The sequence below is a fragment of the Pinus tabuliformis genome, chromosome 8, assembly GCF_031772625.1.
Source record: "Pinus tabuliformis cultivar Carrire ecotype Pingquan chromosome 8, CPIR1, whole genome shotgun sequence".
NCBI lineage: Eukaryota > Viridiplantae > Streptophyta > Pinopsida > Pinales > Pinaceae > Pinus > Pinus tabuliformis.
Window position 1 is genome coordinate 1,335,175,853 of NC_142294.1, and position 144,179 is coordinate 1,335,320,031.

The following is a 144,179-nucleotide window of genomic DNA, read 5'->3' on the forward strand; positions in this document are numbered from 1 at the left end:
CACATCAATTGCATGCGCAGATATCAAGTTGTTTCAATTGTATTAACCAAAGTCGTTTCATGCGCACCACTCGACCCACGAATTTTCCCACCGTTGTCGTTTTATTATCTTTTTTTAATAGTCGAAGCAGTGGCGGGGACACGTATTCGGTATTTTTTAACAGTCAAAGCAGTGTCAGGGATAGGTATTTGGCCATCAAGTTAGCCATGTTGGCGTTTCAATTAAAATTATCTATTGAGAGCAAGAAAATAATACAGTTCTTGGATTAATCTGGGCACTCCATGGGGTTATTGCACTATATTCTGCCAACACTCAAGCCTATTTATCCATTAGAAAAATTTAAAATCAACTAACTTCCATCCAGAAGTTGAAATAGGGTTAAAATAGGGATGCTTATGGATATAATTAATTTTTCTTATTTTAACTTTTGAAGTATATTTTTTTAAGTCAAATTTATTTGAAAGTTTGTAGAGGATTATTGAAAATACAAATTTGAATATGAAATCTACACAATTTAAATGTTAAAAAATTATGTAAGATATTAAATTTATTTATACATTAAAAAAATATTTTAAATATCTAAAAATCAAAATTTAATTAAAAATTATATCATTTTATTTTTATTAGAAAAATCATAACTTAAAATAGATAAAGAAAATCACTCTTATGTTTTAAAGTAACTTTATAAAATCTTATTTTTTTTCATAATCTTATAAGATTCAAATCCATCGCCTAATCAAAGTTAAGAAAAGTGAATCAATCAATATGTCAAAGTGAGAAAAAATACTATCTCCGCATTATTTCAATTGACAAGAAATAAGTGCTTTATTGAAGTGTTTTATGGGTTGACATTGTCTTTTCATTGATTCAATAATCAATGTAGTATCTATTATTTATTTTCTAAATCATGGTGGATTGGTAGTTGTTAGAGTAATTTAGGCTAGGCCTAGGATCAAACCTTTGAGTTGCCACTATACCACCAAGAGTATATCCGATTTGCTATAAGACAAATATACTAGGAATATTTAACTTAGCATGGACATCCTTTATTGACTACGAACATAATAACTCACTAGGGCCACTTATTCCTTTAGCCACCTATTTTTCTAACATACTCACAACAGGCTTAACATGTTATTTCAGGGAATCGAATGTGGAGAAGGAGTTAACAACCCATCTTAAACACTTGGTCTACCCTTACTTGACGATTAATGTAATATCTATTATTAACAATCACATAATTAAAGTGAAAGGACGATAACTTCTGTGGTAACTAGCGGGTTTGATTCACCCTCCAACCTGATTCTACTCTCTTAAGACATGTTAACCTCTGTGGCAAAAATTTGAACAAGTTAAAAATCTCGATGAGTAATTCCTCTAAGCCCAAATGGGATATCTTGATATTGAGGTGAATAAAAGCAGCTGTTGTGATTCAATCTCACGTCTTACCCAATCATTTTCAATTATGCAGTTATAATATGCACAAGAAACATTTGTAGACTTGTGAATAAACTATATCAATATAATTAATAATGAAGGACTTAAGATATTTTAGTATGGTTGAGAACAATAGATTATTGCTTTCCATTTTTCATGGTTGATTATGGTTAACCATGTTTCATTATTTTTACCGTTAGTTAAATTTTGTTACACATGGTATATCATGTGGAACAATGTTTGACTATGATTGACTTAAGTCAACCATGGTATACTATTTTTTAATGTGGTTGATTATAGTTTACTATGGTTAACCATTTTTTACTATAATTGAATTTAGCATTACTTTGGTTGACTATATTTACAATTACTATGTTTCTCTATATTTTACTATGCTTGACCATGTTTTACTATTATTGACCATAGGTGACCATGTTTCATTATGGTTTATCATGTTTGACTATGGTTGATCATTGTTAAATTTAGTTTTAGTTAACTATATAAACTATCATTGCCTATGATTAACTTTGGCTCTCCATGTTTGACTATGGTTGACCATGGTTGACCATGAGTGACCATATTAACGGACGTTGACTATGACATGGTTAACCATGTTTTTGTATGTTTATCTTTGATTGACCATGGTTGTCTATGGTTGAACATGCTTGTCCAAAATTCACTAAAGTTAAGTTTGGTTTGTTATGGCCAATATATGGTTGATTTTGTTATGATGTTTCAGTTACAATGGTAAGCTTATGGTTGAATTTAGTTTATGTTTGGCATAATATGGTTGATTATAGTTTACTATGGGTTCATTGTTGTTTACTTTTGATTATTATGGTTGACTACATTCAACCATGTTTAACCATGGTTGATTAGGTTGATTATGATTCACTTTGGTTTGCCATAGCTAGATAAGGTTAACCATGGTTGATCATTATTGATTATGATTATTATGGTTGACTACATTCAACCATGTTTAACCATGGCTGACTAGGTTGATTATGATTCACTTTGGTTTGCCATAGGTAGATAGGGTTAGCCATGGTTGATCATTATTGATTATGTTTAACGATGGTTTGTATGGTAATTCCACATTGCAATGTTCATCATGGTTGACTTATGTTGAATTGTTAGCTTCCTCAATTGTTATTTTGAAATGTGACATCTATTGAGGGTTATCTCACATTCCAACATTTCTTAAGGGTTATTGTTGGTCTAATTTATTTGCATAAATTAGGACATAATTTTATCAACGTGAGAGTCCATAAACTTACAAGCACACCACTATATGTGAAGAATTAGCTTTAGATTTTCCTTGTGGTCACTTAAAGTTAAAGAATAAAATTGTTTGTAGGAAATTCTAAATAAAATCTAATGTTAGGGCTATCATTACTTAAAAAAAGAACAATTTTGAAAATGAAATTCAAACTAACATAACATGAAAATGTTAAAACTGACTAAGTTAATGGAGTGGAAGTAACAAAAATTCTAACTTGCAAAGCAAACAAAAGATTCTAGTTTATCAACTAAATTCTTTAGTGGCAGAATGGAACTAATACTCTTCAATCTAGGATGCAAAAATTTACATAGGAAAAAAAATAGGCTGTGGAATTTTATGCCTTGAGAAATACCCACACAATAGTTCTCTTTTCACTTATCTAGATTATTGACTAAAGAAGAAATTTTAACAAGACATTGTTCAAGTGAAAATTATTTTAAAAATTGAAGAGTACAACTAACTCAAGTCTAATTGGTTGATCAACCATACATTAGGGTCTCTACTAGTAGCAACTTTGGTTGTAGTGTCTTTATCCTACTCCATCAAGTGGATTAAATACTTGCAAAAATATTCATTTGATTCCTCAATATTTACTCAATCAAGCAAGCTTAGACTTGGTTTCAAAATCAAATATCAACTCTATTTAAAGGAAAATAAAGCGGTATAGGAATAGTGAAAAATGTGTACATACATAACCATGAAAAGAAAATAAATTAAAAAATCATTTACTAATAAATGAAAATCATAACAAACCACCATATGTAAATGAAAGAAATGGTGCACATTTCAAAGAACTAGGGGTCCTCCATGTATGAAATTGCACACACACACACACACACACACACACATATTATAAAATCTCAAATTTGTTGCATATATTAATTAAAAGAAGGCAAGTATAGTGCCTTTAACTAAAAAATTCAACTATAAATGGAAATATTCACACCACTCCCATGCCTTCACCTCTACAACTATTTTTACAAAACAAAATAAAACAAACTTCTTGATAATCTTCATTCACCCAACTGATCTCTTAAATTAGTAGTCTTCTAGATCAAATTCAACTTCAATGATGTCCCGAGATCATGCCAAATTGCAATTGTGTGCAGTTGTATGAATACATATCCCAAAACTTGCATTTTCTCCCTACTAAGTGGTCACATTGATTATGCGTTGATTGAACCCTTGTGGTTGGTTTTTCATAGATCTAGAAGTGCAACATCTATCTTAGGAAACCTAGCAGCAAAATCCATGTCTTCAATTTCAGCCAAAACACCTAGATATGTCTCAACGAATTAGGAATTTCCATAACACATTATTTCTTGTAAAATGTGGTAAAAATAATTTTCAAATGTATGAAAAATATAAAATAAAAATGAAATGATAAAAATAAATTTTTAGTGGTTTTATTGGTCAAGATGAAGACAAAGCATGACAAAATTGATGGGTAATGGATTTATTATAACTGAAATGACACCTATATAGATGGTCATTTTTCAACAAAAATAAGGATCAACATCTCCCCCAAGGAGCAGGTGTTACATGTCTTCACGCATACAAATTGTACTATTTGGATCTTTGAATTTCCCTTGCTGCCTTCTGGAGAACATAGACATTGCATATAGATTCTCTTTCGATTGACTTCCTTTGTCTTTTCGTAAGTACCCTTACCTTTAAACTTTATCTCTTTTCCTTTAGTGTTTTATTTTGTTGATGCAATTGATAGGCTTGATTTGAAGTTACAATATTTTTCTCTTGCAACTCGTATTCTATTCCTTAAGCCTAGCAATTTCCTTAATAATACTCACGTTTTTATTGGAGAGAAATTCATTCTATGTTTTAATGTATCTTTCTAAAACCTTCAACCCCTCCACCTCTCACTTTAATCTTCTAATTTTCCTCTTCTTTTTCCTCATATTTGCCTCTAAATCTCCATGGGAGTTTTTACTTTGGCCTCTTGATAAGTTCTCTTTAAGATATGTACACAAAATCTTCTTCAAGTGATGATTCTTTCTCTTTGGTGGTGAAAGGTTTCTATTCTATTGTATGGCTCTTAATTTTTTCCCTTGTTGTGGATGGTTCCCCTTCCTTAGCCTCTAATGATTCAACGTAGTCATACAAGATCTGTTGATCTTGTCCCATTTCTAATGGTAATGTCATAGGTGTAGAAAATTTTGTCCTATGCCTTTTAGCAATTTTAAAAAATGGTTGTTCCTCTTGCTAACTTCTTTCTTTTACCTATTTGATGATTTATTTAATCATGACCTTGGTTATTCTCCTTTGATATATGACAATTTATTTATTTTCTTTCTGTGGTGCCTATTTGGGCTATCAAATAAATTTCATAAATTTCCTCTTCAATTAATGCCTTATAATAACTAATAGTCCCTTCTACAAACTCATTTTTTAGAAGAAATTGTTCCCAAGTCTCATCATGATTTTGCAATTCATATTAGACTATCATCTTAACAATACCATGATGATAGAGGCTTTTGCCCTCATTCTTTGGTTTTCTCTGAATGATTTTAGCCATCCTTGTGAGGTTGTTAACAAGTAATATAACATATTCACAATCTTTTCTTTTTGAGATGTTGTAGCAACCAAACGGGATATAAAAATATCACATTGTATCTACCTTCACAAGTGATGTATTTTTAAATTAGAAAAAACAACTCCTTCCATGGATTTTTTTAACCAGCTTCTTGATATCTCATTAGTCTAGTTAGGTTCTAGTTTATATTTGTTCAAGAAGGGTGTCCAATCCTTCTCCTTTATTTACCCATTTAAAAAATCTATTTCACCGTATTTTTAAAACCCAATGACCCGTGAAATTATATGCTCCAAGCTATGGATAGTAAGGGTACCAATCCTTGAAATCTATCCATAAGATTTATGGGAAAAATCCCTTGTCACTTATATGTTATATCTATGAAATTTAGTAAAGAAGTGTAACCATCTTACATCTTGAGTAATTCACAAGAATTCTAAGTGTAATTGTGTTGTTTCTAATTTAGAAGGTTCAATACTTACAACCATTTTGAACATTATATGAGCACCATGTGAAGAGTTTCTCAACTATCAATTCCAGGTTTTGAAGAGTAAATTCACCATTTTTAAAACTTGAGAGGACAAAAGAGAGAAATACTTAATTAGTTTTGGACTTAATTAGTTTTGGATTTAATTAGTTGTGGATTTAATTAGTTGTGGATTTAATTAGTTTTGGATTTAATTAGTTGTGGATTTAATTAGTTTTCTTCCATTTGTGCATTGCTTCAACATTATCTCAGGAAGATAAAGGAGTATCAAAAAGATGATAATAGGTAGCTTTGTCCTCACTCCTCCCTTCAAGGACCATGGTTTGAGGAAAGAACTCCTATGCAACCCCAAAAAGACAGAGTTCTGGTTTCTTATGGAATTTAGGGTTTTCTGTTACTTAGGCCAACATTTTAGTAGTTTTTAGAATAGGGTTTAATTTCCATTTCTGATATCTTCATCCTTTCACTAGATCTCCTAAAGGTTTCACATTATTTTTCAAGTTTTCCCGTGCATGAAATAGGCAACTAGATAATAAAATTCTTTTTTTCTTTAGTTAATTGAACCTTTCTTGTTTGACATGATTTATGGATAAATGTTAGTGATTGATGCAGTGCAGGAGTTTCATTAGTACAGAGATATTTCATGACCATCAACCCCATACTAGCCTCATCCATCTATGATTATCACTTTTTCCATAAGAATGAACATGATGCATGATTTAATAATGAACATTGAACCCCTATAAACCCTCCTAGGCACATGCATGCATAATAATGACAATATGATATTCTAGCCTTGTTGAAGATGATTATAATGCCCTTAAATCCTTTCCCTAATGAAACCCCAACTATATGACATCCTTTTTCTTGATGAATAAACCCCAAAGACTCATGATAATAATGATTGCTATATGTCCTAATCCTAAGGTCTATGTCCATATAGAAGGTGCCTTAACATTGTCCAAATAATAAATTCCTAAAGTTTGCCATGGATAAATTCATTCATAAAATATGAGCTCATTACACTTGATGACATGGATTGATGACCACACTTGGAGACCATATGATGACATGGATGAAGGCTGGAAACATTACAATGGAAACATGACAGTTGGAGATATGAGCGTTACATGACAGTTGGAGACCATATATGAAACACTTGTATGATGGTTGGAGACCTCACTTAAATCCCTAATGAATATAGCCTAACCCTCATTTTGTCCCAATATCCTGATACATGGACAACCCTAAAAATCCCCAAAGTTTGCACTAAAAATTCAAACAGTCATAAAGAAAATTATTTTTTGACATCTTGAAGACATCATTTTACAATGGCTCCTTCTCCAAAATCTAGAGGACATTTTTACCATTTTAATGAGCTCTTACTCAGCCTCTAAATCTCAGTAGTCTAAGAGAAATTGATTTTTTAAGACAATGTATCCTATTCTCTTACCTAGCCGACCTATGGTCAGTTCCTTCATGTCGGCCCTCCATCCCATCGGAGTGGTATTTTTATAAAGACAAATTACTACAAATATATGTTTGAACCCATCATTCCAGACATCAATTCAATGATCATTTTAAGGAAGGAGAATAGAGATAGAAAGGAGGCTGAGGAGATCAAGAAGAATTATGTTTGGGAAATTTCAGTGATTAAGTCATCATTACAGCTCAGATCGTTGACTATAGGAGCTTGAAACTGTAAACAAGAATCTATGGTGACTGTAAAGCTTAGACTATAGCTCAAAAACCTCTAGAATAGGTCCATTACATCTCAAATATTTGTATGAATAGCCACAACTCGGACCTTGAGTGAACAGTCACCTGTGGAGGGATCAAGCCTGTCATATTTTTTGTGATTCGGTCTAGGGTAATCCAATAACGTTAGAAAGCAGATTGTGACTCAATTTTGGTGGTGGTCTTATAATCACATTTAAAACATCTTAATGACATATTTTGAAGCAGTCCATTGACATCGTTTTGATCCAAAATGGATCTTGTGTAAACCTCTAAGTCAAAAGTCTTCAAATATGGTTAACAATGGAAAAATGTTATAATAGAGAAAATAAGAGCCAAGTCAAACTTCGGCAAAAGTCAAAGGGTATGTCAGCAGGACAGGTGGAAACCCAAGAAAGAGTCGCAGGTTTCTGGTGATGTCAGTGCAGTAGATGAGGTGGCAATCGGAGATTGGATCAAGTAATTAAAGATGTGGAACAGGGTTAAAAGAAGAAAACATGTAATTAATGAGGTTAAACTCTTTTTACAACAAAACCTTATTAGGCAGTGGACCCGACGGATTTATGAATAAAACAATGAAGGATTTGAGTTCCGTGGTAAACCGTATATCGGGCAGGCTTCAGGCGGTAAGTGGTATTGGAAGGGCTTCACCTGATTCCATACACTGGTTGGCACATAGCACGGCGCAGGAGAGAGAGAACCACTTTTCGGGTGGGTAATCCCTGTGCAAGTAGGCCACCCAAAATGAGTGTCAATCATTAGATTAAAAATCATAGTGGAGAATGCACGAGCTGGTTGGATGATCATGTTGGATTCGAATCGTCGGATTGAAGGAAGATCAAATGGTGCGGAATTTCAAAGGGTTGTTGGCAGATGAGGCATGACAACCGTCCGATTCATCCATTTCGGGATTGGTGCCAGAGAAAGGCCGACGGTCGGGTCCACCCGCACTCGCCAGTCCTTTCGTTGGTAAATTGTTTCTATTATAAACAATCAGTTTCCACGCTTTAAAAGGGGGGTAACTAAAACATGTTATAGAACACGATTAACAAAGCCAGAGAGGGAGAGTTGACAGACAGAGTGAGGAGAGAATGAAGCAGAGCCAGAGAGGTTTTGGAACCATCTAAGGGGTCTAGAGGTCGTGTCACTCAGTTCGACTCGAGAGTTTCGAGTGTAAACTCTGTGTTAAATACCATTGTTGTTTTGAGACTCAATGTTGAGCTCACACTTGTAACAACTTGTATTTGAAGACATAATATAGAGGTCAGCACTGAAATCTTGGACCAGGAGACGTAGCCAGGAAGTCTGGTGAACTCCTTTATCATTTTGGCTGTGTTGATGTGATTTTGTTATGTTTTCTAATTGTTAATTGTCTATATTATTTGCAATATTTTCGATCCATTGCACTAAGTAATATAGGAATTCCTACACATGAGTTTGTAATACCTTTGTCATTGGTTTAAGATCATTTATCAGATCAAGTGGTATCAAAGCTTTTGGTTTTTGTTAAGGTTAGACAAGCTTGTGAAGGAATTTGAATGCTAACTAGATTAAGGCTCAAACTAGGAGAAGGAGAACTTGTTGAGGCCAATCCAGAGATTGGAAAAGTCTTTTCCCAGAGGAGAATGGCAGAAGAAGCTACACTGGGATCAGAATCTCACTTTGTAGATAGGTTTATGACAATACGAGCCATGGTGGAAGAGATGTATCTAGAGTTCAAGAAGGGTCGAGGTGAAGGCACTTCAACACCTACACTAGACAAAGGAGTAGGGGAACCTTTTCTATTTTCTCCTCCAGAAGACAAAGGAAAAGAAGAAATGCCTCCTCCACCATCTCCTCCATCATCATCATCATCATCATCATCATCATCCTCTTCGCATGAAACTAGCTCTTCTAAGAAGAAGAAGAAGAAGAAAACCTCTTTAATCAAATTAGATGTAAAGTTTGATTTTCCAATTTATGAGGGAGAACTTAATGCAGAGAAGCTAGATAATTGGATAAGGCAAATTGATGTATATTGCAGGGTATAGAACATTGATTCAGAAAGGAAGAAGATCTAGCTGGCAAGCCTTCGACTTGGAGGAACTACACTGGTATGATGGGAAGGCAAGACACAAGCTGATCTTCAAAAATATGGTAAAATCATTTCTACTTGGAATGCATTTGTTTTTACTATCAAAAAACAATTATATTCTTTGGCTTACATGCAACAGCCAATGATGATTTGGCAAACTCTTCGCCAATTGAAGGGTCAGAGTGTACAAAGTTATACTCAAGAATTTAGAAAAAGAGCTTTAACTCTAGGTATATCATTGGACTCACCTGAGACTTTATTGAAATATATAGGTGGCCTTCATAGTTATTTAAAGCATACTATACTAATGCTTAATCCTACTAGCTTCTAAGATGATGTATCAGTTCAAGCAACACATCTAGAGGCTGGAGGTAAGAATGTAAACCCAAAGTTTGGGAAATCATCCAAATATTTTGTAAACAAGAACAAAGAAAAGAAGAAACTAAAATGGAAGGAGAGGAAAGAAAACACCGTAAAGAAGGATAAACCTTCATGCACTCATTGTAAGAAAGAAGGACACAATGAGGCACACTGTTGGTCTTTGCATCTAGAATTGAAACCTAAGAAGCTTGGGGAAAAGGAGAAAAAGAATGTTGTTGCTATTCAGAACGAATCGGGGTTAGACTCAGGTGATGAAACAACAGTTACAGCCATGGGTATTAAAGGTAAATATTATTAAGCATATCCACAAGTAATTCTTTACAATTTGTTGATAATGAAAGTAATGAGAAGAAAAGGAATGAGCTATTTCATATTAGAGTAATTTCCAAGCACAATAAAATTGATACTTTATTTGATTTCTGAAACAATTGTAAAGAAGTTGGGATTAGAAGAAAAACCTCATAAGAAGCCATATCCATTAGGTTGGGTGTGTGATAAAACAAAGCTACAAGTAACGAGACAATGTAAACATAGGTTTGCTATTGGATCAACATTTGTAGATGAGGTTGAGTTAGATATAGTTCCATTGGATATATGTGGTATTGTTTTAGGAAGTCCATACTTTTATGATAGAAAGGCTATTTTCTATAGAGCTGAGAATAAGTATCAACTCACTAAAGTTGGAATAGAATATACTGTAAGGGCTCATAAACTCAAAGGTAACTACTCTCTCATAAACTCAAGGCAGATGAAAAGAATTGTGAATTGAAGTAAGCAAATTTTACTAATGGTTGTAAAGGCAAAGGATCCTGATAAATCTGATGCATTTGAAGGTTGTAATCCTAAACAGAAATTTGATTCAGTTAAATTTGCTTTGGAGTATGAAATTCTATTTCAAGAACCTAAAGGTATGCCACCCAAGTGGGAGATAGTACATGATATTTATTTACAGCAAGATGCTCCACTACCTAACATTGGAATGTACAAGTTATCAGCTTTAGAGAATGCAGAGATAAAGAAGCAAGTACAAGAGTTGCTCGATAAGGGGTTTATACGACCAAGCACATCGCCATGTGGATCACCAATCATGCTAGTGAGAAAGAAAGATGGTTCGTGGAGAATGTGCATTGATTTTAGAGCACTAAATAAAATAATGATCAATAATCATTATCCTCTTCCTCGCATAGATGATTTGTTAGATCAATTAAAAGAAGCAGTTTACTTTTCTAAGTTAGATTTACGAAGTGGCTACCATCAGAACAGAGTTGCAGAATATGACGCGTGGATACTGCTTTCAAGACAAAGCAAGGACCTTATGAATGGTTGGTTATGCCTTTTGTCTTAACTAATGCTTCAACTACATTTATGCGAGTTATGAATGATGTATTCAGACCATTTATTGATGACTTTGAAATAGTTTATTTAGATGATATTCTTGTTTTTAATAAGACATGGGATGAACATCTAAAGCATGTGAAGCAGACTTTAGATGCTTTAAAAAGAGAAAATCTCTATGTAAAACAATCAAAATGTGAATTTGGGAGAACATCTTTAAATTATTTGGGTTATATTGTAGGGGTGGTGAATTGAAGATAGATCCCTCTAAGGTTGAAGTCATTGTGAATTGGCCTAAACCCAAATCTGCTACAGAGGTTAGGAGTTTCCTAGGGACAACATAATACTGGAGAAAGTTTATTGCTAACTTTTCATTGTTTGCAGCTCCTTTACATGCTTTAAAAAGTTTGAAACAAGTGTTTCAGTGGGGAGGCAAACAACAGAAAGCCTTCGACACCTTGGAAGAGAAAATCTGTACAACACCAGTACTAGCACTGCCAGATCTTCAGCATCCAATTGAGATTGAGATAGATGTCAGTGACTATGCCATGGGAGCAGTGTTGATGCAACACAGAAAGCCTATATGCTATCATTCTAAGACATTTACTTCTGCAGTAGTTAACTATCCTACATATGATAAAGAATTGTATGCATTAGTACAAAGTGTAAAAAAGTGGAAATATTACATAATGGATAAAGAAACAATCATACATACAGATCATCAACCACTTCAATATTTCCACTCACAAACTAAATTGCAACAATCAAGACATTATAGGTGGATGGGTTTTCTATAGCAATTTCATCTTGTCATCAGATATAAGAAGGGCATACAAAATAAGGTTGCAGATATGTTATCAAGATCAATCATAAATGCATCTACTATACTTAAGAATAAATCAGTAATTCATGAAAGTTACATTGAACAATATGCTCAAGATGTAGATTTTAAAAATGTATATACAACTTTAAGTCATGGCAAGCAGGTAGAAGAATTGGATTATTATGTACAGGAAAAACTCTTATATCATTTGGGAAAGTTATGCATTCCACAAATATAAAGAGTTAACATAATTCTAGAAGCACATACTTCTCCCATATCAAGTCATTTTGGTGTATGTAAAACATTTGTACAATTGCAAAGGTTCTGTTATTGGCCAAGAATGCATGAGACAGTTTCTAGGTATATTAAAGGGTGTACTATGTGTGCTACAAGTGATCCAAGTAATAGAAAATTAGGCTTGTATACGCCACTCCCAATTCCTTCTCGTCCTTGGGAAAGTATTTCCATGGATTTTGTTGGGGGGTTGCCAAAGTCTAGGAAAGGTCATGATTATTTGTATGTAGTTGTGGATAGGTTCAATGAAATGTGTATTTTGATACCATGTAACAAGCAGGTTATAACTGAACAAACATCAAAGTTGTTCTTTCATAATGTATGGGTTCATTTTGGGTTACCCACTTCTATTGTATCTGATCGAGATTCTCGATTTGTTGGGAAGTTTTGGTCAAGTCTATGGGAGTTAATGGACACAAGATTGAAGAAAAGCACAACATTTCATCCACAAACATATGGTCAGACAGAAGTCGTCAATAGGAAAGTAATCCAGTTGCTTAGATGTTATTGCAGCAAGCATCCCAAGCTTTGGGATGAGCATTTGTGTTATGTACAGCATGCTTACAACCGTGTTAAACACTCTTCTACTCAGAGATCTCCATTTGAGACTTGTTTTGGTTTTTTACCAAAGTCTCCTTTGGATTTTGTCTTAAAGACATAACAACTAATGGACACAGTGATGTGGATAAAGCAACCAAGTCCATTGAAAAAATCCAGGAAATTCACCAAGTAGTACAGGAATAGCTGGAAAGAATTCAAGCCAAGTACAAGGCAAGACATGACAAGCATTCAGTTGAGCATAGTTTTCAAGTTGGTGATCAAGTCTGGCTGTACATCAGCAAAGACAGAATGCAGGGGGAAGGTAAGAAGCTAAAACCAATAAGGCATGGACCTTTCAAGATACTTGATAAAGTTGGTGAAAATTCGTTTCGCCTTGATCTATCAGCTTATATGCAGATATACTCAGTCGTTAATGTTGAAAAATTGAGGTTGTATGAACCTTCATTGATTGAAGATCCTAAAGAGCAAAGTCAGTTGCCTTCTATTGAGGATCTGTTGCCTGAGTATCTCAATGAGTTACAAAAGGACACAGTTCTAGACAGGAGAGTAAGAACTTCGCGTCGAGGGGATGCTGAGTACCTGAGAGTATGACTCAAAGTTTCAAATCCAGGCAAAGAAAGACGGATAGAAATTGGACAAGTGAAGGAACTGTATCCTCACTTGCTCTATGGCTAAAACCAAATTTTGGTGGTCAAAAAGATTTTCAATGGGGAGGCATGATCCAGAATGGATCTTGTATAAACCTCTAAGTCAAAAGTCTTCAAATATGGTTAACAATGGAAAAAGGTTATAATAGAGAAAATAAGAGCCAAGTCAAACTTCGGCAAAATTCAAAGGCTACATCAACAGGACAGGTGGAAACCCAGGAAAGAGTCGCAGGTTTCTGGTGATGTGAACGCAGTGGATGAGGTGGCAGTCGGAGATTGGTTCAAGTCATTAAAGATGTGGAATAGGGTTAAAAGCAGAAAACATGTAATTAATGGGGTTAAACGCTTTTTACAGCAAAACCTTATTAGGCAGCAGACTGGTGAGCTCCAGTATTGCAGCAATGATGCTGCAACTCCTGGGGCTCCCTACTTTACTTTTATCAACCCGGTAGTTTGTAACAAACTTGGAAGCGACGGTGCTATATGCACAAGTACTAGCTCTTACTGCAGGCTATCACTTGATCAGTTGGCACGAGTTCGCTAGGAGCTTAAGCCAGCTTCTATGAGTTCTCAGAAGAAGCTTTCAACTGTGATGGAAGAAATCTAACTCAAAAGAGGCTATTATATTTGCAGAAAGATAATGAAAGCTGAAAAGAAGCGCAAACCCTAGCAAACCATAGTTTTACCCACTAACCCTACTTTTGCAAGAAAATAGATGGAAACTACTGAAATGGATGTCATTGACTATTGACAAGGTAAAATGAATGTATTCAAGCTACTCCTGAAGGAAAATGAGAAGAAATCATCTTTTTGTACTTTTGAGCAATTTTATGCAGAATTATTATGCTTGTGTTTTAACTATTTGTGACTGTGCAGAGGTTTGGTGGTGAAGGGAGATGGAGTGGGCTTTTGTAGGAGGTGAAGAAGGTGCGAGAGGACCTAAGGAGTCCCTAGTACCCTTCTGGAGACTTCCACTATGATCAAGCTTCGAAAAATCACTCGCATGAACTTCTACAAGAGGCTGTAGGGGATCTACAAGAGGCTCTACAGGAGGATCTACAGGAGGAGGCTGAAAGTGGTTTTTGGAGGTCTGAAGGTGGAAAAATGATGGGAAAAGGAGAATGAAGGCTGGATGGAGGTGTTGAGGGGTCTAGGACTCTGTCAGTGATGATCAGGAATGAAGGAGATGGTTGGATTTATTCAAATGTCAAGAAAGCAACTTTGTGGAAAAATGTAGGAATTAGGGCAATTTGGAGAAGTATGGCGAATGAGTGGGGGAAATCTTGAGAAATGAACTGGTACAGGTTATGCTATGGAGGAATGATAGGCTGGAGTGTTCTACGAGTGAGCTGCACACTTACTTTTCAAAACTGACCCAAGCAAGAACTGAAAAACAAAGTTTTGCATATTTTGACCTAAAATCTGGCCTAAAACCAGAGAAATACTTAACAAAACTTTATGGGCGGAAAACTATGCGAGAAAACCATGGAAAATGAACAAGAAAGGATCTTTTTATGTTATTGCAGCAAACTATCTAATCAACCTGAAGCAAGAACATCTATTCTAATCATCAAAAGCAACCTAATTAATAAAGCAAGTTTTAACCTAAACAATAGAAATTATTTCATGAACGTAAGAAAAAAAACATATAAATACACAAAGGAGGTGCTTAGCACTTGGGTTGGGCCCAACCCCAAGAGCTTCAGCCCCCTAGGAAAGATCAGTGCTGGTTCAAAGCTAGATTCATCTTCATTGATCAAAAAATAATAGTTACATCACAAAACTGCCTGCAAAAAGAGCTCAAAAATGAGCTGAGTACAAGGGCTGCACTAAAGTGCAAAAAGAGACTATCAAATGGCTAACCTCTAACTAAAAAAACTAAGGCCCTAAGCCTTATTATTTATACAAATGGGGACCTCCAACAGTCCTCTTAAAATCAAGGAACTCGGCTTCCTGGAACTGAAGATAACAACAGTTTCACTAGACCTGCTTAGCTGCCCCTTGGAATCATCATTGGTGGGATTTTGTACTCCGAGCTGTTGATGGAGAACTCGAGAAAGGGGTCATAAATGAAGGGAACACCCTCCTACAAATCCTCTCCCTTGTCCTTCCTCGAATTTGGCTGCCGAGTGCTCATTAAACCTTTGATTTTGTCTTAAAATTGACCAAAAATCTGCATAAAGCACACATTAGACTTCTTGGCATAATGACTAACCCAATTCGCTCCATTAGCATAAATATAATCAAAAACATGCAATAAACTAATGAGAATGGTGGATTAAGTCGAATTAAGAGGCAAAATGAGCCCATATAATTACCTATTTCTCGGGCTCATCACGGACCTGACAGATTTATGAATAAAACAATGAAGGATTTGAGTTCCATGGTGAACGGTATATCGGGCAGGCTTCAGGCAATAAGTGGTATTGGAATGGCTTCACTCGATTCCATACATTGGCTAACATGTAGCATGACGTAGGAGAGAGAAAACCACTTTTCAAGTGGGTAATCCCCGTGCAAGTAGGCCACCCAAAATGACCGTCAACCGTTAGATTAACATTCACGGTGGAGAATGCACAAGATGGTTGGATGATCAGGTTGGATATGAATCGTCGGATTGAAGGAAGATCAAACGGTGTGGAATGTCAAATGGCTATTGGCGAACGAGGAATGACAGCTGTTTGATTCATCCGTTTCAGGATTAGTGCTGGAGAAAGGCCGACGGTTGGGTCCACCCACGCCCACCGGTATTTTCGTTGGTAAATTGTTTCTATTATAAACAATCAGTTTCCACGCTTTAAGAGGGGGGTAACTAAAACGTGTTATAAAACAAGATTAATAGAACCAGAAGGGGAGTTGGCAGACAAAGTGAGGAGAGAACGGAGCAAAGCCAAAGAGGTTTTGCAACCATCCAGGGGATCTGGAGGTCGTGTCACTTAGTGCGACTCGAGAGTTTCGAGTGTAAACTCTGTGTTAAATACCATTTTTGTGTTGAGACTCAGTGTTGATCTCACACTTGTAACAACCTGTATTTGAAGACATAATATAGAGGTCAACACTAAAATCTTGGACCAGGAGACGTAGCGAGGAAGTCTGGTGAACTCCTTTATCATTTTGGCTGTGTTGATGTGATTTTGTTATGCTTTCTAATTGTTAATTGTCTATATTATTCGCAATATTTTCGATCCATTGCACTAAGTAATATAGGCATTCCTGCACATGAGTCTGTAATACCTTTGTCATTAGTTTAAGATCATTTATGAGATCACCTTTGGAGTAGATTATAGCCATTATTTGAAGCAAATTTTGAGGTGAAGTACTTAGAGGTTTGAACAATGGAGTATTTTATGCCTTGGGCAACAAAGAAATTGAAGCTTTTGGACAATGGACAAGGTGAAAGTCTAGTGCAATCTTATAAATCAGTTGTGCAGAAGATATCTTATTGGAGGACCATTGAAGAATTAAATATCTTGAATACAATATTGAAGGAAACCTATTGAAGTTAGATACTTCAGAGCGCACTTTTTGAAGCACATTTTGGACCAGCATTTGAAGAAAACTGTGGGACATCTTGATGAATCCTTGAAACAGAGTTTGCAGTAGTCCTTGTACTTGGAGCTTTGAATTTAAAGGATTCTTTGGAAACTATCTTGAGCATCTAGCAGACTTGTTGAAGTCTAGTTTGGAAATCTTATGAAGATTGACAGACTTGTTCATTTGTGAAGACTAGTGAAGAATTATTGACTTTTGAAGCATTCTTGAGCATTCATTGGAGAATCCTTCACTATCTTGGATACTTCTTGGGAATTTTTTTGAAGACACCTTCAGGCATTATTGAAGACATATTGAAGCTGATCTTGGAGACATTATTGGATACCATGGTGCATTGAAGCCATCATGAGGTAACCTTGGAGAAATTGTTTAGATGACATGAAAAGTAGTGGTGACACCTACTGAGAAGACAAGGTTGTCATTAATGAAGTGATTTGGAGGAGGCATTTTTGAAGAGATTAACAAGGATATTTGAAGAAGATATTGGGATATGTGAAGAATAATCAAACACATCTTGATGAATTGAAGCCGAGGGTTGGAGCCTCATAGAGACGAGGTTGTTGCCTTGGAAGATAGGTTTGGATCCCTAGAGGATAGGAATACTCAAGAAAATAGGTTGGAGCCTGTACCAAAGATAGGGTTGGCGCCCGAGAGGTTGGTGCCTGAAAGTGACATGGTTGGAGCCTTGGGAAGTCCAAGTAGGTGCTTGGAAAACTAGAGGTTGGAGCTTGGGAGATTGAAGATTGGTGTCTTCATCTAGGGATGGAGCCCTACACATTATTGTATTGAATTTGTTGTAAAGAAGAGATTAATAAAAGTATTTATTCTTATTGTTCATTTTGTGTTCTAATTATAAGTGATCTAACTAGTAAAAATAACAATTGAAAAGAAATACCGATTCACCCCCTCTCAGTATTTCCAACAAAAGATTTGAAGAAGTTTGAGAATAAAAACTACGTTTTGAAAAAAAATAAAAAAATCACATATTTAAATTCCCCAATCCCAATAAAAATGTCAATTTATTTTCAAATCCATCCTAAATCAATTAGCATTCCTTTCTTCATACTTAAAAACTATAGGCACATTAAAACCAAAGTTAAGTGGTTAGTGATGAGACATTGGAACATCAAAAAGTTTTGTTTGTGATCTTTATTGTTTTTTAGATATCTAAAAACTATACACAAGTTGAAACCAAAGTCAGGTAGTTAGTGATGAGACGTTGGAACACCGGAGTGATTTATCAGGCATCGTTATTAGTTTTTAGATATTTTTTGGAAGACCAACTGAACATGGGAGTGTTAAAACATATATGAAAAACAAAATGTGATCTAGAAGAACATAATTATGGAGTCAGAAGGAATGATATTGACTTATCCTAGAATAGAGTTTTTTTATGGAATATATTTAAAACTATCATTAAGGAATACAAGTATTTGAATCATGATTCAGAAAACAATGAACTTGTGATTATATAAAGTATAATGAATATATTTATAACTACACCTTTTTAGCACACATGTCATGGATCTTGATGCATTTAAGATCTTGTTCTCGTGTCAGCATCAAAATGTTAAAAAAATTACACTGGTATTAGAGATCATCATAACTACAGACAAACCTACGACAATAAGAGGACTTCAACCTAGGCCTAGATAACTTGAAGTTCTCTAAAGTGTTCTATGTCGAAATTCCTCTTCTTCATCAGTGTTCTCTACCTAGCACCAAAGCAAATGTTGAAGAAACTCTCGAATGAGGGATTTGTGAATGTGTTCAGGAAAAACATATATCCATCCATGAAGTAAATTGAGGTAAGAAAGAAGCATACGGGCTCCATCACATCCCACAATAGTTCCCAGAATGTCAATGTCATTAAACCCAATGTCTGAAGGAAAAAAAACCCCAATCCCAAATGTGATTTAGTCATGGCATGAGTCTCCGCTTTCTTCTCAATTTATGCTCTCTTTTTCTAGTCTCTCCAACTATTTCTTGCAAGGATCACTCTTTGTTGCCAGGGTTGTAGGCATGAATTAAACCTGTTGTCTGAAGACCAAAAAGTACCAACCCCAAACGTAATTCAACCATGACATGACTTTCCACTTTCTGATCAATCTCTACTTTCTCTTTCTCTATTCTCTCGAGCTCTTCCTTGCTGGGACCACTCTTTAATACGAGGGGAATATGCATGAATATCTTTTAGAAATCTCTTGCTATCTGAAACCATGCCAAAATAAAAATAATATGAATGAAACCAAAACCAAAAACCCTAAAATTAACGAATCCGGAACCCTGAAAATCATAAATAAATGTTGAATTAGATCAACCTTTTAAGTTCGAAGATAAATAGTGTTGTTTATAGGGGAACATGTCATGATTTGTCAAGTAGCTTCGCTATGCCTTTCACTTCTTCCTCTGAAGACCCCTCCATCAACTCCATGCAAAATCGCAACAGCTCCTCATACGAATTGTAGTCGTCATGAATCTGATGTAGTATTTCTTTGGTAGCCTCCAACCAGAGGAACTCAGCAATCTCTTACATGAGGGGCTAATAACCTTTATACGTTTTCATCGAAAGGTGTCTACAGAATTTGTAGGGAGTGATTGTGAGCGTAAAAATGTGAGGGAATATAGTGCACAGATGTGAGACTGAGATGAAAAGAGTTGACAAAATTTGGAGGTGAACTAATTAGCAAAGAAAGCCTATTGACCTAATAAATATCAATTACAAAATGTTTTATATTTTTACTTAAAAACATAATGTCTACCTTAATAAATTGATTTTTTTTCTTGAAAATTACTATTTTTTTAAATGAGTATTTATAATTAAAAATATAAATATTTTTGTTAAATCAACTACATTATAAACTCTAATACATGAAAATTCAAATATTAATTAATTAATGAGTATTTCTGGAGGGGGCAATATATTCCACTTAGTCGTTATAATCTAACCAGTGGCATATGTGGAACCCCTTTGAATATGCTAAAACTCTCCCGATGAAAAGATTTATAACTTTTCATAATTAACATTTACCGTTTAGGTTTCATGCATAATATACACACGGTAACACACTCACTTATTAAAATTCAAAATTTTTATAAATATAACTAAATATCTTCACAAGGAATGATAATAAACAAAGTTTGATATATAATATTTTATTATTTTGTTTAAATACTAATTCTTTAATTTACTCTAAAAAGTTGGGTATTACAATTTCTCTAATTTATTCAGAAAAGTTGGAGTATCAAAATCTTTCTATTTTAATCACCTCAAATTTTTTCAGCAGATCTACAGGAGTATCCCTGTGATTTTACCATCCATACTACACTTTGTGATTTTACAGGGATACTATGAACTTTGGATCCAATTTTCAACAGATGACAAGAAATATTAGTCGAGAATGACAGTTGACAGAATCCAATCCAAATTTTTTCAAAACACATCCAGATCTGGGAAAATCATTAAAAGGGCACTTTTTCAAACATTTGGATTATGCATTAACAGATTTGTCCAGAGATAGAAACAATTCACAGTGATAGCAACTAACCCAATCCTATATGCATTCTATCAAACACACCAAGATCTTGAAAAAAATATGAAAAGGCCATTTTCCCAAAAAGTCAGATCTCTAGATTCCAATTCCACCTTATCAATACCACATTATCCCTGCCACATAGGCACCACATCATCTTCTTGCCACATTAGCATGCCTCTCTGATGATTTAATCTATCACATCATCTTAATTTGTCTTTCATGCCACATCATACTCCATTTTGTATGGGTCCACGTGTTCTACCTTGCTAGCATTTGAATTTTTGCTTTTCATAAAAACATAGCTTAAAGAATTTTTGGACATCTTTACTTCTAGATCTGTCAACAAATGGGCTCCATTTATTAGGATTCTATTAATATACATTCTCATTAACGGACCACCGACCATTAGGCTACATGATACACCTGCCTTAATTTAATCCAGTTCGGTTTACAGTCTGTAACTAACAAAAATGGGAATAACCTTCGTGAACTAACAAATTCATTCACCGGACAAATTCGTTCACGGACCAGTAGGGAGAAAGTTTTGTGGCCATCAAGCCACTGGGGTAGCAAAAAAGATAAACCTTATACTTTTAATTGGTTCAATTGACAAACTTCAATTGATGTTAACTAGAAAAGATATCGTCAACTAATGGTATTATATGACTAGATATCACGTGATTTTACATATTGACCATGTTAACACTAAATATCTAATGAACAAATCAATTAATAATGGTGCGGTAACTAGATGGTTGTTACTATTGCAAGAATTTGAGAAAATATAATGTGGTGGCGAACTTTCTTTCGAGGCTTACCACAAATAAAAATGAGCCACTTGTTGAAGACTTTTTCTTAATGAACATTTTTTGCAGTATCTATTAACTCACCATGGTTTGCAGATATTGCTAACTATTTGGTCGCAAGGAAGCTTACACCTCATCTATTTCTAAAGGAATGAAAAATATCATTAATTAAAGTTGGTTATTTTCATGGATCAATGGATGTATCTTTTACATGGGCCGTATCTAGTTATCTAGTGATGTGTAAGAGAGGATGAGATCCATGGCATATTAAAGGCTTGTCATAATGGGCCTTGTGAATGCCATTTTGTAGATGAGAGGACTGACTATAAGGTACTCCATCAATCGTATAACTGGCCCTCCATTTTTTGAGATGCCACCCAGTAAATAAAAATATGTGAAAATTCCCAACACACGAGAAGGCCAATCGAGTCAAATGAAATGCCGCTAGAACCCTTTGAAAAGTGGGTTTTTGATTTTCAAACCTATCAACCCTCCATCCCGGAAAATCTCCTATCCCTTGCTCTACACTAATTATGTTAGAAAGTAGATGGAAGCAAAGGCACTCTCAACCACAATAGAACAAGCAGTAGCAAACTTCCTCCATGGAGAAATCTTTGTCATATTTGGGGTATCACGAGAGATTGTCACTAATGGAGGGGCACAATTCACTACAACACTAATTAAGGACATCATAGAGGCATATAATATTAAACACATGTTAACCACGCCATATCATCCATACGTTAATGGGCAAGTAGGAGGGGAAAATAAGATAACCGAGACCATCATTTCAAAAACTATATAACTCCACCTCAAAGATTGGGCAAATAGACTAACTAATGCATTTTGGGCCTACCAAACTACATGGTGAAAAACCGCTACCTACACTCTATAGGAGGTAGTATATGGAGAAAGAGTTCTTTTACTAATAGAGACAAAAGTACAAACCTTGAGGACAATAATGGAATTGGGCATGAATCTATCTAAGGTGCAACAACAAATTCTTCTCCAAATCAATGAGGTAGATGAACTTTGTAGAGTCTACTCTACATTAGACAACTATTGTTCAACAACAAAGGAATCGGTGGCATGAGAAGCTCATAAAGAAGATGAGATTCAAAGTCGAATATTGGGCCTTATTATTTGATTTAAGATCCAAAGTCTTTAAATGAAAATTTCATCCATGTTGGCTAGGGCCATTTGAGATCATTAATACATATAACAATAGGCCCATCAAGCTTTGTACCATTGATGAAAAAGAACTCCATTGATGGAAAATGGGCACGAGCTTCAATTGTATCACAAGCCATTATCCAAGGAAGACTATTATCACAAGCATAGCTCATTCGGTGGATGCCCCCTGTAATTTATAAGCGTTTTGAAATTCAAAATCAGTTTTTCCCTCCAGTTCTAGTGTCGTGACATTAAGCCTGCAGCAGATCAGTCTGAATCTAGCTCGTACCTTGTCTCTTAATTTCCCGCCACACACTCCTTCTCGCCATGAGTCAGACATCTTATCATGAATAGTGATAGCAATGGTCACCTCTCTGCTTGACAACACATTAGCACAGCCCATTCTACGCAACCGCGACCCTTGTGACAGACCAAATCTACACACACCCTAGTTGTCACGCAGCTTGACCAGGGAAAATTTTAAGAACCCCCCCTAAATTTATATGTATAATAAATAGGCGAATCTCCATGGTATATAGGAAAAATGGAAGGCGATTTTATCAATAATATAATATGTATATATAATTTTTTGGCGAATCTCTCACCAGGCATGCTGAATATTTTACTCAATTATAAAATCTTGTAAGATCTTGGTGAGTCTTTCACTAAATAATAAAACTTTGTAAGGTCCTAGTGAATCTTAGCATTGTGAACTCTTAGAGATTTTTTTTAAAAAGTATAAAACCATATATGACAAGAGCCACATGGTGGCAATATCACTGTTTTTTTCACATTTCCACGAAATGGAACTTGTTTATAAAATTATAAAAAAGCCAACCAAGTCCCTTATAATATGCAAGTAAGCTTATAACAAAGTCTGATACATCTACTATGCTTGTCTTCATTCAAGTGCCATAGCTGCTATACTTAACACTGTGAATCACAACTCTCTCAGAACTCAACTCTATAGTGTAATTAAAACCTTTGGAAATTGAATCTGACAACTCTATAAAAAGGGTTAGTGAAATAGAAGCTTTTGTGAATGAGCCCACTAATTATCACTGCTAAACAATCAATCCAGACTATGAAGTCTTCCATCTTGATCACAATCGTGCTCATGATCAAGGGAGTGCGACCACCTAGCCTGACATAATGGCCATCATAGCTTCCAATAATCAACAACCACCTTGCAAGGACATCCTAGCTCATGTCTCATGAATTTTATTCATCAATCTTAACTAATATAAATCTTATAAAGATAATATTAGAATCCTCTCCATATTCACTGTTAATACAAGGGTAAAGGAAATTTTCTAGTTCAAGGCACTAGCCAATACCAACTTTGGTATTTGTGAGCCCTTTGTGGGGATGCACTTACCCTGCCCCGTTGGCTTTCTGCCTTGTAAAATAGTTCAAGGATCACAAGACTTTCCAATCTTCCTACTCCATTAGACACATTTTATATGCTATACATAGTGAATGGAAAAGAAGCATTATAGAACACACAATTTCACAGAAGGAAAAAAAAATCTTAGCCAGTTCAATATCAAAATCTTAACCACTGATTAATAAAGAATAACAAGTAGTGTAATGAATTGTTTCGAGTTATTTATTTACAAGCTGTAAAGAATGTAGTGGAATGGAAAATATTACTTAGGCAACCCTTCAATATTTTCTACTAATATGTCTGTGCATGTACATATGAAATTAAGAGCATTGTTGAATACAAAGTTTCCTTTTCTCTTGCCTCCATTTTGACAAATCAATGTGAAATCAGTGTCACTTTGAATCCCCTTTCCTGTGTGGATGTTTTGACAAATCAATGTGAAATCAAAGTCACTTTGAATTTCCTTTCCTGCGAGGGATCACATCCACAGTTGATTAGTAAAATATAATCTACTATATATTATATTCAAGAAACTGACTGTAATCTACAGTGGAAACGAGAGCTCAATTCTTATTCTGAATTTGAATATCTCATGACAACATAAGAGATAAAAATGCATATGGCCTTAGTAGCTAGAAAACAATCACTCCATCATTACAAGACCACCTAGATTTCGGCACTTAATCTAAATAATGGCACTAGTTGTAGTGCTTATTTGCATTAACACCATGGAAAAGCAACAACAATGTTTCAAAGTACACTTACTAGAAAAGTTGTAATGTTATGAGAATATTTAATGATAGCATCTAAACCTCATAGCTATGGTGGGGAAACTAGGGAACCCAAATATTGGAAGATATCTCATACCAAATCTGAGAAAAAAATAAAAAAGGGAAAAAATCAAAATCTATAAATCAAGCAATGAATTGTTTACAAATCAAATACAATTCCTTTAACTAACAGTTAAATTGTGGTGATATATTTAAATATTTAGTAAGAGGGTAACTTCAAACCATGGAATATTACCTTTGTCATTACTGTCATCCCTCAGTGACTGAGGTTACAAATCAATACTTATGGAAAGATTGTAAGAAATTTTGTGAAATAGTAAAGCGTAACCTCTATTTTCAAGCAACAAAATCAAGACATTGTTACATCAAGAGCCATAATTGATACATAATCAATGAATCAAGTCCTTGTATGGCACAAGCTTGTTTCACAACCTCTATTTTCTCAATAACAAAATCAAGACATTGTATGTGGTTATTGCCAAAAGGAAACAGCGTTCTAATTTGGAAGAGGATCTTATCAAAAGACATGGATTTATTCAAAGATACAAAGCCTAATGGGTTACTGAAAAATAAGTTGGAATATGGGATCATGATACTTAAATTTAAAAAATATGATTTCCTTTTAGAAACATTACAATTATACAATGTTTTTTGAAAGAATTAGAATTTGAAATTGGGCCTTTCTATCAAGACAAATTTTCATTAACAGAATGTACTTTCCTACCTGAAACGTTGTAGATATCCAAGAAAAACTTGAAAAGCATAAGAGAACTTAGCATAATGTACTTTCTTTCCTTCCTTAACATTCTTAAAGAGTTGAGGTTCCTCAAGTCATCAGGTAACTTTCGAAGGAAATGATAGTTAGTAATAGTCCAATTCACAACTGAAGATGTGTCACAAATACGAGGGGGCATCTCCTCCAAATCACAAAAGTGCTCTAGGTTAAAATCTAGCATTATTGGAAGCTTAATGCTCGACTCGTTGTTATTGAACCCAAACATTTTTCCATTCTTCACTAAAAGCTTAAAGATAGCTTCTCTAAGTTCTACATTACTTTACTATGCTCTTGAAGTGGGGGCACATGCAGGCTCTCCAAGTGAATAGTCTTAAACTAAGTGAAGATAAGGCTGATAGATCATTCAGTGTGGATCTCTTTAACCCATAATTGAATATTGTGTCTCTCTTGAACCCATAATTGAATACTATTAGGACTTTCAAATTTTTCATGGAACTCAAAAATGTTGGAAGAAAGTATTTGCTTCTAAAAAGAGTAAAACTAAAGCCTCTACTTGAGGACAATTGATGTCACACCACTAACACTTCTCCATGGAATCTATATAGGTAAACCACAAATGCAGAATTCCATTAGAATATTGTGTTTATTGAATACACAAATGAAATCATTGCATTTCTTTAAAATATCTTTTGAAATCAAAATTACTAAAATTACATATCGATAACCTAGTGGGTGTATGATTAAATTCACCCGTGTCATTCACAGAAGGCATGAGAAAAAACCTAATACTATATATAAAACCAAGAAAAATTCAAATTCATCACTTCTAGGGACCTCGTAACCACCCTGCCACTACACAAGTATGTTCCCCTTTGCAGTTAGAAAAATTACCCAAATTACAATCTATTTACTCCAGCATATGTTAGAAAGTTATAGAAGGATGACTAGTGCAATCAATCCATTCCTTTTAGCCCTGGATTTGTTTCAGTTTAAAACAGAAGTATACAAATATACGTGTCCAATGTCTATGCTTTAACCATTCGCCTTAAGATGTTTTTACAATATAATTTCCTAAGTCTATTTAATATCTTCATTATCATAAAAACCAACCTATATCCATCTTAACTCCACATCTACCACTCTTAGGGGGATGAAATCTATTTATCCCTCTGAGCACTTGGTAGACCCAGAATTAAGATGGATCTAAGATGATAGAATTTCCCATTTAAATAGTCTATGCTCACATGAATACCATGGTATTACCATGGGTCAATACCATGGGTTATCATAAACCTGGAACTTAAAAATTACTATTAGTAATTTATAAAAATCAATAAAATTAATAGTTGAATTTTATTTTATTTTTTATTTTAACCAAGCTAAAATGTTTAACATACATTAAATTACAACATCCATTTTTACTCTTGATCCACCAAGCCCCGAGAGGGATCAAATATTTTTTCACTCTATGCTAGTTTGCATATCACGATATTTGATACTTCTCGGGGGTTAGTAGATCCAGAGTAAAGATGGATCTATGCTGGTTTAATTCCCCCATTTAAATAGGCTACATTCCAGGTGAATACCATGGGTCAATACCATGTCTAGTTTTATTTTTATTAATACTAATATTAGGGTTAATAATGTTTTTTTGCATGGTATTAATAACAATCTAGTCCATGGTATTTGTCCCATAGTATTTTGCCCATAGGTTTCACCTAAATATAACGCATTTTTTGAGTGTTCGTAAATATAAGGTGACTTATGGAGTAAATATAAAAAAATGTTTTATTTGTTTACCATACCTCTCGTTTATTTATATTTTTATTAATTTCCCATACCTGTTTTATAAATATGGTATTTGGCCCATAGGATTCACTTAAATAAAACCTCTTTCTTGAGCCTTCATAAATAGAACGAGGGTTATGGACTAAATATAAAAGGAGGTTTTATTTATTTACCATACGTCTAGTTTATTTATATTTTTATTTATTTACCATACCTTTTGAGTAAGTATAAAAAGACGTTCTATTTATTTACCATACCTCCACTTTACTTATATTTTTATTTGTTTACACCGTTGCATGTATATAAGGTGACTTATGGAGTAAATATAAAAAATGTTTTATTTATTTACCATACCTCTCATTTATTTATAGTTTTATTAATTTACCATAGCTCTTTTATAAATATGGTATTTGGCCCATAGGATTCACTTAAATAAAACCTATTCTTGAAAATGGGTGAATGGATTCACTTAAATAAAACCTATTCTTGAAAATGGGCGAATGGAAGGTTGTAACTCCTAGTTTCAAGGGCTAAATTTACCTTTTTTACCCTCTCCCTTAAAATAAGGTGGGCTATTTGAGGTGATTTGTAAAAATGTGCTATGATACAAAATATTCGCCCACTAAAAATTTAAAACCCCTTAATTTCGCCAAAGGGCGAACATTCGCCCCTAAAATTTTCTATGGCAGCTTCCCCCTAGATTGCTTGATCATCCCGCGCTCTCTTTCAACTAGCTGGAGCGGTGAGACTGTCCTTCGGGCGGTTAGTCAGGCAGTCGGCCCACCCATGTAGTACTTCAGGAGACTGCCATTTACTCTTCCTGGGAAGGGATCTCCATTGAGCTTAACAAGCTAGACTGTCCCTCCATCTATAACTTCTTTGACTACATAGGGTCCCAACCAATGCATTCGAAGCTTGCCAAGGAATTTCTCGAACTTGTTGTCATATAGTAATACCATATCATTCTCCTTGAACGTGTGCACCTTGATATGGCGATCATGCCAAGCTTTCTCTCGCTACTTCTGTACCTGATGATGGAATCTGGCCAAAAACCGTTCTTCTTCAAGTTCTTCCAATTGCGTGCGCTGTTCCTCCAAAGCCCCGTGGTCTGCCATGCTAGTCATTACCGTGATGCACAAACTCACGACAATGTACTCCATTGGCATTACGGCTTCCATGCCGTAGACTAGCTGGAAAGGTGTCTGGCCCATCAACTTCTTACATGTGGTTCAGTATGCCCATAGCATAGCAGGGATACACAAGTCCCAATCGTTTTGCTACACATTACATACTTTGGTCAACGCAGTCTTCAAAATCTTATTGAATGCTTCGACGGTCCCATTTTCTTGTGGATGGTATGGCATACTCTGTTGCTGATATATCTAGAATTCCTCCATGAGCACACTAATAGTGTCATTCAGGAAGTGTTTTCCACGGTCACTCATTAGAATTTTGGGACATCCAAACCGTGTCAACACATTCTCGAATAAAAAAAAATTCTGTTGTAGCAGCCGTCTAGTCCTTAACCGGTTGTGCTTCGGCCCACTAGGTCAAGTACTCTGTCGCGGTGATGATATAGCGCATGCCCGTCTTCCCTTGAGGTGTGATAGGCCAAACAAAGTCGATTGCCCATTTCTCGAATGGTTGCAACATCATCTGTGGCTTGAGTGGCATTTCATCCCTCCGCGATGGTTTCCTAGTCCGTTGACATACGTCGCAGGCCGAATAGTACACTTTTGAATCTTGATGTAGAGTTGGCCACCATAGTCTGGTGCGGAGAATATTTTGTGCTGTAGCGCGTCCCACATAATGTCCTCCTACAACCCCTCCATGTGCTTTGACAAGGATCTGTCCTTGCTCAAATTCAAGTACATATTTGTGTAATACTTCATCGTTACCCATCTTGTAAAGTTGCCCTGCAATAACAGTAAAGTCTGTTGCGCATATTATCAATTTCTTATGCTGCACCGAATACCCCAGTGGTGCGGTTCTTGTGGTTAATAAATGGATTATATCCTCAAAGTGGCCATCCGTGATGCACACGGCATAGAGCTGTGCGTCAGGTAGTCCCTCTTCTAAGTTTGTGGGTTCTTCACTATTTTCAATTCGGGACAGGTGATCTGGGCCAGCATTCAGACATCGTGGCTTGATGATGACTTCAAAATCATATTCCTGAAACAATAACAACCATCGACAAATGTGCCCCCCCAACACAAGCTTATTCACTAGGTATTTTAGCGCAGAGTGATCAGTATACATCTTAAAGTGTCCTCTGAGTAGGTAGTGGCAGTGTTTCTGGAGTGCGTATGCCATCGCCAATCCCTCCCGCTCTATAGTGGAGTATTTCTTCTCAGCTTTGGACAATTGTCAACTTGCAAATGCGATCGGGTGATTAATTCCTTCTTTTCCTTCCTGTGTGAGTACTGCACCCAACGTGATACACGAAGCATCAACATGCACGTGAAATTCGATGTCCCATTTTGGAAAGACAAAGATTGGAGCTGATGCCATCTTTTCTTTGAGTGTTTCCAGACTTTTGTTACATTCCTCATTCTAGAAATAAGTAGCGCCCTTTTTCAACAATTGTTCCATCGGTGTCGTGATCTACGCGTAGCTCTTGATGAAATTTCGATGGTAACCAGTGTGTCCCAGTGTGGCACACAGCTACTTGACACTTTGCGGTGCTTGCAGATTGAGTATGATAGCAATCTTTGCCAGGTCCACCATGAGGCCTTGCCTAAAGATCACATGGCCGAGCAAGTTCCCGAAGGGGACGAGGAAAGTACACTTCTTTAGGTTTAGCGCAAACTAGTGTCGGCGGCAAGTATCCAACATTAACCGTAAGCTCACAACATGTTTCTTGACTAACCCAAATACGGTCCAATCATCAAGATATACTTCCAAAAACTTATGTATAAATTCCTTGAATGTAGCTACCACTATGTGCGAGAATATCGCCGGCGCATTCTTCAGCCCAAAGGGCATCACAATGTACTGAAAACAACCCCATTCGGTAGTGAAAGTTTTTTTACTCCTGTCCTCTAGCACGATCTTAATTTGGTGATACCCCGAGAAACCGTCCGTGAAGGAGTAGGATTCTTGTCCCCCCACATTTTCCAGTGCCTCGTTTGTAAATGGCATCAGAAAGGGATCGTTAACACATGCATCGTTGAGCTTCCTGAGATCCATGCAAATACGAATTTCACCTTTCTGTTCTTTCTCCTAGACAACCATAGGGCTTACCCAATCGGATTCCTCTACTAGTTCAATTATTCCTACCGCAAGCATTTTTTCCAACTCTTTGCGGACCTTCGCTTTGTATTTCAGATTCAATTGGTAAGGTTGCTGCTTGACTGGCTTTGCGTTCAGCTTCAGTGTTATCTTCATCATCCCTAGGTCTCCTAGGATACCTTTTAACTCAGTCATCTTGGTCAGGAATAAGTCTTGATACTCGTGAAATATCTCAACGACTTTATTCACCGTGGCATCATCCCAATAATCCCTAAGCGTTGCATACTTCGGCTCTTCCTCCGTACCAATGTTCACTTGCTTTGTTTTTAGCGGCACGGTGATGTCAGGATCCTCGATCATTGGTCCAAGCACCTCGCGACTCCCTTCCGTTTCTGGAATATTGATGTTTCTAGGGTCATCGTCATCATCCTCTACCTGCACATTGTAACATTCTAGGGCCTGACACAGCTGACGAGACCATGCTAGTTGAACGACTTCCTTTGGTTCCAATGGTATCTTGAAAATGGCAGTCTTGACGAGTTGCAGTGCATCATCCACGGTATCCATCCATGGGTCCTCAAATAAGAATGTTAATAAGAATCCTTCGTGCAAGATATCCCATTCACTTGTACCATGGCAGAGCTTCGTTTCAGTATACCAGTTCCTGGGGATGACATCCAAGGTGTGATAAAACAAGTGAACCCACTCTAGTTGGGGTTCTTTTCCATAGGCTTTGGTCCATTTCGTGAGGTGTTCACGTGGATCATCACATCCATCATATTTCTCGGTGATTCGTAATTCCGGCTTCCCAAACCTTAGCTACATCATTCATCTGCAGTTGCGCCAGTCTTAAAAGGTTCCTTCGTGTGTTCCCCACCAGCGCACAGGTGTAGCGCGTAGCGCGCATTTTAATGCATCAAACCTCTGGTGCTCCGGTACAACATTCTTGAACTTGTTCAAGAACTCATCTACCTCTGTTAGCTAAGCATCAAACCTCTAGTGCTCTAGTACAACAATCTCGAACTTGTTGAAGAACTCATCTACCTCCGTTAGCCCATCATATTTTGGTAGATCTCGATCTTAAGCGGTTACACAACACAACGACCTGGTCATCATGTTGCAATTTAATGTTGTTACTTCATTCAGCCAATTATGCCATCGTTCATCTTCCTCTTCTGCAGTCTAGGACTCGGCACGCTCCCACGGCACTCTTTCCTCGGCAGTCGGATTTACCCAGTCCAGAGTTCGCGCGGTGATTTTGTAGATACAATCCAGTTCATCATCATCTTCCTCATCTTGCACCGACTCAGTATATTGCACCCCCTCCATCGGATCTAGTGGGATGATCACGCGGAGCAACTTTTTCTCAAATATCATCTTTCGCTTCTATAAAGTAATGATGTCATTCATATCTGTGGCCCAGTTTATACCTAACAGTGTGGGGTAAGGGTTACTGTCATCCACAATTTCTATTACTTCGAAGTTCATTTGCGTACTGATGCCTTCGATGTCCACTGTCACCCCTTGCGATCTTCCCAACGGCAAGGTCTTCTACTGGTTGGCCATCCGGAGTTGAATCGGAGACCATTGTAGGGTGGGCCTACCCATGTGTTCCCACGTTCGCCTAGGCAAAATCATTCGACCCTAAATCCAGAATGACCTGGTCCATCTCATACCTGTCGATCTGTGTCGTGATTCGCATCTCCTGTCCGGTGTGCAGAGAGTGTTTTCCCAATTTTCGGACCATGCGGTTCCGCTGACCCTGCTCACTTAGTAATCAGCTCTTGCAGTACTTTAACAGCTCTATTGTCACGCAGCAACTTCATACATGTCTCTAAAAAGGTGGTAAGCATAGAGGGATCCATTCCCGGCTCAATTAGATCCCTTCCACCTGGAGTAGAGATGTCCGTGAAGCTCTCCTGAGATTCCTTTGCTGTCTTCTTCACCTGTTCCATTTCAAAGTCAGGTTCACTTGTAGGGGCATCACAAACCCTCTCATCTTCTGCAAGTTGTTTTCGTGCATCTCCCACTGTAGCTGTGCCACTATTTAGTACCATGTTTACGCTAGGGTCCGCTTCGCGCAGTTCGGCCCTCATCATTTAAACGTTCTGCGTCACTGTAGGTTGTGCTGCCCTCTTCTCACGTATTTGTGCTATCAACGTGGGGCAATCTATCATTTCATGATTGAACTGCTCGTAGTAAGGGCACGATATTCTGGTCATGTTGGTACAATCCCACGCATAGTGCCCTAGTCCACCACAGTTATAGGAGATTAGCTGCCCATGGCCCCTCCCTAGCCCCATTCCCTGTCCTTGTCCTTGCCCCTGAAACCCATCGCGTGCCATTGTTGCAGCTGGATCTAGACCTCGCACCTTAGTCTGCACCCTGTAAGCAGGTGCTCGATCCATCAACAACTCATAACTTCGGCAATTGCGTTCATCATGGCCCATAGAGCTACAGAACTTGCAAAATAGCTGTTGAGGGGGTTGTACAAGCTTTAGCAATAGATCGCAGTTGTTTATGTTGTGCTTGCCCCCCACTTGGCAGATCATGCACCAGAGTGCGGCCACCATGATTGGCCCTACTTGTGCCTCTGGTCACAATGGCATTGGTCCCCCTCCTGCCAGATAGTTTGTGAATATTAGACGGTGATCCTTATCATGACCCTGGCCTTTGCATCTTACACACCAAATTTCTTCTCGTGCTTCTAGCCGGGTTGCCTTCTCTTGTTTCAAACTCTGCATTTCTAAACACAGGTTTTGTATTTGTGCGTGGATTTGGTGAACTCCAAACCCTGGATCCTGTATTGGAGTTTCATGTAACCTCATCGCTATCTCTAATGCTTCAGCTTGGGTTGAGATCTTTTGCTATGACAACGTTGTCCTCAGATGTGGTGTTAATGACGCCACAAACCACGCGCAGTGTTGCGAATCCGTCAGTGTCATGTTCGCCTTGCGGATTGTACTTTTCAATTTTTGATCTAGATCCCATGGGGTTTCACCAGGCATCATTGCGATCTCCTTGAACCCAATGATCGACTGCATTTCTGATTTTGGCCGGCTAAACTCTTTTTTCAATACCTCCCTGATCTCCGTTATTCCTGCATTCGGGTGATCGCTCGAGTGCTTTATATACCATGTCAACGCGCGGTCCTGCAATGCGCTGACCAGAGTAGCCTTTTTGATGTTATCATCCCTAACTGCGTACGCTTCCCACACTGCCCCTACTATGAACCAAAACTGTTCTAGATCTTCACTTCTTGCTCCTTTGAATACCAGCAACTTGATTGCGCTTCTCATTTTTAACTCCTGTTGTGTGTGTGGGTATGCTAGAGCCTATTACGACCTTGTACCACTTCTGATCCACACAATCTTCAATATCTTTCTACGCAAGGCTTCAAAATTCCACCATTATACATCCCTTAGGTAGATCTTGGTCCCGACAATGGAACCATTTGTTGGCTTATTGGGCACTGACCCAGGTTCGGAAGAGTGGTTAGCCAAACAAATCCCGTAGCTACCGACCCTTTCGGCAATAGTCCGTAGACCGCGAACTGGGTCTCACCCGAGGTAGCAGGGGAGGGTGCTGGAACCAAGTTTCCACACCCTTGGGATGTCTTGATGTGGTCTGGAGGGGTCGCGAACTGTTCTGTGGCCTTGCGCCACTCTGGATTATTATTGAGCTTCCACAAAGATCCGCGCGGTTGTACTTTCTTATTAATGAAATTAGTATAAATCTGATATTTTAATTATAGCCTTTAAGCAAGCATTTAACAATAAAACCCAATGCGTGCAATTATAAAAGGATAGAAACTCATATAACAGATGTAGAAATCAGAACACAATAGATCCGTGATATTTCAGAAATCACTTATCTTTATTAAAATCTTAGCCAATTGTTGCACTGAAAATTGTCACCTTGACATTCTGCTATCTATGTGAGTTCATTACCACTCATACTTTCCTCCTCTGCAAGTCTAAAACATCAGTTCCTCATATCAAGCCTTGAAAATAAGAGAAAAGCTCTCAAAAGTTTTTAAAACTCTGGTTCCACACTTTCTCTTTGTCTTACCTGCGGTCCTGCACCTAATGGTCATGTCTCTAGTGCACTTGGCCGCACTGTCTCTATGTTAAAGGTGCGAACCCCTGTAAAAGTTAAAAAGGCGTGAGTATATTCTGAAAAACTCACTTTCAGTTATTTCTAGAAGCTTCTAGAAGGAATCTTGAGGTGGCAAGTTCGCTCTTTTAAGGTTCATGTATCTCATACCTTAAGGAGCTAACCCCTTGATGTGAGGAGCTTATCCCTTTGAAGGAGGATTCTATCCCTTCATAGGTGGACCTGTAACCTCATCCTCTGCACTATAAAAAGAAGCATTGGGCTAGCTAACAGGGAGTTAGAAGCTTGGTATTTTTGAGGGAAAATGTTGTTGGAACTTAGTCTTCTTTAGTTGATTTTTTATGAGGAGAGATTACATACCACTAAGATCTCATTTGGAAAAGTGCAAGACTTGTCAAAGTAAAGGAAATTCCTATTTCGGACCCCAGGAAGAGCTTGTTCAACATCAAGGCTGAAAAGGTTGTAAGGTTCTTCTACTTCAAAGTTAATACAAATAAATTTGTTTTTATCAATAAGCTATTAATTCATGGTTTATTTTATGGATTCCTTGATCACCATAATAGGCATGATTTATAATATTTTCTATGCAAGTTCTATTTAATGTTTGCTTGTTTGTGATTGCAGGTCTTCAAAGATAACTCTTTCGAATGACCGGAGGATGACTACTACGAAAAAACATTGGATCTAGGGTAGGATCTTAACACCTTTGTAATATTTACTTATAAATCGCATATGTCTAGAGAAAGATAAATTTGTTTGTATGTTTGTTGCTAGACTATCTTCTGATACTAGGGAAATCGGCCTTGTATGCAAGATCGATTTATCCGACCAACACCAATACAACTAGACCTGCCCTGCGCACTCAGCTGCAGGGGTCAGCGCACACACTTGTGGACTCTACCAGGCCTCTGCGCACACAGCTACAGAGCCTCTACCTATCTACCAACAACCTTGACTCGAACTTACAAACACAGAGAATATTGCCTTCACAATCTTATAATCGTCAAGATCCCAGAATTTAACTACCCCCTTCTACCCTTAGAGCCTCGCTCTATTTATACGTTCCCATGGTCCGCGGACCATGGTCAGACTGACTTACTTTCTATTATTCTATATTATTTCTAGGTGGACAACCCTTTGACTCGACCTATTACATTTCGCGCTCTGCGCATTTTGGAGATTTACAATATTATTACCTAACTTATAGGCTTTAAGCCCCAAAACTGTTACGCGGGGCCACCGCTACCCAACAGAAAAGGAAAGAAGTTTGAATAGACTAAGGGGTGTGCAACTAGTTTTGAGCCGCCGAAGCAGTTCCTTACAAATGCATCAGTCTTGAAGACTACAGATCAGATAAATAGTTTGTGGTATGTATAGATGCTTACAAGAGAGGACTTGGTGGAGTCTTGATGCAGGAAGTACATATAGTATGTTATGAGTCAAGGAAATTGAATGAGCATGAGAAAAATTATGTGACTCATGTTCTTGAGTTAGCAGCAATCATTCATGAATTAAATATGTGGAGACACTATCTCCTTGGCGGGAGGCTCATTTTTATGACTGATCATAGTGGGCTGAGATACTTATTTGGCTAACCTAATCTAAATTACAGACAAGCTAGATGGTTGGCCACACTTAGTGAGTTTGGCTTCGATATCAAGTAGATTAAGGGTAAGGAGAACAAGGTTGCATATTCTCTTAGTAAAAGAGTATAGGTGAATCATATTGAAACAATGAGATCTTATGGGACAAACTTGCAATAACGGATCTTGCAGGAAGGAAAATAGGATGACAGGTACCAACGTCTTAAGCACAGGTTACAACAATAAGGTACAAGTGATTAGGATGTGGATTATCATCTCACGAAGTATGGTTTGGTAAGATTTAGAGACAAGATCTGTGTGCTAGACAACAACGAGCTCAAGAATCTTATCTTGAGGGACTTTCATGTGAATCTGTATTCAGGTCACCCGGGATATCAAAAGACATTGACAATGGTTAAGAATTTCTATAACTTACCGAACTTGAAGAAAGAGGTGGTTGAGTATGTTACAATATTTTTGGATTTTCAGGAGGTAAAAGCATAGTGTCAGCATCCATGTGGGTTATTACAGTCGATTATGATTCCAAAGTGGAAATGGGAGGTCATTTCCATGGACTTCCCTGTTTTGATGTAATAACATTGATCCTAGTGAAACAAGGCCACATGTTATGTTTAGAGACAACCAAATTCTATGTTGCCGAAGCCCTTCCAGCTATGGTATTATGTCTGGTTACAATGGGCCCAAATAAATTAACTTTGGACAAGTGATTGTCGATGTCAAATAATTATTGACATCAATAATCAATGATAATGGAACTTCAACTCTAGATGAAACCAAAGGTGATAGTGCTTCTCTTTTCTGGTCTCTCAGATGAACTTAATATAAAGCTCTAACAACTTAGAAAGGGATGAAATGGATCAGTTCTTAAGGGTTCTTTTTAGTAATTTTCCAGTCGGGAACTTATCTTAAAACAGGGAAATTTTTCAGGATATTAATTGTAAAGTTAAATAACATCAAATTAATCAGAAGTGGCAGACATTGTAGATTGATACTATTAAGATGCGCAAATTAAGATTGCATTGTGGTGATATCTAGAACCATCGTAAAATCCAAGTATAATTTGGTTAGGATATTGAAAGGGAATTATTTTCATCTATTATCGTTGTGCCTAGAACTTGTCGTGTCCAAAATGTTTAGAGGTGTAATATATGTGTTGCATTTCGCTTGGAATGGATTGAATTGGAATTGCAGAATAGAGTCTGGGTAGACTTGGTAGGCCTAATGTTACAATATTTTCATCTACATTTGATCGGATGTATTCTATAAAATCTACTATGGTTTCATTTTGATAGAAATCAAAATGTATTGGAAATTACATCAATTTTGTCCTAAAACAAATTTGGTTTTAAGCTTTGAAATGATAGGGATGTAATCCATAAAATCTATTGTGGTTGTATTTTGATAGGAATAAAAATGTATTGGAAATTGCATATTTTTTTCCTAAAATAATTTGACTATATGCTTTGAAATGATATGGGAATATCTGAGACAATCTATTATGGAGAAGAGGCAGAGGAATTTGAGGGCGTTTCTGAATGTCATAGAAGAAGGTTTTATGAGGAGTCTTATGGATAAGGACTTGGAGATGGAAAATGTGAATCGTAGAACATGTAATTGGAGAGGCTTAAGAATTTGTAACTAGAAGCCCATTAATGGTAGAGCAAAGCGAGAAATCATGAAGTGACAGTGACAACATTAAAAGTAATCTTCAGCAGGAAGTGGTGCAAAGCAAGGAGCAAACCATAGAAGGATGTGGCAATAATGAGGCATATGATGCAGAATCGGCTCATTTAAATGGTTGATATATGCCGATGGGCGTATATGAAGCATATATACAACCACATTTTCCAATGTGGTTGATATACGCCGATAGACTTGTATCAAGGACATTAATACTTATTATGTGTATTTTTTTAAACACCAACTATTGCTGATTATTAATAACTATATAAATAATAGCAACCATATTCTTATATATTTAGCATATATTATTATATAATTATTATATTAATATTATAATAATAATATTAACTCATAATAATATTATATTATTATAATAATATAATTATTATTATTATATTATTATAAAAATAATATAATAGTTATAATAATTATTATTATTATATTATACTACTACTATAATAATAATAATAGCAATTATATCGTATTATTATTATAATAATATAATATATTTATTACTATATTATAATAATAATAATAATAATAATAATTCATAATAACAACCATAGTCCAATAATAATTGGAATTGTGATAAGGGACTTATTATATGTATTTTTTTAAAGACAACTATTTATGATTATTAATAACTATATAAATAATAACTACCATATTCTTATGATTATTATACTAATATTATAATATTAATATTAATTAGTAATAATAATAATGGATAATAATAATAATAATATATTATTATTATTATTAGTAACTCATAATAACAACCCATGGTCCAATAATAATTAGAATTGTGATAAGTGAATAATAAACCCAAGGGATTAATACTAAAACCCAATGGAATAATATTAAACCCAAGATATTAATATTATAAACCCAATGTATATAAACCCTAAGATAAATTTTTTAAACACTAAAATAAACATGATTCACCATCGTCAATTTTTATAAATAATGACAACCATATTCTTATGATTATTGTATTAATATTATAATAATAATATTAATTAGTAATAATAATAATGGATAATAATATTATATTATCATTATATTTATAATAATAATATAATATAATTATTATTATATTATTATAATAATAATTATAATAGTTATAATAATAATAATAATAATTGTTAACTCATAATAACAACCCATGGTCCAATAATAATTAGAATTGTGATAAGTGAATAATAAACCCTAGGGATTGATACTAAAATCCAATGGAATAACATTAAACCCAAAGGACTAATATTATAAGCCCAATGTATGTAAACCCTAAGATAAATATTATAAACACTAAAATAAACATGATTCACCATCGTTGATTTTTATATTGAGACAGTCCTTATCACAATTCCATGTTGGACCATGGTTGGCCATGGTTGACCAGGGAATAATAAAGCCAAATCAACAATAAAGCCAAGGGATTAATACTACAACCCCAAGGGATTATGAACCTAAGGGAATAATATTAAACCCAAGGGACTAATATTATAAATACAAGGTATATAAACCCTACGCGAAGTCAATTTTTGTCATAATGCGAGATCAGACCATGATTTACCACAATTGACCATGGTTAGTTATGGTTGACCATGATTGATATTATAAACCCAAGGGATTGATATTATGAACCCAAGGGATTATGAACGCAAGGGAATAATATTAAACCGAAGGGACTAATATTTTAAGCCCAACATTGGTAAACCCTAATATAAATATTACAAACACTAAAATAAACATGGTTTATTTTCATAGTCACACAATTATTATCACAACGCGACATTCAACCATGGTTGGCTATGATTGACAATGGTTGACCATGATTGATATTATAAACCTAAGGGAATAATAAACCCAAAGGATTGATAATATAAATTGAAGGGAATAATAAACCCAAGGGATTAATACTAAAATAAAGATGGTTGAATTAATAAACCCTAAGAATTAATATTTTAAACTCAAAGGATTAGTAAACCAAAGGGATTATTAATATTATAAACCCTAGGAACTAATAAACTCAATTGTTCAATATTATAAACCCAAGGAATTAGTGAGCCCAAGGGATAAATATTAAAAACCTAAGGGATCAAGAAGCGCAAGTGATCAATATTACAAACACAAGAGATTAATAAAGCTTACCATGATTGATATTATAAACCCAAGTTAATAATAAACCTAAGGGATTAATACTAAAACCCCAAGGGATTATGAACCCAAGGCAATAATATTAAACCCAATACACTAATATTATAAACCCAACATTGGTAAACCCTAATATAAATATTACAAACTCTAAAATAAACATGGTTTATTTTCATGGTGAGACAATCTTTGTCACAATGCGACATTCAACCATGGCTGGCCATGGTTGGATATGATTGGCAATGGCTGATCATGATTGATATTATAAACCTAAGGGAAAAATAAACCCAAGGGATTGATATTATAAACCCAAATTAATAATAAACCTAAGGGATTAATACTAAAACCCCAAGGGATTATGAACCCAAGGGAGTAATATTAAACTCAAGGGACTAATATTATAAACCCAACATATATAAACCCTAAGATAAATATTATAAACACTAAAATAAACATGATTGACCATCGTTGATATTCATATTGAGACAATCCTTATCACAATTCCATATTGGACCATGGTTGACTTCATAACAAACCATGGTTGGCCAGGGAATAATACACCCAAGCAATTCATATTATAAACACAAAGGAACAATAAACCCAAGGGATTTATACTAAAACTTGAGGATTAATATTAAAGCCAATAATAAAAACCCTAATATCATAATCCCAATATTAAACTCTAAAATAATAAATCTAATATTAAACATAATATTTAGAAACCTAATATTTGAAACCCTAATATAAATATTACAAACTCTAAAATAAACATGGTTTATTTTCATGGTGAGACAATCCTTGTCACAATGCGACATTCAACCATGGCTGGCCATGGTTGGATATGATTGGAAATGGTTGATCATGATTGATATTATAAACCTAAGGGAAAAATAAACCCAAGGGATTGATATTATAAACCCAAAGGAATAATAAACCCAAGGGATTAATACTAAATCCCCAAGGCATTATGAACCCAAGGGAATAATATTAAACCCAAGGGACTAATATTATAAACTCAACATATATAAACCATAAGATAAATATTATAAACGCTAAAATAAACATGATTGACCATCATTGATTTTCATATTGAGACAACCCTTATCACAATTCCATATTGGACCATGGTTGACTTCATAACAAACCATGGTTGGTCGGGCAATAATACACCCAAGAAATTGATATTATAAACCCAAAGGAACAAGAAACCCAAGGGATTTATACTAAAACCCAGGATTAATATTAAACCCAATAATAAAAACCCTAATGTTATAATCCCAATATTAAACTCTAAAATAATAAATCTAATATTGAACACAATATTAGAAACCTAATATTTGAAACCATAATATCAAACCCCATTTTTCTAATGTCACATTACAACATTGAATATCACATTATTATTGGATTGATTATCACATTGAGACAATGTTTGCGACAATGCAATGCTTGACAAATTTTCAGACAAATGTGACATCCGACCATTGTTGACCATGATTGACTATGGTTGATGACGACTAACAATGGTTTAACATCTAGGCTAAACTTCAACTTATGCTCGAGATATAGCCATCCATACACTGATAAGGGATGTGTGGATTCTCAAGAAGAGAGGATCCGAGGTGGATTACCATTGGCTCCCATTTCACTCGTCGTTACTACAGGAATCACTTTTGCTTTCTATTCCTCTGGCTACTAAGATGTTTCAGTTCACCATGTTGTCTCTTGCCTGCCCATGGATTCAGCAGCAGTGAAAAAGGTTAACCTATCATTGTTTACAATAGTTGACCATGGTTTATTTTCATATTAAGACAATCTTCCTCTAGGAATATGAACCCTTAAATTAATAAACCCAAGGGATTGATATTATAAACCCAAGGGATTAATATTAAAACCCCAAGGGATTATAAACTCAACAGAATAATATTAAACCCAAGGGATTAATATTATAAACCCAAGGTATATAGACACTAAAATAAATATTATAAACGGCATGGTTAATTGTCGTTTACCATGGTTGATTTTCATATTGAGCTAATCTTTGCCACAATGCGACGTTGGATCATCATTGTCCATGGTTGATCATGGTTGGCTTTCATATTGATACAATATTTGTCATAATGTGATGTTGCACCATCGTTGACCATGGTAGACCATGGTTGGTTATTTTACAACACTTGACCATGGTCCATTTCCATATTAAGACAATCTTTGTCTAGGAATATGAACCCTTAAATTAATAAACCCAAGGGATTGATATTATAAACCCAAGGGATTAATATTAAAACCCCAAGGCAATAATATTAAACCCAATGGATTAATATTATAAACCAAAGGTATATAGACACTATGATAAATATTATAAAAAACATGGTTAATTGTCGTTTACCATGGTTGATTTTCACATTGAGCTAATCTTTGCCACAATGGGACGTTGGACCATCATTGTCCATGTATGATCATGGTTGGTTTTCATATTGAGACAATCATTGTCATAATGTGACGTTGCACCATGGTTGACCATGATAGACCATGGTTGATTTTCATATTCAGACAAATATTTCTCACAATGAGAAATATCGTCTCAATATAATAAACCCAAGCAATTAATGAACCTAAGCGATTAATAAACCTAAGAGATTAATAAGAATAAGATATTTTCTCAATATCATAAACCCAAGCAATTAATCATCCTAAGGGATTGATAAACATAAGAGATTAATAAAGCCAAGGTATTAGTATTATAAACCTAGGGGATTAATAAACCCAAGGAATTGATATAAATAGTAGGATTAATATTACAAACCCTATGATTAATATTAAACCCAATAATAAAAACCCTATTATTCGAATCCCAATATTAAACTCTAAAATTATAAATCTAATATTAAACACAATATTAGAAACCTAATATTAAACCACAATTTTCTAATGTCACATTACAACATTGAATAAATTTCAATGAAATATAACATTGCAACAAACATTATTAGATTTATTATCACATTGAAACAATGTTTGTCACAATGCAATGCTTGAGAAAATTTCAGATGAATGTGACATTCGACCATGATTGACCATGAGTGACCACGATTGACGATGATTCACAATGGTTTACCATTGTTGACAACAAGTAACCATGGTTCACTTTCATATTAAGACAATATTTGTCTAGGAATACGAAGCCTTAAATTAATAAACCCAAGGGATTGATATTATAAACCAAACGGGTTAATACTAAAACCCCAACGGATTATAAATCCAAGGGAATAATATTAAACCCAAGGGATTAATATTATAAAACCAAGGAATATAAGCACTAAGATAAATATTATAAACACTAAAATAAACATGGTTAACTATAGCTTACCATGGTTGATTTTCATATTGAGCTAATCTTTGCCACAATGCAACATTGGTCCATCATTGACCATGGTTGACCATGGTTGGTTTCCATATTGAGACAATCTTTGTGAAAATGTGATGTTGGACCATGGTTGACCATAGTTGATTTTTATATTTACACAATCTTTCTCACAATGACGCATTGGACCATGGTTGACCATCGTTGACAATGATTATAAACCCAAGGATTTTTATCAAACACTATGATTAATATTATAAACCCTATGAATAATATTATAACCTAGAAATATGAACCCATGGATTAATAAGCCCAAGGTATTAATATTATAAACCGAAGGTAAATAAACCCTAAAATAAATATTATAAACCCTCAAAAAAACATGGTTGACTAAGGTTTACCAAGGTTGATTTTCATATTGAGACAATCTTTGTCACAATGCAACGTTGGACGATGATTGATTTTGATATTGTCACAATGTGACATAGGATGATGCCTAACCATGATTTACCATGGTCTATGATGATTAACAATGGTTTACCATTGTTGACAATGGTTAACGATGATTAACAATGGTTCATTTTCTTATTGAGACAATCTTTGTCACAATGTGACATTGGACCATGGTTGACTAAGGTTTACCATGATTATAATCCCAAGGGATTTATTAAACCTAAGGATTAATATTATAAACCCTATGAATAAGCCCAATGGGTTACCAATGTTGACCATGGTTGAATATGGTTGACCATGGTTGATTTTTATATTGAGACAATATTTGTCATAATGTGATGTTGGACTACGGTTGAAAATGATTATAAACCCAAGGGATTTATATTAAACCCTATGTATAATATTATAAACCCTATGAATAATATTATACCCTATGTATATGAACCATTAGATTAATAAACCCAATATATGTATATTATAAACCCAAGGGAATAATAAACCCAAGGTGTTAATACTAAAATCCCAAAGGATTACAAAACCAAGTGAAAAATATTAAACCGAAGGAATTAATATTATAAACCCAAGGTAAATAAACCCTAACATAAATATCATCGTTGACCATGGTTGATTTTTATATTGAGACAATATTTTTCACAATGTGATGATGCAACATGGTTGACCATAGATATTATATCCAAGGGATTAATATTATAATCTCAAGGTATACAAACTCTAAAATAAATATTACAAACCCTAAAATAAACATGGTTGAATAAAATAAATATGGTTGACTATGGTTGAATATGGTTGACCATGGTTGACTATTGTTTGGAGATTTATGAGATTTAAATTAAACCGAAGTATTAATATTATGAACCATATGAATAATAGTACACCCTATGAATATGAACCCTTAGATTAATAAACATAAGGTATTGATATTAGAAACCCACACGAATAATAAACCCAACGGATCAATACTAAACACCCAAGGTAATAATATTACAGAGAAGGCATAAATATAATAAACCGAAGATATATAAACCCTAAGATAAATATTGTAAACCCTAAAATTTTCATGGTTGACCATGATTGGTTTACATATTGAGACAATCTTTGTCACAATGTGGCATTGCAACATGGTTGACCATGGTGACAATGATTTATTTTCATATGCACATAATCTTTTGTCACAATGCAATGTTGGACCATGGTTGATTTTCATATTGAGAAAATATTTGTCACAATGTTATGTTGGACCATGATTATAAACCTAGGGTATTTATATCAGACCTAAGAATTAATATTGGACCCAAGGATTAATTCTGAAACCCCAAAATTTTATATACTCAATGGAATAATATTCGACCCAAGGGATTACTATTATAAACATAAGTTATATAAACCCCACAATAAATATTATAAACACTCAAATAAACATGGTTCACTATGGTTGACCATGGTTGACTATGGTTGATTATGGTTGACAGTAATATTAAACCCCAAGGGATGAATATTATCAACCCAATTTAATTAATGAAATTCATGGAATTGATATTAAACCTAAGAATTAATATTATGAACCCTATGAATAATAGTACACGCTAGGAATATGAACATTTAGATTAATAAACCCAATGGAATTATATTATAAACCCATGGGAATAATAAACCTAAGGGATCAATACTAAAAACCCAAGGGAATAATATTACAACCAAGGGATAAATATTGTAAATCTAAGGTATATAAAGATTATGATATATTTTGTAAACCATAAAATTATCATGGTTGACCATGGTAGATTTTCATATTGAGACAATATTTCTCACAATGCAATGTTGCAACATGGTTGACCATGTATATTAGACCGAAGGGATTAATAGTATAAACCTAAGGTATATAAGACCTAAAATATATATTATAAACCCTAAAATAAACATGGTTGACTAAAATAAATATGGTTGGGAGTAATATTAAACCCAAGGGATGAATATTATCAACCCAATTTAATTAATTAAATCAATGAGATTTATATTAAACCCAAGTATAAATATTATGAACCATATGAATAATAGTACAACAGAGGAATATGGACCCTTAGATTAATAAACCCAAAGTATTTATATTGTAAACCCATGGGAATTAAACCCTAAAATTATGATGGTTGACCATGGTTGATTTTCATATTGAGACAATATTTGTCACAATGCGACGTTGCAACATGGTTGACCAATGATATTATATCCAAGGGATTAATATAATAAAATAAAGGTACACAAACCCTAAAATAAACATGGTTGACTAAAATAAATATGGTTTACTATAGTTGACTATCGTTGACTATTGTTTGGAGTAATATTAAACCAAAGGGATGAATATTATCAATCCAATTTAATTAACTAAATCCACAGGATTTATAGTGAACCCAAGGGTTAATATTATTAACCCTATGAATAATAGTACACCCTAGGAATATGAACCCTTAGATTAATAAACCTGAGGGATCAATACTAAAAACCCAAGGTAATGATATTGCACACGAGGGATAAATAACATAAGATATATAAACCCTAATATAAATATTTTAAACCGTAAAATTATCATGGTTAACCATGGTTGACCATGCTTCATTTTCATATTGGGACAATCTTTGGCACAATGTGATGTCAGACTATGGTTGACCATGGTAGACCATGGTTGATTTTCATATTGAGACAGTCTTTGTTACAATGTGACATTGGACCATGGTTGACCATGATTATAAACCCAAGAGATTTATATTAAACACTAGTATTAATATTATAAACCCTATGAATAATATTATACCGAAGGAATACAAACCCTTACATTAATAAACATAAGGGAATAATTCTAAAACCCCAATGTGTTATAAACCCAAGGGAATAATACTAAACCCAAGGGATTGATATTATAAAACTATGGTATATAAATCCTAAAATAAAAATTTATAAACCCCAAAATAAACCTAGTTCACTAAAATAAATATGGTTGACTACGGGTTGACCACAATTTTAGAACATTGCTTATGGTGACTATGGAATTAATAAACCGAAGAGATTAAATCCTTGGATTTATTAATCACTTAGGTATATTATATTAATCAGATAAGAGATGTTATTAAACATGATTAATATTGTATTAACGATGTTAATAGTTTTTTTAATTAAGAATATTGTTTCCAAATTCATTATGATTAATGGTATCTTTTATTTAAATATCTTTTAGAATATATTATTTATTTATAATAACAATTATTATAATGTTATAATAACTAATATTTAAAATGTTACTTTTTTTTAATATTTAATAACCTAAAATTGTAAATGGTGGAGATCACATATGAGTTTTTTTATCCTATTTATGAATTCTTCATTGCAATTTATATATAAAGCTACTAGGACATTGGATTTAGTTTTAATATTCAATCATAGGATTAATATTATAAACATTATGAACAATATTATACACTAGGAATACAAACCCTTATATTAATAAACCTAAGGGATTGATATTATAAACCCAAGGGAATAATAAAACTAAGGGAATAATTTGAAACCCCAATGTGTTATCAACCCAAGGGAATAATATTAAATGCAAGGGATTTATATTATAAAAATAAGGTATATATATTCTAAAATAAAAATTATAAACCCTAAAATAAACCTAGTTCACTAAAATAAATATGGTTGACTATGGGTTGACCACGATTTTAGAACATTGATTATGGTGACTATGGAATTAATAAACCTAAGAGATTAAATCCTTGAATTTATTAATCACTTAGGTTTATAATATCAATCAAATAAAAGATGTTATTAAACATGATTAATATTGTATTAACGATGTTATTAATAGTTTTTAATTAATAATATTATTTTCAAATTGATTATTATTAATGATCATTTTTATTTATATATTTTTAAAATATATTATATTTATTTATAATAATAACTATTATAAATTTATAATAACTAATACTTAAAATATTATTTTTAATATTTATAATAGCTAATATTTAAAGTGCTATTTTTTAATATTTATAATAACTAGTATTTAGAATGTTATTTTTAATATTTATAATAACTAACATTAAAAATATTAATTTTTTTAAATATTTAATAACCTAAAATTTTAAAGGGTAGAGATGACATATGAGTTTTTTATTCTATTTATGAATTTTTCATTGAAATTTATATATAAAACCACTAGTACATTGGATTTAGTTTTAATATTAAACAGTGGAAATACAAACTCAAAGGATTGATATTATAAAACTAAGATATATAAATCCTAAAATAAAAACTATAAACTCTAAAATAAACTTAGTTTACTAAAATAAATATTGTTGACTATAGGTTGACCACAATTTTAAAACATTGATTATGATGACTATGGAATTAATAAACCTAAGAGATTAAATCCTTAGATTTATTAATCGCTTAAATATATAATATTAATCAAAGAAACAATGTTGTTAAACATGATTAATATTGTATTAACAATATTATTAATATTTTTTAATTAATAATATTGTTTTCAAATTTATTATTATTAATGATAAATTTTATATGTATATATTTTTAAAATATATTATTTATTTATAATAATAACAATTGTAAATTTATAATAAGTAATACTTAATTTTCAATATTTATAATAACTAATATTTAAAATGTTAATTTTTAATATTTAATATTAATCAAATAAAAAATGTTATTAAATATGATTAATATTGTATTAATGATGTTATTAATATTTTTTAATTAATAATATGGTTTTCAAATTCATTATTATTAATAATAATTTTTATTTATATATTTTTATTTATAATAATAAAAATATAAATTTATAATAACTCATATTTAAAATTTTAATTTTTAATATTTATAATACTAACCTTTTAAATATTTATAATAACTAATGTTAATTTTTTAAAATATTTAATAACTTCACATTGTAAATGGTGGAGATCACATATGCTAATGATATGTTAGAGCATCTAGGCTTTCCTTTAATTTAGTTAAAGCTAATGTTTTTCCTATAGAAAATATTTTCATATTTACTATTCATATGTTATTGTGAAATGTCTAGAACTTTCCCTTAATTCAGAGTTAAGGTTTTTTTTATAGAAAATATTTTCATATTTATTATTCATATACTATTGTGAGATGTCTGGAAACTTTGTTATGTGTTGTAAATAAATAGTTGTTTCAACATGTTGTAAATGCGAAAGAACATGATGCATTATATCCATATCAATAGCATGGGGTTTAACCATTTTGGTATTTTCTAAGCATTTAGTTTATCATAAAATTGTAATTTTCTTTGTAATTCAAATTAAAAATATGGAATTGGCGCAACGAGTTTCTGTAAAATGAAAGGATGGGATGATTTAAATCCAAATGCCAGAGTAAATTATAAAACACGTTCACTTGCTATAGATTTATAAATTTTTAATTGTTATAGAATTTTCAAAGAGCATATGGATTGTATGGCTAATTTGGTTGGGAAGCTTCAAAGTTTCTCGCGGATTATGTACACTCTAAAGGAATCAAATTTGGAATATATTTTGTTGCTAGATCATGTAAATCAGATATTAGATAAATTAAAACCATCCTTTAGATATCAAAAATCTGTTTCATTCTGGTTTTATCTTTGCATTCAAATTAATTTTGTGTGTGGAAGTTTGGCATGCTTTTTATGCATGCAAAAAAAACCATAGGAGGTTCCCTTGGTTATCACGAACACGATGCCTTTATAGATTATCTAGTCTATGCAACATTGGTGTGGAACTTTGATGGAAAATTAGGGATACCCAAAAATGAGCAAAACCCTTAGTAACAATATAAAAAAAAAAAAAATAATGAATCCATACAGGTGAGGATAGTTTTAGGTAGAGGAGGAATGACCTGTTGTAGAGTTTTATGAACCCAACGTTTCGGACTACCAAGTGAGTCCATCATCACGGGAGAATGCATCAATAGATATTCTTAAAATCATAATGATGTATCCAAGAGCTAAAATTAGGGAACATCATTATGATTTTAAGAATATCTATTGACGCATTCTCCCCTGATGATGGACTCACTTGGTAGTCCGAAACATTGGGTTCATAAAACTCTACAACAGGTCATTCCTCCTCTACCTAAAAATATAAAAAATTATCGAACCATTCCTGGTTGGTTTTGTTGGGTTTGTTTCTCTGTATCTTCACTATGAAAAACTCTGCATTCAATATGAATGCTTGCGAGAGAAAGTGATAAAGTTGAGAACAGATGGTGTTAACAAAGTTGAGAGCATTTGAGGATCTGTATGCAAAGTTTGGTTAAAATATAATGAGTTTGTGAAACTAATTGTTGTGTTATTCACCAGCTAACCATGGAGCCCCATCTTGAAGTATTCCAATGCTCCCCTCAATAAACCATTTTCCTTCTATATGCAAAGTGGCACATGCAATTATCTCATCATTTAATCATGAAACGTTTGAATGTTGGCATTCTATTCCACTATTCGAACAAAGAACTCCAAACAAACTCCTTCAATTCAATAATTCAAATCGAATAGGTGTTTGCTAAATGGATGGGACCTTGTGGAAGTCTATTGGCTTTTAGAGTGTGGTCTGATATGGCATGACAAGTTCAAGCCTAGTATTCATGCTCCTTTTTTCCTTTTCGGACATTTCCAACAAGCTCAGTATTGTTTTGGCCAAGGAGGGGGAGGAGTAAGTATGTAAAAAAAAAAATGGTTTAGGTGAAGAAACAAAAGCAATTAGATCCTAATTAATTTTTACGTTGTATTAATTTATCTTAGCAGAGAAATAATAGTCATTATTATTTTCAACACATACCTAATTAAAAATGGTACTATGTAACTATTAAATTAGAAAAAAAATATATGATAAATACAAAGAAAAAAATAGATTAAAGATTAAATATCATTAATATACTCCAACACGATCATTTTGATCTTCATATAAGTGTTCACATAGGATATATAGGTTGGTTTGGATATCTCTCAACTGATCTGGAATCCAGCTAAGAAAGAAAATAAAGTTGAATTATGGGACCAAGAGAAAAGGTAGGGCCTTGCACAATTTCTCCCTCGATTTCAATGCCACCTTGCTCGTCACCACTGCACTCACCTGCCCTCTCCACATAAGCTCTTTGATGCCCTTGTGGCCACCTCCTCTACAGGGATGACTGCGTTGATGGATCATCCATGCTTGAAGCAACAAGCACGAAACTTGTACACCAACATAATTGCCTCTATTGATGGAATTTCTCTGACACCAGAAATTCCATTCCTTGAGCTTAACACCCACCCAAGCTAAAGGAGAAGTGTCTAGTGAGTTGTTAATGTTGAAAATAGATAGAACTCGAAGAAACTAGTGCCCTTAAAGAGCTCACCACCAATGAAGTGGTAGCATAACCAAAAAAACCAACATCGAAAGTCACTTCATCTTGTTTCTTTCCAAAATAGATAATGGAATAGGAAGAGCCCAAGACCCAAGAAATTCAAATTCACTAAGGAAAGATAAAATTAGCATGGGGAATGCAAACCTCGCCACCCTATCTATGCATGAAATAATGGAGCCGTTCACACACACAATCCTCCCATGCACTAACCTGAGTGTCAAGCACTTCAGAGCTATAAACTTCCAGCACTTCACAAGAAAAACTCCAAACTGAACCCAAGATGATAGGGTTACCTTGATAAAGGCTTCAAGGATGAAATGTTGAGGCCACAGTTCTGGTAGCCAACTGATTACACCATAAATGGTCTCGAGGCTGAAAAGCAGAAATAGTCCATGACACGACCCGGATAGTGGATCCCATATAATTACTTGAATTATGCGCGCTCTCAATTCTGACTTGAACTACCCACCTTCTCCAATGTCACGACCCTCTTTCGGCACATGAGCAGAGCGCTCCTGGCAATCCGAGCAAGAAATTCTTTCTGAGGCATAGTTTTTCATCTTCTAATTGGTGCTTCGTTTCCCACACCCAAGGTGTAAATTAGTCACTAAAATTAAAACTAAAATTAAATACAATAGAAGATATAGAATAAAAACATATTATATATAATTAAGTTGGTTAGCATCCAATGTTTGCGAAATCATGAAAAGCTTAGAATATAGTAAGAGATTAATACTATCACCTTTCATTAGTGAGAGTGGATCTCGTGATCTTATTCCCTATGGTGTAGGTTTCCTTATATATTAGAATTACAAAATAACAATAAAAAGTTTAAAAAATTTATTATAATTACGAAGGCTGTTATGTACAATTTAACTAAACCTAATATCCCAACACAAGACAATATATGACTAAGTATATAAAAGATGGCTTGTCCCTCCTTGGCCAAAGCAACACGGTGCTTTTTGGAAACATCTGAGAAAGAAGACAGTAACATGAATACTCAAGTTGAAATTTTCATGTCATATGAGAGCACACTCTAAAAGCCAATCAACTCCTACAAGGTCCCATCCATTTAGCAAACACAGAATTATTGAATTGAAGTAGTGGATTTGGTGTACTTTGTTCCACTAGTGGAGGAGAATGCCAACGCCAAGCTTTTTATGATAAGTGATGGGATAACTATGTGGATTTGGAGTACTTTGTTCTACTAGTGGAGGAGAATGCCAATCGTAAAGCGTTTCATGATTAAATGATGGGATAACTGCATCTGCCAGGTTGCGCATATAGAAGGAAAATTGTCGCTCTATATTGTTTCATATACTTTTTATTGATTTTTTTAATATCATTTTTGTTATCCTTATACGTGGAGATAAATGAGAGACACAGTAAAATTTTAATCATCCTTTGGTAAAAAATTAATTTAAATAGGGTTTAAACAACTGATTTAGATATGCAAGGAAGTTATGGTTTTTAATTTCATTCATTGATGGAGTGGCAACAACGAGAATATGCTAACATCTTTTAGTTTAGACTGTTAGATGAAAAAGATTAATTAGAAAAACGATTAAAATGGCCAATTCCAATAAGAGGGACACCTATCGGCGTAATAAAATCAAATTAATTAGAAGTGGCAGACATTGCACATTGATACTATTAAGACACACATATTAAGATTGCATTGTGGTGATATCTAGAATCATCATAAAATCCAAGTATAATTTGGTTAGGATATTGAGAGGGAACTATTTTCATCTATTGTCGTTGTGCCTAGAACTTGTCATATCCAAAATGTTTAGAGTTGTAATATATGTGTTGCATTTCACTTGGAATGGACTGAATTGGAATTGCATAATAGAGTCTGGGTAGACATGGTAGGCCTAATGTTGCAATATTTTCATCGACATTTGATAGGATGTATTCTATAAAATCTACTATGGTTGCATTTTGATAAAAATAAAAATGTATTGGGAATTACATCAATTTTGTCCTAAAACAAATTTGGTTTTAAGCTTTGAAATGATAGGCGGTGTAATCCATAAAATCTGTTGTGGTTGCATTTTGGAAGGAATAAAAATGTATTGGAAATTTCATCATTTTTTTCCTAAAACAATTTGATTATATGCTTTGAAATGATATGGGAATATCTCAGACAATCTATTATGGAGAAGAGGCACAGGAATTTGAGGGCCTTTCTGAATGTCATAGAAGAAGGTTTTCCAAGGAGTCCTATGGATAAGGACTTGGCGATGGAAAATGTGAATCATAGAAAATGGAATTGGAGAGGCTTAAACATTTGTAACTAGAAGCCCATTAATGGCAGAGCAAAGCTAGAAATCATGAAGCGATGGTGACAGCATTAAAATTAATCTTCAGCGGGAAGTGGTGCAAAGCAAGGAGCAAACCATAAAAGGATGTGGTGATAATGAGGCAAATGATGTAGAACAGCTCATTTAAATCCCAATGAAGAGGTTAGTTATGCTAAACCACTTAGAAGTAGCAAGGATCATAGAGGCCAAATAATTTGTAAGATCAGTCGAAATATTGTTGTTTCAATTATGTTTTTGCCATATAGACACTTGTGTATATGTAGGGACCGTGAAATGGCATTGGATACATGTCAGGTTGGCCATGGTATAAAGAATACAAACTGTAAAAGCCTATATCATGAGCTATTCTTTTTAGATTGCGTGTTTTTCTCCACTTAAAAAATGCATAATCATATTATGCTAAAGACAAGTGCGAAAGTAGTATATTATTACTACTTTCGGGAAAGGCTATATTATTACAGTGACATATAACACAAGCAGACTATATTATTACTGTGACATATGTTTATGTTGGAATGCGAGTACATTTGAGTTACTTATTAGTCCTTGCCTACGACAAAGAAGGGATTATAACGATTGATAGACTGTTCATCAATATTAAATCTATTTGACTTATCAGTGTGTTTAATTTTTAGCCAATGTTTTAATAAAAATGTTTTGGCGAATTTTTTATTATCTAAAGTTACAACTTGGACGTCTTATTGCTCGTGATAATGTATGATTTTTGTGATACATGATTTTTTTAGGATAAATTGTTTGGAAGGTTTTGAATTTTAATTAGACACAGTTTAATGCTAGTATGGTTTCAACATTAATTTAAAAACATTTAATGTTAACCTACATATTTTCCATTTTGCTAATCACAATCCAAAGAGTGTACTGCAAAGTGTGTGGTGTAACTTGCTATTAGCATGTCGGCCATTTGTCAGGTTTCTCGTAGTTGCTAGAAGTTGCTAAACCTAAGATGCTATAACAATGGCCTATTGGGAGAAGGAGTTTACAACCTATCCAAAGAAGGGTTCAATGAGATAAATATATGGTTCAGTAAGTGATTTCTGTACTGGGAAAGAACCATACATATTGCAGGATGCCCATCCCTATTCATCCCTACTTTAGGAAACGCTACCCCATCCTTGTTTTAGGAACAACTACCCTATCTCATTGCAGAGTTTACCAGTTTCCTTTGAGGAGCTTCAAAAGTAGATGGACTAGACAAGGAGATAAATCTTCAAATAACATTACTGAAGAGCTTTAATCAACCAATACAGACAGGCTTTAATCAAGCAATGCAGACATTTATATATTGTGAGTACTTTTAATAGCCTAACTGTAAATAACAATTTTTAGATTTTAAAAACTTCAATATGAGAAGTTATTTTACATTTTAAAAACTTCGATATGAGAAATTAACTTGTACAACAGGTGACAATTTTCACATTTTAAAATAACAGTGTTTACATTTTAAAAATAAATTATTTGGTAGGGAATTTAGATTTGTACCATTACAACTTTCTATGCCAAAGGTCATCAATTAACTTGTAAAATAAATAACAATTTTTACATTATAAAATAACAATTTTTACATTTTAAAATAAATTACTTGGTAGAGATCTGCACAAACGACTATCTGCAGAAAATATTTGTTATTGAAACATTTCCTAATACTCACTACTCATAACAGAAACACCCATCGATCCTGTTGCTACCAAAACGAAGAGTGAAGTGATTATACTGATGCAACGTAGGTTGCATGCTATCAACTCTGAGTAGAAAGGGGCAAGTGGTGCATACATGCCCAACCTCCCTACCTAAATATTTTTTTAATTTTTTTATTTTATTTCAATTATTTATATTTTTATATATTTATTATTTTATTTAGATAAATATGTAAATAAAATCAAATTTAAATTTATTTAAAATATAATAAAATAATGCATGCTTAGCGGTTGCATGCAGGGCACATTGCGAGGGTCGAGTGACTCAGTCCCTCTGTGTGTGGTCGATCGACAATCCCTCACCTTCTTAAGTAAGAACTTCCATCGTTGACCTATCTCTTAAAAAAAATGTATATTCATTTAATTTGCAGTAGTCTAAAAATATTTTTTTTGCTTTGAGAGTTATGGAAATTTAAGTCATATTTTGAAAAAAAATTGAAAAGCCATTTTTTAAATATAAATAAAGCTATCAAAATTCATAATTTTAGGTGTTATAGATGTTTTTCATAGTGCTGAATCTAAAATTCATAATTTTAAGTATGTTTTTGAGGGTGGTGAATCCATTTTCATAATTTTAAGTGCTGTACATGTTTTTTTCATGGTGCTGAATCCAAAATTCATAATTTTAAGTGCTCTAGATGTTTTTGATGGTGCTGAATCCATTCCACCATAAAAAACATGATTCCAACATTTCTACAAGATTTTTTGAAATTTTTTTACCTTGATTCCAGTCACTTTTAAGACAATTCAATTCCTTGACCTCCATAGATGACTCCATTTCATTTTATCAATGATTAGATTCAGATTAGCTCCTTTTCCCTCGACCATAAATATTCCTCAGGCTCCCACCTCTCCTTCTTCTTCAATAAAAATAAAAATCTTTCAGGATAGCAAGTATTGTCCAGAATCTCTTCGAGATTTAAACCCATAGCTGATAATAGAACTGGAATAGATATTTTTTGTTTTCTGCTTACACAAGCCCATATCCTTTCTCCCACATGGATCTCTCATTTAGATCTTCTTCCCCAATCTGAAATCAGAGTGCCAGTATAAATATAATTAATTCTATTATGGTCTAATTCCGAACGGTAATAAATACCATGACTTATTAATATTTGATTAACTACGACTCTGTAAATCCCATTTACTACAAATATTTCCAGTAAATCTATTTCATTTTATCAACGATTAGATTCACGATTTCCTCCAGTCACGCTTTTCAAAATCATAATTTTACGAGCAGGAGCTCTAGATCAACAGATAGGACATATGTAAATAGATAGATAGATAGGAAATCTGTAAATAGAATAGATAGATAGAACATTTCTAAATAGATAGATAGGAGATCTATCTCCCAATTAATTCTGACATCTGGATAACTTTATTTTTCTTTTTATTCCCAGATTCCTCTTTCCCTGACGGCTACCTTTCATTCTTTCGATCATAGCCGATTTGGCTGATCGAACCATTGTTATCCGGGAAATTTTTATTTCATAAATAATAGAAAAGTAAATACTACCTGACATGCAAGGCAAATAGTTTCACCTTCTGAATGACAACAAGCGAATCGAGATAACAACCCGAAAAAAAAACGAAAGCTATTTGCCTTATATGTCAGGCAGTATTTACTTTTCTATGATCTATACAATACAATAAGAGTTTCCTTGCTACCTGTACGTAGATGTGTAAATGCCAAAGGCAGGCGATGCTGCCGATCCAGTACGTAGATGTGTAAATGCCAAAGGCAGGCGATGGTGCCGATCCAGATAGGGAGTTATCTACTCGATTACGACTGCCGGTACTCCATTATAACCGAACATATCCACTTTATGTTAGATGGGTCGTCGAATTTCCCACTAAACAGGACGAATAGGTTCTGCCTTCTAGATGGAAACAAGTAGAAAAGGCTCCCACAGAACTATCAACAGATCTTATACCCACCATGCCTACTCATACCAGCATCTCTGTGGAAATAGAATGGGGAAACCCTTTCATATCAATCCTATTTTAAGCCTTCACAAAAAGATCAATTGCTAAGAGAACAAAAAGAGGCCTAAATCTACGTTTGTATTTCCATCTTTGCCATATCTCTGAGGTCATAACCAATGTAAGCTATTTGTTTGTTTCCACGATTATGCGGTGAACAAACTCTATAAAATTCCAAGGCCCAACTCAGACGTAAAAACATTGATTTTTCAGCACAGTTGTAGCTCCAAATGGAGCTTGTGCACCGTCTCCTGCAACTAATTCTCTAATGGCAAATTGATACCATTTGTTTTGCTCTGTAAAAGTATTACGTTTAAGTATTTCATAAAAACTTAACCATAATGTAAACAACATCACAGAACAGGCAATACGGCAGGGACTGCCGCTACGCAGTTGCCTTGTTTTTTTTATTGTGTTTTGTCAATTCTTTCAAGTTTCCATACCAGGGATAGAAATAAAAAAGTACTTTAAAGACCGAAATAAGAAAATATATTAAAATAACATGGGAAAACCGTAAAAATAAGGTTTAAGGGTTTTAAAAATTGTAATATACAGTGACAGAGTTAAAAAAATAAATTTGTTGGGGTTTTTGAAGTGTTTTTTAAGATTACCAAGTAAAACCCCGCATCCGAATCTTTTTTTAAACGAAGTATTTAACAAATCTGATGACATACCATTTCTATATTTGTTATTCTGACATTGAGACCAAACCACAGAGGCAAATTCCACCGGATTTTCGTCGTAACCTAAGCGGCAGCCGTTTAGTTGAATGTCTCCGGAAGTGCCGTTGCATATCTGAACAAGCGTGGTCTTCGCCGTAGATGCGCACCGATGAGACTCACAGTGCTCTAGAATTGCTAAGCACTGGACAAAACCATAAACAGTACTATTGGAACCCTCGTCACCAAACCTGGAAGTATTGTATGCGCTGTAATAAGCACTCTTCACAAGTCTTTCCATAACCTTGTTTAGATTACGTTGGAAGGCGCTACCGTTTCTATATTCGCTGTGATTCCCACAATGATACAAAACCATATTAGTGTACGGCTCAGCCACTGAGAGAGGCATATGCACAGCCACACAGAGAACAAGTAACAGGCTCATCCTCGCGGCCATTGCCCCGACTGCATGAACGTTCTTTTCTTTTTCCATCTGCATTCAGAAAAGAGAAAAAATTGTATTCTGCTAAGTTGAGCTCCTCCTCAACCCAAGGTCATCATTAAAGAGTGAATCCAAAACCCCTTTAGTTTCGAGGTTTCATCCCATTTCCCCTTTCTACCGGGGCTTACCCCTACGGAACGCTCGACCCCGGGCCGCCATCGATTTATGGCTCACCTTCCCACTATTTACCCATCCACCCAATTTATTTACCCACCCACTTCAATCCCCGGGTCCGGAGGGCCCTTACTTCTTCATAAGAGTCATTCACTATTCATATGGTGAAGATGGGTTAGCACACTCGACTGTCTAGGAGAGGGATTTATCGCTCACCTTCCCCAAAGAAGTGAAAGACTCCACTAAGGTTACGAAGTCGAGGTCTCAAAAGCATTCCTCCAACATAACATTACTAATGAATTCCTTCCTTTTAGTGCAACCCATGGCTTCTATTTATAAATGAAATGGTGTTTAGAAGCCTCACACTTGCAATTTGTTTAAGTACTGAGGAGATCGGGATTGGGATAAAAGGAGGGGGAAGAAAGAAGATAGAAGATATAGGGAAGAGAATTGACCATCCCATAGGCCAGGTTATTATATGTGCCGTGTCATCCATAATCGGGGGAGCAAAGCGAGCAGTTCTCGGCTAATCGATCGTCGAGCGTGCTTACGCACCCTTACCATATGAATAGTGAATGACCCCTATGAAGAAGTAATGGCCCTCACCCATATGATGAGTAAGAGTGAAGTCAACATTGGAAATGACAACCTATGCACTAAACTCATAGCCCAGAGTCACGGAATCCACATATTTTAATAATTAAAAAAAAACTTTTCAAATCAAAAAGGCAAAAATTCAAGAAGCATCCATCTAATCACAAGTAATTTTAGAGTCTTCAAATGACTTTGCAATTCACAAATGGCGAAAATTCAAAAGACATCCATCTAGTAGTTTTAAAGTCCTAAAATTATCCATACAATCACAAAATGTACAATCTTAATGTCTTATATGATATTCTTATCATATTTTTTCTTAGTTTATGATAAATCAATGTTCTATATTTTTTTTTATATTTTTATATTTTTTAAGTTGAAGGTAAATTAATGGTTTTATATGATATTTTTTAATCTAGATTGGTATGTTTTTAATTGAGATTTCCATGATTAAGTTATTTAAAAAATATTCAAAATATAAATCAATATAGATCTATTTTAAGTACCTACTATATTTGCTAGTAAATATATGAAAATAACAATCCATGCACTAAACTTATAAGCCAGAGTCACCAAGTCCATATATTTTAATAAATACAAATAATTTTTCAAATCACAAATGGCCAGAATGTAAGAAGCATCCATCTAATCACATCCATCTAATCACAAATAATTTTAGAGTCCTAAAATGACTTTGCAACCCACAAATGGCTAGAATTCAAAAACAACCATCTAATCACAAGTAGTTTTAAAATCCTAAAATCATCCATATAATCACAAAAGGTACTAAAAGCATCCATCTTAATGTCTTATATGATATTCTTTTTTAGTTGAGGTCAAATCAATGTTCCCACATGATTATGATATTTTTTTTTATATTTTTTTAAGTTGAGGTTAAATTAATGGTTTTATATGATAAATTTTTAATTGAGATTGGTATGTTTTTAATTGAGATTTTAATGATTAAGTTATTTAAAGAAGATAGAAAATATGGATCAGTATAGATCTATGTGACTTTAAAAAATTTAGAATGTGGATAAAGAAGTAAGTAGAAAAACATATAATATTAAGGAATTTCACCTCATATGGAAGCATGATGCTAAAGAGTATTTGACATCTTCAACCAAAGGAAAAACTAATATTTTAATTGCACAACTAGTTCCCATTATCTAAGATGTGAAACTAGCAAATAAATGGTCCCTAAAGAAAATTGAAAAAAAAAAGAACTTGGATATTTTTTGCAGCAAAACGATGGTAGAAACATAATAACATTTTATCAAAAAATGTGTAGTATATAAAAATATTCATCCTTAATTTAATAACAACCTAAAAGTGAACAATCCCAACAAACTTTAAAAAAAACAAGACTTCACCAAACAACAAGTTTCTTACTCAAAATTTATAACAAGAAAAGCAATATGGAAATAACAAGAGAAACAATGCTTGATTTTAGACTTTTGTGATCCATACTAATTTTGATAAATTATTTCGGATTAATCACACCATGAGTTTGTGGTTAATCATGAGGACAAAGGTGAAAAAATCAGTAAATCATAATGTTTAAATCGCAAGGATCCGTTAAAAAATAGTTGAATAAATTTATTATTATTTTGTTATGTTTTATTTTAAATTATAAATGTTTTTAATTAAAATAATAATGAATTCAAAATTAGTTAAATTAATTTAATAATATAATAAGAATTGAATACTTGTAAATATATAATTAAAATAAGTTTAATATGGTTATTATTAAAAATGAATAATATTCAACAATTATATTTAAATATTATTATATAAAAAGAATGAATAATATTTTAATAGGGAGGTCAAAGAGGATATAAATTGCAATATAAAAATAAAAATAATCAATTATTAATTAGAAAAATATAAAAATTATGAAAAGAGGGCGGGATCCAACTTCTACTTAACTTCCAACTATCGTCCCTCTTAAGATTAATAGAACATTTTTCAATTTCAATGGCTTCTCGAAGCTTACATTTTTCAATTTTCTACTTAACTTCCAACCATATTTCCTTTTTTAATATTAATAGAACATTTTTCAATTTCAATGGCTTCTCGAAGCTTACATTTTTCAATTTCAATGACTTCTGGAAGCTTTCTATGATGGAAGTGATTAATCTTGGGGATTACCATGGTGATTGGATTTCACTGCATGTTCACCTAAAGCCGAGGAACGAGAGCGGTTGTGCTTAATATCTGCTGCATGTTCTTGGATTCTTTGGTTAATGGAGCGACCAGTTTTCCCAATGTGGGATTCCCCAATGTAGGGAATCCCACGAGAACATGGGATGGAGTACACCCCTTTCATGTCTTTAGGATTTAACTGGTTTTTGACCATCTAACCATATTAAACTTATTTTTAATTATATATTTACAAATATTCAATTCTTATTATATTATTAAATTAATCTAATTAATTTTAAATTCAATATTATTTTAATTAAAAATATTAATAAATTAAAATAAAACATAACAAAATAATAATAAATGTATTCAACTATTTTTTAAAACTAATTCATAACAGCGATTTAGTAATGGTTAACTCTATAACAAATGCATTTTTGCTATTTAAACATTTTAACTAACTAATTTTTCCATCACATTAGATGGTTCAAAAAATCTAACAAAAATTTATAATGTGATTAATCCAAAAAAGATTATCGCAAGAAAAACAATATAAAAAAATAATATGAATAAAATTAAGTCGGTGAAAGTGCGAAGTCTCATGAATGCAATTAAAAAAACAATAATTCATTTAAAAAACAATTTAATCATATTCTTAGATTATATACTCCATGTCCACCACCATGACCCCGAGGATCGGTCAATAACGCGACGTCCAGCTAGAGGAAATGAAAATAAAGTCATGAAAGTGATATTGAAGAATCTTCAATTTTACCTAAAATTAAATAGAGAAATAATAACATTAACCAGCAAAACAAAACATTCAATATCAGGCTAGAGGAAATGACAATAAAGTTATGAAAGTGATATTGAAGAATCTTCAATTTTACCTAAAATTAAGTAGAGAAATAATAACATTAACGAACAAAACAAAATATTCAAAATCAGGCTAGAGGAAATGACAATAAAGTCATGAAAGTGATATTGAAGAATCTTCAATTTTACTTAAAATTAAGTAGAGAAATAATAACACTAACGAACCAAACAAAACATTCAAAATCACGCTAAAAGAAATGATAATCAAATTATGTTGAACAAAACCCTTATCATATAGGCACAAATCCAAATCATACTCTCCTAAAAACAAAATATCTCAAATCCAAATCATACTTTCCTAAAAACCAAATATTGAAAAAAAAAAAAAAAAAAAAAAAAAAATTATAAGAATTTTTTTTATATACATCAGATTACATATTTGAATCCACCAAATTTATAGCAATAAATGTGCAGTGATAATCCTCCAAATTTATAGCAATAAATGTGCAGTGATAAGTATGCTTATTGAGTCATTAAGCAAATATGAAATAAAAATTGAATCCGATCCATATCCTTGAACAATGGCACATCCCTAAAACCAGATTGTTAAGCCACATCAATTGCATGCGCAGATATAAAGTTGTTTAAATTGTATTAACCAAAGTCGTTTCATGGGCACCACTCGACCCATGAATTTTCCCACCGTTGTCGTTTTATTATCATTTTTTAATAGTCGAAGCAGTGGCGGGGACACGTATTTGGTATTTTTTAACAGTCAAAGCAGTGTGAGGGACAGGTATTTGGCCATCAAGTTAGCCATGGTGGCGTTTCAATTAAAATTTTCTATTGAGAGCAGGAAAATAATACAGTTCTTGGATTAATCTGGGCGCTCCATGGGGTTACTGGACTATATTCTGCCAACACTCAATCCTATTTATCCATTCAAAAAATTAAAATCAACTAACCTCCATCCAGAAGTTGAAATAGGGATGTTTATGGATATAATTAATTTTTCTAATTTTAACTTTTGAAGTATATTTTTTAAAGTCAAATTTTGTAGGGAATTATTAAAAATATAAATTTGAATATGAAACCTATATAATTTAAATGTTCAAAAATTATATAAGATATTAAATTTATTTATACATTAAAAAATATATTTTAAATATTCAAAAATCAAAATTTAATTAAAAATTATACTATTGTATTCTTACAAAAAAATCATAATTTAAAATAGATAAAGAAGATCACTCTTATGTTTTAAAACAACTTTATAAAATATTAAATTTTTTCATAATCTTATGAGATTCAAATCCATTACTTAATCAAAGTTAGGAAAAGTGAATAAAAAAATATGTCAAACTGAGAAAAAAATACTATCTCCACATTATTTCAAATGACAAGAAATAAGTGCTTTATTGAAGTGCTTTGTGGGTTGGCATTGTCTTTTCATTGATTCAATAATCAATGTAATATCTACTATTTATTTTTTAAATCACGTTGGATTGGTAGTTATTTAGGCTAGGCCTAGGATCAAACCTTTGAATTGCCGCTATACCACCAAGAGTATATATGATCTACGTGTAAGACAAATATACTAGGAATATATGACTTAGCAAGAACATCCTATATTGACTAAGAACATAATACTCACTAGGGCCACTTATTCCTTTAGCCACCTATTCCTCGAACATCATCATAACAGGCTTAACATGTCATTTCGGGGAATCGAGCTCAGGTGGAGAATGTGTTAAAAACCCATCTTAAACACTTGGTTTACCCTTACTTGACGATTAATGTAATATCTATTATTAACAATCACTTAATGAAAGTGAAAGGTCAATAGCTTCTACGGTAACTAGCGGGTTTAATTACTCCCTTAAGACATGTTAGCCTCTCTCGCAAAAATTTAAACAAGTTGAGAATCTCGATGAGTAATTCCTCTAAGCCCAAAGGGGATATCTTGATATTGAGGTGAATAAAAACAGTTGTTGTGATTCAATCTTAGGTCTTACCCAATCATTTTTAATTATGTAGTTATAATATGTACAAGAAAGATTTGTAGATTTGTGAATAAAATATATCAATATAATTGATGGGTCCAGCCCACCCTTGTCACACCACACAAGGTTATTAATGTGTGAATTAAGGGAATTTAATGATGGCAGGTAGATTAGGTGTAAGGATGATTCATCCAGCGGTTGATTGGAATGATTTTGATTTGGTTTTTGGAGTCTGCACTTGTAATTGGTACCTTATGCCTTTGTTGTTGGACAAGTGTCCACCCTTGGGATTGTCGACCCTACCTCGGTATGGGTGATCAAACCGTAGCGTAAATCATTAGCATGCACATTCGTTCAATCTGTAAGCTCTGTGTTCTTAGTAAGCCAGGGTTGTTTCTGTGCAAGGTTTCTGCTATTATGTGCTCTGGTTCGGTGTTTGACCTGAAAGTTTTCGTCCTTCGTTCGATATGAAGTGTTGTTACCACTGTAAATTTGGTCTTGCTACTTTACCTGCACTTGTTTTGGTATATTATTATGTATTTGTAGTTTGCTGGTTAATGTAACTCTGTGCCTTCTTTGTATGCGGTGCCAATGTTGGTGGTTTGTCTGGTTGATGTGATTATTTCCGGCTTGAACCTTTCTAGGTGACAATTACTGAATTTCTGGTCGTCTTTCCTTAGGTTCGAATAGGATGTGGTTGCAGTTCTCTTCGGTTCCTTCAACGTTGCAAGGGTAAGCTCTCTGGTTCTATGCTGTCAGTAGTTCCTCTTTTCCCTTAGTCGACTAATGTCTTTGTTTCTTCGCGAGCAGGGTAACCTTAATGAACTGCCATGACCGCAACTTGCCTCTGTTAGGTAAATATCGGAACCAGGTTTATTATTCCATTTGTTATCGCATTACTTTACCGTTCAGTTCCCACGAAGTTTGTTGAATGGCTGTCGTTGCAGGTATGATGACCTGGAGGACTTCGGAACCCGGCTGTTCAAAACTCCGGCTAGACCCGGGTAGTGTCATTCTTTGTTCTTCTTGTTATTTGCATTCAACGCCTTAAGTTTGGGGTTATTGTAATTCCTGTTTCCAAACTCTATTGAACCGTCGACTGTGTGAAGTCTCAGCCGTTGGCTTGCACAATCGTTCTTGTTATTTGATAGCTGTAGGTTGGCCTTAGGGTTTCTAGGCCCGCACAGTATATTATCCCGAACTTGTAATATGTTTTAGCATGGACTGTATAATTATTTGAACAGGGTTTTGGAACAATGTATGATTGAATAGAGATTTTTATCGTGCTTATTTTATAAATGAAATTATGAATTTTGTTCTTCAGGCATACCTATGTACTCTGCTTGGTTCCCTGTTTGTCAATGCTTACACCTTGTTTGTATATTTGATGCTCGAGATATTCGATTTGTCCTGGATTCTTCGGCGTTCATATGCTTGTTGTATCAGGGTTCGTGGGTCTTGTCTCTGCAACACATTCTTGGATTGTATTTGCAACTTATCTGGTTTCGTATGCTCGCTTGGACCAATATAATTCGAAGTACATGTATGTAAATATACTTATAGGATATAATAAAGACCAGACTTGTATTGTGAATGGAAATCAATAGAATGTCATATAAATAATTAAACAGTTACAGGACGCTAGAGAGAAATGTCTGTGTGCCCAGAGATATATTTCATTAGCTTCCAAAAAGTCGAACCGCACAATAGTATTATGTTCCCCTTTTAAAATGATTGTCAGGAACTGTTTGTATGGAACTATTTCTTTTCCAACTGTTGTTGGTTACATTTTGTTGGTTACATGTATTTAGTTCCAGGAACTGTTATTGTCTTACAGTATTATTATGAAAATAAAACTAGTTGTTTATAACAATTATCCTAATTAATTCTTGACCTTCCTACGTACTGGTTTTTTATTAAATTAAACAACATAAACAAATAAAAGTAAAAAAAACAACCACATTGTTCACTTAGCAAATTCCTCCTCTGTCCTCTTTAGAGACCAAACAACCTCTTCTTTCGTCTTGACCCCTCAACTAGATGCTCCTGCATCAGGCTCTCGGGGTAAGAAAAAGTCATGGCTTCGTTCCATGATCTCCTCCACAGAATAACCAGCCTTATGTATTTGTGTCGCGTCGAGCCACGAACTGTCCTCAATTGGACGGTACTTCCACTTGACAAGGTATCGTAGATACTCTTTCCTACGAGTCTTCTTGGCTACCTCTGTGTTGAGAATCTTCTTGATCTCATGGGGTTGAACCGAAGGCATGTGACTCATCTAAGAACTCTCTCCAACTTGGGTGTCCCGTTCTGGCCGTACCATACTATTTTCCTCCGGGTTGGCAGTATATGGGAACAGGTCTACCACATTGAAAATAGGAGATATGCCTATATCAGGTGGTAGCTGTATCTCATAGGTGTTGGCTGAGAATTTACGCAAAATCTTTCACGGACCGATCTTTTTGAATTTTAGCTTGTTGTACGCACCCTTAGAAACCGTTCTTTGCTTAAGTGTGCAAGGACTTCATCACCTATATTGAATTGGACTTCTCGTCGCTTTAAATCTGCTTGTTGTTTATATTTTTGCATGTTGTCCTTCAACTTTAGTTTTACATGTTCGTGTAGTTCACTCATTGCTTCAGCAAAATCTTCCCCATCAGCACTTCTTCTCTCCAACTTTCCCAGATCCAGTAGTTCATGTATTCTGCAAGGATGCATGCCGTATAAGATTTGAAATGGATTGTATCCGGTGCTACGGTTCAACAAATCGTTATAAGCGAATTTTGCCTGAGCGAGAGCACGATCCCATAACTGTGGGTTTTCCCCAGTCAAACTTCGTAAAAAGTTTTACAAACTCATGTTCACCACTTCCATTTACCCATCAGTCTGCAAATTATATGCAGAACTGAAGTTCAGCTGTGTGTCCAACTTCTTCCACAAGGTGCGCCAAAAGTGTCCCGTGAATTTTACGTCCATGTTAGAAACAATAGATCTGGGTAGGTCGTGTAATCTAACAATCTCTATGAAAAACAGGTGAGCTACATGAGTGGCATCACTAGTTTTTCGACAAGGGATGAAATGAGCCATTTTCGAAAACCTGTCTACCACCACCATCACTGAGTCATATCCTCATTGTGTTCTAGGCAGTCCTAAGACAAAGTCAATGTTGACTGAGTCCCATGGTCTACTTGGAACAGGTAGTGGTGTGTAAAGTCCAGTGTTTTGACTATGTCCCTTCGCTAGTTGGCAGACTTTACACCTATTCACATACCGCTGTACATCCCTTCGCATTCTTGGCCAATAATAGAAGTGTCCGAGCTGCTCCAAAGTTTTGTCTATGCCGAAGTGTCTGGCTAGACCCCCACTATGTTTCTCCCGTATAATATTTTCTCTCATCGAACAATCAGGGATACATAACTGTCCCCCTCTAAACAGTAGTCCCTCCTGCAAGTTGTAGTCCAACCATGGACTTTTGTTCCTCAGCACAGGATTTTGACAGGCTTCAAAGGCCTCTTTAAAATCTTTGTCGGTCTAGTACAAATCTTTCAAGTGTTCGAAACCTAACACCTGTATTGTACTTTCCTGTAAGAGCAAGGCTCTTCTGCATCCGCCACCTTATTGGCCTACCCACTGATGTGTTTCAGCACAAAGGTCAAACTTTGTAAATACTCCACCCATTTGGCATGCTTGTGGTTCAATTTGTGTGTTGCATTACATATTGTAGTGCTAAATTATCAGAAAATAACACAAACTCATTCCCCAGTAGGTAGTGTCTCCAATGCTTTAAAGCTTGGAGAATAACATAAAATTCCTTGTCATATGAGGAATATTTTTTCCTACTTTCATTCAATTTCTCACTGAAAAATGCAACGGGCTTCTCTTCTTGACTGAGTACAGTGCCAATGGTTGTCCCACTTGCATCACATCGAACTTGGAAAAGCTTATTAAAATCCGATAGCCTTAGAATCGGCCTTTCTATAATCTTCCGCTTCAGGAGCTGAAAGTTGTTCTCTACTGCCTTGGTCCAACAAAAAGGTTGACTGGCATTTTTTATCGTATCCAGCATAGGTGCGCAGATTTCACTAAAATTTCTTATGAACTTGTGATAAAAACTTGCCAGCCCATGAAAGCTACATACCTCGAATAAGCTCTTCGGTGATGGCCAATTAACGATTGTTGCGATCTTTTCTGGATCCATCTTCAATTCATTTTCTGCAATTACAAATCCCAAGTAAACCAGTTCTCTTTGTAGGAAAGTACATTTCTTCAAGTTTATCAGTAGTTTATTCTGCTGTAATTTCTCTAGCACTCTTCGAACATGTTGAAGGTGCTCTTCTTTAGTCCTGCTAAAAATCAATATGTCATCAAGATATACTATCACAAATTTACCGATGAACTCTTTCAACATTAAATTCATCAACCTCATAAAAGTACTAGGAGAATTACTCAAACCAAACGGCATGACCAGCCACTCATACAGCCCTTCATTGGTCTTGAAGGTTGTCTTCCACTCATCTCCTTCCCTGATCTGGATCTGATGGTAGCCACTTTTCAGATCCATCTTCTTGAAATATGCTGCCCCACTTAGACAGTCCATCATATTGTCCATCCTTGGTAGAGGAAACCTGTATCTAATGGTGATTTTGTTGATGGCCCGCGAGTTCGTGCACATCTGCCATTCTCCTCCTTTCTTGGGAGTGAGAGCTATTGGTACTGCACAAGGGCTGAAGCTTTCCCTTATCAGCCCTTTATCTAGCAACTCCTGCACATGTTTCCTAATCTCTTCATTATCTTTGGGGCTCATCCGATATGTTGCCTTATTTGGTAAGATTTCTTCGGGTATGAAATCGATATGATGACTGATGCTTCTTTTAGGAGGAAACTTATCTGGCAAATCATCAACTACAATGTCCTTGAATTCCTATAGCATCTCTTGAATTTCTGTAGGCAATTCAGACATTTCTATGTGCAACAACACTGTCTTAGTCCTCCTTACAACAACATAATTCACTTCATTTTCCTCAATCTGTTTCAAAAACTGTTTTCCACCTACTAACAATGCTTTTTTCCCACTTGCTTCTGCTATATCCTCTTCCTTGATGGGTACAAGCGTATGCTTGACTCCATCTTTAACAAACTTGTACCAATTCATCTTCCCATCGTGTACCACCTTCCGATCATACTGCCATGGTCTTCCTAGCAGTATGTGACACACATCCATTGGCATAAAATCACAGACAACCTTGTCCTTGTACCTTCCAATGTGAAATTCAACCTCACATTGTTCATCAACCAATAGCTGGTGGCCCTTCTGCAGCCACGACACCTTGTAAGGGGTGGGGTGCTTATGTCGCCTCAATCCCAGCTTCTCCACCATCTCGATGGCAACCAAATTATATGTGCTCCCACTGTCTATGATCAATTTGCAACACTTTCCATGTGATTTGCAAACTGTCCGGAATAGTGCTTTCCGTTGGGTCTGCTCATTAGTTTCCTTGGCTGGCTTCAGCAATACTTTGTTTATAACCAAGGCCTCCCCCATTTCTGCTACATTTTCTGCTTCCTAGGGCCGTGCCTCAGCTTCCTTAGGCTGTGCAACAAATGTTCCCCTCTGACCAGCTTGCTCTGCTTCAGGGCATTCAAAAGATCTATGCCCCCACTCGTGGCATCTGTAGCACTGGAAACTAGCTCCTCTTCCTCGACCATACTGTCTTCCTCGCTGATATGGCCTGCCACCTCTATTTCTATCTCCTTTCTCTGCTATTCATGAATCCCTAGAGCTGCTACCTTCTTCGCTGTTACTGGCAGTTCGCCCTCTGCCATAGGACTATCCTTATCCTCTACCATTTCCCTGTCCTCTCCTATTATTCTATTAATCTTTTCTTCAACCTTTACAGCACTCTGATAGGCTTCCTCAATGTTTCTTGGGGAAAGAATACTGATTTCATCCAGTATTTCCAGCCTCAAACCGTTTACGTATCTTGCTATCTTCTCCGGAGTGTCATCAGTATAACCAGCCCTCAAGTTCACATGATAGAATTCTTTTGTATACTCCTTTACTATCATGCCTTTCTGTCTTAAGTTCTACACTTGTCGGTAAAGTGCAACTTGATAATCCTTAGGCAGAAATCTACCGTTTAGCTTGGCCACCATCCTTGGCCACTTCCTTATCAGTAGCTTATTCATTCTCCTTCTGTCCGCTTGGACACTATCCCACCACAGGGCGGCGTGTCCCTTCAATTTGGTTGCAGTGAACCTGACTCTTCGGTCCTCGCTGATCTCTTCACTTTCAAAATACTTATCCAACTCGCTTATCCAGTCCAACAGAACTTCTGCGGACAGACTACCATCATAGTTAGGAATTTCTGGTTTGGGCTTGCTGCTGGCTAACAGCACTGACCTCAACAATCTTATCTCTGGGGCTTCCTCATCTGATCCGTCTGTAGTAACTACTGCCTCCTCCTCGCTGTCATCTCCAAGTTCTGGATCTCTTCTCCTTCCTGCTTCCACTGCCTCTAAGCGAGCAGTAAGGGTCCTTATTTCTTCCCTCAATCCCTTGTCTGCTACTCTACGCACACCTCTCCCACATCCTCATCTTCCAACCACCATATCCTGGCTCTTTCAACTTCCTGCTCTAATACCACTTGATGCGTCCAGCCCACCCTTGTCACACCACACAAGGTTATTAACGCGTGAATAAAGGGAATTTAATGATGGCAGGAAGATTAGGTGTAAGGATGATTCATCCAGCGGTTGATTGGAATGATTTTGATTTGTTTTTGGAGTCCTCACTTGTGATTGGTACCTTATGCCTTTGTTGTTGGACAAGTTTCCACCCTTGGGATTGTCGACCCTACCTTGGTATGGGTGATCAAACCCTAGCGTAAATCATTTGCATGCACATTCATTCAGTCTATAAGCTCTGCGGTCTTGGTAAGCCGTGGTTGTTTCTGTGCGAGGTTTCTACTATTATGTGCTCTGGTTCGGTGTTTGACTTGAAAGTTTTCATCCTCTATCCGATATGAAGTGTTGTTACCACTGTAAATTCGGTCTCACTATTTTACTTGCACTCGTTTTGGTATATTATTATGTATTTGTAGTTTGTTGGTTAACATAACTCTGCGCCTTCTATGTATGTGGTGCCAATGCTGGTGGTTTGTCTGGTTGATGTGATTCTTTCCGGCTTGAACCTTTCTAGGTGACAATTACTGAGTTTCTAGTCGTCTTTCCTCGGGTTCGAACAGGATGTGGTTGTAGTTCTCTTCGGCTCCTTTAGCATTGCAAGGGTAAGCTCTCTGGTTCTATGTTGTCAGTAGTTCCCTCTTTTCCCTCAGTCGACTTATGTCTTTGCTCCTTCGTGAACAGGGTAACCTTAATGAACTTCCATGACCATAGCTTGCCTTTGTCAGGTAAATTCCAGAACCAGGTTTATTATTCCTTTTGTTCTCGCCTTACTTTACCGTTCAGTTCCCACGAATTTTGTTGAATGGCTATCGTTGCAGGTATGATGACCTGGAGGACTTCGGAACCTGGTTTTTCAAAACTCCAGCTAGACCCGGGTAGTGTCCTTCTTTGTTCTTCTTGTTATTTTCATTCAACGCCTTAAGTTTGGGGTTATTGTAATTCTTGTTTCCAAACTTTATTGAGCCATCAACTATGTGAAGTCTCGGTCATTGGCTTGCACAACGATTCTTGTTATTTCATAGCTGTAGGTTGGCCTTAGGGTTTCTAGGCTCGCACAGTATGTTATCCCAAACTTGTAATATGTTTTGGCATGGACTATATAATTATTTGAATAGGGTTTTGGAACAATGTATGATTGAACAAAGATTTTTCTCGTGCTTATTTTATAAATGAAATTATGAATTTTGTTCTTCAGGCATACCTGGGTACTCTGCTTGGTTTCCTGTTTGTCAATTCTTACACCTTGTTTGTATATTTGATGCTTGAGATATTCGGCTTGTCCTAGATTCTTCGGCATTCATATTCTTGTTGTATCAAGGTCCATAGGTCTTGTCTCTGCAACACATTCTTGGATTGTATTTGCAACTTATCTGGTTTCGTATGCTCGCTTGGACCAATGTAATTCGAAGTACATGTATGTAAATATACTTATAGGATAGAATAAAGACCAGACGTGTATTGTGAATGGAAATCAATAGAATATCATATGAGTAATTAAACAGTTACAGGACACTGGAGAGAAATGTTTGTGTGCCCAGAGATATATTTCATTAGCTTCCAAAAAGTCAAACCCTACAATCGTATTATGTTCCCCTTTTAAAATGATTGTCAGGAACTGTTTGTATGGAACTGTTTTTTTTTTCCAACTATTGTTGGTTACATGTATTTAGTTCCAGGAACTGTTATTGTCTTACAGTATTATTATGAAAATAAAACTAGTTGTTTATAACAATTATCCTAATTAATTATTGACCTTCCTACGTACTATTCTTTTATTAAATTAAACAACATAAACAAATAAAAGTAAAAAAAAAAACAACCACATTGTTCACTCAGCAAATTCCTCCTCTGTCTTCTTCAGAGACCAAACAGCCTCTCCTTTCGTCTTGACCCGTTAGCTAGATGCTCTTGCATCAATAATTAATAATGAAAAACTTAATATATTTTAGTATGGTTGAGAACAATAGATGATGACTTTCCATTTTTCATGGTTGATTATGTTTAACCACGTTTCATTGTTTTTACCGTTAGTTAACTTTTGTTACACATGGCATATCAGACTTAATTCAACCATGGTATACTATTTTTTACTGTGGTTGATTATAGTTTACTATGATTAACCATGTTTTACTATAGTTGAATTTAGTGTTACTTTGGTTGACTATATTTACAATTACTATGTTTCCCCATATTTTATTATGCTTGACCATGTTTTACTATTATTGACCATAGGTGACCATGTTTCATTATGGTTTATCATGTTTGACTATGGTTGATTATGGTTAAATTTAGTTAACTATGTAAACAATCATTGCCTATGGTTAACTTTGGCTCACCATGTTTGACTATGGTTGACCATGGTTGACCATGAGTGACCATATTAATGTTGGTTGACTATGACATGGTTAACCATGTTTTAGTATGTTTATCTTTGATTAACCATGGTTGTCTATGGTTGAACATGCTTGTCCACAATTCACTAAAGTTAACTTTGGTTCGCTATGGCCAACATATGGTTGATTTTGTTTTTATGTTTCATTTACAATGGTCAACTTATGGTTGAATTTAGTTTATGTTTGGTATAATATGGTTGATTATAATTTACTATGGGCTCACTGTCGTTTATTTATGAGCCTCGGTATTGCAACAAGAATGTTGCAACTCCCAAGACTATCGAATTTAATTATCAACCTGGGGTTCGTACAAACTTAAGAGGTATCATAACTATATGTGCAACATACAATGTGTCCTTCCTTTGCAATCATGATGTAATGGAGTGCATGTACTAAAATCAAATCCTAAACTAATTGCAGAAAACAAAATGCTCGAAATGGAAACCTTAACCTATTGCAAGAAATAAAGTACAAAGAAAGAAACCTATTCTAATTACATAAAGATCATGACATAAATGTAAAAGAAACGTAACTTAACCCTATTTATCTCATGTGTTGATTTAAACTAACTGAACATGAAATCTTATCTAGAGAGTACTAACTACTATGTGCATGTGTAAATATAAAACAACTCATTTTTTAAATCTTTTTGCTTTATAAATGCAAATGTTAATCTTTCCTTGATCTTTGGTAGTGGAGACAAGTGTGGAGAAAGAGGGTTAAAATGGTCTTGATGGCATGTAGGTCAAGTAGAGGCTGAATCCCAACTTCAATGATGATTTTTCTCAATTTGGGCTCAAAAAAGGCTTTCTTACAGGATCCAGATTTCCTACACGATGCTACAATGATTTCCTACAGGATCCCCTCATTTACTACATGACGTTACAGATTTACTATACGAAATTAAAATTCATCTAATGACCAAGCAAATCAAATCAAAATTGGATGGGACAAATTTTGTTATTAACTAGGATGTCTTAGGTCCCCATTCCAAGTGGAATCACTCAAAAAGACCCCTATTAACCCATGCTAAAAAATAGAAAAACATTACTAGTCGAAAATCTAGAAATTCGAGAACTAGTGAGCTAGTAAATCTAAAAAATGCCTAACCTTATCAAGTGAAAATGTTGTGGGATGATTTTTGTTATGAACTAGAATTTTTTTGTGATCTAATGCAAGTGGAACCAACTCAATTGAAGCTTGTTAGCATGCTCTAAAAAATAGCAGAAATTTATTGTTCTTTACTAAAAAGGAGGTCGGGCAATCTAGATTTGGGAATAAGAAGACTAATCCAAGAAGCTCAGTGATTACTATGAACTTCCAAAGCTTTTCCAAGGATGAAATAATGCTTTTGATCCTATAAAAGAACTTATATCAACCATTTAACTCAACCCCACAACAAGAAATCATTAATACTAAATGCAAAAGTAGAAAGAAATAAAAACAAGAGATGCATGTGAATAAGAAGTGAAAAGAAGGAAAGAAAATGATACAAAAGGGCTCTGAGGCCCCTAGGATGGCCAAGCCCAGGGAAGCTCAAAGACCTATGGAGGAGAACAAGATTTAGAAGCTAAACATGACACTAATATTCATTATTTCATCAACACAATTACATCCCTATAAGAAAATACAATGGCGTTGCAGAAATATGAGTTCTCTCCACAAGAACACTAATGAAAATCTCTCCATAGAGGCAAATTCGACTTGGTACTTATGCAAAATAATTAGGAATCATTCCCCATGAAAGGAGGAAGCTTTCCCCACCAAAATCCCTTGATTAATGGATCTGGTCCCCAATACTTGGAATCTGCATTAAATGGTAGGGAACACATTCCTAGATTTTCTCAATCATTGGAGTTCCACAATCTATGCCATAATTCCATAAGAGGAACAACCTGGAATTCTTTTGATTGATTTTCCGAAGAAAAAATCCAAGCAGTAATGGAGGACCTATCACCAATGTCCTGCATCCCCAAGAGAGAGCAGACCTTCATTTAGATGTCCTGAGAGAAAGGGTAGAGAATGAAAATATGTAAACAATCTTCCAAATATTTTTTGTAGAAAGAGCATCTTCCAGGGCCCACATAACCTTTCTTCAATAGAGTATCCCGGGTTAATATATGATTATGCAAAATAAACCATGTGAAGCATAAAATCTTGAGGGAGACATCCCAGGACCACATTTGGGCAGTGAGATTGGTAAAAGGGAGATTTTGTGAGCAAGAAGTGATGTGCTCATATGCTTCAGAGGCCAATATCCTTCCATCAATTAAATGACCTCCCCAAACTAGATTGTCTGGGAAAGTTGACAACATGATACCTCCATGACAGATATTGTTGTGGTATACTTCCCACTCTGCCTCCAGATAAATTGGGATCCCAATTTCCCAAGCATGAGGCTAATTGGGGGATGAAAAATGCAATTGAGGGCCCCTTCAAATAGTGGCCAAGGTGGAAATTGTAATACCCTCCTCCCACATTTACCCAAGTTAACCTATTAGTTGGGATAAACATGTGACGAGAGCTACTATGTTGTGATTCAACTCCCCATGTATAGTTGAGGAAGTGGAATTGACAAAACCAAACCAATCTGACCTTTCACACATGGTATAGAACCTTTAGGAGTCAATCAACCCTTCCAGGTGACTAATGTAACCACCCTCCTCCCACATCTACCTAAGTAACCAACCAACCGGAGTAAACATGCAACGAGAGAGGCCACTATGAAGGGATTCAACCTCCTTGGTGACCTTACGGAAATGGAATCGATGTAACACATCAACCATACCTTCCACATCAGCAACAACGTCCCCAAGAGACATCTCAGCTACTTAGGCATCCTGCCCCTCAGCCCCACTAATCTTTTAGACCCCTTGACCTCTGGATGCTCTCATGCTATGGGCATGCCAGCATCTAGGGATCTCTGGATGCTCTCACTGACCAACAAGCTAGTGTCCATAAACTTTTCCCAACATACTTGTGTCAATGTCTGTGGAATTTAAGGCACTTTTCTAGCCCATAATTTCGATCATTTCCCAGAACTTGTTGTAACTTCCAGAATCCATCAAAGACATTACGACAATACTAATAAACCAAAAATCAACTCCATGACTAGGCTTGACCATCCCCAATTGGGACTTACATTCTGTCAAACACTTGGCATCAATGCAACCTATAGGTCTAGGATACAAGACATAACATGAATTACTAAAAACTATTTTGAAACATGACAAGAGGGATCACCAACTTCTCCCTTGAACTGTTATGAAATCATTTAGGTGTTGCATCCATCATCTTAACAATTACAAGTAAATACATGAAATAACCATGACATGAACCAATCAATTAACGATGCTTATAACCAGTATAAAACCATGGAAATAACAGAGATATAACATCCATTAAATCCACATATAAACAAGTGAAAATTCAAGAGAACGTAGCTTTCATTAATTATAGGTAAATCCAACCAGGTTTGAGACTTCCACGTGCCACCCAACCATAGACATGGCTGAACCAAATCTTTCTTTAAGATAATCACCCTTATGCCATATTCCAAGCATGAATGTGGGATCTCATAGATAAACCAATCCAAAATCAACCAAGGGAATCCAGAGGTTAAACCATCTCCAACCTCACCAAACCATGATCACACCAAAACTAGTGCTCCGATCACAACCGAACCGAACTTGGAATGCCATTTGGAATCCATCACTATCCTTGATGAATTTTCTATCTCCTTGTCTCTAAGGCTTTAATATAATCCAATCCTGGATCACTAGGCCCTAAATTGAGACCAGTCTCTCCAGCTTTACCGCATTCCAAACCCGAATCACTAGGCCCTAAACCGAGACTCCTCACTCAGGCTTTAACGTGTATCCCACCAAAACCGATCAACGGATTCCTAGGACTTTGGGAATGAACATTGAGACCACCTCTGCCCCGGATTCTAAAATCCATCTAGAAAACCAAAGCTCAAAACCGAGATAAACATCCCAAAAATACCATGGCATCCCAAAAAACGAAAGGCTAGGCTGAAAACCATTGTCATAACCCAGAAAAACCATGCCACTGATAGCAAGAGAACCATACACCAACATCCAAATCCATGCATGTCAAAACCAGCTAGGAAATCACACATGTAATATGCTACTTGCAAGTATTCCTACTGAAGCTTCCTAATCCTGCTCTTCCTTCCTTGATCTTTACCTTCCTTCGTTTCCATTTTGTTTCCTTTTCCTTCCTTGATCCAACGCTAGAGTGCTCCAAGAAAACTCTAAGTTACCAAGAGTGTGAGAGAGAGAGAATAATGAGAGAACTTCAAAACTTGAACTGACAAAAAGTTACCAACTAATCCTCAGGAGCCTTTTTATTAATGAGGCCTCTAATTTCTTCATTTTCCATTATTTTCCTTCATTTTCCTCCTCACATGCAACCTGTGACCTTTCATCTTACTTTTCTCCTAATTTCCTTTATTTTCATCAAAAAATGTGCTAAAATGCATTTTTGCCTCATTATGCCTTTGCTAAGGCCTTTGCCAATTTCCTTAGCCAAAAACACATCCAATGAGTCCCACTAGGATATGTTTTCCCAACATTCAGATTGGAATAAGTGTCCCTTAACCGTGGTCTTATTTTTCCTTTATTAACTTTTATTACATGAAATTTTCACCAGGGATATTACAAAACCCTCCCCGTTAGGGAACATTGTCCTCAGTTTTAAACCACACCAAGACCTCAGCAAAACTGTTGAAAAGAAAACATACTACCCATGGAGATTTATAACTTAGATCGTTGCAATATTTACAATGAAAGGCCTGCTCAAAGAAAGACATCGTGACAACATGACAAGATAACAGCCATACCATTCATTGGAGCTTTATAACTTAGCTCATGGCTGTATTTATATATATATATATATATATATATATATATATATATACATACATACACCAAAACATCAACAAACATGTGCCAAACATATACCAAACATCAAACCAAAACTGCATTGCCTCAATTGACAAATAATAAAGGATACAGGGCCCACATCTAATCCTCCATCTCCCATGTAACTTCTTCAAGCCTAAAGTGCTTCCACTACACTTTAACTTGATCTATGGATCTATTCCTGAGCATGATATTCTTCCGTTGAAATATGCACTAAGGCTCCGATTGGAACTCTCCTTCTTGCTCCACCTGCAATACAAACCAATCCATAACATGATCAACATCCTTTATATACCTCTTAAGCAATAAAATATGGAAAACATCATGGAATTTCACTATTGGAGGTAGTGCAAGTCAATAGGCCACTGGTCCAATCCTCTCAAGGATCTAAAAAGGCCTGCAATACTATGGTGCTAAATTTGCACATGACCAATCCTCAAAGAGCTCTTATTGGGCTTGATGCACAAATAGACATGCTCCCCAACCTAAAACTCCTTGAATACCTTGTGATAGTTCGCATAACTCTTATGTCTATCCCGTGTTTCCGTTAGATTCTTGTTTATAGCTTGCATTTCTTGTTCCATATCTGCCAACATATTTGGTCCAATAAGTACGCTATTCACTGGATCACTCCAACTGATGGGAGTATTACAACTTCGTCCATACAATGCCTCGAAGGGACTCATCCTCAATGACTCCTGATAACCATTGTTGTATGCAAACTCAACCAATGGAAGATACTCCTCCCATTTCCTCTATTGGTGCATCACGTACATCCTCAACATATCCTCCAAGATCCTGTTGACCCTCTCTATTTGTCCATCTATCTACGGATGATAAGTTGTATTGAAGGCCAACTTTGTACCCAAACCTACAAACAATTCCTTCCAAAACTTGGAAGTGAATTTTGCATCCCTATCTGACAAAATATTCTTCGGAACACCATTTAATCTCACTATCTCTCTAATGAAAACCTATGCTAACTCACTGGTTGAATATGTAGTCTTCACTGGAATGAAGTGAACTACCTTGTTCAACCTGTCAACCATAACCATAATAGAATCATGCCATCTCATTGTCCTCAGAATACCTGTAATGAAATCCATGGAAATGACCTCCCATTTACATTCTAGAATCGCAATAAGTTGTAGTAGACCACTTGGATGCTTACATTATGCCTTTACCTGCTGACAATCTAAACATCTAGCCATGAACTCTGCCACTTCCTTCTTTAGATTTGGACAATAGTAGAAATTCTTCACTGTCGTCAACGTCTTCTAATATCCTGGGTGACCCGAGTATGGCTTGACGTGAAACTCCCTCAAGATAAGCTTCTTGAGCTCACTGAAATTTGGCACATAGATCATGTCCCTAAATCTCACCAAACCATCTACTGTGAGATGATAGTCTGCATCTTGATCACCTGTACCTGTACCTGCACATGTACCTGTACTTGCACCTGTACATGTGCCTCTAGTTGTACCTTCTCCTACACCTATACCTGTACCTGTACTCTATTGTAACTTGTGCATGATCTCCATGTACTTTTCATCCCATTGTCTTGCCTACAAGATCCTGTCTTGTAACTCTGTCCCATAAGAGCTCATAGCTGCTATATGATTTACTTGTACCTTCATGTTAAGGGCATCTACAACCTAGTTCTCCTTTGCTTTGTTGTATCTGATCTTGAAGTCGAACTCACTAAGGGTAGCAAACCATCTATCTTGCTTTACATTTAGATCCGGTTGGTCAAAAAAATACCTCAACCCACTATGATCGCTCATCAATACAAACCTCCTGCCAAGAAGATAGCGCCTCCACATCTTCAATGCATTTATCATCGTTTCTAGCTCAAGATCATGTGTCAAATATTTCTACTCAAGCTCATTCAGTTTTTATGACTCATAGAACATTACTTGTCCTTCTTGCATGAGAACTCCACCAAGTCCTCTCTTGCAAGCATTTGTACACACTAAAAACTCCTTCTCTAGATCTGTAATCTTTAACATTGGTGCATGTGTCAACAACTACTTGAGCTGCGCATTCTTCTATCCATTCTAATTTCTTTTTGTTGAAGGAAATGTAACTAGGTTCGGTCTTCATAAATGTACTTTTGATATTTGTATTTATTCAAGAAAAGAAATATTATTTTTATGATATATGTCAATGAGTTTCTTTCTCATTGAAATAGGTATAGCACTAGTTAAAGTGTTATAGGTGAGTCAAATAGTCAAAGGAAAAAGTTTGAAGGCCTTAAGGGCATGTTACATCTTGTATAAATATGTATTAAAGTCAAGAATTCCGCCAAGAAATTTCAAGTCTCCTCCTATGCTAAGGAACCATCAAGAAGCTCCTTCAAGCATGCAATACCACCAAAGAAACCATCCGAAGTATACTCTTCAAGTCAGCTTGCAAACAGGTGACAAGTCAGCCTTCTAGTCGGCCTAAATGGAGGGACAATCCTCTATATATAGAGGTTTTCCACTCCTCTATAACACATCCAATCAGATCTGGTATCTGCAAAGGAAAGGAGGCAAAAGAAGAATGCAGGAAGACGAAGTAAAGGGTCTACAAGGGAAACAAAGTAATGAGGAAGAACAATGAAGGTAGGGGATTGTTTCTAAGGCTAGAAACAGTCACACATGCGAGGAGAAGGAGGAAAAATATGTGGATATGACAGCAGGGACAAGAAATACATAATATTTTGTTGTTTGGGTTTGAAACTAGGCCTACAATTCCTCCCAAGACAAGCGAAGAATCATGTCTATCTAGCGAAGGAAAAGGACCCTCATTCTCTAGGGCACCTCTCACACATCGAGAATTAGGGTTGCATTGTTATCATAACAACCCTCCCTTGATAGCCATAAAATTTCATTGGTTGTTTAAGATAGTAAAGGGATCACCATAAGGGAAGGGTCTCATCAAATTCATGTCTTATAGAGAAAGTATAACAAGACTTACCAACAATTGAAAGAAGAACGAAGTGTCAGAAGAAGGAAGACGAAGTGTGAAAAATGAAGTGCCGGAAGAAGTGTCAGGGAACAAAGTGTTGGGAAACAAGGTGCAGAAAGAGGGAAGGACTTGACTTGTGCTTGGAGAATATTCTTGTCAGGGTCCTAGGGTTTGGCATTGATCAATAGAAGCTTCAATAAGAGAAATTCACTAAAGGGTTTTCCTCTCAAGAGAAGAGAGGTTTTGGCCTTGGTAGAGAGCCAAAATCTTGTGTTCTTGTCTTTATGTTTTGGTGGCAGTTTGATGAAGTACACACACATGCACTAATAAGAAGAAGAATTGTAGCGTGGGTACTAACATTCCGGATCGTTGCATTTCCTCCGGAAGACCTAAAGTAGCAAAACCATTAAGAATAAGCTAATAAGTAAAAGTAAAAGTACTCCACAAATTGTTATCAAGTAACGAAGAATCACACTACACTACTTTGCCCTAAGATTCTTCAACATGGTATCAGAGCTAAGGTGACACATCAAGGAAAGGGCAACTCAAGAGCACTCATCAAGGAGAAGCATTTACAAAGTTGAAGCATCAAGCCTAGAAGTCTCAATCACTTCAAGGACAAGAAGGGTCTACAATCCATCATTCATCAAGAAGTTATACAAAGCTATAAGAAGAGCCTTACATAAAGGCACCTACAAAGAAGAGTAGATTGAAGCAGGACCTACATCAAGCAAGTCCACTTGGAGAAGGCAACTTGAAGAACATCAATATTCAAGGAAGGCAAGCCATCAAGTCTCCAAAGAGGAAGAAAATCCACTACATCTCAAAATATATCAAGTAAGTACATGTCCCCTTCTGAATATACATCAATGTCTTTTTGCAAGGAAAGCAATAAATTGGTAGGTACCAATAACTTTCTTGCATGGAAGAAGAGGACTGATCTACTTCTCAAGGAGAATTAACTCCTAGAACATTTCAAAGGGAATATCACTATCCCTGCTAAGGAACAAACTCAAGACTTAGCCAAGTACAATAAATATGAGATAAGAGCTCAAAGGATTCTGATAGAATCAATCAAAGACTCTCTCATTCCCTATGTCTCCAAATTTAAGACATCGAAAGAAATTTATGGTAAGCTAAAAGAGCTATTCTTGGTCTCCACCACTGGAGAAGTAATATCCTTGAGGAATGAATTATATAATATGAAGGTAACAAAGGAAGAAATAGCTCCTACTTCATGAAAATCGCTGAAATGAGGGATCAACTTCAAGAGCTTGGGGAAGTCATGTCTGACAGAGAGATGACAATTGTAGTACTCAATGCTCTACCTGAGGATTGGGGCAACTTCACATCAAGTATATATGGCAAGAAGGAAGCAACCACTCTCATTGAAATGTGGTCTCTTTGCAAGACAGAGGAAACCAGACTCAAAGCAAAAGAAGATGTGGGTTCAAAAGAGAAAGCATTGACTACCATGGCCAAGAGAAAGGGGAAATTTGGAAAATTTGGTCCACAAAGAACAAACAACATAGACATGTCCAAAATCCAATGTTTTGGATGCCAAGAATATGGACACTACAAAAGGAATTGTCCTAAGCTTAATAAGGACAACAACAACAAAAGAAAGAGGGAAGAAGCTCACATAACTCAAGAGGTGAAAGAAGAAGGAAAGAAGAAAAAGAAGGAACATCCTCCGGATCTCTACTATGACTAGGTCAAACTCTTTACTTCAAGTCTTCTTTCAAATTTTTGAGTAGTATAGGAGCATGTAGGAATATTTCATAAAAACGTCCTCTAGAATCTAGAAGCATGATGTACATAGAGTTCTAGATACTCATGAAGATGTAGCATCTATAATGAGAATAAAAATGAATGGATAGAAATATATTCTAGAATATAGGAGCATGGTAGATATAGCTCAAGATATTCATATAGCAGGAGCGTACCTAGTATGGGACCTCATCCATGATAAAAGAATATTGATCATGACTAAGAATCTTAGATGGCCTCCATCATCAAAAGAAAATAATATTTGCAAGGCAAGGGTCTTTAAGATCCTATAATGGAATCTTCAAAAGAAGGGTCATGAACCAAAGCAGATGTCTCATCGGGAATCCCATTCATGGGATTCAAGAAAAGGATGATATGTAGGAAAGCTAAGATGAAGCAAGAAGGGCCACACCAAGGACAAACAAATGAAGCTAAGATGATAAAATGAGAATCAAGATGAGGTATGTATGCATCAAAGTCTAGTCATGTTATCATTTTTATATTATTGAGTCATGGTAATAGTTCTATAACATGATCAAGTATGAAATAATATCTTTCACCAAGAACATTCTCGAAGGCATGTACTACAATGTAATGAAGGTCAACGAAAGAATATGCTCACATAAGGAGTATAAGGTTGTTGACTAAGAAGCAAGAAGAAATGTTAACTAGTCCAAGATGCAAGCAATGAAGAAGTTCTCTCACAAGGATCATAAGGTGGTTGACCAATCTATCTAAGAATAAGCAACTGAAGAAAGAGATCAAGCATGTAAAGAACACCATGATCACCAAGAATCACTATCTGACAAGATACTTTGAAGATATCTCCCGAAAGAAGGAAGGACAACTCTGACAAAGGAAGGAAGGACCCTTAACACCTATGAAAGCCTTGGAGATATGAAATATGTAGATAATTGATTCTACTCTACAAATATGTCATGATGAAGAAACCATCCAGCAAAAGAAAAAGTAATGTTGAAAGAAATATCAAGATGAAACCATGATGGGTTACTAGGTCGAATCTGTTAGACCAGGCAGTAACTCCTCTTAAAATCAATTCATTTATTCATTCAGGTTGATCTTTATTATATACATGAGGGAGAGACTGTTCACTTCATCTCCTGGTGTCTATTCATATTTCTTATTATTTATTTACATCAGTTACTTATTCACCCAATCCTAATGATTAGGTGTCAACATTCCCCCCCTTAATCTGAAGGGATGTTGGTGAGTCCAAGCATCGTTCTGAATCGTTCAAGCTTTTCTCTTTCAAGCGCTTTGGTGAAGATGTCTGCAATTTTCTCATTAGTGGAACAATGGCAGAGATGGATTGTTTTGGCCTCAACGTGATGTCGAATCAGATGATATTTAGTGTTGATGTGCTTCATTCAATCATGAAACTTTGGGTCCTTGGCCAAATTTATTGCCGAGGTATTGTCAATCATGAGTGGAGTCGATTGTTCTTGTTTTACCTGCAAATATTCAAGAATTTTCCTGAGCCACACAATTTCTTTTGTTGCCTCAGCTGCTGCCACATATTTTGCTTCTGTTGTGGAATCTGTTGGAACTAATTGTTTTCGTGATCTCCAAGAGACAGCTCTTTATCCAAGACTCATAGCATAACCTGAAGTAGATACCCCAGTTTCTTTGTCTCCATCGAAGTCTGAATCAGAGTATCCAATCAAGCTGAAGTTTTCCACCTGTGTATACTTGATTCCAAAGTCTTGAGTTCCATTCAAGTACCTTAGAAATCTTTTTGCAATAGACCAATGTCCCTCACAAGGCTTTTGCATAAACCTAGAGAGGATTCCAACAACAAACGAAATGTTTGGTCTGGTAGTAGTTAGGTAGTTGAGACTTCCTACAAGTTGTCTATACTTTGTTGCATCCTCAAATTCTTTTCCTTCAATGGATGTGAGCTTTAAGTTTTGTTCCATTGGAGTAGTAAGAGGATTGCATTCTGTCATGCAAAACCTGTTCAATAGATCTCCAATGTACTTCTTTTGAGAAAGAAATATGGACTTCGGATGTTGAGTTACTTCAATACCAAGATAGTAATGAACATAGCCCAAATCAGTCATTTCAAAACTTTTCCCCAATTCCTTCTTTATGGATGCAATGTAGCTTTCATTGTTCCCTGTCATCAAAAGATCATCTACATATACCACAAGCTATACAACTATTTCTCCAACTTTCTTGACAAATAAAGTTGCATCATCAAGATCATAATGTTTGAAATTGAGTTTCAGAAGATGCTCAGTTAGTTTTTCATACCAGGCTCGCGGTGCTTGTTTAAGGCCATACACGGATTTCACAACTTTGCATACTTTATGTTCATGTCCTTTCACAGCAAATCCTTCAGGCTGAGACATAAAAACATTCTCTTTTAGATCTCCATTCAAGAAAGCAGTTTTTACATCCATTTGATGGACTTTCCAACCGTTCTGAGCTCCTAGGGCAAAGAGTGTCCGGATGGTAGCCCATTTTGCTGTGGGGGTAAAAGTCTTCTCATAATTGACTCCTTCCTTTTGTGCAAAACCTTTTGCCCAGCCTGGCTTTGTGCTTATCAAGTGAGCCACCAGCTTTATACTTGTTCTTGTAGACCCACTTGCAGCCAATTGGTTTAATTCCTAATGGAGGATCAACCAGCTTCCAAGTGCCATTCTTTATGAGGGCATCATACTCCTTTTGCATCACTTCTTTCCATTCATCATGAGAAGCAACTTCTTTGAAGAAAGCTGTGATCCGGATTTAAGCAGGAACGCAATAGATTACAGAGATAACCATAAATACAGAGATGCGATAACCATAAAAACAGAGATGCAGCGGAAATAATACTTCATTTCATTAATGGAGAATACTGAAATATGCTTACAAATAGAAATAACCCAGCTAGGGCGATGGTAGCTTATCTCTGAGAAGAGATGTGTCGGCTACATGCCTCTGAATTGTTTTACAATGAGGCTCGAAGGCCTATTTATTGTTGAGAAACAATGGAAAACCCTTCACATTCCAAAACCTAACCCTAGAAGATGAAACGCCAAATTGTGGGCCCCGTTTTTGGGTAAGTTGGTACATCAACTTCCCGAGGTCGCGAATTGGTCGTACTATCTCCGTTTGACGTGCATGATAGCCCGTTGGAAAGATCTCTCCGAGGACTACGACGAAAAAGACGATTTTCATCAGAAAAATCGTTGGCGGTGGATTTCCCAAAAAACGTCGTTTAGGGCCTCAAAACGGCTCCGGAAGTTTAGGACCCGAAAAACTACTAAAAATAGTAAATTGTGCTATAATTAAGGAAACTGAAAAAAAAAACTATAAGAAGCACTAGAGGGGATCCAAGTGGAATTAGCGGGTGGCCACCAATATCCACCTGGATCAAGCTGGTTCAAAATCTGTAGACAAATTCAATTCACAACCATAAGAAACATCCATATCAGCAGGTGAATTAGAGTCATCTACATCAACTCCATTTTGTCAATTTGAATTCCTAGTTCCTGTCTTTCCAACCTCATCAGGATGAACACTTTCAAGTGTCTTTATCAGCCATTTTGGAGGACCTTTCTCAGATGGTCCAGGTTGCTCTGTTGATTGAGTTGGGATTGAATCAAGATTGAGTCTCCCAATTCTATCAATCACATCACTTAAAGCATCATCTGTTGTTGGAGTTTCATGCAGGGGAGAGAGTTCTTCAGAAGAAAATTCCACATGTTGATCTAGTATAGGAATCCCCCCTTCAAGATGTGGAATCTGATTATAAAATTCTTGAAATGATTTTGCATTTTCGAATCTATCCAAGCGATCAAGTTGCCGCTCAATAACATTGTCAGTTTTGGATGATTCAAGAAAAATTACATCTCTAGATACAACAAACTTTTTATTGACTTCATCATAGAGACAGTATGCTTTGGAGGTGTTTGAATACCCTAGGAAGATACACTTACGACTTCTTGCACCAAGTTTGTTTCTATGTACCTTTGATATCAAGGTATAATAGGTGGAACCAAAGACCCTGAGATGCTTTACCGAAGGAACGTGCCCATACCACATTTCATATGGAGTCTTGTTTCTAATAGCATTCGATGGACATCTATTCTTTATATATGCAGCACATAGAATAGCATCAACCCAAAACATTATTTTTACATTTTTGAAGAAGAGCATGGAGCGTACCATATTTAAGATTGTCCTATTCATTCCTTCAACTACACCATTCTGTTGGGGATTATAAGGCATAGTTGTTTGATGTTTGATCCCATGTTAGCGAAGATAGTTTTCAAATTCATTGGATATGTATTCTTTTCCATATCAGTGCGAATAAGCCCAATATGAGATTGTGCATCATTTTCAATCCATTTATGAAATTTCTTGAATGTTTGAAAAGCATCAGATTTGTTCTTCAATAAATAAACCCAACACATTCTGGTGTAGTCATCAATAAATGTCATCATATATTTATTTCCATTTGTAGAAGGAACATGCATTGGACCACATAAATCTGAGTGAATGAGTTCAAGTTTTCTATGTGCTCTTGAATGTGAATCATGAAAAGACTTCTTGCTATGCTTTCCTAGAATGCAAGCATCACATTGCTTAAATTTCCTAGGAATTGTAGGCAAACCAACAACACCAGTTTTCTTCAACAAGCGGAGGCTGTCATGGTTTAAATGTCCAAATCTAGCATGCAATAATAAACTTGATGGAAGTGTACCTTCTTCATAATGAGAATTGTATGAGAAATGTTGTGCACGAGCAGAGGTACCTTGCAGCTTGCGAAGCCTTTATTCTTTTATTCCCCTCATGACAAGTGAGTAGTCAGATGCTTTTCTCACCTCAAGCTTGCCATCAAACATATGAATGGAGTGACCTTGCTAGTGGATGTGGACCAAGGACACCAAGTTTCTCTTCAGCTATGGGAGATATAAAACATGATGCAGAAGAAAGTCTGGAAGACCCGACAATTTAAGCCTGATTGTGCCAAGCCCTGATGGCTTGATTTTTGATTGGTCTGCAAAGTATACTGCTCCATCAACATTGTCGATAAATTCTTAAAAAAAATATTTTCTTTGAGTCATGTGGCAAGTTGCTCCTAAATCAAGCAACCAATCATTTTTCCAAGAAGCAAGTGAAGCATTAAATAAATCTTCATTTACTCCAATATTACATTGTGCCACAACATAGTGAGTGGATTCAGGTGCCTTACCTTTGTCTGTGTCATTATTTTTACCTTTTTGTTGGTTTCTTTGCTACTCAATTTTGTCCCATGGTAACTTGCATGTAGAGGCATCATGTGATCCATTTCTTTTGCAGCATATGCAGTGCAAATCTGCCTTTTCTCCTTGAGAGTGTCTGCCCCCCTTGCCTCTGAAATATCTTCCTCTTCCTCTTTGACCACCTCTTCCTCTGGAAGAACCTTGAGCAGGATTATTTTCTTTATGAGCAAGGCACACAGCCTCTTCAGAAGATTCAGGGGTTGTCTCCTTTCCAAAATTTTTCTCTCTTTCAGCAATTTTTTTCACAAGAGAGTTAAAGGTAATATATTTGAGATTCCCATTTGCTTGCAATGACTCAAGATAATTGGAGTAAGTAGGATAAAGTGCCTTGAAAAATGCGATAAGAGGAATATCCAATTTGACCTTAGTGGCTTTGATATCATGCATTATAGATTTTACTTCGGATGCAAGAGTAAGAGGATAATTATTTTGCAATTCAAGGGTGAAGAGTTTAATTGTGAGTTGAACAACTTTAAGTGTAGAATGTAAGTCATAGAGTTATTTCAGCTTTTGTAAGGCTTCGAAAGCAGTTGAAAATGGAAACATATGGCGACTCACCTCTTCACTTACAGATGTTGCAATTAATGCATAGGCTTGTTGTTCTTGTTTTCCCAAATGGCAAGCTCTTTGTCTGCGGTAGGTTGTTTTGGCTCTTTGTCTCCGTCTCCAATACACACTCCTTTCCACAACTCATTGAAAATGAGGGTGTGTTTTATCATCCGGGGCCACTCAGAATAGTTTTCCTTGCAAGTGAGAACTATTCCCACAATAGATATGATTGAATGCATACTGTAAAAAAAACTTCTACTTTTGATGGAAAAAAATGCATTGTAGTAGCAATATTCTGAATTCTTATGAAAACCAAGAAACAAGCTGCATAGATATTCTAATGCTTCTTTTGGAAAACAATGAATAATATCATGTCAACAGTAGAGCCCTCAAAGATCAACAATCAGGTATGCCTCGTCCATTATCCCCAATTTCAAATCCTTCCACACGAAATCAACAGTCTTCTAAAGAGATTCTTAACAGTGTGAAGAATAGCCACCCAAGTTGTTCTACAGCAAAAATTAAAAGGAAGAAGCCTGAAATTGATAGGACATCAAGACAATCAGGATCTTCGAAATATTTATTCCAATTTCTTATTAAAAAGAGTACAAACTCAGCCCAAACATTAAACTAGTTCAGAGGGATTGAGGACATCCTCATAGATTTATAAAAGTCGCAATGCATATAACATTGGCTCAAATAGATTCAATAGTCGTATATATAACAGTATATATAGCGACCAAGAGAACATAAAACATAACAGTAGCTGAAGCATAAAGAGGCTTAATTGCCATCATTATTTTCAACGCTTGTGTGTATCTTGGAGATCATGTTCTTCAATTCGATCTCCATTTCAGAAATCCTGGATTCCAGATACACGAACCGCTCTTCCAATTATGCTAAAATATCATCATTAGCTCAGCTTTTGATAAAGGATAATCACTTCAACGTTCCGAATTCCCCTTTGATATTTCAATGACTCAAATTTTGTATGCCTTGCAAGATATTCTTGAGGTGTCATGTTGTGCAAAACTATTACAGCTCTATTCAGCTTCCACACTGGAGACGAGCTTTGAAACCGAGAACAACAACGGATCTCAACAGAGCTGCAACATATGGAAATGCAAAGTATGGAGCTGCAGTATATGGAGGGTGGGGAAAGAGAAACAGCATATGGAGGGAGGCCACTACAATGGAAACACCAACTACACCAAATTTTAAAATGCATATGACAGAGGGCGCAGATTTTAAAACATATATGACACTACCTGGAGCAGGCTTCAGGCAACCGGGCAAAATATAGGCAGGAAACTGACACTAGGAGTTACACAAAAGCTAATTTCGGGAGCTGGCTCTGATACCATGTCAGACCAGGCAGTAACTCCTCTTAAAATCAATTCATTTATTCATTTAGGTTGATCTTTATTATATACATGAGGAAGAGACTGTTCACTTCATCTCCCGGTGTCTACTCATATTTCTTATTATTTATTTACATCAGTTACTTATTCATCCAATCTTGATGATTAGGTGTCAACAGAATCATGTAAACAAGAAAGTACAGCGAAGCATCCATGAGAATATTATTCTGAAGCATGTATAAATGACAAAGGAGTAGCCAGATGACAAGAAAACCTGATATATGGCAAGAAATACACTTTCCACAAGGGAAGCAATGAAATGAAAAACCAGGAAGGAAAGTGATCTATGGATGTGTTGTGCTCTACAACAACCCCCCATTTCTTATCATTTTATTCACAAAATTATCATATGAAATGGGTCCCTTTAGAGTTTGATTGGTATCAATATTGCATTATTTAAAAAGGTCTGAAAACCAAATGAAAACATTATAAAACCCTTTTTGGAAAATCCCATTTTCATCAAATAAATCAATCTTTATCATTGCGATAAAGCGATCGCAAGATCGCATATCGCAATGACATAAGGTACATAAATAAGTGGCACATTAGTTTCCGCCGATGCGATATCGCTATCGACTATCAGCAATACTCTATGCACATTTTAAAGCGCCCCCATGCCATTGGCCCCGATGCGATGCGATATCGGCGATCGGCGATCGGCAATATACTATACATGTCTCATATAATGCCAATACTCCCGATGCGATGTGATATCGCTATCGGCGATCGGGGTTTTCAAAAGGTGTCATTATAAAAGGTTTAAGCTTTCCCCGATAGCCGATTGCGATAAAGCGCAGATTTCAAAAAGTCGTTAAAATAAAGGGGTATCACGATTAATTCATATTAAAGGCTTGATCCGTCCAACAATGATTCACCTGCGCTCAACTGCCAAAACATCTACAACACGCTTAAATGAATCATTCGGCCGATTAATGATATAATGGGCATTTAAGGATTGGTAGGTTTTAAACGGCCATTTAATGGAATTGTAAGTCCTAAAATCCTCCCATGGATTATATCTGCGCCCATTTTAAAAGCTAATCCCTTATCATGCATCAGTCAATATATCTCATCACATTGAAGTTTTCATTGCCAATTCTCTGTGTTACGTTTATTTTTGCCTCTGTGCAGAATTCATCCAAAGGAGAAAGCTCAAGCAAAATGGGGAAGAAATCCAAGAAGACCACAAGCGCTTCCACTGCGCCAGCCGCAGGACAAGCTGTCGCTGATCCCTCAAACAAAAAGAAAGGATTGATTTTGGATACCACATGTTCTGGTCTCGGCAAAACTACTTGGCAGAGCACCTACAACTTGATTGAAGTTGAAGAACCCAAAGTGACAACAGTAGAAGCTACTGCAGATTCAACTCGGAAATATGATGCCACTCTAAAGGACTTAGCTGACTCCTTCCTTCATCGGATAGCAGCTAGGGAACAAATTCTTCCATACACAGATGTAGTGCGGTGGGCAATTGAGGAAATCCCAATCCTGGATAGAACCTTCAGCACCATAGACGGGAGAATTTTCGGGTCGTTCAAAGCTGATGATCTAAGGCAAATGTATCATTTGCCTGAGCCAGAGAAGACATACAATAAAGCGTTCCTGGAAAAATTCTGAAACGAGAACGAAGTTGAATCCGAACCCATCCGGGATTGGAGACAAAACCCATCTAAGCACAAACATGAATCTTCCGGTAAGTACTCGGTTGATTCCTTGGTTTCTCCTTATTGCTACGCTGGAATAATGATGTGTAAATTGTGGGGATTGCATGACTCTTCTAATTTCACTATAGAAATGGTTCCTTTAATGGAAGCTTCATGCAACAGTATAATAATGGATTGGGCCACTATTCTCTCAGATAAACTAGCCAAAGCTGTTCTTGAGTTTAGGAATAAGACTCGCATCTCTGAAAGGATAATCCCCCCATTTTATTATAGTGCCTATATCCTAGATACCTTGTGTTTTAATTCTGAATTTCCTGTGCTCGGCTGGAGGTGGACGCCAGAACAATCCATGCCTATTCACATTTACCACTAGAAATTATGGAAATCCTCCTACAAGCACCATCTGTACCAAGTCTGCAACGGCTTTATGTTGCCCATTTATTATTCTATTTTTGATAAACCCATTCCCAAGATTTCCTACCAAGCTGGGATTGATTTAACAGCAGTAGGGAGATGGTTTGGAGAGGAGAAATTCACTTATATAAGAGTTTTCGGTAGCCAAGACGAACCTCATGTTCTCCCTTTATACATACCAGATAAACTGTTGGCAAGGGAAATATCTTACAAGATTATTGCTGAGACTGGTACGCAGACTCTCAAGAAAAATAAGAAGCAGGGCTGGCCCTCTTTTCCTTTGAGATGCGGTGTCTATACTCTGCATGATCTCAAACATGCAGAAAAGGAAGCTACGAAGATTAAATCATTAACTCTGGCGACTCTCCCAAATAGGCAATTTGATCCAAACAAAGTTGCCTATAATGCACTAGAACAGGCCAAATTGTCAAAATTTGACCATAAAGAAGATATGTTTGATGACCTGTTCTCTTCAGTTGAGTCAATAATGCAGGTTAAATCATTGGCCAAAATGAAATATCATGATGAAGGGTTGACTGAATTTAACACACTTAGAGAACAGAGGTTGCAAACTCTGCCTCTAGATCTACTAGCAACAACCCCAGTGACATCGTCAAGCGAGACTGATTGGCAACAGTCAAAGGAACCTCCAGTTACAACAAAAGAACAAGAAAAGCCACAGGAGGAAAATCAGAAGAAAGAACAGGAGGAAAAGCAGAAGATAGAGCAGGAAAAAGTGCGGGAGGAGACCCAAACTGAAAAGGAAAAATAGACCACCATTGATGTCAATGTGGATACTCATATTGACCCTAAATTGCTCCTGGAATGGAAGCAATTTGATTCCATTATCAATGGTTTGGAATGTTCAAAGGACACAGACACTTCAAAGGTAACAAACACACAGGAAATCACTTCACCACAGGTTCTAAGTGGAACCAGCGGCCCACCCATTTCTAAAGAGGTAGAGATAATACCAAAGGACCCCTCTGACCAAATCATTTTGCAGGTAGAAGATATTCCTCCCCTGGATGTCTTCTACAGCCCAAGTCATAAAGTTGTGGTTAAATGACAAAGGAAAAGAAGAAGGACTGATCAACCTTCCCTTTTCCCAGAGCAAACTGTCACAGGCAATGTGGTTTGGAAGGAGGAATTTGACCCCTCCGATGACCTGACAAAACTGTCACAATATGCTGGAGCTTATTCAGCAGCGACAATAGATAAGGCATCAGAGGTAAGCCTTTTACTGAAAACAAAGGATCAGGAGATTTTTTCATTACAGGCACAGCTAACTGAAGCAAAGCAGAAAGCGGAGCAGGCAGAGCAGCAACTGTTGACGCAACAGCAGTTAAACAGTCAACTAACTCAACAATTGCAGGGAGAAAAACAAAGGATTGACCAAAGCGCAATCCAGAAACAGAAAGAATTATCAGAGGCATTGGCACAATTGAAAGCAGCAAATGAGAAAATGGTGAAAACAAAAGATGAGCAAATTGCTCAATTATCATCACATCTCGAGAAAACAAAGGGCGTTCCACAAGTGGCTGAATTTAAGGCAGAAGCATTACAAATAAATACTGCATTAATATCCCAAATTAAGCTTCTGTGTCAACAAATCGCCCAGGCAGAGCCACTATGTGAATTAACGGCATCCATAAGTAAGCAAGTAGACAAGGCCAGGACTGAATTGGATCAGGCTGAAGAAACGATAGCTGCATTTCTCGATTGGCAAGATTCTGATCAAGGACAAGCGGCGAATTTACCCAGGATCTTAGAATCACACAAAGATATACTTTTCACAGAATGGCAGTCCCAGTTAATGAAAGCAGAGAGGGCGGTTTCCAGATGTAAATCAACTTCTAGCAATTTAGTTGAATTAGTCAATAACACTCTCTACTTATCAAACATGATTTCCCAATGCACACCAGGAAAGTTGACAACGATGAAAACATTGGAGCAATCATGTTATCCAGATCTAGAAGAAAAGGGGAGATTAATCACTGGGATTAACAGTTTAACCTGGGACACTTATTGGTTCTTCTTGGTAAAGCCGCACACACAGAGAGCCGCCCTCAAGTGCCTTACGGATGAAATTGGGTATATTATCCCCGATATTCAGGATGCCACCTATGCCGCCCAGCTCTGCTCGCGCCTCAACAAACCACCTGAAGTGGAGCCAATGCTTGCGATAAGTCAGCTCAGATTTAAAGGCAAGCAGCCTACTTGATGAATCATGTTGTCGACTGCCAGATCGCTGAAGAAAATAGGATCAAAATTTATTGATACCAATTAAGTAGGATTTTTGTTTTATAGATAGGTAGATTAATTAAGTATTTATAGACCCTTTCATTGTTTTGGAAAGGGTCGTAAAGTTTTGTACTTGACTTAAAGACTGAAGTTGCACTATTGTGCTTCAGCATATTCTTTTATGAAACTGGACCAGTTGTTCTAAATTTGATAAGGAAGCTTTTTATGCAATTATGCACTATTGTCTTTGTTTGAAAGTCTTTCTGCGTTGAAGGAAGAATCACAAGTAGAGATTGATATTGGGAGTGTCAAGCAGCTCATATGGTATTTTTATCTATGTCTGAATTCATTCCTTTCATATGAATTGTTATTTGATTATCTTTGCTATTATCGATTATATATATGTGTTTTAACAGCAGTTCTGTATTCCTTCCACTATTGGATGTTTATGGTGTGCTTTTCTTTTAATCATGTATGTGTCGATGATATAAATGATAAGTGTAGTAATATTGCTTTAATCGCTTTGCTCAACTATTTAAGCACAGTAATCCTGAATGAAATAATGTTCATGTCTGTTAGATGGAGTCATCTATATGCCTGTCTATAAACACAGACTATCAAGCGCTACACTTCAAAGCTCAATAAGTTCCCGGGATAAGTCATAGTTCTTGTATTCTTGTTAATAGATTTAGTTATTCTCTTATCATTAGATTAGTTAATCAATTATCCATTCATCCCGTTTATCCAATTCTGGGAAACTGGTCCCATTATCCCCAGTCGGAGCCACCATTCCAAATGGAAAAGGAGTTGTACTAAGGTCCGGACCGGGTGGTTATCCCCCAATGTTGTTGTAGTGATTTTCGAGGCATCAACAAGATGGTGCCCTACCTAGAAGAAGTTCGAACAAAGACTCCATGACATCAAAGAAAGGAAGGAGATCAAGCAGTTGAAGAACCCACAAAGAAGAAGTTGTTGATGAATGAAAGAGTCCCTAGTTAACAGGGAGCTCTGTCAAGCCCCTGATCAAAAGGGAGTTTTGGATCACCCCTAATTACAAAGGAGTGGCATTTGTGTTTTTCCATCTCATGGGTCATGCACTAGACTAGGACTAATAGTCGTAAGTCTAGATGAAGACCATGAATGGAAATGTAGACACAAGATAGACACAACATTATTGTCTTCACTTGGGAAGAAGGAATGGGATGATTAGGTAAACATCTGGCATCTGATACTCTTTGAGGATGTGTAGGGCATCCAAGACAAGAGTAGGCAAGAGGAACGATATTCTTTGAGGGCTGGGAACTCAAGATAAGAATAGTCTGAGAAGGTCATATTCAGAGAACACCTGGGTGGGTATGTACCTTGAGAGACAATGATGAAGGTGTTTATAAACCATTGGTCTTGCCAACATTGTAGCTCATGATCTCATGAAGAGACGGAGTTGATAGTCAAGGCCTTGCACTATGACAATGCTGATGGATATGATGCTATAACAAATGGATTGTTAATATGGTTTCTCTTATGTGAATTCTTCAAAGATTTATAATAACCAAACACCTTGTAATGTTGTATGAATACCTCCCTAGTTAAGAGGGAGTGTTGAAGGAAATGTAACTAGGTTTGATATTCATAAACATACTTTTGATATTTGTATTTATTCAAGAAAAGAAATATTATTTTTATGATATATGTCAATGAGTTTCTTGCTCATTGAAATAGGTCTAGCACTAGTTAAAGTGTTACAGGTGAGTCAAATAGTCAAAAGAAAAATGTTGAAGACCTTAAGGGCATGTAACACCTTGTATAAATATGTATTAAATTCAAGAGAATACCTCCAAGAAAATTCAAGTCTCCTCCTATGCTAAGGCATCATCAAGAAGCTCCTTCAAGCATGCAATACCACCAAAGAAACCATCCGAAGTATATTCTTCAAGTCGACCTAAATGGAGGGACAGTCCTCTATATATAGAGGTTTCCCACTCCTCTATAATGCATTCAATCAGCTCTGAAATTTGGAAAGGAAAGGAGGCAAAAGAGGAATAAAGGAAGACGAAGCAAAGGGTCTACAAGGGCAGTGAAGTAAGGAGGAAGAAACACGAAGGTAGGGGACTGTTTCTAGGGCTAGAAACAGTCACACATGCGAGGAGGAGGAAAAATATGTGGATATGACAGCAGGGACAAGAAATCCATAATATTTTGTTGTTTGGGTATGAAACTAGGCCTACAAGTCCTCCCAATACAAGCGAAGAAGCCTATCTATCTAGCGAAGGAAAAGGACCCTAATTCTCTAGGGTACCTCTCACACATGCGAGAATTAGGGTTGCATTACTATCATAACAACCCTCCCTTGATAGTCATAAAAGTTCATTGGTTGGCTAAGAGAGTGAAGGGATCACCATAAGGGAAGGGTCTCATCAAAGGCATGTCTTCTAGAGAAAGTATAACAAGACTTACCAACAATTGAAAGAAGAATGAAGTGTCGGAAGAAGGAAGACGAAGTGCCAGAAAACGAAGTGCCGGAAGAAGTGTCAGGGAACAAAGTGTTGGGAAACAAGGTGCAGAAAGAGGGAAGGATTTGAATTGTGCTTGGAGAATATTCTTGTCAGGGGTCTAGGGTTTGGCATTGATCAATAGAATCTTCAATAGGAGAAATTCATTAAAGGTTTTTCCTCTCAAGAGAAGAGAGGTTTTGGCCCTAACAGAGAACCAACATCTTGTGTTCTTGTTTTTATGTTTTGGTAGCAGTTTGATGAAGTAGAAACATATGCTCTAATAAGAACAAGAATAAGAATAAGCTAATAAGGAAAAGTAAAAATACTCCACAAATTGTTATCAAGTAACGAATAATCACACTACACTACTTTTCCCTAAGATTATTCAACACTTTTCGTTTGCAATGATGTGATAGGATATGCAATGCATGATAATTTCCTAATGAACCTCATGTAGTAACTTTCCAAGCCCATGAATGATCTCACTTCATCCACATTATTAAGAGTTGCCCACTCCATAATGGCCCTTATCTTTTCTAGATCTATTGATTTGCCATCCTTGGAGACAACATGGCCCAAGTAATGTAACTCAGTCTAAAAGAAGCTACACTTGTTAAGCTTAGCATACAATTGATGCTTTCTCAACAACCTCAACATTGCTGCTAAATGCTCGACATGTTCTTCCTCATTTTTAGAATATACCATTATGTCATCAATGGATACAATAACAAACTTGTCCATATAAGGATGCAACACACTATTCATCAAACACATAAATGTAGTTGGAGCATTATTCAAACCGAATGAAAATACAACAAACTCATAATGCCCATACCTGGTCCTGAATGTAGTCTTGAATATATCCTCTTCCTTAATGCGTACCTGATGGTATCCCGATCTTGATCTTAGAGAACACCGCTTCTCCCTTCAACTGATCAAAAAAATCGTCAATCCTCGACAATGGGTACATGTTCTTGATCATTACCTTGTTCAACTACCTGTAATCAATGAAGAATCTAAGAGTACCATATTTCTTCTTCACGAACAACGCTGGTGCACCCTAAGGCGATACACTTGTCCTAATGTATCCTTTGTCAAGAATCTCATTTAACTCTAATTTCAACTCTACTAACTCACGTGTGCTCATTCGGTAAGGTGCTTTTGATGCCAGATCTGCCCCTGGCACCAACTTAATATAAAAGTCTACCTCCCTATGAGGTGGAAACTCTGTAATTTCCTCAGCAAATACATCCTGAAACTATTGTAGAATTGGGTACCTGCTCAAAACACCTACATCCTCAACTTCCTTACATTTGTCACTAGAAATGTGCATTGCAAACATCATGCAACCTTTTCTGCAATTATGCTTAGCCTGCGTAGCGGTAACCATCCTCTCTGATGTAGGCTTCTTCTTCCCCTACAAAATTCTCTTTTCCCCACTATCATCCACACACACAATAGCCTTGTCAAAGAAATCCACTTTGGTCCCGTGAAGGTACAACCAATCCATACCCAAAAGCATACTATACGATCCCAAGGGTAGTACAATCCAATGTGTTGTTGTAGGCATACCATTTAACTCAAATGCACAAGCTCATACCCAATGGTGAACTCCCTTCTTTGTACCTGTAGCCAACTGTACTAACCAAGATTCTACATGCACTTCTTTTCTCAAAACGCATTTATCCACTAGGTCAGGATTAATATAACTATAGTTAGATCCAGGATCAATTAAAATAGAAACAACTTGATCACAAAGCTTATCATCCATCTCAATGATAGATTTCTGATGATCAACATGCTTATTGTCCACAGCTGCATAGATCCGAGGAATGCTATGACCAACATCACCAACAGTATGCACCTCCTTAGCACTTTAGATTTGGGGTCTACCACCACTCTGATACTGCATACAATCCCTCTTACGATGATCCTTACCATATATCCAACACTGCAATGGTTCCCTACCACCGCCTCTAGTCTGTTGCTCTCCATATCCCTTCTCAGTTATATTGAACTTCTTGTAAGGGACTAAATTTTCTTTCTCACTTGCATCTTGAGGTCTTCCTCACTTTGGTTTCCATTTCTCTTTAGCTTTCTCATTTCCTTTCAAGTCACGCTTATGCTCAATTTTGTGCTTCGACTACTCATAACAATGTTTCAACTTTCGAATGGCCTCTTCCAATGATCTAGGCTCATCGAACTCAATCCAGTATTTGTATGTTACTGGCAGTCCACTGATGAATCTCAGAACCTTGGCCTTCTCCTCCTTGAGGTAAGGCACATATCTCAACAACTCCAAGAACCTGCTAGTATCCTCATAATATGTCATGGATCCCATCCGCAACTCATAAAACTCCTTAGCTCTGTCATCAAAGTATCTTTCTGACAAATACTTCTTCTTGAAGAGCCTCTCAAACTCATGCCAAGTAAAATCGTCCTCATGTATACCTTTAACATTCTTCACATCTTCCCACAAAATATATGCTTTACCTTTGAGATTGAAAGTGGTTATCTTTGCTTTCATGTTTTCTAAATAATCTTGCAATTTGAAGAACTTCCTCATACCAAGTAACCATGTCTCTACATCCTATGATTTCTTCATCTCTCCATCAAAGGTAGGTGGCCTTGCTTTCTTAAACTAATCCGGAAAATATCCCCTATTACTCCTCCTGTAAGGATGATAACGATGACAATCATGATGCATGTCCAAACCAGAACTAGAATAGTACCTGTGTCTATCACCTCTCTTGTTCGGAGCGTCCAACAGCCTGCCATCTTTGATTGTGTCATCTCCGTATGACCTGTGACCACCATAAGACTTGCTGCCATATTCCCCATTAGTTTTGTCCTCCTTCTCATGGCTGATCCAAAGTGGTCCCTATTGTTGCAATTCTGATAAACTCTGAAGTAGTATTTCATTAACCTTTGCTTGTTTCTCTTGTGCCTACATGATTCTGTCATTGTCCGCCTTACAAATCCTTATTTCTTCCTTCAAACTTCTCAACGTTTCTGCCAAATCAGAAGAGTGCCCAACACCACACTGCTCATCTGATTCATAGGGAGATCCTTTGTAGTCTACCATCTTGCTAGCCATTTGATCTCTTTCCTGCAAGGCATACTATGCTAGCAAAACCAAATCACAAAAAACCAATGTACCTTCGCATAGTTCGGGGAGGATATCTCATCTGTAAGATCATCGAATCAGCGTGATACATGTATAACATAATCATAACAACATATAGACATATAAAAAATAAGTGCATCAACACGTAAGCATCATTCTAGCTAGAGTCCAGTCATCAATGCATAACCATATCAACTACACATACCATGACTACATGCATGACAACAACAACCATGACACCACTGTATACTTGACCGCATGCAAAAATTAACATGCATAAGCAATGCGTAATCGACCACATACATGCATGAATGCATATAATCAAGCATAAGTGAAAAATACTTGAAACCAAGCTTACACGAATGATACCTGCAACCAAACATACAAGAAGGTAACTAAGCATACAAAATGATACATGTAAGTGACGTATAATAACATGTAACTAGTCATACACCCATGACAACATGCTTCATAACAACAACATCCTCATTCTATGACGACATCATTACGACCATGGCCCACACCATGCATATGCAACAAGCACATAGACCACAAGGATGACTGGTGACATGAATGCATGCCAAACACATTCACTCAAGGAGAGTGCAACCATGCTCTGATACCAATATGTAAGTACCCTCCTCCCACATCTACCCAAGTAACCGACCAACCGGGCTAAACATTCGACAAGAGAGGCCACTATGAAGGGATTCAACCTCCTTGGTGACCTTAAGGAAATGAAATTGACGACACATATCAACCATACCTTCCACATCAACAACAACACCCCCAGGAGACATATCAACCACTCAAGCATCCTGCCCCTTGGTCCCACTGATATTTTATACCTCTTGACCTCTGGATGCTCTCATGTTATGGTCATGCCACCGTCCAGGGACCTCTGGACACTCTCACAGGCTTGCAAGCCAGCGTCTAGGGACTTTTCCCAGCGAACTTGTGCCAGCGTCCATGGAATTTAAGGCACTTTTCTAGCCCAAAATTTTGGCCACTGGCCAGAACTTGCTGTAACTTCCAGAATCCATAAAAGACATGATGACAAGACTAATAAACCAAAAATAAACTCTAGGACTAGGCTTAAACATCCCCAACAGGGACTTACAATATGTCAAACACTTGGCATCAATGCAACCTACAACTCTAGGATACAAGACAAAGCATGAATGATTGAAAACTCTTTTGAAACATGAAAATAAGGATCACCACCTTCTCCCTTGAACTGTTATGACATCAATTAGGTCTTTCATCCATCATCTTAACAATTACAATTAAATACATGAAGTAATCATGACCTGAACTAGTCAATTAACCATGCTTATAACCAACATAAAACCATAGAAATAACAGAGATATAAAGGCCATTAAATCCAGATATAAACAAGTGCAAAAGAAAGATAACTTAGCTTTCATTAATCATAGGCATATGTGACCAGGTTCAGAACTTCCATGTACCACCCGATCATAGACATGGCTGAACCAAATCTTTCTTTCAGCCAGTCACCCCCATGTCATATTCCAAGCATGAATGTGGGATCTCATGGATAAACCGATCCAAAAACAACCAAGGGAATCCATAGGTTAAACCACCTCCATCATCACCAAACAGTGATCACACCAAAACCAGTGCTCCAATCGCAACCAAACCGAACTTGGAATGCCATCCAGAATCCATCACTATCCTTGAGGAATTTTTTGTCTCCTTTTCTCACAATATTTACCACAATCCAATCTCAGATCACTAGGCCCTAAACTGAGACCAGTCTCTCAATATTTACCGCAATCCAAACCCGAATCACTAGGCCCTAAATTGATACTCCTCCCTCAAGCTTTACTGTGTATCCTGCCAAAACCAGTCAAGGGATTCCTAGGCCTTTGGGAATGAATCTTGAGACCACCTCTACCCTATATTCCGAAATCCATCTAGCAAACCAAAGCTCAAAACTAAGATAAACGTCCCAACACAACATGTCATCTAGAATAAGGTAAGTCTAGGCTAAAAACCATTATCATAACCCAAAAAAACCATTCCACCGATAGCAAGAGAACCATACATCAACATAAAAATCCATGCATGTCAAAACCAGAGAGGAAATAACACATGTAATATGTTACATGCAAGTATTCCTACTGAATCTTCCTGATCATGCTCTTCCTCCCTTGATCATTTCTTTCCTTCTTTTCCCTTTTGCTTTCTTTTCCTTCCTTAATCCAAAGCTAGAGTGCTCCAAGAAAACTTTAAGTGACCAAGAGTGAGAGAGAGAGAGAGAATAATGAGAGAGCTCCAAAACTTGAACTGACAAAAAGTTACTAACTGATCCTCATAATCCTTTTTATTAAAGAGGCCTCTAATTTCTTCATTTTCCATTATTTTCCTTCATTTTCCTCCTCACATGCAAACTGTGACCTTCCACCTTACTTTTCTCCTAATTTCCTTTATTTTCATTAATAAATGTGCCAAAATGCATTTTTTCCTCTTTATGCGTTTGCCTTAGCCTTTGCCAATTTCCTTAGCCAAAAACACATCTAGTGATGCCCACTAGGATATATTTTCCCAACATTCAACTTGGAATAAGTGTCAAGCTTAATCGTGGTCTTAATTTTTCTTTATTAACTTTTATTACATGAACTTTTCACCACTATTCTTACAATCAACCCCTGAGGCAACTAGAAATTTCACTGATCTAGACCCCCATTCGCTCCCATGACAATCCATGCATGTGGCTGAGGCCTTCCAACCACTCCCATAGTAAGGGCATGCCAGTGACTGTGGATTGTTCAGCTAAATCTGAGCTAACGACCCCAGATTATGTGCCACTTTTTCAAGGCCAAGACTCAGGCCACTTCCCAGAACTTCATGAAACCTTCAAAAATGATAAATGACATTGGAACAAAGGTACTAATGCAAACACTTGATCAATGAATTGACTGGACCCCTATTAATGATGACATGCATTTCATCAAACATGTCACAAATATGTAATCTATAGGTCTTAACAACATATTTGAGCATAGAGATCTCATACTTATCTGAGATTCGTAAAGAAGTGTTGTTTCAATATCGCAATAGATTCATTATCATCTATTAGGTCATATATTCATTGTACATTCATTTGCAAATAAAAAGATGATGAGAGTCAAACAACAAGTATGTCATAAAACCTACTCATAACCAACATATAACTAAGAGAAATAACAAGGATATAATAGTCATAAAAATAAGCCAATACATTTACACATGAAATACCAAGGAGAAGAAGCTATTATTGATGAATGCAAAATCCAACCAGGTATACGACTTCCACAAACCACCCGACCATAGATTGGTTGAACCAAATCTTTATTTCAACCAATCACACTCGTGCCATATTCCAAGCATGAATGTGGGACTCAAAACCAAACCAAACCAGGTTTCCTGAGGCTTTACCACAATCCCCACCAGATCACTAGGCCTTAAACAAGCATGTATGCCACCGAATTTCTCCACCTACACCGCGAGGAATTTTCCTATTTCCTAGTCTCTAGGATTTACCGCGTATCTCACCATACAGCGACCGAGGATTCCTAGGCCTAATAAAGACTCCATCGTCCAGGCTTTTTCGTATATCCCACCAGTCACTGGTCAAGGACTCTTAGGCTTGATCGAGGGCATAGATCTCTAGGCTTTACCATATACCTTGACATACAACGATTAAGGATTCCTAGGCTCATTGAGGCACACAAAATCTATCTTTACCACAATGCCAGTCTAGTTTAGGGATTCCTAGGCCATGTGTTCTTTTTTTCAAAGACCACCTCACTCAGTTTCAAAACCATTTGGAAATCCAGCTCAACCAAATACAAGAGAACCCATCACACCATGACTATACAAAAATGGCAAGGCAAGGCTAAAGAACACTCTCACTCCTGGCAAAACCCATGCCAATAATAGCAGGAGAACCAAATACACGCATGAATGTACCATGCATGCCAAATCTAGCAAGGAAATCACACACACAAATCGATACCTGCAAATAATATCGTTGTATCTATTTATCTTTCTCTTCCTTGCTTGATATTTTCTTCCTCTTTGCCTTCTTTGCTTTTCCTTGATCCAAAGTTGAAGTGCTCCAAGAAAAATCTAAGTGTCCAAGAGTGAGAGAGGGAGAGAATAGAGAGAGAGATCCAAAACTAAATTGACAAAAGGTACCAACTGATCCTCATAAGCCTTTTTATTAATGAGGCCTCTATTTTCTTCAATTTCCATTATTTTCTTTCATTTTCCTCCTCACATGCAACCTGTGACCTTTCACCTTCCTTTTCTCCTAATTTCCATTATTTTCATAAATAAAATGCCAATTAATGCCTCATGCCTTTCCAAATCCTTTTCCATTGCCTTTGCCAATTTCCTTAGCCATAATAAACCAAATGAACACCCACACTAGGATGTTTTTCCCAACATTCAACTTGGAATATGTGTCCCATGACCTTGGTTATTATTTTTCCTTTATTAACTTTATTACATGGAATTTTGACTAGGGCTATTACAGAACCCTCCCCCTTGGGAAACACTGTCCTCGGTATTCAATGACACATACAACCAACAAGACTGCTGAAAAGCAAAACATACTACCCATGGAGCTTTATAACTTACCTCGATGCAATATTTACGATGATCATCCTGTTGAGAAGCAAACCAACATGACAACATAAAAATATGACAACCATAACGACATGACACCCATACCACTTATTGGAGCTTGATAACATATCTCATGGAGGTCTTTACATCAATATACATATGAGCACATACTAAAAATATTATACCAAAAACATTCGCTCAACCAGTGAATAGAGAAGGATACATAGCCTGCATTTGATCTTACATCTCCCATGTATCTTCATCGGGCCCAAAGTGCTTCCATTGCACTTTAACCTGCTTGATTTCTCGGTTCCAGAGCATGAACATATTTCTCTGCAATATACACTGAGGTTGCAGTTGGAATTCTCCATCAGGCACCACCTGCAATATAGACCAGTCAATCACATGATCAACATATTTAACATACTTCTTAAGCAATGACACATGGAAAACATCATGGAATTTCACTGTCGGAGGCAATGCAATTCTATGGGCTACTGGTCCAATCCTTTTAAGAATATTGAAAGGTCCACAAAACCGAGGTGCCATCTTGGCACATGATCCAATCCTCAAGGATATATTCTTCGGCTTGATGTGAAAATACACATGTTCCCCAACCTGAAACTCCTTAAACAACTTGTTTCGATTTATATAACTTTTTTTCCTATCATGTGCTGCCTTTAGATTATTCTTGATCACCTGTGTTTCCTGTTCTATTTCTTCCAACATGTCCAATCCTATCAACACCATGTTCACTGGATCAATCCAACTTATGGGAGTATCACAAATCCATCGATATAGCGCCTCAAATAGACTTATCTTCAGTGACTCACGATACCCATTGTTATGAGCAAACTCAACCAATGAAAGGCACTCCTCCCATCTCCTTTGTTGATGCATCACATACATCCTCAACATGTCCTCCAATATCCTATTGACCCTCTCTGTCTGTCCTCTGTCTGCGGATGATAAGTTGTGCTAAAGGCCAACTTTGTCCCCAAATGTGCAAACAACTCCTTCCAAAACTTGGAAGTGAACTGAGCATCCCTGTCTGATATAATATTCATTGTAACATTGTGTAACCTCACCACATCTCTGATGAATACATGTGTCACATCGCTAGCTGAATACATAAATTTTACTGGAATGAAATTTGCTACCTTTGTCAACTTGTCTACCACAACCATGATGGAATCATGCTATCTAGATTTCCTTGGAAATCCTGTGATGAAATCCTTGGAAATGACCTCCCACTTCCACTTTGGAATACGAATTGGTTGTAGTAGTCCATCTTGATGTTTACATTCTTCTTTTATCTGCTGATAATCCAAACATATAGCCACAAACTCTGCTAAGTCCTTCTTCAGATTCAGCCAATGATAAAACTTCTTCACTGCTTTCAATGTCTTTTGGTATCCTGGGTGACCTTAATACGGTTTTACATGAAACTCTCACAAGATAGTCTTCTTTATTTCACTATCATTCGGCACATAGATCTTGTTCCTAAACCAGACCAAACCATATGTTGTAAGATGATAGTCCACATCCTAACTACCTATACCTTGTTGTAACCTATGCATAAGCTCCATGTACCTGTCATCCTATTGTCCTACTGGTAAGATATGATCTTGTAAGTCTATCCCATAAGAACTTATAGTTGCTATGAGATTCATTTGTATCCTACTCCTAAAACATATGTAACCTTGTTCTCTTTACCCTTGATGTCCTTGATCTCAAAGCCAAACTCACTGATCGTGGCCAACCATCTAGCTTGTCCGAAATTCAAATTCAGTTGGTCAAACAAGTATCTCAATCCACAATGATCACTCATCGTTACAAACCTCCTACCAAGAAGATAATGTCTCCACATCTTCAATGCATGGATGATCCCTGCCAACTCAAGATCATGTGTCAAATAATTATGCTCATGCTCATTTAGTTTCCTTGATTCATAGCATACTACCTATCCTTCCTACGTAAGGAATCCATCAAGTCCTCTCTTGAAAACATTTATGCACACCATAAATTCTTTGTTCAAATTTGCAATGTTTAACACTGGAGCATTTGTCAACAACTGCTTCAATTGTTCAAAACTTGCTGCACATTCCTATGTCCCTTCAAATTTCTTACTTGCCTTTGCAGTGAAGTAATAGGATGTGCAATGCGAGAGAATTTCTCGATGAACCTCCTATAATAACCTGCTAACCCCATGAATGATCTTACCTCATCCACATTTATAGGCATTGCCCACTCCATGATAGCCCTTATCTTCTCTAGATCCATTGCTATGCCTTGGAAACAACATGTCTCAAGTAACGTACTTCTGTTTGAAATAAATTTCATTTGCTAAGCTTGGCATACAACTATTTCTCTCCCAGTAATCTCAACAATGCTTCTAAGTGCTCGACATGATCTTCCTCTTTTTAGAATATATCAAGATGTCATCAATGAATATGATAACAAACTTGTCCAGATAAGGATGCAACACACTATTCATCAAGCACATAAAATTAATTGGAGCATTAGTCAAACCAAATGGAACTACAACAAACTCATAATTCCCAGACCTGGTCCCGAAATTTGTCTTGTATATGTCCTCTTCCTTAATGTGTACCTGATGATATCATGATCTCAAATCAATATTCGAGAACACTACCACTCCCTTCAACTGGTCAAACAAATCATTAATCCTCAACAATGGACACATGTTCTTCATGGCCAGTTTGTTCAACTATCTGTAATCAATGCATAACCTGAGAGTACTATCCTTGTTCTTCACAAACAACATCAGTGTACCATAAGGTGATACACTTAGCCTAATGTATCTCTTGTCAAGCATTTTCTTTAATTGAAACTTCAGCTCTACTAACTCTGGAGTACTCATCATATATGATGCCTTTGATGATGATGTTGCCCCTATTACCATTTCAATAGAAAAGTCCACTTCTCTGTGAAGCAGCAACTCTAAAATCTCTGCTGGAAACACATCCTGAAACTACCGTAAGATTGGTTACCTACTCAATACCTCTACATCCTCAACTTCCTTACCTTTGTCACTAGAAATATGCACTACAAATAACACACACCCTTTTCTGCAACTGTGTTTTGCCTACATAGTTGTCACCATTCTAACTAATATTGCCTTCATCTTACACTATAAGATTCTCTATTCTCCATTGTCATCCAAACACTTAATAACTTTGTCATAACAATCCACCTTAGTCCTGTGAAGATAAAACCAATCCATACCCAAAAGCATACTATATGATCCCAATGATAATACATTCAAATGTGTCGAGGTAGGCATACCATTCAACTCAAATGCATAAGCTCTTACCCAGTGATACACTTTCTTCTTTATACCTGTAGACAATTGCACTAACTAGGATTCTGCATGCACTTTTTTATTCAAACCACACTTATTCACTAGGTCACGACTAACATAACTATAATTATATCCAGGGTCAATCCAAATGGAAACAATTTGATCACAAAGGTTATCGTCCATCTCAATAACAGTTGCTGGGTGATATTCCTAGTTGTTATCTAGCGTTGCATAAATTCGTGGAATTATCTATCCAACATCCCTAACTGTTTGTGCTTCCTGTGCATTGTAAATCTGAGGCCTACCACCCTAATTCTGTGAACAATCCCTCTTAAGAGGCTCCTTACCACATGTCCAACACTGCAACTGTCTTGTACCATCACCTTTATTTTGTTTCCCTCCATGTTGTGGGCCATTAAACTTCTTGTAAGGTGCAACATTTTCTTTCTCACCCACATCCTAAGGCCTTTTTCTTTTCGGCTGCCATTTACCTTTAACTTTGTCTTACCCTTTCCAGCCTTGCTAAGATTTTGTCTTGCACTTTGACTACTCATAACAATGTTTCAAATTTCTAATAATTTCCTCAAGCGGCCAAGGCTCATCATACTCAATCCGATCTCTAAATTCTAATAGAAATCCACTGACAAATCGTTGGCCTTTATCCTTCTCATCCTTAAGATATGGTACATACCTCAATAACTCCAAGAACTCATTCGTGTACTCCTCATCTGTCATCGATCCCATATTTAGCTCATAAAATTACTTGGCTTTTTTATTGTAGTACCTCTCTCACAAGTACTTCCTGAAGAGTGTCTTGAATTCATGCCAACTGAAGTCTTTTGTCCTAATGTCCCTAACCCACTTCACATCTTCCCACCAGATGTCGGATTTCCCTTTGAGGTTCAAGATAGCTATTCTAGCCTTCACATTCTCTGTGTATTCATGCAACTCAAAGAACTTCTTCATCCCAAATAGCCATGCTTCTACATCCTCTAATTTCTCCAAATCTCCACCAAAGGTAGGTAGCTTTGCTTTCTTGAACTCATCGGGAAAATATCCCCTATCACTCCTCCTGTAAGGATGATAACGATGACGATCATAGTGCCTGTCAGAACCGGAACTAGAATAGAACCTGTGTCCATCACCTCTCCTATATAAAGTATCCATGAGCTTTCCATCTCTAATCGTGTCATCTATATCTGGTCTATGCCCACCATGAGACCTAATGCCATATGCCCCATTAGTTATGTCCTCCTACCCATGGCTGATCCGAAGGAGTCCCTGTATCTACAATTAAGAAAAACTCTAAAGGATCATTGAATTAAATTTTGCTTGTTTCTCTTGTCCTTGAATGATCCCGTCATTATCTTCCTTGCAACTCCTTATTTATACCTTCAAGCTTCTCAATGTGTCTGCTAAGTCAGAAGAATTCCCAACACCACGCTGCTCATTTGACCCATAGGGAGAATCTTGTGAATTGTAGTCTACCATCTTTCTAGTCATCTTTGATCTCTTTCCTGCAAGTACACCATGTCAGCTAAAACCAAAACATAACATAATCAACATACCTTAGTATAGTTCAAGGGAGGATATCTCATTTGCAAGATCAACCAGATTAGAACGATACATGTATAGACATAATCACATCAGCATATAACATTAGTTAACCAATATCTAGTTATCAACGCATGACCATACTGATCACATACCATGACCTCATTCCTGACAAATACAACCATACCAATGTATGCATAACAACATATAAGCATTGACATGCATAACCAATGCATAACCGACATACACCCATGACGACCACATCCGAAAATGCACCATCCAATTTCACATGGCGACATAAATGCAACCATGACCAACACCATGCATACATAACAATTACACAAACCACAAGCATAAATAACACATATATGTAACCGACATGAATGCATGACAAACACACCACCCATCCAATCCAAGAGGTGAACCATGCTCTGATACCACTTTGTAATTCCCTCCTCCCACATTTACCCAAGCTAATTGATCCATTGGGGTAAACATGTGACGAGAGGCTACTATGATGTGATTCAACTTGCCATGTACAGTTAAAGAATTGGAATTGACAAAACCCAACCAATCTAACCTTCCACACATGCTACAAAAACTTCAGGAGCCAATCAACCCTTCCAGGTGACCAACCCTTGAGGAAACTGGACATTTCATTGATCTGGAACCCCAACCACATGTCAAGCCATGCATGTGACTAAGGCCTTCCAATCGCTCCCACATTAAGGGCATACCAGTGACTGTAGAATTTTTTAGCTAGTTCTGAGCCAATGACCCCAAATTTTGTGATACTTTTTCAGGGCCAAGACTTAGACCACTGCCCATAACTTTATGAAACCTTTAGAAATGATAAATGCCATTGGAACAACTATACTAATGCAAACACTTGATCAATGACTTGACTGGACCCCTATTAGCCATGACGGGAATTTCGTCAAACATGTCACAAATATGTAATCTACAGGTCTTAACAATAGATCTGAGCATAGGGGTCTCATACTTATCCGAGATTCGTAAAAAAACGTTGTGGCCATATCAAAATATTGGCATTATCATATATTAGGTCATATATTCATTGTACATTCATTTGAAAATCAAAACATGATAAGAGCCATACATCAAGTCTGTCATAAAACATACTCATAACCAACATATAACCAACAAATTTAACAAGGATATAACAACCATAAAATCCACATATAAACCAATACATTTACATATGAAATACCAAGGAGAAGAAGTTATTACTAATGAATGCAAAAGCCAACCAGGTATGGGACTTCCACGAACCACCCGACCATAGATTGGCTTAACCAAATATTTCTTTCAGCCAATCATCCCCATGCCATATTCCAAGCATGAATGTGGGACTCAAATCCAAACCAAACCCGTTTTCCTTAGACTTTACCACAATCCCTACCAGATCACTAGGCCCTAAACAAGCATGGATGCCAGTGGATTTCTCCACCTACAACATGAGGAATTTCCTATGTCCTAGTCTCTAGTCTTTACTGTATATCCCGTCATACAACAATCAAGGAGTATTAGGCCTAATCAAGACTCCACCCTCCAGGATTTGCCATATATCCCGTCATTCACTGGTCAAGGATTCCTAGGCCTGGTCGAGGGTACACACCTATAAGCTTTAACGTATATCCTGCCATACAATGGTTGATGATTCCTAGGCCCACTAAGGCACACAAAATCTGGCTTTATCACAATCCCAATCTGGTTCAGGGATTCCTAGGCCATGTGTTCTTTCTTTCAGAGACCACCTCACTCAGTTTCAAAATCATCCGGAAATCCAGCTCAACCAAATATAAGAGAACCCATCACACCATGGTTATCCAAAAATGGAAAGGAAAGGTTGAAGAACACTGTCACACCTGGAAAAACCCATGCCAATGACAACAAGATAACCAAATACACACATGCATGTACCATGCATTCCAAATCTAGCAAGAAAATCACACATGCAAATTGATACTTGGAAACAATCCCGTTGTAGTTGCTTGATCTTGCTCTTCCTTATTTGATATTTTCTCCCTCTTTGCCTTTTTTTTTTCCTTGATCCAAAGATGAAGTGCTCCAATAAAACTCTAAGTGTCCAAGAGTGTGTGAGACAAAGAATAGAGAGAGACCTCCAAAACTGAACTGACAAAAGGTACCAATTGATCCTCAAAAGCCTTTTTATTAATGAGGCCTCTATTTTCTTCAATTTTCCATTATTTTCTTTTATTTTCATCCTCACATGCAACCTATGACCTTTCACCTTCCTTTTCTCCAAATTTGCATTATTTTCATAAATAAAATGCAAATTAATGCCTCATGCCTTTCCAAAGTCTTTGCCAATTTCCTTAGTCATAATAAACCAAATGAACACCCACACTAGGATGTTTTTTCCAACATTCATCTTGGAATACGTGTCCCATGACCTTGGTTATTATTTTTACTTTATTAACTTTATTACATGGAATTTTGACCAGGGTTGTTACAGAAATTCCCTGTTGATTTAGAGCGATGATGATGAGGACTGAGAGATAGTGGCTTCCAGGCATGCCTTTAATGGAATCAATCCCCACTTTGACCTACAGACCATTGCCAACAACCCAACAAAGATTACTGCTAAGCCAAGGGATTGCAATATGAAGGCTTCTCCATGTCGTCGACATACATGATTTAGATGGAACACCATTGCAGATCGACTCCTCTAGTCCATAATGATGGATATATTTTGTTGTTATGATACTTTGTCATAACCCATTTTCTCCAAATATTCACCATAGATTGGCAGTGAATAGAGCTAGATTAAAATTTCTGAAATTTAGTATGCCCCAGCTTCCATTCTTAATCGATCTGGAGATTAATTTGAGACCAATGAGGGGGATATTTCTTTTAGAGTCGGATCATGACCATAGGAAATTGGACAAAATAGATTCAATCTTCTTAATTATAGATTGGGGGATGTGAAAAATGTGCATCCAATATACTGGAATGCTTTGAAAAATCGCTCGATCATGATTACCTTGTCCTCGAGTGTTAACCATCTATGGTACCAATAGAATAACATTCTCTCAAATTTGTCCACAAGCCAGTCCTAGTCCAAAAGCTTGCAATTGCAGGGTTTCAAATGACAACCCAAGTATTTGAAGCCATTTGTCAGCGAGTAGATCTTTACCTCAAACATAGATGCAATCCCTAATATCTTCGTCAAGCCACCATCATCAGAAATAAGTTTTGATTTGTTATCACAAGAGTAAAATAATTAGTGAGAAAACTTTAAATAATAATTGGGAAATTTATGTTAAGTGGTTGGAATACACATTTGAGTAAATTAGACAATAATTATTTGTTAAGAAATTTTAATTAGCATTTTGTAAACCCTCCTAGGAAAGTAATTGAATTATTTTATGCAATACTTAGAAAGAGTTATACTAGCATTTGCACCAAAAGGGTGTAAATACATGCCAATATAAGTGTAGATGAATGTAGTGTGTTTTTCACTTTTTGCCTAGGTTATAGTTTAGATGATGTGCTTGATGTTTTATCCACTCATTAACTCCTGAATTTCCCTTTTTGGTTAAGATAAATAAATAAGTAAATATTACTATTTCATGTGGGTGGTGGGATAGCAAAACAATCAAACATAGTTGGAAGAACTTGAAAATTAGTTGTGTAATATTCCCATTGGGTGTTGTATGTCATGGGTCCATCCAAAAGACATATATGGAAATTTTGGAAGTAAAAGTGGTGGAAATAAAAATTAAAAATAAGATAAATTAATCTTCCATCATTATTATTGGCAGCTCCAAAGTAACATCAACCTCAACAACCCTTACTGCAATATGTGAAGTGAGACATGTCTTATCATTTTCTTTTTTATGTGAAGTGAGACATGTCTTATCATTTTCTTTTTAAATGATATGAAATCCCTGAAATTGGATGCAAAATACCACACCCAAACAACTGAGATATTTAGGCCGATAGGCCTTCCTTTGAAACAGAGTTTTGTCGTCCTTTTCATTGTCAGGTTGACACCTGGCGCGACCTTCTGCTTTCCACTGACATACGATATTCGTCATGGTCCCTTCAATTACTATGGCCTCAACCGAGAACCTCTGCAGCTGGCGCGAGTTGTATTGCCCAGGTCTTGCAAAACCTCTGCAGCTGGCGCCAGATGTATTGCTCAAGTCTCGCGAAACCTCAACGGAAAACCTCTCAAGGTTGCACAATTGCAGTTCTTCTTATCGATTTTGGTGGAGTGCTTATTAGCCGACTCTGTATGTCTCAGGTTCGAAGGTATTTTGCAGAGGAAATCGTAGCTGTAGGCGCTTGGGCGGGTTACCACCTACTCTGGCTCTCAAGAATGGGGAGGCGGTGGCTTTTGGGCACGGTGAATGCCATTCCAACGATAACAAATCTTTTGTTTTTTTACAGCAGAGCAGTACAGGTATATTTAAAAAAAAGAACAATCTCTGGTTTGATCAAATATATATACATATATGTATGTATCTTGCTATATATGTGTGTATATGTTTGGTTATACTCTGTTGTATATACTTCCCGCCATGTAGGGTAGTATAGTTGTACTGTGCTTGTTTGGTTTTCCTCATCCTCTGGGGTTTGCAGTATATTGAATTAGAAATCATGTTATTCAACTATTTTGGCTGGTTGGAAAGCAAACTCTGGATAAAATAGTAGTCTGCACTGTACTGGCTTTGATTTTTCCACAACTGTATGACTGAAATTCACTGGTTTGTATCTCATGGGAGCTGTAACTCACCCAACGTTCAAATAGTATTGTTTGCATCTTGATTGTTTGTATTATGATTGTCTGTTCTAATATTGTTATTGGTCTTCTATGCCATTAGATTGTGTTTTGAATTTATCGATCTGGGTAGATGGATGGGAGTGATCCATGGGACTGGAAGGAGGACTCCTTCGTATTGGATGTGGATTCGCCATTGGGGTAGGAATTCTTGACTGCTAATTTCATTATGTTTATGGTATTTCGTAGTGCTCTGTTTGGTTTAATGACTTACATGCAATCTAATTTTGTGCATAGTTCTATCTCAGTCTCTCTGGGATGAATGGACTCAAAGCGAGGCAGAAAACAGAACTTTATTTACATCCACGCCTTTATCAGAAGTAACGGATCCCAGATTGCCCACATTGGATATCAAAAGCAATGAAGGTTAATTATCTGATTTTGAAATAAACCACAGTATGTCAATAGTTTTGTAATGAGTTGGAGTATAGTTTGGTCTCATTTGGTTAATAGCAGGTAAGAATGAGGATACTATTAATCCAGATCATACTTCAAAGGGCAGTCCCCGGTGTAAAAGAAGGCGGATGCTTTTATTTCCAGGAGATCAATCTGAGTCTGTATTCTGCGATTCAAACCCAAGTCAACAATGTGAAGGAGGCATTGGACTGGTGAGCCACGAAAACAATAAAAACCTTTACTGGTCATCTGTGAATTTCATTGCACCTTTCAATTTAACTATACCCATGATGTCTGTTGACAGAATAATAGTGAAAGTCGTCTTTTGGGTGAATATCAAGACATGCAGGTCCTTGATTCGGCATCCACTTCACTCTGGTTCTCTGCTAACGGTATGAATTGCAAATTGTTTGCTTTGACTTATATGGGTATGTTGGATTGGGAGAATGAGTGTTTGGGTTTTGTGAACAGAAGATCCATTTTGTCCCGGAAATGAAACTGCAGAAAAATGGATGCTTGGATGCATTAATGAGCGTGAAGGCCATATCCTAGGTGACCACGAATTGTAAGTACAATTTCTATTCAGGTTTTATTTTCAAACCCAATGGGTGCACAAACCCTATATGGGCAGTAATATTTGTCTTGAATAAACTGTTATACTGATCCCCTTTTTCCCATAGAATTAAGGATGCCTTCAATCCTGACAAATTTAAGTTCTACTTGATGTAGGAATGCCCTTCTACCACTGACGCAAATTCCAGGTATGGTGGTTCTATAAACTATAGAATTAGAAACTCCTTTGGTATTCTTATGTTTATGCTCATCCTTTAAAGTCCTTTGTTTCGTCGTCCTTTTCATTGTCAGGTTGACACCTGGCGCGACCCTTCTGCTTTCCACTGACATACGATATTCGTCATGGTCCCTTCAATTACTATGGCCTCAACCGAGAACCTCTGCAGCTAGCGCGAGTTGTATTGCCCAGGTCTCGCAAAACCTCTGCAGCTGGCGCGAGATGTATTGCTCGAGTCTCGCGAAACCTCAACGGAAACCCTCTCAAGGTTGCACAATTGCAGTTCTTCTTATCGATTCTGGTGGAGTGCTTATTAGCCGACTCTGTATGTCTCAGGTTCGAAGGTATTTTGCAGAGGAAATCGCAGCTGTAGGCGCTTGGGCGGGTTACCACCTACTCTGGCTCTCAAGAATGGGGAGGCGGTGGTTTTTGGGCACGGTGAATGCCATTCCAACGACAACAAATCTTTTGTTTTTTTACAGCAGAGCAGTATAGGTATATTTAAAAAAAAGAACAATCTCTGGTTTGATCAAATATATATACATATATGTATGTATCTTCCTATATATGTGTGTATACGTTTGGTTATACTCTGCTGTATATACTTCCCGCCATGTAGGGTAGTATAGTTGTACTGTGCTTGTTTGGTTTTCCTCATCCTCTGGGGTTTGCAGTATATTGAATTAGAAATCATGTTATTCAACTGTTTTGGCTGGTTGGAAAGCAAACTCTGGATAAAATAGTAGTCTGCACTGTACTGGCTTTGATTTTTCCACAACTGTATGACTGAAATTCACTGGTTTGTATCTCATGGGAGCTGTAACTCACCCAACGTTCAAATAGTATTGTTTGCTTCTTGATTGTTTGTATTATGATTGTCTGTTCTGATATTGTTATTGGTCTTCTATGCCATTAGATTGTGTTTTGAATTTATCGATCTGGGTAGATGGATGGGAGCGATCCATGGGACTGGAAGGAGGACTCCTTCGTATTGGATGTGGATTCGCCATTGGGTTAGGAATTCTTGACTGCTAATTTCATTATGTTTATGGTATTTCGTAGTGCTCTGTTTGGTTTAATGACTTACATGCAATCTAATTTTGTGCGCAGTTCTATCTCAGTCTCTCTGGGATGAATGGACTCAAAGCGAGGCAGAAAACAGAACTTTATTTACATCCACGCCTTTATCAGAAGTAACGGATCCCAGATTGCCCACATTGGATATCAAAAGCAATGAAGGTTAATTATCTGATTTTGAAATAAACCACAGTATGTCAATAGTTTTGTAATGAGTTGGAGTATAGTTTGGTCTCATTTGGTTAATAGCAGGTAAGAATGAGGATACTATTAATCCAGATCATAATTCAAAGGGCAGTCCCCGGTGTAAAAGAAGGCGGATGCTTTTGTTTCTAGGAGATCAATCTGAGTCTGTATTCTGCGATTCAAACCCAAGTCAACAATGTGAAGGAGGCATTGGACTGGTGAGCCACGAAAACAATAAAAACCTTTACTGGTCATCTGTGAATTTCATTGCACCTTTCAATTTAACTATACCCATGATGTCTGTTGACAGAATAATAGTGAAAGTCATATTTTGGGTGAATATCAATACATGCAGGTCCCTGATTCGGCATCCACTTCACTCTAGTTCTCCGCTAACGGTATGAATTGCAAATTGTTTGCTTTGACTTATATGGGTATGTTGGATTGGGAGAATGAGTGTTTGGGTTTTGTGAACAGAAGATCCATTTTGTCCCGGAAATGAAACTGCAGAAAAATGGATGCTTGGATGCATTAATGAGCGTGAAGGCCATATCCTAGGTGACCATGAATTGTAAGTACAATTTCTATTCAGGTTTGATTTTCAAACCCAATGGGTGCACAAACCCTATATGGGCAGTAATATTTGTCTTGAATAAACTGTTATACTGATCCCCTTTTTCCCATAGAATTAAGGATGCCTTCAATCCTGACAAATTTATGTTCTACTTGATGTAGGAATGCCCTTCTACCACTGACGCAAATTCCAGGTATGGTGGTTCTATAAACTATAGAATTAGAAACTCCTTTGGTATTCTTATGTTTATGCTCATCCTTTAAAGTCCTTTGTGACAGAACTTGGTCATAGAACCTATTCTCTCAGAATAGAAAGCCAAATTTAATCAAAATATAATCAAAGGCTTGAAACTCCATTGGAATGCTTAATACAAGTTATATTCTTTCCTAAATCCCATATTCAAATCCCAAGGGATAAACTCGGGATATAATCAATGTAGCCCCCTAAATGCCTAACTTCTAGTCACAGTTACTGAGGGTAAACTCTGATCTGTCTAATAGAATAGCAGGTACCAGTTCACATGATGCCAAGTGTATCTAGGGGTTCAATGCTTTGAGTGGGGTGCTAACTGCTAGCTTAGGTTAATGAAGCTATTCAAGTGACTTGGAGATCTTCTGTGTACATCATCCATGAAAGCCGGACTAATCTCCTTGGATGCAGATGAAAGGTTTCAACTTTCAACTTTCAAGGAGAATATAAAGTGGTATTTTATCCATAGAGAGATTATTATACGCATATGAGGATGCTTCAAACCATTCTATGGGTTTTGACAGGTTATGTAGCTTGCCTGGCATATATGTTGCCCATGCAATTATTAATGTGTAGATGCACAGTGATCAGGATACTAATGCTGAGTAGGCTCCTATCTATGCCTCAAGAGTATCTGGGATTTTGTTTATTTATGTTGGAAATCATACCCTGTTTGACTCAGTCGCTCTGAATTTTTCTGGACATACCTAGAAGTTTGGATCTGCCTATTACTCTCTTACAAGTTACAAGATGTCATTGCAGCTGCAATGATATCCTGTTTGACTTTTGGGGACTCAAGGAGCAGTGTTGAAGGCTCTGTGAATGCTTTCTAAGATGCAATGGAGCTATCTAATATTTGACATTTGTCTGGGGGAAAACTATTGATGATCAATTGTCAGCATCCGATTGCGTGGCTGCACATGCATAAAGTGAATAATCTTGTGGAAATGCATTATGAAAGGCTATAGCTGATGCAAATGGCTAAGTTTGCTTTTTTATAAAAGTTTTATAATAGGAGATAGTTAAGTCGATTGCAGTAGTAGCATTAAAAGTCCTGGAAAGGCAATGTAATACTTGAGCATCAACATTTACTTCAGTGTCAAAATGGAACACTCAGGCTTTATAATAAGCTGGGATGGTGGATATATTGATGCATGATAAAATCCTGTGAGCTTGGTTGGGCATACACATCATTCCCTTTTAAAATCTAAAGCTGAGTTGATATTATGAGGAACACAAGATTTCTGATAGATTAGGGAGATTATTGGTTATGTATGTGTTCAAAACTTGCTTCATTGCTAGGAAGATAAATTGCTTTACATTGAAAACCATATTTCTGTCGTGTATTTGAAATGAAATATGCTTTTGGATGATCTATGTGGTTGTATGTTTGTCCACTCTTGTCTGTGATTGGCATGCTGTTACCCAGTTTCAGTGAACTGAAATTGTATTCTTTCAGAGATTTTCTAGAAGGATCTAAAGTTTATGTTGTTTGAGGAAAACTTCTTGGAATGTTATGCTGGAGTCTGGACCACAGAATGCCTGTATAGAATCACAAGAGAAAAAAATGTATGAAAATGTTGAATGATTCCTGAATTATAGGAAGGACAGTAATTCATTGAAGAGGTTCTATAAAATTTGATAAACCTAACAACATTCAGCCAATATTAAGGTACTCTAAGTTTGATAACCGACATAAAACTTTAGTAAGCTTTTGTCTCTGAAATTGAGTTCTGATGTTGTCTTCGTGCAGGTAGTATGTACATTGGTGGCCTTACTTGCTTCAATGCCATTAGCAGAGCTTTTCTTTTTTCATATTACACTGATTAAAAAGGTTAGTTTTATTTAAAAATCCATATGGTTCTCAACAATCTTTTGTCGATTTATATTCACTAAACTTAACATCCTTTAACAAGAGTACTGAATAGCAGGGAATTACGACATATGAATATGTAGTGGCAATGAGGTCACAAAGTGAGCCACCATGAGTTTCTGTTGAGGGTGATGCACGAAGTATACCTTCTTCTCCAAGTGGTTCAACTGCCACTGGTTTAAGTGGAGGAAGTTCTCTTGGTTTGCAGTATAAAGGTGCATGGTGTACACCACTTAGAATATTTGTTGAGCATCAGGTATATAAATTTGTTATCCACAATTTCAAATCTTGGTTTAGGTCTGTAATTTGGTCAGACTATAGTAGTACAGGCTGACATGTATTGTGTGTTAAATGGCAGGATGAAGTTATTCCACACCCGTCCACTGTTGATCCTGATGATATCGAGGTTGTAAATAGGATGGAAAACAGGATGCAGAAGCGTCCTGTTAGAATCAGTGCTTGGAGGCTAGCCAAATTGAATCCAGATGAAGCTATGCGAGCAGCGGCAAAGGCTAGGGAGTCTTCATCTGTTTTGTGTCCAGTTGGTGCTCGAGGAGTCCCTGATACTGATTATAGCTCAATTGTTGGTCTTCTTTACTTAGCTGTGTTCAATTTCAATCACTCTGCATAATGGCTGAAGCTGTGTTTGAAGTTGAGTGGAGTCCATGTAAAGTCCCTTGCCCACTTGATCTACTTGGAGCAAACTTTTAGAGAACGAGAACATGATAATAACAAACCTTGGGGAAAAACCTTTTGCTTTGCAAATTCCAGTTGGGGTCCTTAATAAATATAGTTAAAGTCTATAAGCACTTTTTAAGGCATTTCAGCACACCTCAGTAACTAATTTAATCATTTGCACATCTCTTTTGTTTTGGTGAGCATTTATTGTCTTTTCTCGTGTTTCTTTACTTGTTTAAAACTTTTGAACAATTGATATCATTCAACGTTTTTGTGAATTAATTAAAGTCTGGCCAATTTTCGCTGATGAATCCATTGCTACTGCGTTGTAGCATTTCTTTTTGCATCCTGATCGGGTAAAGCAGTAAACCTTGATGCATGTTTAGCTATAATGGCCCTAGTGTCTTTTAACTCCTCAATTTATATTTTATGCGACAGCCAAAGAACTGGTAGCTTGTTAATTGAAAAGAAAAACTTATTGTTGGATGATACAGCTTGACATTATTCTTGTGGTTGATCTATATTGGATGAGTTTATAATTACACTCCATTGGCTGACATTGGAATGATGGCCATCTTAATTACACTTCATTGGCTCACTGAAGAGTAAAATATGTAAACAACTTAATAGTGATTATTGATGAGAGGATGAGATTTACTGTTTTGTTCTTTATGTTATCTGCGAAACATAAAACACATATAGTTGAATAGAAAATATTGATTGTGAACCAAACAAGTTCCAATTGATCTAATAAAATTGAAACTTGAATGGCCACTGTAAATGCATGTGATAACAAACACTACTTATGAGAACAATAGTGTTTGACCATAGATTTCTAATTAGCAACTTTGTATTTTCTTTCGATTAATACAATTGTGTCTCTTCTTGTGGTCACTCGTTTTAGTGACCCACTGGTGCCTTTGGAGCAATTGTATGTATGTGGAAGGAAAAGCAAGTATGATATCACTATTGATTTGCCAGACCATTGTTATGTACTTTTTCAGGTCTAAAGATGTGTAACTTGTGGTTTAGCTTGATACATTCTCTTGTATACCACTTTACTTTAACTTTGTCAATATCATAAGTCCAGTAGCGATTTAAGTGTATGTCTGCATGGCAGAACTGCATTGGGCTTGAACTTTTATAAAAAATTACATTGTATTTAAAGAAATATGATGTCCAGATAGCATAGAACTCCAAACATCAAATCTCGTTGCTCCTTGTAGGCTTCAACCAATATCTCTTTTAGAGAAATTCAACAACTCTAATTTAATAATCCTATCGGCCTCTCTTTGTACCTTTTGGGGACAATTGCTAGTGTTAACTCCATACACAAGTAACATCAAGACAATCAAATCAATATTAACGAATTTAGAAACTAAATAAACGAAGCGATTGTATACAACGTAAATGATTGAAACGTTGAAATTTCATAAACTTTAGGATGAAGATCTCACTGCAAGTAAACCAGAGGAGTGTGAAGATCTCACTGCCAGTAAACCAATCTCTATTTGATGAGCACTTAATTCAAGTTAATCACATATAACAACCATGATGCATGAACACTCGGCTATCGAACTGCGACATTTGATAAATCAACCTGCTTCCTTCTCCATGTGCCAGGCTTCAGCCATAGGACACGAATTTTTTTGAAAATTCCAGGAATGAGAATTGGGCGAGGAGGGAATTACTAAAGTTATTGAACCATTAATCCGTGTGTGTCATGCCCCATAACCGTACGTCATACCGCATAATCGACTTTAGATTTTACAACTTTCCTCTCACGTCAGTGGAAGAAACGATGCTAACCAGTGTCATGACATGCAAATTGAAAAGTTGGTTGGGGTGCCGTCCATGGATTGGCAAATTTTCCTTGTGGGCAAAAAAAAGATAGAATTTTTATTTTTATTTTTTTCAAAAAAATATGGAAGTAGAAGTGTTTGAATTATATTTTTATTGTAGAAATGGATTCAACACCATTAAAAATTCTTGGGGCATTTAAAATCTTGAAGTTTGACAAGTGTAATCTGGATTTAAAAAAAATCCGCTCAATTTTTATCAAAATCTAGTCATAATTTCCATGATTTTCTGGTTAAATTTGACGCCTAACTAAGGCGTTGGGGAGTGCAGATCAATGGGATGATGTTTCTGGAATCGTTGTTAGGAGGTAGTTGGATAAGTTAGCGACCTACGAATGTAACAACTGGAATCTATGTGTCAGAAAAAAGTGCAAATTGTTTGGAGTTTTGTTAAATTTTATTAAAAAAATCAAATATTCAGAAAACATATTGTTGAATAAGAATTAAGAAGATTAAGAAGTTACATCAACACGTTTTACAGGCTACACATATTAAAACAACAAATTCAAGTCCAAAATAGTATTTATTTGTAATGGAAATTAAAACAAACTTCTCATTGATTTGGAAACAACATACATCTTTAATGCGGGGAAAAAGAATGGTGGAAGGAAGGAAATTTTGAAATGAAGCTAGAAATTGATAACTAAAGCAAGTAGATTTGTAAACAAAAAAATGTGAATCTGAGTATGATTATGCCTAAATTAAATATTAAATATCCAACTTGTATTTTTTTTAAACCTTGGAATCTAAAATTGATGATGGCGCTAGCCTTGGACTTCAAAAGGAAAGAACACTCATGACATTGCCTTAGCGACACACAGGGTTTCCCACGACAAAGAAAATATCAACCTATCGTTAGAGCTCATGAAAATAGAAATACAGGGGCTTCCACAGGTTGAGAGTGACATTTACTTTTCATCAAGTGGTGTTTAAGAATAGAAAATTCCAGTGAAAATAAATTTAAAATATTAGATTCAATAAAACAAAAAATTTCTTGACATACAAGAAAATAAAACTTAAATGTTGACCCTCCACAGTTGCAAAGGTGCTCGAGTTAAACCTATTGAAAATATAGGTACAAAGAATGAAAATTTGAAGTTCAACCATGAGTGCATAAAAATAGTTGCCAATGTATCTTCTCCACTGAAATGAAGTTCGCTTGTTCAAAGAAATAAGTTAAAATGTGCAGAGTTAGGTCCTTGTGTTGGGCCTTCAATGTTGTAAGCATATGAAGCCATAGTTGAACCTTCACAATCCCTGCCCCTATTCATTCTCATGGTCCTCTGCAACACCATGAGACTCAAAAATGTAGAAAAATTATTCCCCACAAATGTATCAGCCTGGAGGCATACTTCATAATCAGTTGCAGATTGGATGAGATAAGGATATTTTTTGTAGATATCCAATACACCCAATTTCTTTTTTTCATAAGGGGCTAAGAAGCCACTTCATCCCTCCAACAACGTCTTGTCCTCCAGAAAATCATCGACAACAACTAGATAAACAATAAACGACTTCTCTATCCCAGGTTTGTTAGCTAATCTCTTCATAATTTCCTTCTTACTACTGCAAATTCTTAATTCCTCACCATTTCTAGCTCTGGACCTCATCTCCAACTTCTTGCAATGGATCATCCAATTTTTCTCAATTCTCATATGGACTGCCATATATTTGGGTCAAAACATGACTCGACTCATTCTTATTTTATTATGATCAATTTCAGTAGGAGAGCTCAAGCTCTTGAGCTTGGATAAAACTCTAAAGAATTCGACGGAAAAATTATGGACAAGAATGAGGCATTCAAAGACTCTGGCATAATCCTGATAGGAGAGTGGTCATGCCAAAGAAAAATGTGCTTACCCTCCAATTTAATAAAGTTATGCCTATCGATCCCAGGAGTGTTTCATTGTTCCAGCTGTGCCATATCCTTCTCCGTTGTCCACCACTACCCGTTCCTCTTGGCCACAATGAAGACATCATAAAAGATGCTCGAATTCATCCAACTTATGCAAACAAAGTTGTTGTAGAGAGAATTGAAACGATCTAGGGAGAAGAGGGAAACACGGCTGGAAGAAATTCACAGAAACTGCAATGCTATACTACATTCATTATTTGGTGGTTAGTTTGATAGAAAACAAGCTATTGTACGGGGACACTGTTGTAGAGGATGACGAATCTCAACAGTCTCACCAACACGGACCTCACAATATAATGCCTATTGTCATAATTATAACATTAAAAAGATTTACAATCCAATATTTTTTATATGAGTATATTTTGACATACATAATAGGTATATAAATGTTATTTTAGGGTTAGAATTCTTGTCACAATTGTAGATTTCTGTTTCTCCCTTACATTTATTCAAACTTATTTTGATGTAGTTGGAGTACTAGCAAGTTTTTCTCGCTTGGAGGATCTTGAACCAATGATTTTTCTTTGGAGTTCGATCAATTATTGGGGGCGATGGGAATTTTATGATACATGTCCAGAGAAAGCATAATTGAGGTAAGAAGCGAGGATGGGGGATCGAGATGGGATCACATGGGATCTCTCTGATGCGTCTTGGAGGACGACTCTCTTCTTGAGGGATCCGTTCACAAAAAATAGGTGGAAGTGAGGTCACCATTAAGAGATACAAGTCCTCCATCCTCTCTTTCTTACTCTTCTTCTCCTTGTTCTAATTCTTCTCCACTTAACTACCAACTTGACTTATCTTCTCCGTTAGATTTCTTATGTGCCAAAGCCATATTTAAGGATAAAGACATTGAATGACACTTAACTAAAGCTAAGTTAAACCCTTCATAGCAGTGATGCTTCGATTCTTTTCCTCTCTTCCTTGTAAAGGAAAAAAACCCAGCTCTGAGTTCCTTTATAACCTGAACACCACATTCCTCCATCTTACTTCAAACAAACACTGCTTCCGTTTAATTTGACAACGAAAAAGCCCATTATGATGTAACTGATTGTTATGGAAACAACAAACCGAGAAAGTAATTTTGATACGTTTGCTTAGGTAAAACTAAAAATAGAGCAAATCAGTGATAATGATCAAAGTATACCACATCATCTTACTTTTAAATGCAAAAACAACTTTTACCACTTTTTTTTCATAAATTTAGATGGAGCTTAATCTTGATTTTTATATAATACATATTTTATTATAAATAAAGAGTTTTTATATTCAATGATTTAATTTTTCAAGATGATCTTCCCAAATCTTCTATTCCTTCGATGTACCTTTGCACTTTTAGGGGCCATTACTAGTTTATATATGTATGTTTTTAAAACTTATAATTATAATATAAAATTGTTTTTACTTGGTCGTTTTTCTCGAACATGAAACAAACATGAAACAGGGTAACAACCTAAGAACCTGAGACATTTGATATGAGCGAAAGCCTCTTAACAAAACACCAATGATTAATTCCAAGTGACTTGCTTTTCCTTGAATAATGATGATGACTCAATCTCCATTCCTAGATAGTAGCCCATACTGATTTGAAAAATAAACTATAATAAATTTTGAAAAATAAACTATAATAAATTTTTCCCACCATGTGAAAAACAAAAAACCACCCAAATAAATTTTGATGAAATTCAAACACTTTCACCCAAAAACAAATAACCTAACTCAATAACATAAGTCACTTCCCCGTTTACTTTCCCACTTAGGCGTTACAGTAGCTTGGGTCATTGTCAAATCTTTCATGTCTATCAGTTTATATCAAATCGCGCATCCAGATTAGCGTCGCATTTAAGAACAGGACGTCACTCCCACAACAAGGCAGAGCGAACAAAATTTCTTTCATGTCTATCAGTTTATATCAAATCGCGCATCCAGATTAGCGTCGCATTTAAGAACAGGACGTCACTCCCACAACAAGGCAGAGCGAACAAAATTTCATAGCATTAAACAGAAGTATAAATACATGAGGCATGTGCACAGCTAGGAAGAAAGAGCCAGTGTGAAGCAGCAGCCTCACCTATATCTTCAAAGGACTTGGGCGCGGATTGGTGATCCAGAGATCAAATATTTACTGAAAGTCTTCAAGGGAGGGCAATTTTAGCGTTTCAAAGTCATTCCAGTCGTCTTGAATGCTGCGATTTCGGTTGAATCCAGTGTGTTGGAATCAGTTTCTGCATCAAAAACGCGTAGTTTAAAGAGTTTATAAACTAGGGCAAGATTATGACAAAATCCGACCATTTTTTTTTGAAAATTTGGGTTAATCTGATTCAAAAAAGATAAAAACTACCTCATTCCCATAGAAATATGCCGTCCACGGGAATATGTGGCGTCTGTAGACGACGACCATAAAAAATGGCCGCCGAAAGGTTATTCCAATGCTCGAATCGTCTTACAATTAAGCGCAACAATGACCGAGCAAGACATAATCCTGACTGTCCGAAGGCCACATGCATGAAATCAGGACGCAAATGCTCTGAAAAGAGGCTCATCTTTTTGCCCTACGAGGGGTTTAGGCCACTCAATACGAGCTTCTCTTGTAATCGGGGTTCGATTTCGAATACCGGCATCGCACCCACTCAAAGGTTTCTACATTTTTCTTTTCTACGGCATTTTTTTCGGTATTGTTAATTTCATTATTCATATAAAATAAAGGCGTGAATCTTTAGAGCTGCAAAGATTTAATTCTTTACAAACTATGTATTACGTAGAAATATGTTTCTAGGGCAATGCGAGACCGGCAGTGCCCTAATGGTATAAATATCTCTCACAGCTTTTTTTGGTTCCCCTGTTTTTCCATGAAAATTAAAGTTTGCCGAAGATTTTGCCAAGGATGTCATTTGAAAGATCGAAAGGAAGCTTTCTATTTTTAATCAAACACCGAATTTGCATTTTTTTTACAGGTTTTTTTAAGGAAAAAAATTACGAACTTTTTATTATATAAAAATAAAAAATTGTTACATAATTATACTTACAGCATATATGTCAAAATAATACTTATAGCATATATGTCAAAATAATTCCGAAATACATTCCACATTCCCACAGGCATACAACCCAGAGTGACAGCCATAGTTGAAAATAACCAACCAATATTCGGGAATACAATCCAGAGTGACAGCCATAGTTGAGAAGAACCAACCAATATTCCAAAAACCCTCGCAATAGAAGTTGCTGAAACAAAATAGGACAATCAAGTCCACCATGAAAAAAAAACCAACGTAAAACAACCCGTAAGTCCAAAATGTGTCACAGAAATAAAAATATGTTTGAAAAAAACCCAAAAAGTAAAAACCCACCATATATAATCAAGATATAATACCTGAGGACCGACCGCCCAGTACCCAGGGTTGCGTAGAAACTATGCAACCCATCACGCCCAAAAACAAAAACAGGGCAGCATAGAAACAGGGGCAGAAATCCCCATAGGAACCCCAGTTGCAGGGGAGAGCCCTGAGAAACCCCTGAGCATTGGAATAACCGGTTCTTTATCTCCGCTTCCCCATACAGTCCATGTTTTCTTTTAAATGTCTCAATTTGTGAAATTTGACACAAATCTCTGGGACTGGTCCAGTTTTCTTTGAAATGTCTCAATTTGTGAAATTTGACACAAATCTCTGGGACTGGTCCAGTTTTCTTTGAAATGTCTCAATTTGTGAAATTTGACACAAATCTCTGGGACTGGTCCAGTTTTAACTTGAACTGTAACTTAGATATCTAATCTTATATCTTTTTGTTCTGCTGGATTGGAAGATCCTTCTTCAAAACTTCTGAGCCCCCGCACTCCCCTATCTCTTATTAAATCTCTATTCAAGTGGAAGAATAATGATATTTGCATTTAAATCGACAGACCTTTTGATGCAAGCAGGGCATATTTTCGTTACGGATCACCCAGAAAAATCCAATTGCATTTCCGGATTATATTTTTCCTTTGGAGATCAGGTCATCTGATACTTGTAAGGCAATCCTGTGGTATGCGAATGTTGTTTTATAAAGTTAAATGTATTTTTCTGTTAATTGTAAGGGAATTTCGCTTCACCATTTCCGGATTATATTTTCCTTTGGAGATCAGGTAATCTGATACTGGTAAGGCAATCCTGTGGTATGGGAATGTTGTTTTATAAAGTTAAATGTATTTTTCTGTTAATTGTAAGGGAATTTTCGCTTCGCCATACAGTACATGTTTTCTTTTAAATATGGCTCAATTAGTGAAATTAGACACAAATCTCTGGAATTGGTCTAGCTTTAACTTGAGCTGTAACTCACGTATGGAATCTTACTTCTTTTAGTGCTGCTGGATTGGAAGATTCTTCTTAAAACCTTTTGAGCCCCACTCCCCTGCCTCTTATTAAATCTCTATTCAAATGGAAGAATAATGATATTTTCATTTAAATTGGTAGATCTTTTAACGCAAGAAGGCCATATTTTGGTTAGGGATCACCTAGAATAATCAAATTTCATTTCCGTATTATATTCTTCATGTGGAGATCAGTTAAACTGATACTTATAAGGCAGAAGGAAGGCAATATGACACTTCTAAGGCAATCATGTGGTTTCGGAATGTTGTGTTTTTAAGGAAAACTTTTTCTGGTACTTGTAAGGGAATCCTCTGGTATCGGAATGCTATTTTTTTAATAGGTAAAAGCTTTCGCCACTTTTTTTTTAATAGGTAAAAGCTTTTGTTTGATATGTGGGAGCATGAAACTCAACTTTCGTATTAACACATTAACCCGCTTTTTAGTAATATGAATTTGTTCTCTGTACCTGTGCATTGAGAGATATGTGCTTTTAGTATTTACCAACCACTCATGGTTAATACCCAGTCTAGTATCAAGATCTCACCGAACCCTAATTAAGCTAATTGTTGATAAGGAGGAAGACAAAATTGATTCAATGATAACTTATTTATGCTCCAATTGAACAAAGAAACTAAGTAGTAGGCTTAGTTTAATTGAATTTTAGAGTGATAATACTGATTATATATTTTTCTGATATTTGCATATCCTTGAGTACTATCTAACATAACGCGCTTAAAGACTCCTTATTGTCTACTAGGTACTTGGGATAAGATTGAATTCTGGTGAATCATAATTGGGTAAATAAAAATGATCAGTTATCTTTCACTGTTCTATGCAGCCTCATCCTGAAAGTGAAATTCATTTCTTTGTAACCTTTTGAATAACATCCAAGGGGACATACAAATATGAATTCCAGGCCTGTCCTATTACACTTAGTACCTCATGGGCTTAGTGTGCCCCCACAAAATTTTAGCTATTGCAACTTTTTCCTGACCATTGTGATTACATCTTAGAGTGCTGTTATAGTAACTCTTGAATGCTCAAAAGTAAATCGAGGGAGCAGCTACACCATATTTTATTCGTGTCCTTTATAATGCTATACATACTATAATCTTGCATGTAAATCGATGAAGGTCGACATCTTTAGTTACAGGTCACTGCGATCTGGTAATAGAAGTGGCTGAATTTTACTGTTGTTGTTAAGTATAAAAGAATATTAATCTTGTGTATTTTTCTCATGAATTTGCTACAGAGCTGAGAAAATGAGGATACACTGCGGTGAAGGAAAAGTAAAGCTTCATTTCAAGCTGGACCATCAAGTGAGTTTTGGGGAGCACCATGCTGTGTTAGGATCATCAAAAACTTTTGGGGTATGGAAAAAGAAGCTGATGATGTCATGGAGTGAGTCTGGATGGATTTTGGATCTGGAAACTAAAGGTGGTGAAAAAGTTGAGTACAAGTTTGTGATTGTTAGAGGAGATGGAAAGATAATATGGGAGGGAGGCCATAACCGGCTGTTAGAACTCCCTGAAAAAGGGAGCTTTGAAATTGTCTGTCACTGGGACAAGACACAAGAAGCCCTGTATTTGCAAAGGATGGATCGTGTACTTGCAGCATCACAGACTTTGGATATTAAGAAGGAAGCAACCTCATCAAATGGGAAGCCTCAAGTAGAGACAGACGAGAATGTACCTGAGGCAAGTCCTTTTGTTCAAGAATGGCAAGGCAAAGATATTACTTTTATGAGATCTATTGACCGTTCAGTCAGAGAAAGGGAAAGGAGCTGGAATACATCCTGCTTAGAGGTATCAGGCTATCAGCAGGGAAGCTGGTTGGAGTTGATCAAATTGCAAGAAATTGGTGGTGGAAGGTAAGATACATCTGTTGTTATTTTTTATTGAAAAAGATTTATGGGTCCAGGCATACTCTTGGTCTTCATGTGAGACTTTTAGATACCCAGGACGCAATTTACAGGGTCACTTCTCGGCTGCCTTGAAAGTTTGTAAGGATCCTTCTTTATTCCGTAATTTCATTTGCGTGAGGTTAAAAAAGGCTCTGTTAGAATACTTCATAAAGTTCATCGTAGGGAATACAACAAAGCAAATCCCATTGGTCTAACTCTACACTTTCAGAGACGGTCATGGATTTGGGGAATTTTCTGAAGCATTTGTGCAGACTGAAATCAAAACATATTCTACCTCTGAGAAAGTGAAGAGCTAAATCAATGTTATGTATATTTTCTCTCTTCGTTCTCTTTTCATAGCTCTGAAACCCTAGTTTTCAATCTGACTAGCCCAGAGATTAAGTCGGGTCACATCTAGCAAATGACACCACTATAAAAAGAGGTAGACGGTCAAGCTATTCACGAGGTTTATGGTATTTTTATGTTGTGGCGATGTCAAGTAGAATTGCATACTATGAAAATGTGAGCAATGACTTCCAACAATATATAGTTTCCTTAAAATAATGGCTCTTTCAATGAATTCAATCCACACATGAATAAGCTAAAGGAACAAATGTAGTCATGGTTCCATTTTTCAATATCATTTCAGAGCTCCATTCGAATCAACAAAAATTACTTACCAATTTGTCAAGATTTTGCTCCCCACGGAAGGTTTCTCACTACTCTGATTACGAAATGGAACTACTTCATCATGGTGGGATTTTTTTTTGACAAAATAATGTCCTGACTTGGGTGAGATAACTGGGGCAGTATTTATTCTTGGATCGAACCTCAGTATAGTAGAAGGTGACCTTAGTATCACTTTCCTTGAAGATTGAACTTTTCCAATTGTATCAATGGATAACAAATAGAAGAGTACATAAAGGACCAATATCACTTGGGCTAATTGTGTGGGTGTTGTAGTAAAATGTAACTAGGTTTCGGTCTTCATAATTACATGTAATTGTGACTTTTGTAAATGATGTAATGAAGAAAATAAAATTATTATAGTAAGCCTTGCTTCATGGGTTTCATGAGCAAATGATTTTATTTTAGATGGCTCCAATTGAGAGCTTTAGGATTTATTATTAGTGTCATAGAATTAATGTCATCTATGAAGAATTCTTCTTGAGCATGTATATGAGTCAACAAAGGTGTCTAGAAGCCCTCCAACGACAAGCACTAGTTCCACTCCTCATGTCGGCCTTGAAATGAATAAGGATCTCATGTTGGCTCACTATATAGAGACACATCCCTTCATACACTCAAGTCGGCTTATTTATGATGGGCAACCACTATATATAGGCACCAAGGTACTTCACATTTCCTCAGTTCAGGAATTCAGATCATCCTCTGAATTCGGATGGGTAATAACAAGAATACAGTTCAAATCCCTAGAACAGAAACTAATTCGGATGGAAGGAGCAGCGAGAAAAGATGATAATGGAACAACGAAAAAGTCTAAGGGCTAGCTACAAGTACAGTGATTCAGATATCTCTCTCTGATGTTCAAATGAGGCTACAATCATCTCTGAATTCGGATGGGCAGAGGTAGAATGAGGTTCGGATACATCTCAATGTTATTCAGATGGGCAGTGGCAAGATCTCTGTGGAAACTACAGAACGAAGCTGTCTCATAGTCAATGGAATTTGGATCCCTCTGAGATTTGGATTACAGAGAAGGGAGAACAGTTCAGATGGGTCAGCAAGGAGTGATGAAGGGACAACTAAATTTTGGAGCTATTGTTCAATGTTGTATCAAGGCGTTTCGGTGCTGCTACAAAGGTCACAATTTGGTGACATTACATTGACATGTCTCAGTGCCATCTTTAAGATGATCTCAGTGCTTAGTAAGTCAAAGAGGAAGATGAATCAAGAAGAAGAAAAGAGCAGAGAACTAATGTCTTGGTCTTGGAGTGGCTTATAGGTCAAGGGTCTTCGTCTTGGTATTTGTCAATTGGAATCTCTACAAGAAGAATTTGTGTGGGTTTTCCTCTCAAATAGTAAGAGGTTTTGGCCCTAGCAGAGGGCCAACATTCCGTGTTCTTGTCTCTTTTGTTTTGGTAACTATTTGATGAAGTAAAAGAACATACACTAATAATAAGAGAAGATTGTGATAATAAGGAAAAAGTAAAATGTACCTCACAAAGTTTTATCATCGTCCGAAGAATCTCACCCTAACCTAAATGCCCTAGATTCTTCAACGGGTGTGACTTCCTTGCTTAATATGTTGATGTGTGGGAGCGAGACTATTTTGATCAATTTGTCCACATTGAGACAATTGTGGCCAATGATAGAATATACCTTGCAAAATATAAATTTGGCCATCATAATATATGTTGCACGTGATGATAAGCTTTTGCAACTTTATAATAATAATATCATCTATTTTTAAGGTCATTGCCAAGCCAGACACTGAATTTATGTAGAAGATCCCCTTGTTTGTGTGACAAGGGACCCGTCTCTGCATAGTTATTTGACTGCCAAAGTGTACGAAGGTATACATATGCTACCCCCTCAAGATTTGAACATGTGGTCTCTTACGAGGAAACATATGCTGTTAACCATGAGGCCCACTCATATTGGTGTCATAAATGTTGTAATCCAACAAGAGATTAGGATACAAGGCCCAACTAATATGGTCATAGCCATCAAATTAGCTCCTTGCATTGAAGCTAACAAATATAGCTATATGCAAGTCTCTCCTAGATCCATGGTAGGAGACAAGGATAAAATGTTCCCAATAGTGTAACAACACCTTGCCTTATGGGAATCTTAGTAAATCATATGGATGAAAGATGATCTAAACGATTGTGGTTAAGTTAAGTAAAAGGTTATAGATCTCATTGATTCATGCAATACCTATAATGTCATTGACAAAAGGATGGAAAACCAACACAATTGCTTTGCCTGCCTAGTTACAAACTTTATTTTATGGTTGCAAAAAAAGGAGCTATAACTTGTGAAGGAAAATACCAACATCAAACTCAACATGATAGATTACAACTTATCAACCCGATGTATGCCATTCTTACCGAGGTGGTAGATATGGTCCTAGATATGCAGTGGCTAAAAACTTTGATTACATTTTCCATGAACTTAGAGGAATTAGTCATGAGGTTCTCACTACAAGAAAAAAGGACATTGATGAGGGTCGAAAAATCTCACCATAAGCTCATTAGTGACGGTCAAAAGAGCCTTTGTCACCAAAAACTGAATGTCACCAAAAGTGGCGTCGCCAAAAGTATAGGTGTTGTGGTGACATTCAAGGTTCGTTACCGATAATGATTTATAATGATGGATAGTGACCGTCACCAACAACGATGATGGATCTTAGCCTCTGTCACCAAAAAACTGAACGTCGCCAAAGGTTGCGTCATGAAAACTATAGGTGTTGTGACATTCAAGGTCCGTCACGAATAATGATTTTAATGACAGATAGTGACTGTCACTATTTCATATGAACAACGATTTCTTATGATGGACCTTTCATGGCCGTCACCATTGATGCATATATATGGTGACGTTTGTTGACCGTCATCATTTCATATTTTGGTGACGGTCGAAAAATGTTACCATAAGCTCATTGGTGACAGTCAAAAGAGCCTCTGTCACCAAAAGTATAGGTGTTGTGGCGACGTTCAAGCTCTATCACAAATAATGATTATAATGACAAATAATGTCAGCCATTATTTCATATGAAAAACAACAATTTATAGTGATGGACCTTTCATGGTCGTCACTATTGATGCATATGTATGCTAACATTGTTAACTGTTACCATTTCATATTTTGGTGAGGGTAAAAGAATGTCACCATAAGCTCATTAGTGATGGTCAAAAGAGTCTCTGTCACCAAAAACTGATCGTCACCATTTTATATAAATATCAGGGCACGATGAAATCAAAATACCAACCTCCTACTTGAGTCTCTGTCACCAAAAACTGATCGTCACCATTTTATATAAATATCAGGGCACGATGAAATCAAAATACCAACCTCCTACTTGTAAAGCAGGTGCTTTTCCATTGAGCTAGCACCCTTTAAAGAATTAGACTTTAAAAAATTAGACCTTGAAACTTTATAAATTGTAAATTCTACAACTTTCAATAAATTATAAAACTTTGTAAAGTCTTGGCAATTTTTTTACTAAACAAGAGCCACAAGATTGCAATGTCACTACTTTTGTGGTTGTTGTGGCTCTTGTGGAAACATAGAATATCACAAATTATTATCATGTTAAATCTTTTAATTATTTCAAACTTATCACATCGTCTAGGTTTTCTATTCTATTTGAAAGACTAACATTACAAGACTACATAAGATTAATACATATGTTATTTTCTTCCTAGATGACTGACATGACAACTATATTCAGTTGGCAATAAAATTTAAATGTAGAGACTAATAATATTTCCTTATGCAACACGTAATTCACAATACAATATAAATTAAATATAGAAACAACATTATTTTATACACTGGAAATTCACAATACAATGTAGATATAAACACAACATTATTCTACACACTGAAAATTCTGATTAGGAAGAAAATAGCTTGAAAGAATGAGTTTTTGTAATACCTCTTGACACAAACATATATATATATATATATATATATATATATATATATATATATATATATATATATATGTATATGCAAAAGAACCTCCATGTTTTCCAGACTTTATATCAAAGTGAAACTCTAATATGATCTTTGCATGTAAGTATAACTTTAGCAGTAGAAAACATTAACAATGTACGCTCTGATATTGCTTCATTGAGAATACCATATTTCCATCCAGTGAGGATATTTCATGCCACTGACATCCCCAAAAATGTAACAACAAATGTGACAAAATTTTGAGCAGCACTTGTTGCACCTATCTATCTCAAATATATATCTCTTAATGGTTCATGTTCAATGTACTATAGTTAAGCACATGTGCAATGATCATGAGTCATCATCAGGGAAAAGAACCCAACAAAATTTTACTAAGAAGCCTGGTGGAATTGGGTAGTTTGTTGAAAAAACTATTGTTGACTAGTACTTAAATGCGTAATCCTCAAAGGTATAATTATTGGAATCTTCTAGTTCATACAAGTAGTCCTCATATGAAAATTCAACAACCTGAAGTACAACTATTTCATAATCATCTTACAAGTTATCATAAGAATAAGATGGTCATAAAAGGTGAATGTAGAAGCTTTAAAAGATGTTAAACCAACCATGTCAATTTTGCCAACTTTTGTAGAGTCAACCTCTTCATTAGCCTACAAAATAGATAGAATACAAATGAATTGTCTATGGTTCCAAAAGATCAACAAAAAAGAGATCACTGCACATGAAATTGTATAATGAGCATGCAACAACAAAACTTGAATGCATAATCTTCACATTCAAACATAATATAAGCAAACTAGTCAGACTTCTTCAAGATATTTAGTCGTGGCAATCTTATATTCCATCTTTAATGTATGAGCCTTCGTAAAGTAAGGTTTTTTATCCTATCATCAGAAACCAATGAAAGCATTAGAGAATCCCATCAAACCATGCCAAAATTGGGAAATAAAATGAGACCTATTATTTACCAAAAGGCACTTATCTCTTTAAACCCTAAATGTTGAAAGAATACACCAACATCCACCCAAAAAAATAAAAAATTAAAAACAAACTTTATTCAGGTGAAGGTGGTTTTTTTTAATCAGGAGAATTGGTAGACCTACTACTTGTCACTGAGAAGCCTTGGATCAAGTCAATGAGACTGCCACTAAACTCTTGAGCCTAGAGCCACTGCCCACAAGCCTATCTAAACAGATAAACTAAGTTTGAACCTGAGTGAGGAAGCCCTATATTGGTTGGAAAGAACCTTGAATTTTATTCAATTGAAGGTTATTATTCAAAATCCACACAATGATAAAGACTTTATATGTGAAGGTTATCCATGACAATGTTTTAGTTGATGTTTATATTATGATCACCAATAAAAGCAATCAATCCTTTTCATCAGAGGCCTTTAATTTTGGACATCATTCTAATAGGCGTTGAATGTCATAAATTGGTTTTGTATAATACATAAAATTATTCACAAATTACTTTAAAAGAGACTTAAAAGGGAACCAAACAACACCCAAACCAAAATCCAACCATTAAAAATAAAAATTATGCAACCATTCTTTCAAAGTGTACCCTTACCTCTTTTGTCATTGACTTCCATTTATCAACTCCTTGTCTATTAACCTGCATGAAATAGTTCATACTTCAATTCCTACAGATTCACTTCACACATGCAAAACATATCCAATGGCCAACAAGACCAAGTTTACCATAGCTTCTCTGTATATAAATGACATATCACACAACAAAAAGATAACTTATAACTATGGGTTTTGAATCTAGCATACCCCTTTGGCATCAACATTATCCTCTTTGTATTTTTTTTTCTGAACTCCTCCCTGCCATGACAGATTTTGTAAGCAAGCAAACATGGCTTTTATTTAAAGAGTAAAAAATAATACAACTCATTGAGGCATCTAGGTATTCATGCTTCTATGTGTACACATGCATATGCCTTCACGTTGCAGGAACATAATGCCCAATAGAGGTATGCTATGTTTGGAATCAAGGACCTCAACACTGCAATGTGTAAACTTCAGTATATATTTTGACAGTTGGTAAAGCATATATGAAGCATATATAATATAATTTTTTCCCACAATAGCAATGAAAATTACAAACCAGCAGATTAAACCATTCTAACTAATTGTTTCAATTTTGAAAAGTGTTATGGAAAGATTCATATTCCAAAAATTCTAAAATAACTAAATCAAAATCGATTTTATTACAAGAATTTCACAATGTTGTAGTATTGTTTCTTAATTCTCCACCAACTATCGAATATAATAACTTAACTTAAATTGGTTGCAAATTCTAGGAATCTGACAGACATGAGTGAAATAAATTGTTTGACCTCATTCCTGTTTGTCAGATTCTGAAATATTCCTAGAATATGGAATCTATTTAAAATTTCTGAATACAATAGCAATGCACTTCCATATGCTTTCTCCACTCCTTAAAAAAAGGAATATTTGTGAGTTTCGAAATGCTCCACTTATCCTTGTGAAGTGTAGTACTACACTTTTGTGTGACTTGTAAGTATCCTCCTCAGCCAAACTATATTACAAGCTACAATTATTGTTACCTTATATTTTGTTCTAGTATAGGAAAGAAATGTTTTCATTGGTTTCTGATGATAGGATAAAATACCTTATTCAATGACCAATGATATATACCTTATAAGTTAGAAAGCCTCTCATCTACCATATAATGTGATTGATTCTATACTCTAAAGTACCCTTCACATATGTCAAAATTCTCTTGATTGTCACTCAACGATCAACCTTGGTAGTTGTAAAAAATTTAGAAATGTGATTTGTTAAAATCCCATTTAATGGTTGTCAGATAAATCAAAATCCATATCAATTGTTTATAAAAAGATGCATTTGTTAATGTGGTTAATAACTTCAAGTCAACCTCTATAGGTGTAGATGTTGCCTTACAACCAACCATCTTAATTTTTTCTAACAAACTTTTAACATAATTTGTGTGTAATGCACATTAGAGAAATTTGAGAACTAAAATATTACACAATCACAAGTTAAGGTTTAGAATTGTTCTTAAGGAAAAGTTGTTGCCTAGATCTCTTCTTTGGATGAATCTGCAACCACAGAGAAGGTTATTGCTGCCCAGACCGACTTTGTTTTCATAAAACTACCTTAGCTAGTCCTTTGTGCCAAAGTACTGCTCCATTGTTGCCCTGAACTGGCCTTATCAAGTTTACATTGCAACCAAAGAACTGCTTGCAGCCCAAAATAATGTTTTTGCTGGCCTAAACTAACTTAGAAAAACCTTGGTGCCATTGAATTGCTACTCAAATTAATCACACCACAAAACCCTTTCTTGCTTGCGAAATCAAATGAAAGGTGCCTCACAAAATTAAGCCAAACAAATTAGAGAGGGAGAAGAGAGATTGGCTAGAGTAGGATCTTTTACCATCGAAACTAATCAAAGAAAAAAGGGATCTTAATCCCTCAGAGCCTCAACTCATAAATCAGATAGATCCCCAATCCATGATGAGAGAAATGATTCTCCTCTCTTATTTATAATTCTCTTTAGGGTCTCTTTTCCTAAATTTAATTTGAGGGGCTAACAAGTTTCCCTCCACTTTGCCCCAATTATGGCTTCTTCCACAATTTTTCCTCCAATTACTCTAATTTACTCAATGTTAATCCAAAACATTGAATAATGGGTTCCCCTCTTTATAATTGACTATAGCCTATGAGGTTGGATAGGCTACTTTGTCCTCCCTTGGGCAATTAATTTGAAGAGAACAATACATGCCCTAAAGTGGGGCCCTAAGTTGTTGGTCAAGTATTTTTCTACATAAAATTAGACTTACAAGTCCAAAACAATAAGCAAAAGCATTGTTTATAGTCATATATATCGAGGGCATAATCAACGTTAATCATTCTCCTAATTGGTAAGGTCTGTCTTACACTCAATTTAGTGCATTTACAAGGCTTATTTCACTATTTTATTGTGTCCTCATTGCAATGTGTTGTTGTAGAATATCATTTTCAAGTTTTTCAATCATCTAAACTAACTCTTAATCCCATCATCCAATAAATATTTATAGGCACTAGTCTATTAATATTGTGGTAGAGTGTTTTGATAGTGTAGGGAAGCCTCCCATGGCATTTTAGGAGTTGGCCTAAAGAGTGGGGACTCATGTTGAGGTGACAATGGGAAATTGTCCTGTGTGGTGCTCCTCTAGCATCTTGCTAAACCTTTGGAAGACTGATAATCCGTGCGGTAATAGCTTCCACAAAAAGATTTATTGACTAGGGAGATTGTCTACTCTAATATTGCTTGCCATAAATCATGGTGTTGTCCCTCCATTTATGTCCCAAATCATGGGTGAAGATGTAACAAAGCTATTGAGCTAAAGCCTAATGGAGAGTACTCCTTGATTAATTTTTATGGAACGTTTGAGAATACATTCCATTATGCCTTCATTGATTTGAATTTTGATGTTTCAAACTTTCATTTCATGTTTATTGTATTTGAATGATTTTCAGTTTTTTTAAACATACTTAAGCTATCTATGGCTTAGTGATTGATCACAAAACATAAATGAAAAATGGATCTTGTGAGCATGCAAATGGTGTCCTATGGTTCAAGTGTGAGTAGTATAGGTATGTTTTTTAGGGGCCAAATATACATTAAGCATACTAGAAACCTATGCATGTATTCTGAACACTAGGAAGACATCAACTGAAATAAAATCGAAGCTTTCACTACTCAACCATTGAGCAACACCACCCATATGCAGGTATCTGGTTCCATTGTCCAAACTCAACTTCACTTTCTAGTTGTTGCGCTGGCACTCCTACATTGTATTCATAACGATTGTACTCTTTAGTCCCATTGACCTACTTTTGTGGTCATTAGTCAGACATTAATAAAATTATCTTATCTTCCAACTTCGCATATATCTTACTTGAGATTCTATTCCACTCATGTTGTATTTCCTACTAATGAGACCAAATCAATTTATCAAAAAGAATTGTAAAGTAATTTGAATGCCATGTTATCCCCCATAGTACATGAAAGGATTTCATCATTTTTTTGTTCCACTTACCAAACATATCTTGATGGCACAAGTGATTCAGTCTTCAAATGCAACTAAGGGTTATTTTATGGACACACATTTTCCCTGGCATTACCCTTATGGTATTGTATTACTGACCAACTCCTCAACAGTGGGCATGCAATGTCTAGAGGAAAAAGATCATTGCAAGGTCTAGAACATATTTATACATTTTATAATAGTTGAACCTCATAATAGCATATGTCTAGAACAGATTTATACATTTTCTAATCTTCCCTTTCTGCTAGAAATCATTTCCAAAGATAGTTGTCTTTTATCCACTTGTGAATCACTTTCTAAAACTAGATATTCATGGTTTAATACAACTTTCAATTCACTGTTTGCCAAGGCTAAAATCAGATCTGAAAAGAGATATAAAAGTCTACCTTTGTTGACCCTAGAAATAATTTGTAAGAGTAGATTTCTGTGTGTGTACTAATCTGCTACAAATAGTCAATCAAACCTAGAAATTAGACCTCTTGTCCTCAATAATTTACAACCCATAAAGAGTATAGATTATACATTTCACCCCATCTGAAATTGGACTATATATATATATATATATATATATAGAGAGAGAGAGAGAGAGAGAGAGAGAGAGAGAGAGAGAGAGCAGATTCTTAATTATTTCATGATCCAACCTCTATGTCATACACTCTTCAATTGAGTAGACATAGGAAAGTCCCTTGTGGTGATTGTAAATCAACCTAAAGTGAGGGTTCCAAGGTGACAGTGATAACTCTTCCAAGTTTCATTTTTCCTTTCAACCAGTGAAGGCTTTGCATCCAATGTGAGAGATTAAGTGGTGACATGCCACATGGAGACATCAGAGGCAGTTGAATTTGATGATAATAATTAATCAAGAACATGATAAAAACAAGAAAAGAGTGCAAGGATAACTGACTCAAGACAACATATGATGAATACATTACAATTCTTAATGAACATATTTAGCATATGTCAGTCTGCCCCATAAGATCAATCCTAGGAATTGAACAAATGTCGTGTGTATGTAGCAACTAGCAAAGAACATACTGCTTTCAAGCCAAATTTCGAGATGATAATAAATAATCGGCCACATGGTAAAAACAAGAAAGAAGGGCAAGGATACTTGACTCAAAACAACATATAATGAATGCATTACATTTCCTTAATGAACAAATTTTAGTATGTCAGTCTGCCCCATAAGGTCAATCCTAGGGATTGGACAGGAAACATGTGTATATAGTGGATAGCAAAGAAAATTCTGCTTCACAGACAAGTTTCGAGACAATAATAATGTATCACATACATGGTAAAAGCAAGAGAAAAGGGTAAGGATAGTTGACTGAAAAAAAAATATAATGAATGCGTTATAGTTCCATGATGAACATATTCCCTATAAGATCAATACTAGGGATTGGAGAGACATGATGTGTGTATGAAGCATCTAGCAAAGAAAATATTGCTTCCAAGACAATATGAAAAGTAGAGACTAAAATACTTTTATGTGAAATCCTTGGAGCTAGACTTGGCTTGTGACATGGAAACTATGTTGTCTTCAGAGTTTCTCTAAGACTTTCACAAACTAAGATTTTGTACAAGGAAACTCTCATGCATAGTTTAGACAATCAATCAAATATCAAATATCAAAGTCAAAAACATTCTAAAGGTTCACAACTAACCTATACGTACTTTTCAAACCTCTGAAAGTCACATCCTCCTTATTTTTCTCATCCACATTATCATCCACTACTGCAAGTTTCTTTTTCTTTATTTTCTTCCTTTTCCTTGATTCCAAATTCACAAGCCCTTCATGCAATTTTTCTTGCTTGGATTTGCTCATTTTTGCAAAAAAAAAAAAAAACAATATAAAAATACAACGAAAGACATTGTATTGTCAATACAGTGGAAGTCTTTTCGTAAATTGCCTCTGTACTACCTATTGCTAAAAAAATCCACAATCATAGTATAAGATACACTTTATGATTTTTTCTCCCAACCTTATTGCCATTTACCAAGGTCATATAACTAATAAATATGATAGGATAACAATAACAAACTAATGCAACTTTCCACAGATAATGCTATTTTATGATAAACTTCAGCTACAAAGAAATTTTTTGACCTAAAAATGATGTTACTGAACTTAAAATTCAACACACTATACATTGAAAATGTCAGCAGTCCAAAAAGCAGGGTACATAGAAACATTTCCAATAGAAATCAAAGTTGTTAAAGGCAAAATTTATTCCAGACCCTGCTAATATTAAAATTTATCTTAAGATAATTGTCAGTAGGAACACGAGCAAAGGGAAGGCATGGGTGATGACTCCTGGTGTTTGTTATAGATGTTTACCTGTCATGTCCATTACATTGGAAGGCTCCAACCATTTGACTTACAAATATGCTTGCAACAGGTTCCCCTCTACAATCAGACAAATTCTTTGAATTTATTCATGAGTCTGATTACCCAACAAGTGAACAAATGGGACTCCTAATGAAAATATGGATAACTTACATCAACTTAAAAGATGGCATGAAGTTATAGCTTTCAAACTCTCACCAGTGGTTGCACAAAATCTGGTCCCTGATCTCATTGATTATGCCCTGGTTGGAAAGTTCTCTTGCCTCTAACCAACCCAACCCTTTTCTTCCTCAAGGAAAAATCGTAATTTCCATTAATATTTGAAAATTACATATTGTAGATGCTTAAAGAAGCATATGTTGTAAGTTGTGGTGTTCCACCTTCATATGTTCTTGTACAAAAAACCCCATAGGGGGATCTAGTGATAATTACGTAATTGCATGTCAAAAATAGATATATACATAAAACTATAATGGGTGCAAAAAGCACTATCAGTATCTCAAAAAAAGACCCATGAAATCAAGCCCTGTCAGGCCCCTAAATCCTTTAATCAATGTATGGGTGGTGGTAGTATTGATAGAAGTTCGATCCCCTCTATTCTTGTATCAGCCATAGGCCCCTAGGCTGGATCGCGACCTCCTTGGATAACTGATCGGAAATCTGGTTGTGCTCCCTATAGATGTGATGACAACAGATGGAGTCAAAGTGGGATTTCAAAAGCAGTGCATCATCCAATATATTCCTGAGTGTGTGCGCATGACAAATAGATGTATTGTTGAACCAATTTATAATGATCTTAGAGTCACCAAATATTTGTATATGCCTACACTCCTTTTCTAAAGAAAAATGCAAAAGATGTCTGAGTGTGATCAATTCTGCAAAGTTTTTAGTATCATTGCCCAATCCCATTTGAATTTTAAAAAAATGGTTATTTGATAGATGTAAGAGGGCCCCTCCCCCACAACCATGTGCTTGGGTAGATCCATCAAAATAGGCCCATGGTAGGTTTCTGTCAATGGCTTTAGGAATGATGGTTCACTGGGGTGCAGGTTAGTCATCATCAGGTATGTTGGAGTATAGGGATAAAACATGTGCAGAAGCCTGAGTCCAGTGAGGTTCAATATCTTTGAAAATGGATTTGTTGCGAATCAGCCAAATAGACCAACAAACCAATAGAGGAAGGTTCCTAACTTTAGGAGGATGGGCAGAGGTCCACCATGCTTTCCAGGCCTCTAGGATGGAGATCCCCTGCCATCAGGCCTCTAGGATGGAGATCCCCTGCCATCGAAAAGTGATAGAGAGGGAGGTGAGAATCTGTGTCCAAAAAGCCAAAATGGAGGGGCAGTGAAGGAAGAGATGGTCAATAGTCTCGGAATCATGTCGACAAAGAACACACCAGGTAGGGCCATGGAAGGATCACTTCTTTAAGTTTTCTCCCATAGGAGCTTTGTAGTGGAGTAAAATCCACATGAAAAGTCTAGATCATGGCGGGGCCTTCAATTTCCACAAAACACTCCACCACCAGTCCATAACTAGTGGCTTATGTGCTGCATAAATAATAGTATAGCCATCCTTGGGTGCATAATTACCATGCTTGGCATGTACCCAAATGAGTTCATCTTCACCATCGGTTAACCTAACATGTGATTCAACAAGGGCATTAGTGTAGCTAA

At 36.0% G+C, this 144,179-nt stretch overlaps 2 protein-coding genes, 1 long non-coding RNA gene and 1 pseudogene across 5 annotated transcripts; 3 read left to right on the forward strand and 1 right to left on the reverse strand.

The window, feature by feature from the left end:
- Positions 1–15,442: 15,442 nt before the first annotated feature.
- On the reverse strand, positions 15,443–58,682 carry LOC149240398 (plasmodesmata-located protein 7-like). 2 transcript variants are annotated; one of them, XM_089367294.1, is made up of 2 exons: positions 58,126–58,682; positions 15,443–15,779 (listed from the first exon to the last, which is right to left on the reverse strand). In XM_089367294.1, the coding sequence occupies exons 1-2, from the start codon at positions 58,607–58,609 to the stop codon at positions 15,670–15,672; spliced, it is 594 nt and encodes a 197-aa protein (XP_089223420.1). In that variant the 5' UTR covers positions 58,610–58,682; the 3' UTR covers positions 15,443–15,669. The 2 variants fall into 2 exon arrangements, with proteins under 2 accessions (XP_089223420.1, XP_089223419.1); XM_089367293.1 differs by lacking the exon at positions 15,443–15,779 and adding an exon at positions 24,307–24,528.
- A 55,147-nt stretch (positions 58,683–113,829) lies between these two features.
- LOC149240399 (uncharacterized) lies at positions 113,830–117,157 on the forward strand. Its single transcript, XM_089370164.1, has 9 exons — positions 113,830–113,910; positions 114,004–114,181; positions 114,797–114,925; positions 115,016–115,167; positions 115,260–115,347; positions 115,427–115,520; positions 115,685–115,716; positions 116,662–116,758; positions 116,856–117,157. The coding sequence occupies exons 1-9, from the start codon at positions 113,830–113,832 to the stop codon at positions 116,878–116,880; spliced, it is 876 nt and encodes a 291-aa protein (XP_089226290.1). The 3' UTR covers positions 116,881–117,157.
- A 230-nt stretch (positions 117,158–117,387) lies between these two features.
- LOC149240400 (uncharacterized) lies at positions 117,388–120,355 on the forward strand. The gene is made up of 5 exons (XR_016246526.1): positions 117,388–117,579; positions 117,744–117,775; positions 119,585–119,665; positions 119,763–119,960; positions 120,063–120,355. It is a non-coding gene; the product is annotated as an uncharacterized LOC149240400 (long non-coding RNA).
- Positions 120,356–126,086: 5,731 nt separating this feature from the next.
- Positions 126,087–131,006, forward strand: LOC149240401 (phosphoglucan, water dikinase, chloroplastic-like; annotated as a pseudogene). The gene is made up of 2 exons (XR_016245529.1): positions 126,087–126,792; positions 129,758–131,006. The product of XR_016245529.1 is annotated as a phosphoglucan, water dikinase, chloroplastic-like (transcript).
- The last annotated feature ends 13,173 nt before the right edge of the window (positions 131,007–144,179 follow it).

Bases quoted from the DNA above. Each gene is read 5' to 3' on its own strand.
- LOC149240399 (XM_089370164.1), top strand. From the start codon at position 113,830: ATGGCCTCAACCGAGAACCTCTGCAGCTGGCGCGAGTTGTATTGCCCA. The intron at 114,182-114,796 runs GTATATTTAAAA...TTTTGTGCATAG, and splicing joins TTTACAGCAGAGCAGTACAG to TTCTATCTCAGTCTCTCTGG. The intron at 114,926-115,015 runs GTTAATTATCTG...GGTTAATAGCAG, and splicing joins GGATATCAAAAGCAATGAAG to GTAAGAATGAGGATACTATT.
- LOC149240398 (XM_089367293.1), bottom strand. From the start codon at position 58,609: ATGCAGATGGAAAAAGAAAAGAACGTTCATGCAGTCGGGGCAATGGCC. The intron at 24,529-58,125 runs GTATGTCATCAG...GATCCCTCGCAG, and splicing joins GAATAACAAATATAGAAATG to GAAAGGAAATTCAAAGTGAC.